Below are 144,179 nucleotides of genomic sequence, written 5' to 3' on the forward strand. Positions count from 1 at the left end.
GGGGCATGTTTTAACATGTTCCAAACCTTCATTTCAAACTTTAGCACTGAAACCAATCTCCCTGAGGCACCTCCGTGGCTCGGGGAGATCTCTACGCTCTTTTGCACACATGCACAAAAGAGCGCAGGGAACGTCTCAGGCAATTTCCCCCTCCTCCACAGGGCGGTTGGGGGGGGGGGGGGGGGGCGGTTAACACTTCCGGGTGTGCGTGACGCTAGGCGGGCCTTAATTGGCCACCCCCTGCGTAAAATGATGGCGCACACCCGATCATGGGCTCAGATCAGGTTCGTGCTCGCTCCTGCCTGCCCCAGCACAACCACCAACACCCCAACGGAGGAAAATTCTCCCCCAGATTTATTAAGTTAATTTAAATTCGGCTAGTTGCCGCTGTGGGTTTCGAACTCAGGCCTCTGTATTGCTAGTCCAGTAATGTTACCAATGTGCAACCGTTTTCTGCAGTGCTATAGTTTATGAATTATAGTTATTGAATTTACTGCATGCAGCAATATTTGCAAATCTTTGAACTAATAAGACAGCCTCCTTTTATGGCATAATGTCACTGTTAAACACTATTTGCCACCCAGCTGCCTGCGCGCCCCCATCTCCATTCTCGCCGAATAACTTGGGGTTTAATGGTGTACTATGTCATAACTACTGCTGAACAATGTCTGTAACCCTGATAACCTTATTTTATATCTGCATATTATCAAATGTGTCCATTATGATAAAAATATACTTAATTTAATAAAGTATTTTAATAAATTTGTTTGTGATATGGCATCCTCTAATGTGAATGTCTTAATCTTTATTTCACTCTGTGTAAAAGTTTAGGTAAAGCTAAAGTTAATCAGTGCATTTTATTTCCTGGGCCGCTGTCTATGAGAATCCTTCAACATGATTGGCTGTTTATCCCGCTTCATGAGCTCAGGAAATCCCTTTGGCTTGGTGCCAGATTCAAATTAACATCGAGAAAGATGGCACCAATCCCACAGACAACGGTAGATCTTTGTGGGCAAATTTCTTTGAGCTCAGCAGTGAGCACTACTGCGATTTCACCAACTGGAAAATTGGGTCATAGGTGTATGAAAGGAAGTAAATAGGTACTTATTGAGGAACATGTTGCAAGATTACCAAGGAAAGGACAGGGTAGTGAAATTTATTGGACTGCACATTCAAAGAGCTCGCACATTCTCAATGGGCCAGATGGCCTCATCCTATGAAATACATATCGCTGCTTCTGTTATCCTATGATTCTATGATCTTGGGATCATTTGTTTCAATGTTTATGTGTTTCTGCAGTTTTATGATTCTCTGATACTGGGATGATTCTATGATTGAGTGTATAGACGATTCCGTAATTTTCTGATTCAGTGCTTGTTTGATCCCAATGTCTTTATGTCTCTACCTACTATGATTCTATGTAAACAAATTATTCTTACTACCATTTACATCTCAGGATTTGTGACTGAGGTGCTATGGTATGATTGTATCATTATTCACCACTTAGAAAATATCCTGATCTACATTTGTTAGGGTCAAAGAGGAAGCAATCTCAATGTATAACATATAACTTCATTTTCCTCAGTTTTTCACTCACTTAATCAAACATTGTCACCTTATAGCTCTCTACTCTGATATACACTATTTACTGTGCTACCTAAATTGGCGTAGACAGCAAACTTTTTATGTGGCCCTCTGCTCTCAAAAGAAGCCTCAGAGTCCTGGGGGGCAGTACTAGTCTCATGCTCCTAATTCAGTACATACATATTATTCCTGCTGTCTACTGCTTCCTAACCAATTCCTTAGATATAGTTTATAATTGTAGCCTAAATAGATTAAGCAGCAGTCACGATTATCAGCTGAAGGAGAATTCCATCACTTAGAACAGAACATGATGGAGATGTTCTGGTAAATTCCCATGCGACCTGAAAGGAAGCAGTATTGAGCATTACAACACAAGCCATAAAAAGCACTTCAATTTGAAAACATGTGAATCTTTGGAATCTGAAATTTATTATTTACACGTTGCCACTTATTGTCCTCCGTAATATCAAGTAGTGCATTGTGGGCAGTCTTAGTGTTCAATGCACTTAAAGGCCTTTCTTGCCTCATGCCACCATCTAGAGGTCTGCCTCATTGTTTTACTACTCTCATTCTAGAACCAAATTTCCACTGAGAAGACATTGGTATGGTTACACAAACATAGATTCTTACATCTTGCAATTTCTGTTGATCAAAGGATGTTGCCGATTGTTGCAAAACAAAGGTGCACTGTGAGCAAACGGGCACCGGCTGGAGGTGGTGACAAAGCATTCCTGGGTTCAAGGAATGCAACTCCTTTGGGTTAGTTTGACGTGCAGATTGTGGACACTCCTACATACGACTAGAGTCAGAGGAAAGTTAATCAACAAATTTGTACGATAGAGTTTGGAGTATGTAACTTAGTCGATGCAGCAGTGAAGTGAGCAGCGAACTGAATAATTGCAGTGTTGCCATCTGAGGAAGGATTCGATGTTACCCGCAGTAGAAATATTCAGGGAATTGTTAACCTTTGCTTTGATGGAAGTGCGCTGTCTACAGTGGGGTATTGATAGTGGGGTCCGAGTACTCAGTTGTGGATGTTGAAAATGGGGTGTCGACAGTGGACTGCGGACAGTGGGATGTAAGCAATCTGAGTTGTACAGTGCCGTGTGGATAATGCAGTATCAAGGTTGGTATGAATAATGAGCCTGAATAGTGGGGTGCCTATAGACGGGTGTGGATGTTGGGATGTGCAGAGCGCTGTGTGAAATGGGGTCGGTTGGGAGAATATGGTGTAGACAGTAGACTGTGAACAGTGAGATGTGGACAGTGTCTTTGGACAGTGTAATGTTGACGCTGTGGTTATGCACTGCCCTATGGACAATGAATATGGGCAGTGTGGTATGGATAATATGGCTAGACTGTGAAATAGGAAAGACCAGCAGAGATAACATGATCTGTTCTAGGCAGTACAGTATAGTCAGCAGGATGTGTGGACAGTTCAGTATGGACAGCAGCATGTGGACAGTGGGATGTGTACTATGGGGCAAGGAATGTGTGCTCTCAATAATGTTTGAACAGTGGAGTGTGGACAATGCTGCTTCGATAATGTAGCACTGACAGTCGAGTTTGTGAGCAAAAAAATTGGGACAATGCTTTATCGGCAGTTCGGTGTGGACAGTGTTCTGTGGGCAGTGTAGAAAGAATAGTGAGTGTGGATGTTGGTATGTTGGCATTTCAGTGTGGACAATGTGGTGTAGACAATGTGATGTGGGCCGTGGGACGAGGAGAGTTGGTGTGGACTTTGAAGATGGAAGTAAGAAGTAGCTGGCCTATGGACAATGCAGTGTAGGCACTGAAGCGTGGACGCTGGCATGGACGGGGTGTGGACAACGCAATGTAGAGACAGGCATAGACAGAAGGATCTGAACAACGGCTTGCGAACAGTATGGTGTTAACGGCGGGATGTGAACAGTAAGTATGGAGAACGGGATAGAGGTGGTAGGGTCAAGACAATCGTTTGTGGATACCTTAGGGCAGATAGTGAATGTAGATAATGGAGTATGGACAACAAGATAATAGAGTAATGCAGCCATTACGACGCAGATGGAGGCCATTCGGCCCAACGAGTCCGTGTCCACTGTCCGTAGAGCAGCCCAGTCATTTCCATCTCACTGTTCATCCACGTAGCCCTGCAAGTTTATTTCCCTCAAGCCCAAACTTTTTTTTGAAATTTCTAATGGTCTCCGCTTCCACTACACTTGTAGGCAATGAGTTCCAGGTCATCACCACCCAGTGTGTAAAAAAAATCTTCGTCATAGCCCCCTGCATCTTTTTTCCCAAAACCTCAAATCTGTGTACCATTGTCCTTGTAGAACAGCTAATGGAAATAACCTTTCTTTGTCTTCATCAATTGAACCAGTTATATATTATACACCTCTACCAAATCTCCCGTGAATCTCCTTTGTTCCGAGCAGAAACACCATCTCCTGCAATCTATTTAACTGGCTGGCCCGCCGTTACTGGGTGTGCCCTTAAACCCTTTCTATGCACTCCTGGCTGATCTTCCACAGACTCTGCTTTTCTTTTTAAGCTCATTCCTGTTAAAATCCTCTTCCTGTTTTTAAATCCATCCATGCCATGCCTCTTCCAAACTTTGTTACATAATCCAGCCCCACAACCTTCCATGATACCTGCATTCCTCTAATTTAGACCCCTTGAGCATTCGCGATTTGAATTTTTCCAAAATTGGTGGTCACATATTCATTTTCTCAGGCACTAAGCTCTGGGACACACTCCCGAGACCTCTCTGCCTCTCTATCAATTTTCCTCCTTTAAAGCACTCGATTAAACTATCATGCTTGCGGTTATCTGACCATCATGTATCCCGTGTCATATTCTGTTTTACAATGCTCCTGTGAATCGTCTTCATACGTTTTATTAGGTTAAAAATGTTATATAAATACAAGTTATTGTTGTTTTCCCACAGTTTCGAGAGGTCTATTTTCTTCAATGAAGTTAGTTGGTCCTAACTTTTTCCACATGTAGTGTCAGAAAGAAGTTTTAAAACGTGCGTTTAAAATTCACAGAGACTCCGATGACAAATCCTAAGTTGCCAATAAAATGCCTACATTCGACTTGACAGGGTTGATGTCTTGCTGAAAACAAATTAATCAGTTATAATTGTTTTTGGACCTACGGTGAAAAATGGTTTTTTCCAATCTCTGCAAAACCCGCAAACCAGTTGATGACATAATCCAGTTTTATACCCTGCCACTAAAATCGTTTCAAAATGACTTCATGACAGCCTTGATCCAACCATGGACAAAAGAGCTGAGGTGAGAATGATTGCCGTTGACATCAAGGCCACACTTGACCGACTGTGGCATCAAGGAGCCCTAGCAAAACTGAAGCGAATGGGAATCAGGGGGAAAACTTTCCACTGGTTGGAGCCATACCTAGCACAAAGGAAGATAGTTGTAGTTGTTGGAGACCAAACATCTCCGATCTTCATCATTGGAGGAGTTCTTCAGGTTAGGCCTAACCATCATAAGATCAGAAATGGGGACGCTTGCTGCAGATTGCGCAATGTTCAACAATATTCACGGCTCTTTAGATACTGAGGAAATCTGTGCCCATATGCAGCAAGTCCAGGACAACATTTAGGTTTGGGCTGATAAGTGGTAAGCTTTCGTGCCACACAAGGGCCAGGCAATGACATCACCAGTAAGAGAGAATCCACCCATCTCACCTTGACATTCAATGGTACTACTGTCACTGAATCTCCCACTATCTACATCCTGGGGGTTACCATTGACAAGAACCTGAACTGGACCAGCCATATAAATACTGTGGCTACAAGAGCATGTCAAGGGCTGGGAATTCTGCGGAGAGTAACTCACCCACTGACTCCCAATACATGTCCACCGTCTACATGGTACAAGTCAGGAGTGTGATGGAATATTCTCCACTTGCCTGGATGAGTGCAGCTTCCACAACTCTCAAGAAGCTTGACACCATCCAGGACAAAGCAGCTGGCTTGATTGGCACCCCCAACCACCACCTTCAATAGCCACTCGCTTCACCACTGACGCACAATGGTAGCCATGTGGACCATCCACAAGGTGCACTGCAGCAGCTCACCAAGGCTCCTTCGACAACACAATTCAAACTCACAACCTCTACCAACTAGAAGGACAAGGGAACCGATGTATGAGAACACCAGCACCTGCAAGTTCTCGTCCAAGTCACACATTGCCCTGACTGGAACTATATCACCATTCCTTCACTGTCATTGGTTCAAAATCCTGGAACTCCCACCCTACCAGACCTGCACAACATGGATTGCAATAGTTCAAGAAGGCAGACAATTAGGGATGGACAATTAAATTGCTGGCCTAGCCAGGATGCCCCCATCCCAGGAAAGAATATTTTAAAAAGGGTGGAATTTTGCGGTCAGTGGCACAGAGAGGACGTTCCGTTATCACAAAGCAAGTCTCATCGCAAGATCTTGCAATCGCTCTGGCGAGACGTTCAGCGCCTGTTTCTGCCACCGAGTGCAGCACTTTTTACCGGACATTCACAGCATGGAACTGAAGTGGTGTCGTCAAGCTGTCCAAGCAGCCAATCAAATTAAAGGATGTGCACAGACCCTAGACGGGGAAACTAAGAACACTCAAATAAAATCACTTTTTAAATTTTTACATAGAGCTAACGAAATATTGGGGCATACATCGAGTGAAGGTAAGAAGTTAAATCTGTGTTTGTAACTATTATTTAAACATTGCTTTAAAAAGCTACCAATGAACCACTTAACAACATTCCACGATTAGAAAGAATTTTATTTTCAGGGTCTGCCCTGTTCATCAAATTTTATGAATCACATCACCGTTACACCTGATTGAACAAGGTGTAACTTTTTGAGGTTACAAACAACAATGTTGGAGACAGGAAGTTGTAATTCTTACCCATTTCAGTGATAGTGACTCTGGCAGGAGACACAGCGCATTGTGCCCAAGCGCAGAGTGACATCACAACTTTATGATTTCTGGGTTAATCTGCGCATGCCCGATAACCTGCAGTTGCCATCAATGTCAGAGGTAAGGATAAAAAGCAAAATACTGCGGATGTTGGAAATCTGAAACAAAAACAGAAAATGCTGGAAAAACTCAGCAGGTCTTAACATTATTTGTGGAGAACAAAAGAGTTAATGTTTCGAGTCCGTATGACTCTTCTGTTTTTGTTTCAGAGGTAAAGATGGTGAGCGTCGACAGTTCACCGTCAAACCACACCACCTCTTCCTATCCCGCAAAAAATAATGCGAAGTACAAAAGTAACTGGGTAAATGGGATTGCAATTTAAGGTTCTGAGACAACAATATGTACTGAATTCCTCCAGAAGATTTGTTGTCTGTGTGCCGTAGCTCTTGTACATCTAATGCATGGGTATTTCCTTGATGAAAAACACGAAAAAAAAATGAAAATAGACAAAAAATAATAAACTACAGACAGGATGCTTAATCGGCTGTTATATCCGACGTTTGACCCTGTGGTGAACTTCTGACTCCATATTCTCTCCATCACCTAAATCACGAACCATGAACCCTGCCTCTGCTGGACTGTTGCTGGAACCCTCATGTATCGCTTTGTCACCTCTAGGCAGAAATTTCCAATGCTCTCCTGACCAACCTCCCACCTTTGAGGGGAGCTCATCCAAAACTCTGCTTCCCGTATCCAGACTTTCTGGCTCTCTATCCTTAAATACGCCCCTTAAAACCTCTCTCTTTTCGAGGGCTTTTGGACACCTGTCCTAATATCTCCTTATATGTCAAACTTCGTTTAGTAATGCTGATGCATGAGACGTTTCACTACTTAAAAGATACAAGAAGGAAGTAAGTTATTTACTGATAAGGAGAATATTTTTACTTTTTTTAGTTGATATTTTGGAATATTTCCTTCCAGATTCGAGGCTGTCTCTTCCCCTGGCTTATGGTACTTCACTTGGTCCTGGAGTCATGCACAAATCAACTCAAAATAAAGAACCAGTGACTGTTCGGACACACATGTGAGTAAACTGCGGCATTGCAAAAATATTTATTATTCAAGAGTCCTCATCCTTTTTTTCATGTTAACTAAAACACGTACTGGACGGGACGCAGTTTATTCAGCTGCATATAGTTATTTTACTACATTTTAGAAATACACGTTAGAACATTAAAATAACGCTGATTCAAATCAGATCAGATAAATGTATGCGACCTTCTACAAGAGTGTGAACTGAACTAGTATTGGCTAGTTTGAAATTCACTACATAGTACGCGGTCTGTAGTTTTGGCTTTTGCACTCTTTACTTGCTTAACGATTAAGTAATTAGCTTATTAAGTGCGTTATTTGAAGTCATTGTTGAATCCAGTGGCAATCGTCTCGTTAAAGGGCAGATAAATCGCATATTCTTCACATTAAAATGTGGATTCTCCCTCTGTCTCTTTTCTGTTGTTAGTTGAACTTTCTTACTTCCGGATAACAGCTTTTAGGCGCTGATGTACGGTTTCCATATGCTTCCACCGAGACCACAGTTTTGGTGCTCTGCCTATTAAACGTCCTAATCTGAAAACAGAATATCTCAACTATAACACCTTAAATTGTTGAACTTACTGCAATTTTTAAACAGGCCTATTAATCCATCCATCTTCACCAAATTGATAGTTTTAAATGGCAGGACATATCCTTGGATAAATGTTGGTTATGGTACTAACTTAATTTCTGCAAGGAACTTCGTGTCTGCACTTTACGCATTTTTATTAAAGCTTTCTTATAGCCTTAAGTCTCAACATATGATGATTGTATAATAAAATGACGAAAATCAAGAAATCCTCTTAAGTACATGCTGATCAGTATAACATCAGTGGTGGGTAAGGTTTTAGAAAAAAAATAATCACCGAAAAACTCAACAGGCACTTGTAGAGATTTGAGTTAGTTACGGAAAGCCAATACAGATTTGTAGTAGCCAGATCATGATTGAGTTAGCTAATTGAATTTCTCGATGAAGTAACGGAGAAGGTTGATGGAGGGAATGCAATGGATGTTGTCTGTATGGATTTTAAGAAAATGGTTATCACGTAAAATGATGGTTAACGAAAATGAGCTTCATGTAAAGGGAGTGTCAACATCAACCTGGATTTTTAAAAACTGGCTCAAGCACAGAAAACGGTGAGTCGTGTTAAATGTTTGTTTTCAGACTAGATGATGATAGACAGTTGTGTTCTCCAAGGGTTAGTCCAAGGACCACTGCTTTTTTAGTATATATAAATGATTTGGATAATGGAATACAAAGTAAAATTCCAAAATTTGTCGATGATACCAAACTTGAAAGTGTGACAAACCGTGGGGATAATGCCAACTGAGTGCGACAAGACACAGGCTTGCAGAATGGGCAGGTAAGTGGCAGATAGAATTTAATAGTTAAGTGTGTTTTTATTATTTCATGGGATGTAAGCGACACTGGCCAGGCCAGCATTTCTGCTGCCAACCCCTATTTGCCTTTGGGAAGGTCGTGGCAAGCAACCTTCTTGAACCAATCAAACTTTGTCCTGGGTAATGTCAAGCTTCTTGAATGTTGTTGGAGCTGCATTTATCCAGGCAAGTGAAGAGCAATCAATTACACTCCCGACTTATGGTGGACAGACTTTGGGGAGTCAGGAGATGAGTTATGCTGCCCAGGCTCTGACCTGCTCTTGTAGCCACACCATTTATATGGCTGGTCCAGTTCGGTTTTTGGTCAATAATAGTACCCAGGATTTTGATAGTGGGGATACAGCAACCGTAATGCCATTGAATGTCAAGGGGAGATGGTTGGATCCTCTCTTATCGTTGATGGTCATTGCTTGGCATTTGTGTGGTACATATATTACTTGCTACTTATCACCCCAAGCCTGGATGTTATCCAGGTCTTGCTGCAAATAAGCCTGGCTGCTTCAGTATCTGAGGCATTGCGAATGGTGCTAAACATTGTGCAATCATCAGCAAACATTTACACTTCTGACCTTATGATGGAAGGAAGATCATTGATGAAGCAGCTGAAGGCGGTTGGGCCTAGGACACTACCCTGAGGAAATCCTGCTGCAATGTCCTGGGACTGAGATGATTGACTTCCAACAACAAGCTATCTTCCTTTGTGCTAGGTATGACTCCAACCAGTGGAGAGTTCCCCCTGATTCCCATTGACTCCAGTTTTGCTAGGGCTCCTTAGTGCCACGCTCAGTCAAATTCTGCCTTGATGTCGAGGGCAGTCACTCTCACCTCATCTTTTGAGTTCAGCTTTTTTGTCCATGTTTGGACTAAGACTGTAATGAAGTCAGAAGCTGACTGGCCCTGATGGAACCCAAACTGAGTGTCAGTGAATAGATTGCTTCTGAGTAAGTGCTGCTTGATAGCAAAGTTGACGACCTCCTCCATCACTTTGCTGATTGGCCAGGTTGTATTTGTCCTTCTTTGGGGGGACAGGGCATACCTGGGCAGTTTTGCACATTGCCATGTTGATTCTAGAGTTGCAGCTGTACTGGAACAGCTTGGTTAAGGGCGCAGCTAGTTGTGGATTGCAAGCCTTCAGTACTAATCCCAGAACATTGTCAGGGCCCATAGCCTTTGCAGTATCCAGTGCCATCAGCCATTTTTTTATTTCACATGAAGTGAATCAAATTGGCTCAAGTCTGAGACCTTTGATGCTGGGCACCTCAGGAGAAGACCAAGATGAATCGTCCACTCGTTAAGTGTGAAGTGATGTATTTTGACAGAAGAGGGGTAGGGAGAGATAATATAAACTTTATGATACAGTTCTAAAGAGTGTGCAGGAACAGGAGGATCTGGGGATTATTGTACATAAATCTTTGAAAAAAGTGGGGCATATTGAGAGAATAACTGGCAAAGCACATAGGATCGTGGACTTCATATAAAGTTATGCTGAACCTTTATAAAGTTCTGATTAAACCACATATGGCACGAAGTATTGCATTCAGTTCTTGTCATCACAATTTTGGGGAAAAAGTGAGGGTCCTCGAGAGCGTGCAAAGGAGCTTTGCCAGAATATTTCCAGGGATGAGGGATTTTACTTACAAAGTTACGTTGGAGAAACTGAGGTTGTTCTCGTTGGAGCAAAAGAAACTGATGGGAGATTTGAAAGTGGTGTACAAGGCTGTGACAGGTATAAAAAGGGTAGACAAAGAAAAAAATGCTCCCATTATTTGATGATCAAGTTCTAGGGGATACAGATCTAGGATTTTCGGAGAATGAGTCGGGAGAAACTCCTTTATTTGTTACTGAAACTGTCATAGACGATGGTTAAGAATATAATGAATAGTTAAACATTGCTCTAGTCTTGTTTGAATCTTCAGCCGCCCTTACCTTGTAAAGAACAGAAACTTCAAACCTATTGACGTTCGTCAATTCTATTGTTAGGATCATGCCATCAGAGTTCCGGCGCTATGGCTGCCTCTGATTCGTAAGGATTTGTACCAATTCTGCTTATTTTATACACAATAATAGATCTGTTCTTTGAACTATCAACAACACTGGAGTTAAAATATTCAGTTATAAGCGCGTCATGGAAAGTCATGGACTGGTTTTCAGTTCGAAATTCTGTAGCAAGATAAATTGTAGTATGTTCGCTACAGAGTTGGTGAAGTGTGTCTATCAGGTCGGCATAGGCATCAAATCGGTAGACGATATCTGATCCCAGGATGAAGTCATAGTCGGTAGGAAAGTTAAATTGGTCTTCACCCCAAACCAGCGGGCGAACCTTTAAACGGTTTCTGCAGACAGGGGGGATGTTGATGTAAACGTTATTTCTGATTTGCATCAGGCAATTCGGTTTATCTGTTATGGTAACATTTCCACCTAACAAAAAGAAACAAACGTCCTTCTCTAAACATGATTTGCTCTGGACAACAGACTGACCGCACAGTGAATACAGAAACAAAAAGCAACGGTCACTAAAGAAGTCAGTGGACCTGCGGGCAAGCGTTATCCCAGGTAGTAACAGCACAGGCAGGACTCCGAAACACAGGGCACAAACCAGAAGGCTCTGACCTAAAGGGATGTGCCCAATCTGCCGAAAGGGGCTTTCGCACAAGCTGGGTTGCCTGATGCTTTCAGAAGATACAAATAAAATTTGTCATGATATAATGACGGTAATAACTGGCCTCACTCATTACTTTTCTGAAACATTAATTAGCAATTACTAAGTGTTAGGAGCAGGCGGAAACCGCAAAGGGCCTGAATATGTTCTCATCCGATACCACAGCGACCGCTCTGCCAACAGCGCCCACTGACGTCAGGAGTAGAATTCAGCCCTGCCTATTGCAATGTTGCAGCATCCCTGGCAACTCATTTATTCCAGTAATAAGTAAATGACTTACTAGTTAAATCTTTGCTCATAAGATTGCTTTTCGCAGCATTCAAATCTTTGGTTTAATTGAGTAAAGCACGAAGAGAAAAAGTGTATAAAAGATTGTTTTAAATGTACTAACGATAGAACTATGCAGTGCCAGATCAGCGGTATCTCAGGCCACGGATAGATCATAGCTCGGAGAAGTGAGTATTTATACAAGGGAGGTTCAATTCCTCACAGGAGGGAAGGGAGCTGAATCATCCCTTACTCTCGGGCATGGTAACATTTCTTTATCGATATAGACGGATGTTTCCATTATTGCCCATTTACCTTCCACTTGATTGGTAAAATTGTACATTTCCTTTTAATTCCATCCCTAACTCACCGAGTAAGGCAGCCAATATTCCCACGATCCCAGTGCCTGCTCCCAGCTCAATCACTTTCCTCCCAGTAAAATTGATTTTTTCCTTCTCAAAGTACCGGCAAAGAGCAAGCCCCTGAAAAAATGGGAAGCATATGCATTAGTATCAATCCATTCAGAACGTGATGTAAGGCAGCTGTTAATGAAGGATGGGGCTCGTTGCAAGCAATTCCCTAAAGGGTTAAACTGAGTGGAACTGCTGTGAGGCAGACACTCTCAATGTGTTTAGATCAGAACAGCCGGGCTGATTCACCGACTGCATGTCCCTGATCACTCCTACGTATGCACGAATCCCAGAAGCAATAAAGAAAAATAACCTGAACAAGGAATTGGTCAATCCTGATGCATCACAGGCTCACCGTGCTCACAGTAACTGCTAGCGAGTGCAGTTCACCAATGACTCTGTGGGAAGATGTGGCATCGTTGTTAGTCTCAAGTAACTGGCAGGCCCAAGGTTTCACTCCTGACCTGAATTGAAATACTCACCCTTCTGATCATTACCCAGGAACTCGTGGTAAATTGTGCGCCGGTGCAGGAAAGGACCACACTCAACAACAATATAGGTGCCTTTTTGGGCACTGAATATTTGGCTTCACGCGCACGGAGTGACAATTTGGGCATACATTAGGAATGACCATCGAACAGAGCAGCTCAACTCCAAGTGGCAAGGGGGAATTTAAAAGATGGAAATTTAAAATACCACCTCAGCAGTGAGCGTAGGCTCTTTAACCAGCATTACCGACCATCAGCCCTTACTAAAACAGAGTCTTGAGGCCAGGTGACAGAGAAATGCACATTGTTGCATTTCAGATACGTGTCAGAGAAATCATGTTCCAGCCGGTCATACAACGGATATTGGACAAAATGTGCCAAATCGGTGATAGATTTTTTAAGCGTATTTTCCCTGAGAAAATTAAGACGAAACCCACTGCAACTTGGAATATGAAAACTTGCGTTTTCTTTCCTAAGATGCTACAAAGCGGCTATTGCTCTATAGACAAATGCAGGAAACTTACGGAGTCCCAGACATAAGCAGATACGCCCAGGTCAGCGCCTAAAATTCGAGCGATCTTTAACTTATACCCGCAAAACTCAAAGTTGTTCTGCCTGATGTAGCAGGTCGAAGAGTGTTTCTTCATCGTTGGCACATCATCGCCTGAACTCTCCTGCTGCGGGGCTGTTGTCATCTTTTCTAATCTATCTCTGGAATTGTTGTGATTGCCCCTCTGTGATCTGTAGTGGGGTTTGCTCGAAGTGCAGTAGTGAAGCGGGAATTGACATTTATATAGTTTCTCTTGCCTCATCGGGACTTCCCTAATCTCTGCACAGCCAATCATTTCTAACTAGCGCTGTTATGAAATCAAACATGACAATCAATATTACACGCCATCAGCTTCCACAAAAAGTCATAATGTAAACAATCAAATCATATTTGACCAAACTCTGGAAGAATTCCGCAGCGCATTTTCAAATGCTATCCCCGGATACTTAACATATGAGAAGAGACCTCATCGATATAAAGTCAGAGGACCAAGAAAATCACTATCATCAACAACAAACACTCCGTTCGTACTGCAATGGGCCATTGATCGAGTTTGTGTGCTTAGGTCCTGCATCGGACCTTGAAGCCAGGGCCATCAGTTTAAAGGCCTGAACTCTGCAATTGAGCAAAGGCATCACATCCGCTAGTTAGAAAGAGCACGTCTGGTTTTATGACCACCCTAAACTTTGCTAATAGATTCTTTGAAAAGCTGTTTCTGTCTCAGTAGGCCAGCTTCGAATTCTAACATGGCAATTGGACTGCAATATTCACATGAATGTAATAACAATAGATGGGATTTAAGAAAAAAAGGAGATGGTGGTATAGTGGTAATGTTACTGAACTGGTAATCCAGAGCCCGGGCTCTGGGGACATGGGTTCAAATACCACCATGGCATCTGGTTAAATTTAAATTGAATTAATGAATCTGAAGTTGAAAGCTAATCTCAGTAGTGGTAACCATGAAACTGTCATCAGTTGTGGTAAAAACCCATCTGGTTTACTAACGTCCTTTTGGGAAGAAAATCTGCTGTCTTTACCTGGTCTGGTCTACATGTGGCTCCTGACCTCTGAAATGTTCCGTTGATGGGAAATTAGGGGTGGGCAACACATGCTGATTTTGCCCACATCCCGTGAAATGATAGAAGATTACTGCAGCTCATCTGGCATATCCGTACATTCTGTATCCTGCCATAGCTTTCATATTGCAGTATCACTCTGCCTTTCTTCTGAAATTCTGATACAATCTGGCCCTGGCAACCCCCTTTGAAAATTATTCCATTTGTTAACCACGCTTTGTTTAAAGTATTTTTTTTCTAAATTGTGTTTTCAGGTTCACTCTTCAAGTTTGAATTTATCTTATCTTTTGGAATTTGTAACTATATTAAACATTCAACATGATATTTAGAGCATTGAATGCTTCAATAAGATTTCCCCTGAGGCTTTCCTTTGAAAAATCAAAAGTTACCTGCATCTTGTTAAAAAATAGCTCCAAATATGAGACATTATTCCTTTCTCATTGGTTTTGAGGAGCCACTAAAAACACAATATCGCCACCCACTTCTCCTGGGAGACAAGTATCATGTTTATTTTCTGAATAATAAGAAAGGAACAGTGATTTTTACTTCAGGCCCATTTACACCTGGTATCTTATCCCAGCATGGATGACAACAAGAAATCAAGAAAATAACAAATGTTAATTGTGGGAGTAGATCTCAACCAATAATTTAAGAGTAGTTTCGATTTAAAGCCGAAATAATCACAAAACTGTATAAATGTTTGTTTCAGCCCAACACTTGATGCCAGTTCACTGCAGAAAAGTAAGAAGTATGTTAAGACTGGAACTCTACTACAAACTCTAATAATGAGCGCTTGGATGAGGCAACAGTAATCAGCAGCCAAAAAAGTTACTCGATAAAAGATGCAGAGGACACCAGAGAGGAGCATTGCATCAGCAGGAATTAAGAACATTACTACGATCACAAAAATAGTTGCATTAACAAGTCACTCCCGTCCTGAGCAAAGCAAAAAAGAAACATTTAGGTTCAGGGCTGCTAACAGTATTAGCTGAGATCCAAACCCCCACCTCCCAAAATTAAGCCTAAGTGGTACAGAAAAACGTCTTGTGTATTTTATTCTAATTAACATCACCATTCCAAGATCTTCCCAGATAAATAGCAGAGAGAGTTAATGGTAAGTAGACATCAGTAATCAAGGTGCAATAATGCAGAGGAACAGAGAGGGAGAGAGACAAAGGCAACAGTTGGGAACAGGTTATGTTGGTATGCAAAACATTACAAGACATAGAATACATTGAAACATTATGCATACCAAAAAAAAATTCTTTTTACTGTCACAATATGTCTTTCCCCCTGTGAGAATAAAACAAAGTACAGAACTCAGTGTCCCAAATTTGATTCCATTATTTCACCCACATATTTGCCTGTGTACTGTGCTAAGCACTCCTCATTATACTATTGCATTACCAGGAACAAACTTCTGGAAATAGCTAGACGATTTATGATCTTCATGGTTGACCCTGAGTTGGACACAATCAAGCAATTAGCATTATGGCATGATCACCAGAGAAACTTTTGGGAGACAGGGTGATTTCAGGTGGTGTTATTTTCTGGTCAACTATGAACATTGATGAGAGAGATGGGATGGCAGCAAATGTGTAATAAACGTTCTAATGATTTCACTATTGAAGCAGAAGTGGATCACAGAAATAGAAGGATAGCATCTCCAGCTTCCCAACTAAACCAAACCCAAGGGCTCAAAGAAAGGTGTGTAGGCACCTCACTGACTGAATTAACATAGGTTCATATGCATTTTGAATTTGGACAGTGAATAGTGTGGTCCAAGAGCCACTGTTCACCACACCCTGAGCATGATCAAAGAAGTATATCTTTATCAGCATAAAGCTGAGGTATGGAAGACCATGTTATATACCACATAAGGCTGGAGCAGCATAACCTATTATTCACGGGTGGCTGCCATAGGTGTACCTACAGGACGAGACAGCTTGTGCCACAATGTAGGAGAGTACACAATATCCATGGTAATGGGCATACATAGACATGCATAATGTGCCCCATAATTTGTAAAATTGGAAAAGGAACATTGGTCAGAGGCAACAGAGACAGAAAGTGCATGTCTGATGAGTAGGTTTCCACAAAGCTAATGATTTCTAGGTTACAACTGGATTGGCAGCTTTGTTGATGCAATTAGTAAGGAATTACAGAGAGTAAGAATAAATGCTACTTTCAGGTTGGCAGGCTGCATCTAATGGAGTAATATAAGGATTGGCGAGGGCCCCAGCAATAAAAAATCTGTATTAAGGACTTCAAGAAGGCACCGAGCATTATCTTTCCAAGTTTACTGATGTAACAAGGCCCACTCCTCAGGGCCAACTACTTCACCTAATTTCTTATGTTCTATGTTAAGGTTCACAACTGAACTTCGGGTTTTAAAGCAAAGTTCGTGCAGACAATTTTTGAAAAAGCACTGGAAGAAAAGTAAATAATTTGCCAAGGAATTTTGTGCAATTTGTTTTAATTTCTCAAAGATAGAATTTGGGAAAAGATCAACTTTTAGATGTTGTCAATCAAAAACACAGTTTCCGTTCTTGCTTTTCTTCTGGTCTAGGTTATTCTCATTCTCATTCTGCTCCCTAATAGCATTGTTTTCCTCTTGCTTCTAGAAATTCTTCTGAGCATCAAGTATCAACATTTCTAAATGGAACATCCTTTCCCCATCACTTTTCTAATCCACTTGCCGTTATTTAGTCTATTCAACTATGAACAATTTTCAACTGTCTTTACCAGTGCACCAGTGTAACTCAGGTATTATGGATCATGACAGTCAATTGGTTCAAATGTGGACCTCCTGTAGAGAACTTCTTAGTATCAATGTTGGCAGTTGCTCATGTCATGAGATTGCTCATCCCACATGTGTTGCAGTTGACTAAAACTGCCCTCTATCCATTTTCATGTTAGCACCTAGTGAGCCAAGGAAAGATATTCAATGCCATTTTGTTTCACTTTGAGTAAAGATATAGAGGAAAAATTAGGATCATTGTTTTGCAGTCAGTGCGGTCTAAAGTAGTTTTCAATAACATGTTGACGTTTCGAGTCCTCATGACCCTTCGACAGAACTTGAGTTCGAGTCCAGGAAAGAGCTGAAATATAAGCTGGTTTAAGGTGTGTGTGTGGGGGGCGGAGAGATAGAGAGACAGAGAGGTGGAGGGGGTTGGTGTGGTTGTAGCGACAAACAAGCAGTGATAGAAGCAGATCATCAAAAGATGTCAACAACAATAGTACAATAGAACACATAGGTGTTAAAGTTAAAGTTGGTGATATTATCTAAACGAATGTGCTAATTAAGAATGGATGGTAGGGCACTCAAGGTATAGCTCTAGTGGGTTTTTTTTTATATAATGGAAATAGGTGGGAAAAGGAAAATCTTTATAATTTATTGGGAAAAAAAAAAGGAAGGGGGAAACAGAAAGGGGGTGGGGATGGGGGAGGGGACTCACGACCTAAAGTTGTTGAATTCAATATTCAGTCCGGAAGGCTGTAAAGTCCCTAGTCGGAAGATGAGGTGTTGTTCCTCCAGTTTGCGTTGGGCTTCACTGGAACAATGCAGCAAGCCAAGGACAGACATGTGGGCAAGAGAGCAGGGTGGAGTGTTAAAATGGCAAGCGACAGGGAGGTTTGGGTCATTCTTGCGGACAGACCGCAGGTGTTCTGCAAAGCGGTCGCCCAGTTTACGTTTGGTCTCTCCAATGTAGAGGAGACCACATTGGGAGCAACGAATGCAGTAGACTAAGTTGGGGGAAATGCAAGTGAAATGCTGCTTCACTTGAAAGGAGTGTTTGGGTCCTTGGACGGTGAGGAGAGAGGAAGTGAAGGGGCAGGTGTTGCATCTTTTGCGTGGGCAAGGGGTTGTGCCATAGGAGGGGGTTGAGGAGTAGGGGGTGATGGAGGAGTGGACCAGGGTGTCCCGGAGGGAGCGATCCCTACGGAATGCCGATAAGGGGGGTGAAGGGAAGATGTGTTTGGTAGTGGCATCATGCTGGAGTTGGCGGAAATGGCGGAGGATGATCCTTTGAATGCGGAGGCTGGTGGGGTGATAAGTGAGGACAAGGGGGACCCTATCATGTTTCTGGGAGGGAGGAGAAGGAGTGAGGGCGGATGCGCGGGAGATGGGCCGGACACGGTTGAGGGCCCTGTCAACGACCGTGGGTGGAAAACCTCGGTTAAGGAAGAAGGAGGACATGTCAGAGGAACTGTTTTTGAATGTAGCATCATCGGAACAGATGCGACGGAGGCGAAGGAACTGAGAGAATGGGATGGAGTCCTTACAGGAAGTGGGGTGTGAGGAGCTGTAGTCGAGATAGCTGTGGGTGTCGGTGGGTTTGTAATGGATATTGGTGGACAGTCTATCACCAGAGATTGAGACAGAGAGGTCAAGGAAGGGAAGGGAAGTGTCAGAGATGGACCACGTGAAAATGATGGAGGGGTGGAGATTGGAAGCAAAATTAATAAATTTTTCCAAGTCCTGACGAGAGCATGAAGCAGCACCGAAATAATCATCGATGTACCGGAGAAAGAGTTGTGGAAGGGGGCCGGAGTAGGACTGCAACAAGGAATGTTCCACATACCCCATAACATGTACACCTCCATCCCCCACCAGGATGGTCTGAGGGCCCTTAGCTTCTTCCTCAAACAGAGGCCCGAACAATCCCCATCCACCACTACTCTCCTCCGTCTGGCTGAACTTGTTCTCACGCTGAACAATTTCTCCTTCAACTCCTCTCACTTCCTCCAAATAAAAGGTGTGGCTATGGGTACCCGCATGGGCCCCAGCTATGCCTGTCTCTTTATGGGGTATGTGGAACATTCCTTGTTGCAGTCCTACTCCGGCCCCCTTCCACAACTCTTTCTCCGGTACATCGATGATTATTTCGGTGCTGCTTCATGCTCTCGTCAGGACTTGGAAAAATTTATTAATTTTGCTTCCAATCTCCACCCCTCCATCATTTTCACGTGGTCCATCTCTGACACTTCCCTTCCCTTCCTTGACCTCTCTGTCTCAATCTCTGGTGATAGACTGTCCACCAATATCCATTACAAACCCACCGACACCCACAGCTATCTCGACTACAGCTCCTCACACCCCACTTCCTGTAAGGACTCCATCCCATTCTCTCAGTTCCTTCGCCTCCGTCGCATCTGTTCCGATGATGCTACATTCAAAAACAGTTCCTCTGACATGTCCTCCTTCTTCCTTAACCGAGGTTTTCCACCCACGGTCGTTGACAGGGCCCTCAACCGTGTCCGGCCCATCTCCCGCGCATCCGCCCTCACTCCTTCTCCTCCCTCCCAGAAACATGATAGGGTCCCCCTTGTCCTCACTTATCACCCCACCAGCCTCCGCATTCAAAGGATCATCCTCCGCCATTTCCGCCAACTCCAGCATGATGCCACTACCAAACACATCTTCCCTTCACCCCCCTTATCGGCATTCCGTAGGGATCGCTCCCTCCGGGACACCCTGGTCCACTCCTCCATCACCCCCTACTCCTCAACCCCCTCCTATGGCACAACCCCTTGCCCACGCAAAAGATGCAACACCTGCCCCTTCACTTCCTCTCTCCTCACCGTCCAAGGACCCAAACACTCCTTTCAAGTGAAGCAGCATTTCACTTGCATTTCCCCCAACTTAGTCTACTGCATTCGTTGCTCCCAATGTGGTCTCCTCTACATTGGAGAGACCAAACGTAAACTGGGCGACCGCTTTGCAGAACACCTGCGGTCTGTCCGCAAGAATGACCCAAACCTCCCTGTCGCTTGCCATTTTAACACTCCACCCTGCTCTCTTGCCCACATGTCTGTCCTTGGCTTGCTGCATTGTTCCAGTGAAGCCCAACGCAAACTGGAGGAACAACACCTCATCTTCCGACTAGGGACTTTACAGCCTTCTGGACTGAATATTGAATTCAACAACTTTAGGTCGTGAGTCCCCTCCCCCATCCCCACCCCCTTTCTGTTTCCCCCTTCCCTTTTTTTTTCCCAATAAATTATAAAGATTTTCCTTTTCCCACCTATTTCCATTATATAAAAAAAAACCCACTAGAGCTATACCTTGAGTGCCCTACCATCCATTCTTAATTAGCACATTCGTTTAGATAATATCACCAACTTTAACTTTAACACCTATGTGTTCTATTGTACTATTGTTGTTGACATCTTTTGATGATCTGCTTCTATCACTGCTTGTTTGTCGCTACAACCACACCAACCCCCTCCACCTCTCTGTCTCTCTATCTCTCCGCCCCCCACACACACACCTTAAACCAGCTTATATTTCAGCTCTTTCCTGGACTCGAACTCAAGTTCTGTCGAAGGGTCATGAGGACTCGAAACGTCAACTCTTTTCTTCTCCGCCGATGCTGCCAGACCTGCTGAGTTTTTCCAGGTAATTCTGTTTTTGTTTTGGATTTCCAGCATCCGCAGTTTTTTTGTTTTTATTTCAATAACATGTTATGGGCAATTGATTGTGGACTGCATGTAGAAAATTGAATACTCTTAGGTAGGCAATTCCAGGATTTTGATGTAGTTACAATGAAGGAGGGGAACTTAGAGGTGGTTGTCTTACCATGTGGGCAGTATGAGGGCACTGAAACATGATCAGCAGCGTCTGAGCAAATGGTGTAGGCAGTGTAGAATCAAAAATAAGATACAGACAGTAGTATGCAGTCTGTTGGATGTGTGAGATACCATATCCGCAGTGGTGTGTTGACAGTGAAATGCTGACAATATAATGTGAGCAAAATGTGGGGTAAGAACAGTGAGGAATGGACTGTGGGAATGGAAAGTGGGGGTGAAAAAGTGAGGTGTGGTGAGTTGTGTATAGAAAGCAGAGTCTGGATAGACTGTTAATAATTTAATGAGGACAGTTCGGTGATGACAGCGCAATGTCGGAAAACAGGTATAGAGGGAAGATTGTAAACAGAGGGTTGGCGACAGTGTGGCAAGAGCTGTGGGGTGCTGTTAATGAGGAAAATGCAGTGAGGAAAGCAGACATAGATGTGGACAGAGGACGTTGAATGACTGGAGTAGACAGCGGGATGCAGCCAGTTGCGTGTGGGTAGTGGGATGTGAACAGCGGGTTGTGGAAATTGTGGTCTGACAGTGAGGTGCAGTCAGTTGGGTGTAGACTGTGGGGTGTGAGTAATGGAATGTGCTTAGTGGTTTTTCTTTTATTCATTCATGGCATGTGGGTGGTGTTGACAGGGCCAGCATTTATTGTTCATCCATATTTGTTCTTGAGAACCTGGTAGTGAACCATCTTCTTGAACCATTGAAGTCTATGTGACCCAGGTACTCCCAGAGTTCTATTAGGTAAGAAGTTTCAAGATTTTGATCCAGTTGCAATGAAGGCAAGCTGACCTGTTTCCAGTTCAGGATGTTGTGTGACTTGGAGATGGTTCTCTTCCCTCATGTCTACTGTCCTTGGACTTCAGTGCCAACGTCACAGGTTTGGAAGGTTTTGTCGAAGAAAGCTTGGCTAGTTACTGCAGTGAGGCAGACTCAATCTTCCCATATCCAGGTTCATACAGCACCTGATGAACTGATGAAAGATATTTATGTAGCACTGCTTTATTTCACTTCGAGTGAAGATGCAAAGGAACAGTTAGTGTCACAGTCACAAAATTCAACCTGTGGAACTTGTTTTCATCTAAGAACACAACACACTTTTCTCTATTCATCCAGGATGGAAAACATGTATGATATGCTGAACATATTGGATGAGAGGTATCTAAAACTTATTAATGCTGCCAATGCATTGTGGAAAGCACAGTGCAGACAAAGTGGGGTAAACAGTGAGGCTTGGAAATTTCAGGGTGAACAATGCTTTGAGGTTAGTTGTGTGTGCACAGTGAGGTGTGAATAAAAGAGTGTGGACATTCGAATGTGCAAATTGGAAAGTGGGAAATATGTTCTGTGCAGTAGAGTTCAGTCACTTACGTATGGATAGCGCTGTGTGGAAAGTTGGTTTGTACCTGGGGTGTGGACAATGTTGTGTTGGAAATGTGTTTCAGTTAATGAGAACAGAGTGTGGTGTGGACAGAGGAGTGCAGACTGAGAAGGTGGACTGTGTGCAGTAGGCAGTGGCCTGTGGACATGCTCTGTGAACAATATCAAGTTGTCATGTTGTTTCGACAGAGGGTTACTGGCTGTGTGGTGTAGACACTGTGATGTGATCTTTATGGTTTAGATAGTATGGGCTGTAGGGTGGAACAGTGTGTTGTGGACAGTGTGACATGAACAATGCATTGGGGATAGAGGGAGCATACATTAAAATTGGGACAGCTTGCTGAGTAAAGCCTACTGTGGACAATGAGGTATGGACAATGCACTGAGGACAGAGGGGGTGACCAATGCAATGTGGAAAATGTGGTGAGGACTGTGTTGCTTGGACATTATGTGTGGGTGGTGTATTTGAACAGTTGAGTTTGAACTGTGGTATTTGATAAGTGGAGTGCTGACAGTGTGACGTGGGAAATGCAGAGAATATGTTGCCATCAGGAGAGTGTTGACTGATGGTGCATACAATTCGGTGTACTATAGGGTGTGGAAAATCATCTGTGGACAGTGGGTTTGATAGATCAGCATGACAGAGCAGTGTAAGAGTGGAGCATGGTTTGTGGCGTTGTAGAAAATGAATGCAGACAGTATGACGTGAACTGTGAAGCTAAGACAGTAGAATGTGGACAGTGCAATGAGGACAGTGCTGTCTGAACTGAGTGGCCTAGATAGTGCAGTCTGGACAGCAGGTCGTGAACAGTTAGGTGCGGGCATGGGGGGGGGGGGTGTGGGTATGGGGGTAGTTGGGGGTAGTATGAACAGCGAACTGTGGAAATCATGGTGTGAACAATGTGGTGCATTCAGTCAGATGCAGGCAGACGAGTGGACAATGGTGCGTAGGCAGTGTGCAGAGCACCGTGCATGTGAACAGGGAATATGGCGAATGCTTTGGACAATAAGGCGTTGATATCGGAGTGTGGACAATGGATGAAAACATTGGGTTTGGAGAATCAATGATGAAATGTGGAAAATGATGTGTGAAAATAAGGCAGACAGTGTGTTGCATTGATTTATGGGAGCACAATGAGGAGTGTGCAAAGCTTTATTGACACTGGGTATGGATAGTGGCTAATGGTATTATGATGCAGAGATTAGGTTTGAACATTGGGTTGTGGGCAAAGGTATGTGAACAGTATGGTGTTGGTAGTGGCATGAGGACTGTAGATTCTGAACAGTGGTTATGGACTGTGTCATGTGGGCAATGGAGTAAAAATATTGTGATGTAGAAAATGTGGTGTTGACATTAGTGCGTGGAGAGTGTGGGGCAGATATTTGGATGTGGACATGAGGTGTGGATTGTGCAGTATGAACTGTAGCGTGTTTACCTGATTGTGGACTATGTACTGTGGACAGTGAGTTGTCAATAGTGTAGTATGAAAAGTGAGTGTAGTATGTTGTGTTCACAGTGGGGGTGGACCATCAGATGTGGAGGGTAGGGTGTGGCCTGTCAGGTTAGATAGTGGAGGGTGGACAATGGCGTTTGAAATGTTGTGGGTTAAAGATGGGATGTGAATAGTGCAGTCTTTCAATGAGTTGTGCACAATTGACCCTCCGCAGTGAAAACACTGCTGTGTGGAGAGTGGAGTCAAGACTGGATATGGCAGTAGATCGTGGACAGTGGTGTGTGGACAGTGGGATGTGAAAAGTGGAGTTTGTCCAATGCAGCGTGGACAACAGTGAGTGAACAATGGTGAAAAGGCAATTATGAGTGGATAGTGGAGTGTGAGCAGTGTGTTGCTGTATGTTGGATCTGGGCAGTGAACAGTGGATGTGGATCTGGGCCTGTGAACAGTGGGGTGTGGACAATGTAAAGTGGCCGAGGGAGCAGAATATTGCGTTGCAAACAGCAGAGTTTGGTGGTTTACAGAACGGTGCAGACTCTGGCATGTGGCGTGTGTGTTGTGGGTAATGCAGTGCAATGTGGACACGGGTGTGTAGTCAGTTGGGTGCGGACAGTGTTGCCTGCGCAATAAGATGTGGGAATTGTGATGTAGACAGTGCATGTGGATATGGGCAGTTGAGTGTGGACAATATGGTGTGGAGAGTTGGCGAGCAGTTAGGTGTAGATTGTATGGTGGACAGTGGAATGTGGACGGTGTAATGGCCTGGTTTGCGTACAGTGGAAGTGGAGAGTAGCGTGCGGTAACAGGTTTTGAAAGACGATGTGGATAATGTGCCGTAGCATTGGAATGTGCATTGTGGTGTATGCACAGTGCAGTAGGACAGTGTCGTTTAGGCAGCGGGGTGTCGACAGGGTTGAGTACACAATGAAGGAGTGCGGTATGGTGCAAGCAGTGCGTGTCGATAGTGAGATATGGAGAGTGTGGTGTTGATACTGTGTTGTGGAAAATGTAATGTGGTTAGTGATGTATGTAGCGTGAGTGTTGATAGTGTAATATGGACAGAGATGTCTAACACTTGGCATGGGGACAATGGTGTGTGTACTTTTGGTGTGCACAGTATACTTCGGACAGTGGGGCGTGCGCAGTGTGGTGTGGATAATACGTTTTGAAATTGTAGGTACTGGAGAAGGATTTATTGGTTTGAATCTCACAGAACACTTCAGGCTTAGAAAAGTTGGTGTTTGCATTTATACCTGAGTAAGTGGGACGTTAGATGTACAACTTAGATGTCAATCTTAGGGACCTAACGAATTGGGAGATAGATAAGCCACCGTATACAAATAATTCGCCTTACCAATATAAAGTTAGGGTTGTCCCACATAAATTGCCGAATGGACATAAGCTTGGCCAATACAGCACTTTTTTTAGCCATATGGTATAATTTTAGTAGTGCTATAAAGACCTTCTTCAATTTAAATACCTTCAATTGCCAAAACGGGTTTCCTAGACGGTTGATTGATCGAGGGGGGTGGGGAGAGTGTGGAGCTGTGGTGGGGCGGGCCGTGAATCCACCTATCCTCATCAACAGTAACATATGAAGATCCGGAAATTGTAGCTAAGCGGCTTTTCCAATCTTTGCAGTGGACCTCATAAACGTACTTAATAAAACCAAGTCTTGTGTAATTGTTAATAAAAATTGATACGAAAAATGAGAAGGTTCAGAGAAAATGATCGAAATGTGTTTTAGTCGGTTTTAAACTACTGAATTCATTATTTCTAAATAAGTTAAACCACAAGTTAGCGTGTATGCTAAATCTTCTACAGCATATAAAACAGCTTTGGCGATGGTCAAATGGGCAGATAATTGGCAGATGGAATTTAACCCTGAAAAGTGTGAGGTGATACACTTTGGAAGGAATAATTTGACAAGGAAGTATTCAATGAACGGCAGGACACAAGGAAGTTCTGAGGAACAAAGGGACCTTGGCGTGTGTGTCCACAGATCTCTGCAGGTGGAGGGGCATGTTAGTGGGGTGGTGAAAAATGCATATGGGACACTTGCCTTTATCAATCGAGGTATAGATTACAAAAGTATGGAGGTCATGTTGGAGTTGTATAGAACCTTGGTGAGGCCACAGCTGGAGTACTGTGTGCCGATCTGGTCACCACATTATAGGAAGGATGTGATTGCACTGGAGGGGGTGCAGAGGAGATTCACCAGGCCGTTGCCTGGGATGAAACATTTAATTTATGAAGAGAGGTTGGATAGATTTGGATTGTTTTCATTGGAGCAGAGAAGACAGAGGGGCGACCTGATCGAGGTGTACAAGATTATGAGGGGCATGGACAGAGTGGATAAGGAGCAGTTGTTCCCCTTAGTTGAAGGGTCAGTCACAAGAGGACATAAGTTCTAGGTGAGGGGCAGGAGGTTTAGGGGGGATGTGAGGAAAAACCTTGTTACCCAGAGGATGGAGGCAGTCTGGAATGCACTGCCTGGGAGAGTGGTGGAGGCAGGTTGCCTCACATCCTTTAAAAAGTACCTGGATGAGCACTTGGCACATCATAACATTCAAGGCCACGGGCCAAGTGCTGGTAAATGGGATTAGGTAGGTGGGTCAGGTGTTTCTCATGTGTTGGTGCAGACTCGATGGGCCGAAGGGCCTCTTCTGCACTGTGTGATTCTGTGATTCTGTGGTTCTGTGATATCCAGGATGGGATATCATTTATTTATAACTACACCTGTCAATAGGAGGCGGCTGAAGAAACATGAGATGGTCATTAAACATTAATATCTCAGCTGTTGGTTTTCAGTTGGTCCTGAATGGAAACAACAGGACCACTTCAAAGTTATTGGCCAATTAGTGTCACAGCAAGTATTAATAACAACACAATTTTACATCTCCATTCACCAATACAGCTTCGCAGTGCAATTGTAGGCCTTGTGAATCCAGGACACTGATGAATTCGATACCTCCCCTTTGCAGAATGAACTCACCTCAGGAATTTTCAAAATCCAAATAGACCAATATTAACTAGGCTAAAGGTGACATGGCTCAAACTAACTTCAACCTGGAAATTAAACTGGATCAGTTTAGATTATGCTAATTACAGTTTACAGTAGCATATAGAGTCACAGAGTCACAGGGGCAGACCATTCAGTCCATTGTCCAACAACTACAACAAACTTTCTTTGTGCTACGTATGACTCCAATAAGTGGTGATTTCTCCCGTTGTTTCCCATTGACTTCAATTTTGTCAGGGCTCCTTGAATCAGTAAATGCTGTCTTGATGTCAATGGCAGTCACTCTCACCTCCCCCTCGAGTTCAGCTCCTTTTTCCATGTTTAGGCCAAGGTTGTATCGAAGGCAGTAGCCGAGTGGCTCCGGTGGAATCCAAACTGAATATCAGTAAGTAGGTTTCGCTCTGTAAGTGCCACTTGATAGCACTGTCACAGCACCTTCCACCATTTTTCTGGTGATCAGAAAGAAGCTGAGAGGGTTGCAATTGCCTAGATTGGATTTGCCCTGTTTTTTATGGCCAGGACCTACCTGGGGAGTTTCCACATTGCCAGGTAGATGTCAATGTTACAGTTGTGCTGAAACAGCTAGGTGAGGGACATAGAGCTCTGAAGCACAAGTCTTCAAAATAATGATGGACTGTTGTCAGGGCCCATAACCTTTGCTGTATCTAGTGCCTTCGGGTGCTTGTTTGATATCATGTGGAGTGAATCGAATTAGTTGAAGATTAGTATCTGTGCTGCCGGGTACCTCAAGAGGAGACCAGAATGGCTCATTCACTTCATGCTGAAAATGGTTTCAACACTTTCAGTCTTGCCTTTTGCACTGATATGCTGGGCTTCCCCATTATTGAGGCTGGTGATGTTTGTGGAGTCTCCTCCTTCTCCTGTTAATGGTTTAATTCTCACCATAATTCATGACTGAATGTTACTGAACTGCAGAGGTTTGATCTGATGTGTTGATTGTGGCATAGCTTAGCTTTGTCTATCACATGCTGCTTCCATTCTTTGGCATGCAATTAGTCCCATGCCGTAGCTTCATAAGAACATAAAAAATCAGAACAGGAGTAGATCACACAGCCCATAAACATTGCACCTCCATTCAATACAAATGTGACTGATTTTGGGCTTCAATTCATTTTCCCACCCATTCTGCATATCCATTAATTCTCTGACAGACTAAAAATCTGTCTATCCCAACCTTAAATGTTGAAAGCAATGACGCATCTACAATCCTCTGGGATAGAGAATTCCAAAGATTCAAAACCCTTTAAGTGAAGAAATTTCTCCCCATCTGAATGATTGGCCCCTTATCCTGAGACTGTGCCCCTGTGTTTTAGGAAATAATTTCTCAGCATCCACCCTACCAAGTGCCTTCAGAATTTTTTAGATTTCAATGAGATCGCCACTTATTCCTCTAAACTCCAGAGCATATAAGCCAAGTGTACTCAGTCTCTCATCATAGCACAACCCCACCCCAGAGGCCAATTTAGTGAACCTTTGCAATACCACCTCTAATGCAAGTATATCCTTTCCTAAACATGGAGACCAAAACTGTACACAGTATTCGAGATGTGGCCTTACCAAAACCCTATACAACTGTAGCAAGACTTCTTTACTCTTGTACACCAATCCCCTTGCAATAAAGGCCAACATGCCATTTGCCTTCATAATCACTTGCTGCACTTCCATACTAACTTTCTGCATTCCTTGTACCAATGCACCCAAGTGTCTTTGAATGTCAGCAGTCACAAGTTTCTCGCCTTTTAAGAAAACTTCTGCTTTTTTTATTCTTATGACCGAAGTGAATAATTTCACATTTTCCTGTTTTATACTTCATCTGCCATCTTTAACCTGTCTGTATCTCTTTGCAGCCTCTTAGTGTCCTCCCCACAGCTTAACTTTCCACCTAGTTTGGTATCATCAACAAACTAAAATGCATCAACCTCTGTGTATTCAACTAAATCATTAATATAGATTGAAAATGATTGAGGCCCCAGCACTGATCCATGTGGCACTCCACTATTCGCTGCCTGCCAACTTGAAAAAGCCCCCGTTCATGCCCACTCTCCATTTTCTATCTATCAACCAATCCTCTATCCATGTTAATATATCAACTCCATGAGCCCTTATTTTGCATATTAATATTTTGTGTGGCAACTAATTGAAAGCCAGATAGACTACATATACTGGCTGCCCTTTATCTACCCTACTAGTTACATCCTCAAAAATTTCTAATAAATTGTCAAACACGATTTACCTTTAGTTAAACTATGTTGACTTGTTCTAATCATTTTCTAAGTGCTTTGCTAAGACTTACTTATTCCAGAATTTTCCCAACAACTTATGCTAACTGGCCTCTAGTGCACTGCTTTCTCATTCCGTCCTTTCTTGAAAAGCAGTGTAACATTTGTCCACTTCCAATCTAGTGGGTCCATTCCTGAATCTCAGTAATTTGTAAAATCATAGCTGGCACATCCGCAATCTCTGCAGCTATCTCGTTTAGAACCATAGAGTGTAGGCCATCAGGTTGGGGGTTTTGTCAGATTTTAGTCCCTTATTTTCTCCAATACTTTATCTCTATTGATATTGAATTCCTTAATTTCCTCACTCTTTTAAACACCCAAATTATTGTCTATTTCTGGTATGGAACTTGTGTCTTCTATTGTGAAGACAGACAAAAAATATTTGTTCAGTTACTCAGTCACTTTCTCGTTCTGCAAGATAATTTCTCCTGTCCTTACTTCTAAAGAACCAACATTCACTTCAGCTACCTTCTTCCTTTTGATTTTCTTATAAAGCTCGTACAATCTGTTTTGATATTTCTGGCTAGTTTACTTTCATATTCTATTTTTCCCCTTTCTGTCAACTTTTTGGTGGCTGTTTGCTGGTTTGTAAAACACTCCCAATCCTCAGATTTGCTACTTTTTTTTTGCAACATTGTAAGCCTCTTCTTTTAAATCTAATACTACCCTTAACTTCCTGAGTGAGCCACGGATGGGTCCTTCATGCTGAGTTTTTATTCCTTAATGGAATGTATATTTTGAACATTTTGAATTGCTTCTTTAAATGTTTTCCACTATCCATTTACCACCATATCTATTAGTCTATTTATCCAATTAACCTAGCCAGTTCTCCCCTCATACCTATGCAATTGGTTTTGATTAATTTTAAGATTTTTGATTGTGATTGGAATACGTCACTTTCAACCTGAACATGGAATTGAATGGTATTATGGTCACTATTTCCCAGTGGATCTTTTACTATATATTACTAATTCGCCCTGCCTCATTACATATCACTAGACATAAAATAACTTTATCGCCAGTCAGTTCCACTACCAACTGCTCCAAGAAATTGTCACAGCAACAAACTCACCAACAAGAATATTCTCACCCATTTGACTGTCTTGGTCTATATGAAGATTAAAATCCCCCCACAATTATTACATTTTTGTTACAGGCTCCAATGATTTCTTGTGTAATGCTCTGCCTAGCTATTATCAAGGGGCCTACAAACTACTCTCACCAGTGTTTTCTGACTCTTATAATTTCTAATTTCCACCCATACTGATTCTACTTCATGATCTTCAGAGGCCAGAATTTTTCTCACTAATGTCCTTATGTTGTCCTTTGGCTATCCCACTTCCTTTGCCATTCTGTCTGTCTTTCTGAAATATTGTGTACCCAGGGATATTTATTTCCCAACCTTGATCACCTTGTGACCGTGTTTCTGTAATGATGCTTAGATCTAAATCATTTACCTCCATTTGTGCCACGAATTCATATTGCAGAAGATTCATGCATTCAGATGAAGAATCTTTCATTTTATTTTTTACTTCTATTCCCTGCAATTACCTTATTCGCTGTAGTACATTATTGTTAAACTCCCTGTCTCTTCATCTCCCACTCTGATTGTCTTTACCCAAATCACTATTCTGTTCCAATACTGCTTTCAGGTTGACACTTCATTTTAAGTGCTCCTGCCATACCCTCCTGCACACTTCACTGAACCAGGGTTGATCCTTTACCTTGGTATTAATAGTAGAGTGAGGGACATGAGGTTACAGATTGTGGTTGAATGCAATCCTGCTGCTGATGATAGCCCACAGCACCTCATGGATGCCCAGTTTTAAGCTACTAGATCTGTTCCGAGTTGTGTTGTTGGCATATTAGCAATATGATGTTAATTGGTAAGATATGTTCCAACGGTGTGGCACTGACAAAGTTTAAACCGGGTGTGCTAATTTTGTTACAACTGACTTGCATAAATTCATACAATACAAGTCAATAGACTTTACATGATTATATTTAGTTAATAAACACAGACTATCCTTCAGAAACCATAGAAGTAAAATGCTCATAATAGAATATTCGCACCCTGCTTTACGTCCTGTAATCGAAAAACCGGATAAATAACACATGCAGGTACCTGCGAATGCGAGTATTGAGATCATGTACCTAACGACGATGTGCATATCTGATTTTGATTCAATCAGCAGAAATGCAGTTCGCCACACCTGGATTCCAAGCTAGCGACTGCATTGGATAACACTGGATTAGTTCTCTGATGTCTTCTTTCTCTGTTTATTTAAGGGTCCTAAATTCCAGGTGGCGTTCTGGATCCCCTAGCGTGAAATTTTCCTCTGCTTCTTCCACATCTAAACTAAAGAAAACTCTAAAACCTAAAAGCTTTAAATGCTAAAACTAATTTCTTAGACATGCTACTCAATCCATAAACGGTTCACAGGCTGATGGTTTTAACTAATGTAGTACATAGAAATCCGTAAATTTTAGCTATCCTGCTGGGTTAATCTTTGAAATGGAAACCATCACAGTAATGGAAACAAGTTCTAATTATTCATGAAGCTGTTTTTTTAAATGAATACTCTGGACGTTCTTTTTAATCTTGAGAGGAAATCCCAAGAAATGTTTATGTCGGCTTTCTACTCATTTTGTCACACATATTGAAAATATAAACTTGTTCTACGTATCAATATTGTATCAAAAAGTCAATCCACAAATGAACGATAGCTTCTTCCAGAAAATAGCGATATCCGCGAAGGAAATTTTGCTTCTGGTGCGTTCAAGTGGTGAGGGTGGAGAAATATGAGATGATTGCTAAACATTTCATTAATCCGAATTGTGTGGATAGTCAGCTGCTCCAATCTTGTAAACTCAGGGACACTTCAAGTTAATTGCCCAAATCGCGTTACACTGAGCATTAATCATGTAATAGCTCAATTTAGCAGCGCACCCCGGCGTGTGTAATTACTCCGAAGAAGTCATACGGATTCGAAACGTTAACTATGTTTCTCTCTCCACAGATGCTGCCGGACTTGCTGTGTTTTTCTAACGTTTTATGTCCTTATTATTATTGTGTAAATGCATGTCAAGTAGACCATTAAACTGGCTCTTGACATGATACCGGGAGGCCTGATATTAGTGGTCATGAGTCCCTTAAAACGATGCTGCCGGCGACCACACAGCATTAAGAGGCAACCTTGCAATCATCAGTCCTCAGATTGTCAGATTTATTGAAATTAAATTAATAATTTGTTATGCTGGGATTAAAATGAAAACCCGTCCGCGGTTAATTTGCTACAATTACTACGTTAGTAACGCCTAGCGGTAAACTTCGCCCACGCGATTCCTCTAATCTCAGTCCAGGTAAACTGGCCAAGACACAAGGAAATATTCAGCGTCCCGCGAAATCAAGTCACATGGTGGAAAGAGACAAAGTGGAGTGGGGCTTAAATTTACGAAAAGTGGTGTTGAAGGTTGTTTCTGGCTTTTAACAATCCAATGATAGGAAGATTCGTTCAATCGCCAATCCGGGGATTTACGACGTTTTTCGTATTTATGGAGACGAAAATATTCATCTCTTTAAATTTACCAGCAATATGGAAATGAAAATACGGAGGTAGAAACACAGTACGGAAATGTATGAATCTTATCCTTATTCGCAATGGGTTTGGTGTAAGTAGCCGAGAGGTAGACAATATCCGAACCCAGAATGAAGTCATAGTCTGTATGAAAATTACTGTGGTCTTCCCCCCATCTCAAGGCACGAACGCTCTCAGTGTCCATGTCCGGGTTGGGAGCGGCCGTGTGTATGTGTGCCGGGAGGGGGAAGGGGTAGTAAGTTGGGGGGCGGGGAGGGGGCATGGGGGGAGGGGGGGGTGGGTGGCGTGGATAGGTGTGGGTTGGGGGAGAGCTGTTAATGGAGGCAGCATTTTGTATTTCCTCCAGGACATCCGGTTGATCTGTTAAGGTGACATTTTGAGCTGACGAGCGAAAACAAAATCCATGTTCATTTTGTTTTTTCCTTGTCAAGTGATCCTCCTTCTCACTGTCAGCAAGCATAGACCGACAGAATGCCGCGTGATAGTGCTCTGTCAGCACAAATCGCCGAGCTTATTGTTATGGTGTAGGTTTTACCTTTCATACCGTTTGGGATACGGCCTACAAAACTCCCAAGAATTCTTTTTTTTTATATTTTATTCATTCACGGGATGTGGGCTTCGCTGGCTGGGCCAGCATTTATTGCCCATCCCAAGTTACCCTTGGGAAGGTGGTGGTGAGTTGCCTTCTTGAACATCTGCAGTCCATGTGGTGTAGGTACACCCACAGTGCTGTTAGGAAGGGAGTTCCAGGATTTTGACCCAACCACAGTGAAGGAACGGCGATATATTTCCAATTCAGGATGGTGAGTAACTTGGAGGGAAATTTCCAGGTGGTGGTCTTCCCATCTATCTGCTTCTTTTCATCTCCATGGTAATGGTCGTGGTTTTAGAAGGTGCTGTTGAAGGAGCCTTGGTGAATTCCTGCTGTGCATCTTGTAGATGGTGCACACTGCTGCTACTGTGCGTCGGTGATGGAAGGAGTGAATGTTTGTGGATGGGGTGCCAATTAAGTGGGCTGCTTTTGCCTGGATGCTGGCAAGCTTCTTGAGTGCTGTTGGATCTGCACTCATCCAGGCAAGCGGAAAGTATTCCATCACACTCCTGACTTGTGCCTTGTAGATGGTGGACAGACCATTGGGGAGTCAGTAGGTGAGTTACTCACCGCAGGATTCCTAGCCTCTGACCTGCTCTTGTATCCACAAAATTTGTTTGGCTTGTCCAATTCAGTTTCTGGTCAATGGTGACCCCCAAAATGTTGATCATGGGGTATTCAGTGATGGTAATGTCATTGAACATCAAGGGGCGATGGTTAGATTCTCTCTTGTTGGAGATGGCCATTCTCTGACAGCTGTGTGGCATGAATGTTATTTGCCACTTGTTAGCCCAAGCCTGGATATTGTCCAGGTCTTGCTGCATTTGGACATGGACTGCTTCAATATCTGAGGAGTCGTGAATGGTGCTGAACATTGTACAGTCATCAGTGAACAACCCATTTCTGACAATATGATGAAAGGAAAGTCATTGATGAAGCAACTGAAGATGTTTGGACCTAGAACACTACCCTGAGGACCTCCTGCTGTGATGACCTGGAACTGAGATGATTGACCTCCAACAATTACAACCATTTTCCTTTGTGTTAGATATGACTACAACCAGTGGAGAATTTTCTCCCGATTCCCATTGAATCCAGATTTTCTGGAGCTCCTTGATGTCGCACTCGATAAATGCTGCCTTGATGTCAAGGGCAGTCCCTCTCACCTCACCCCTGGAGTTCAGCTCCTTTTTCCATGTTTGAACCAAGGCTGTAAAGTGGTCTGCAGCTGAATGGCCCTGGCAGAACCCAAACTGCGTGTCAGTGAGCAGGCCATTTTTTTGTTTATTCAATTATGGGATGTAGACATTGCTAGCCAGGTCAGCATTTATTGCCCATCTCTAATTGCCTTTGAGAAGGTGGTGGTGAGCTGCCTTCTTGGACTGCTGCAGTCCCTGTGGTGTAGGTACAGGGTGGGATAGGTACAAGCAAGTGCCACTTGATAGCACTGTTGATGACCAATTCCATCACTTCACTGATGATGGAGAGTAGACTGATGGGGCGGTAATTGGCCAGGTTAGATTCATCCTGCTTTTTTGTACAGGACATCCCTGGGCAATTTTCCATATTGCCAGGTAGATTCCAGTGTTGAAGCTGTACTGAGCCACTTGGCTAGGGGCATGACAAGTTCTGGAGCACAAGTCTTCAGTATTATTGCCAGAATATTGTCAGGGCCCATAACCTTTGCAGTATCCAGTGCCTTCAGCTGTTTCTTGATCTCACATGGAATGAATAAAATTGTTTTAAGACTTGCATCTGTGATGCTGGGGACCTCCAGATGAGGCCAAGATGGATCATCTGCTCAGCACTTCTGACTGAACATTGCTGCAGATACTTCAGCCTTATCTTTTGCACAGATGTGCTGGACTCACCCATTATTGAGGATGGGGATATTTGTGGAGCCTCCTCCTCCAGTGAGTTGTTTAATTCTCCACCACCATTCACGACTAGATGTGGCAGGACTGTAGAGCTTAGATCTGATCTGTTGGTTGTGGAATCTCTTAGCTCTGTCTATTCTTTGCTGCTTACGCTGTTTGTCACGAAAATAGTCCTGTGTTACAACTTCAGCATGTCAACACCTCATTTTTAGGTATGTCTGGTGCTGCTCCTGGCATGCCCTCCTGCACTTTTCATTGAACCAGGGCTGATCCCCTGGCTTGGTGGTAATGGTAGAGTGGTGGAAATGCCAGGCTATGAGGTTACAGGTTGTGGTTAAGCACAATTTTGTTGGTGTTGATGGCCCATGGTGCCTCAAGTTTGCCCAGTTTTGAATTGCTAGAGCAGGAATTTACATGGTCCACTGGGCTGGTGGAATTTGATGTCATTCATGTCTAAATTCATACTCTAAAATAAAGTGGCACTCTCAGGGAAACTGAATTCACAGAGTAAACATCAAGGGAATCTTGTCTATATTCGGATGTAGAAAACTTTAGCAAAGGGACATTTTCAAGTTGGCAGTCTATAACTAGTGGAATGTAGCAAGGATCTCTACTCGGGCCTCAGCTGTTTACAATCTATATTGATGACATGGACAAAGAGACCAAGAGCAATATATCCAAGTTTACTGACGATATAAAGCCTGGCTAGGATGGTAAGATGCGAGGAGGACGCAAAGAAACTGTGAAGAGACATTGACAGGTTAAGCAAGCGCCATCAATATGGCAGATGAAATTTAACATGGGGATGTGTGAGGTTATTCGCTTTGGCAGTAAGAATAGTAAAGAAGAACATTTTAAATGGCATCAAACTTTTAAATGTTGATATTCAGAGAGATTTAGGTGCACTCGTACAATGAATACAGGAAGTTAACACGCAGGTACAGGTGTGTGTTAAATCTATAGTCTTGGTAGAGGGCCATCTTTTGCCTGACTTACCAGACAATTGCTTAATCCTACCTTTCAATTTCCTGTCAATCGTCAAAGATATTTAGGTCAGCAAGTCCCTTTGGTAAATTTAAAGAAATCTTGGCCTATTGAGGGCATACATAGTCCCCTGAGAACTAGAACTGGTCAAAGTCAAATGACTGAACAGGAAAGGATAAGCATACATATTCAGAGGGATATCGTTGCTTTTTATAAAACTAGTTTTCTGGCATTTCAGGAGGATCCTGTATTAAGTGATGAAGGCTGCTGTAAATGTTGACTTGCTGTCTGGAAAGTAAAGCAGCTTAACGTTTTGCATCATGCCTCATTTCACTGAGGTGTTTGTCAGTACACTTCTGGGATATTGGAGATGCACCTGTAAGGATTGAAAATTAATTTATTCAGTTCAGTTCAGAAGGGGATGAATTGTTAGACTTTTGGATTACATTATTAAATAATGAAACCTCATACATTTTAGTCATAACCCTGAAAATCAGATGCTCAGATCCTTTATGAAGATGTCTGGTATTGCAGTAACCAGAGCTTATAACAACTAATGGTGGTGTTCGCATGTTGTTTTACATTGGTGATCATCAAAATTAAAAATGTTTAAAATTTAAAGGTGAACTGAAGAGTAAAATTTAAATTAGAATACTTAAAATCTAAAGAAGTTGAATTTAACTAGAAATTGTCGAAAGGAAAGTGAGCAAGGGAGACTCTCAGCTGCAAGAGCATTACTGACATATGCAGGACAAAGAACAAAATTAATGTGAATCAGGGTGGGCGGGGGGGGGGGGGTGGGGAGGTGGGGGGAGAAGGGCGATGATGCAAACTAGAAGTCAACGAGAAGAAGGTCTGATAGTATGAAGTTCGCAAGAAAAAAGGAGTACTCTTATGCGATCAACAATAAGCAAAGAATGCACTATTGTGCGGCAGAAGTAAATGTGAAATATCATTACAATATTGTTGAACGGACGTAGAAATGAACCTGGTAGAGCCTTTTAAATGAGATCACCGAATCACAGGGCCAGTATTCCGTCCAGACAAATCTGATATCCAAATGAAATGAGCCGAAATTAGGTTGATAAATATATATGGGAGTTTCAAATGTAAGCTTGACACTAAACCTGGAATAATTTCAAAGGGGATAGACTCTCAGCATTGATAGCTAGAAGGACACTCACGCTGTTTCTTTTTCATAAACATCCCGTTGGTAATATGACCTGTGTTATTCGAAACCAATCCTTAGCGTTTAAGATTTAACACAAGAAGGGTAGGAGCATGAATGTGTGTAATCCAGCATTATAGAAAACCGATTATCACATTCAGGCCATCTGATAGATGTGGCCAGAAAATGAAGACATCTTTGTCAGTTATCCAGTGGTGACAGATTGAGAGAGTAATATTTTATCATGCAGATAATACTGAGAAGCAGCTAGGCCTTTTGGATTGTCATTTAATTGCTTCGTATGTAAAGAAAATAATTACATAGTAGGATTACAGAGATTTTCATCACTGAAGGAAGCTATTCGATCCGTCGCACCAGTGCGATTTACTTGAAAGGACAATTCCACATCTCAGGTATTTTCCCCATTGCTCTACAAACTAGTCTCCTTTAATACATGTCCGATTTCATTTTTAATTTCTTAAGGAATCTGATTCTACCACAGCTTTTTATAGTGCGTTCCTAACAACCCTCTGGGTGATTGAATTTCTCCGAGTTCCCTCTAGTTATTTTGCTAATTACTTTAAACCTATGTCGTCTAATAAGCAGCTAGTTGCCAGAGGGAATAACTGTTCCCTACATGATCCTACATATCTAAGGGCAACAATATCAGCATTTTCAATCTCTTCATATAGCAGAAGTCCCTCGTCTAAAGTGTGGTGCTCATTATCGTTAGTTGTGTCGCTGAGGTATAACCTGAGATTTGTAAAGGTTTCTAATGACTTCTTTATTTTTCTAGGCAATGACCTGATACACGAAGCCGAAGACTTCTTCTTAACCACCCTTACAACTTGCCCTGACACCTTCTAAGATTTATGAAAACACACTGCCTAGTTTTTACCCCCACTCAAAGTAGTACCATTGAAATTGTACTGTCCCGATTGTTGTGTCTCCCAAAGTGAACCACTTCACAGTTATCCGCCTTAAATTGCACCTGACCATTTCATATCCAATTTCAGATCATTTATAGGAAACAAGAAGAGTAATGGTGCTAATACTGGCAATTTCCGAAACACGCTTTCATAGCACTCTGCAGAAGGAAAACAATCAGTTTACCACGACTCTCTGCCTTCTATCAATTCGACAAATTCTGCAACCAAATTACCATCGTTCCTGTAATATCCACGTGCTTTTATTTTCCAATAGCTTGACTTCTGACTCATGCTCGGTGAATAGAATGCCTAAAAGCTGCTGGTTGAACCATTCCACTTTCGTCACAGCGCATATTGTCACACTGCTTGTCCTACATTCTGACCTGAATTAATTGCAATTGCCTCCTATTAAACATTGGAAAAGCCAAAGATGGTGCCTTCGGCTCCCTTTACAAACTCCATTCCCTCACCACTAAATTCATCCAACTCTTTGGCAATTATCTGAAACTGAACTAAATATTGTCCCTTTTTGCACTTGCCTCAGCTGAACTACTGTTCAAGCGTTCATCCGTTTTTGTTATCCTCAGACTCCACTTTTCCTATGGACACAGTTCTATGTATTCTGAAAGGTGGTTGAACATGGAAGTCCCTTTGCCCATGGTTGAAGTCACTGAACGAGTGGCACATAGTCTATGGTTTAGAGCATCTGAGGAATATTTGGGAATAAAAGTGATTTCAGGTGGTGAGCTTGTCCGTTCATCCACAAACAGAGGAGACAGGCGGGTTGGAGGCAATTGGCATGGTAAATGTTCTCAGATTTTCAGAATGCGAACAGGCATGTATAACACAAATATGCAACTTCCCAGTGTAATCATCTCAAGAGTTCAGGGAAAGGAAGAGCAACTTCAACAACCGAATTCACAAAGTTTAGTATCCTTGTAGATAGTGGTCAGACACACAAGAGGACACAATATATTTTAGAAACAGTTGGTCATTACATTATGTGTCTTTAAAATGTTTTATTTATCTTCAGGGCAATGCTGATATTTGGAAAATCATGTGATATACAGCACGACCGTGAGAGGGGCAAGACATTAATTGGGTTTGGCTGTCATATGTAGGTACCGTATGTACAAGTGGAGTCAGCCTGACTGTAACCTTGAAGCAGTGTGAAGCTGGTGTGCTAATTTACATGCGGGGACAAGCAGAAACAACCCCATAATGTATAGAACTGGAACAGGGGAGCAGAGGAATCATGCACCGAATTGCACCCATGTCAAGCAGGTTCCTACACAGCTCATGATCTTTTATATTTGTAGAAGGATTAGCAGCTCTTGTGCAAAGAGTGGCAAATTTACGACCTTCCTAATTGAGCTTTGGATCTAGCGTATGAGGCACTTATCCTGAAGGATGGTGAAATTCGTTACATTTAAATGCTGTGTTTTAAAGCAAAGTCCATTCACACAAGTTAAAAAAAACTCGATGAAAAGCAATTACTTTGGTGTCAATCTACTGAATCACCTCTGCACCCTTTCAATGCCCTGTTCTTTCCAAAAAGTGGTGCTCAGAATTGGATGTAATACTCCAGCTGAGATCTGAGCTGTGTTTCATTGAAGACCACAGTTTCAAGTTTACAGATGAAACTAAACTTGGAAATGTAGTAAACAGTGAGGAGGAGAGTAGAAGGCTTCATGACTATAGATAAAGTTTGGTGAAAATAGTTGGGTGATTAAATTCAATGCGCACAAATGTGACGTGATGTGTATTGGAAGGACAAACGAGAACAGGCCCCATGAAGGGAATAGTACAATTTTAAGGCGCAGAAGGAATAGGGAGACCTGAGTGTACGCATGCAGCAGGACAAGTTAATAAAGCTGATTTAAAAACGCATGCTGGAGAATTCTGATATTCCATAAATATACAATTAATTATCAGGATCATAAGGATGTTTAGTGATTATTGTAAAGTTAGTGGGTAGTTGACAACCCAGTTGCAACGTATTTTATTACAAATATTAACATTTCTACAAAGGTTTTTACAATGAGACTCACACTATAAGAGACAAGTTCTGGTCAAATCAGTTGAATTCCGATTAATTGCAGTTTGAAGGTATGTTAACAGCGCATCCTCGGGAGAAGCGTAGGATCACTGCCAGCAACTCCTGAGTTTCCGTGTTAATCTGCGTATCTGCGAATCTTGCTGTCATTTTCAGTGAAGTAAGAATGGTGAAAGTTGGCTTTTTCACTGCCATTACCACCGGCCAGTGGCAAAGCAGAGTGCTCGCTGCTAAAGTTGAGTATTGAATGTTGTTGTTAGCTCCGAAGTCCATGCCCATCATTCCTTCTTTTGAACTATACCAATAAGGTTTCCGGGATTGATCAAATTCAGAAATGAAATTCTCTGTGACTGTACAGTAGTGCATCCTTCTCAACCACACTTTTTTTTACGATGGCCAGCTAAGCTATTTACCTCCTCCTTTGTTCAGCTGACTGTCACTGTTCTCACCTGTTTCTTACCTAAACAGTTCTGGTCAAAGAATCTCGTCCAATGGCTTCTCTTCCCGCCACTGAATGGATATCTTTGGAGTTGCATGGCCCATCCTTGGGTTCCACATATTTCTCATTTGCACGCTTCCTCTTAGTAAGTCCACCCGAAGAAATGATTTCAGGCTCCACATTGCAAATGTCATCACCAAGTTCCACTTTACCACCAGCATTTCTCTCTGCTGGCTTTGTATTGTCACACTGCTTGTCCTACATTCTGACCTGAATTAATTGCAATTGCCTCCTATTAAACATTGGAAAAGCCAAAGCTGGTGCCTTCGGCTCCCTTTACAAACTCCATTCCCTCACCACTAAATTCATCCAACTCTTTGGCAATTATCTGAAACTGAACTAAACATTGTCCCTTTTTGCACTTGCCTCAGCTGAACTACTGTTCAAGCGTTCATCCGTTTTTGTTATCCTCAGACTCCACTTTTCCTATGGACACCTACAGGCCAGTTCTACTGTTCATTAATATCTATAAACATGCACTCATCCAGGACTCTGCGGCCCGTGTCCTAACTAACACCAAAATTATTTTTCATTAAATCGTAGGATGTGGACCAGCCAGCATTCACTGAAAGGCCAGCCTAATGATCTTTGAGAACATGGTTGTGAGTCACTTCCTTGAACACCTGCAGCCCGTGTGGTGGTGGCACTCCCACAATGAGGCTTGGCAGGATTTTGAACCAAGAGTTGAAGGAATGACACTTTATTTTCAAGCTAGGAAATGCGTGTGAGGAAATTACAGCTGCTGATATTCCGATGCACCTGCTGCTCTTGTTCTACTAGGTGACAGTAGTTGCGAGTAACTCAGGTGCGGTAGTCAACGAATTTCTTGAAAACTGATGTATGTGATTCTGGGGACCTCAGGAGGAAGCGAAAGGATCATACATACGGCACTTGTGGCTGATGGTTGCTGACGCTTCGGCTTTGTCTTTTGTGCTATGCTTCACCATTACTGGGGATGAGGATATTTATGCAACCCCTACAACCGATTAGTTGTTTAATTGTTCGTCACCATTCGTGACTGTATGTGGAAAGACAGCAAAGATTTGATCTGATCCTTGCATGCTTGATCACTTAGCTCTGTCTATGATATGCTGCTTCCACTGTTGATTATGAATGTATTGTTGTAACTTCACCAAGTTGCACCTCACGTTTAAGTACGTCTGGCACTACTCCTGGCATGCCCTCCTTATAGAACAAGGTTTGATCCCCTGGCTGATGGCAATGGTAGAGTGGGGGATATGTCGAGCCATGAGGTTATAGATTGTGGCTGAATGCAATTCTGCTATTCATAGAGTCATAGAGTAATTTACGGCACAGAAGGAGGCCATTCGGCCCATCGAGTCCATGCCGGCTCCCCGGGGAGTAAGCCAATCAGTCCCACTCCCCACTCTGACCCTTGTAGCCTTAGAAATTGATTTCCTTCAAGTGCTGACACACTTTCTTTTTGAAATCATTCAGTGTCTCTGCTTCCACCACCCTCGTGGACAGTGAGTTCCAGGCGTTATGACACAGAAGTTAGTAAAGGCTGTGTTGTTTAAATCCCAGTGGGAAACTTGAACAACTGACATAACCTATATTTTCAAATGGTATGTTTTGAGATGCAGCTCTGAATTCAGGAATAAGACTATCGAGCCTCGAAGGGTTTTTTTTATATAAAACTAAATTAAACACTTATTAACTTAACAACAAATTAAACACGGACACATGCCTACAAATTACTACCATAATAACTTTCAAACAAATCCCCAAACTTAATCACGCCCAGGTAAATCTTCACCAACGCACCAATAACCCATAGACTTTTAACAGACGCCAGGCAAAGCACATTTGACCGTATGAATTCAAAATGAGGTTCCTTTGCAGACACAGTTGTAGGCTTACAGGCTGGTTAGATCTTAAATGCCTCTGACCCACACACAAACTCCTTTCTGTTTATACCTAGCTTCCCCTTTGAGTGTAAATTTTTCCATTGTATTATTAGGTTTTTTAATTTTACTCTCCTAACAATAATCCTTTCATTCCACTAATTTGGTTAGAAATATAAATATGTTACTTGGCATCTCCCAGCTAGGTGCAAGATTTTGCCCCCACTCTTGAATGCTTTATTCAACAAATGTAAATTTACATCTTACCTTTTAACTCTCTTATGTTTAGCTAATTAACATCTCAAACTACTATACCTCAAAGCACAAACTAGTAGGCTTTAAACCAATTAAGCCACACATAGACACACACTTAGACACACACATAGACACAGACCCTACTACAATTCCAATTTAAAAATAATTTCAAATAATATTATAGACATTAATATCTCTTCATGACACAGTTCGTTTGTCACTCGCTACATCAAATGTTCTCACATACCCCTTGTATCTCAAGATCCAAAATCTATTGCGCCTCGGGGTTCCCAATTTTACTGGAATTGGTAAAGATTGGTTCCACTCTTTATCTCACATGCTCGCAGTGTCACATCACCTGATACAGCAATCTCCTTCAGGATTTGCCGATCTCGGTCAAGCCACTGTTCATGAAAAACAGCGAAGTCCCCCAGCTGGAGTGTATTCAGTGCCTGCGCTAGCCAGATGTCATGAGACTTCATGGTGTCCTGAATTAATGCTGAATATGCCCAGGGTCACTCCCTCACGACTGTGCCGCCACCTGTGATAGACCTCTGCTACCAGTGGGACAGGACAAATCTAGGGATGGCGATGACAACTTTGGCTGAAATGACTGCTTGCTTGGCGTACCTTTACACTTGTTTCTCGCTTGGAGAATTTAGATGAATTATGAAGTATTTAGATCAGCACTTAAAACGCCATAGCATACAGGCCAAGTGCTGGAAAATGGGATTAGAATAGATCGGTGCTTGATGGTCGTCACAGACACGATGGGCCTGTTTCTGTGCTGTATAACCCTATGACTATAGTGTCAAGTGGTTGAAGTACTGCGCAGGTGTGCGCTCCCCTTCCATGGTTAGCAATTCCGGGAATGGGACTTGAATCCGGGGCCTTCAAGCTTTGAGGCAGGTGCACTACCGACATAGACACACACTTAGATACACACATAGACACAGGCCCTACTACAATTCCAATTTAAAAATACTTGGGTTTTCTACTAAAATAAATGTTTCTGTCAATGTCTCAACCTGATGCTTGAATGGCCTGTAGAGCGTCTCTCCCTATTTCAGCACAAATTCCCATACTTAGGGAGGAAGTTGCTTCAGAATCTGAAACAAAAACAGAAAATGCTGGGAAAAACTCAGCAGGCCTAACAACATCCGTGGAGAGAAAAACAGAGCCAACGTCCCGAGCCCGTATGACTCTTCCTCAGAGCTCTGAGGAAGCAGAGGTCTATCACAGATTTCCAGCATCCGCAGTATTTTGCTTTTATCTTACTGCTTCAGAATCTCCCGGACTGTATTAACCGTTGTTGTGTCCTGTGCATTCCTGTTAAAACTGTTTCATAGCGGTTTGATACAACTGGATGACTTCCACTTCAGAGGGAGGTTAATTTGCAGCCACACTGGATCTTAAGTTGCATTTAGACCAAACCAGGTAAGGAGAGGAGATTCTCTTCTCTGAATAACATTGGTGCACCAGATAAATTTTAAACAAAGAAATTTTAACAACGATCTGATTGTTTCACGATCATTATTATTGATTTTTTATTCCAGATTTATGAAATTCATTGAATTAAAAATCCCCAGCTGCCATGAAAAGGAACTGGAATTGCAGAAATTTTGACTACATTCATGGTTATGTAGTCAATCGCTCAATCAAACCAATGATATCCCTTTGCTAAAGGTATAACTTCGGCACATTCTTCATTCTGGACAGACATATTTGGCAAAATCCTCAGCTCAATAAGGTACGATTATTCGCTGGAACCTATAAATTAACTTTCACATTGAAATTACTCTGCATTTGAATCTATTCTAAATTTACATTTTTAAAAAATTTTGCTCTGTGAATTTAATACATTAGAGAGCTTATTTAATATCGGGGCTTGGCCAAGGGAAACATACAGAGTAGATTGGTCGAAACTGTTTCCTCTAGTTGGGAAGTTTGGCATGGAGTTGAGAAGATGGATCGTTGCTCTGAAAGGTAAGATGGTGGAGAGTTTGAAAAGCAGTCCATCCTTTCATACTGTGTCATAATCCTCTGTTAGATGCCGAAGTGTCAGAGCGGTCTGGAATTGATGCAGGAAACCGACTTGGATATATATTATTAAAGCTACCACTTGGTGGCAGCAGTGAGAACGCTCCAGAAGCCCGTTTGCTGGTAGGGATAAAAATAAAAAACTGCGGATGCTGGAAATCCAAAACAAAAACAGAATTACCTGGAAAAACTCAGCAGGTCTGGCAGCATCGGCGGAGAAGAAAAGAGTTGACGTTTCGAGTCCTCATGACCCTTCAACAAGATGATTGGTTCAATTGTGGGTGCTGGTCTATGAAGTGCTCTCCAGCACTTTATACAACGTTCCCCATCCCTGGTTGCCCTTGAACTGAGGAGGTGGCTAGGCCATTTCAGAGAGCAGTTAGACTACGTGAGGCCAAACCAAGCTTTATTCTCTAACGGGCATTAATGAACCAAATGGGTTTTATGACAATGGATAACAGTTTCATGGTCACCATCACTAAGACTAGTTTTCAATTCCAGATTTTATTAATTGAACTTAAATTCCACCAGCTGCCATGGCGGGATTTGAACCTGTGTCCCCAAATTATTAGCCTCGCCCTCTGGATTGACTAACCTAGTGACATTGCAAATGCGCCGCCAACTATGTTTAGATGTTTTGATAACCTGCAATACATGGAAGGGAAGGCTCAGTAACAATCTTTTTGGGGGCATCCATGTTGATCAACATGAAAGCCAAAATATTCCATATTGTCATAGATTCCACAAGGGAGCAGTACTTGCAAATAAGGAGAGGGAATAGTCTGACAAGGGAGACTGTGAGAACATCTCAAAAAGATGTTGGTTGAAGTTTTGACAGTACAGTATGCGAGGTATTATGAGGTATAATATGCTGAGGGAATAGCCTGATGGACAGCAAAATCTTGTTGTGACCAGCCCACTGCTGCTATATTCTGGTATAAAGAGCGGTCAGCCTGTCACGCCGAAACTGAACAAGTTAGGTGCATTTGTAAGCAGTTGTGAATTGAGTTTGTGAGAATTGTAGGGGAACGATTACCAAAGCTTAGAGTGGTACTAAAGCAGGCATCTAAATACGTAACAGAAGCAAACTTTTGCTTCCAATTTCTACCCCTCCATCATTTTCACATGATCCATCTCTGACACTTCCCTTCCCTTCCTTGACCTCTCTGTCTCAATTTTTGGTGATAGACTGTCCACCAATATTCATTACAAGCCAACGACTCCCACAGCTACCTCGACTACAGCTCCTCACATCCTGCTTCCTGTAAGGACTCCATCCCATTCTCTCAGTTCCTTCACCTCTGTCGCATCTGTTCTGATGATGCCACTTTCCAAAACAGTTCTTCTGACATGTCTTCCTTCTTCCTTAACCAAGGTTTTCCACCACGGTGGTTGACAGGGCCCTCAACCGTGTCCGGCCCATCTCCTACGTATCCACCCTCATGCTTTCCTCTCCTTCCCAGAGCCATGATAGGGTCCCCCTTGTTCTCACTTATTACCCCACCAGCCTCCACATTCAAAGGATCATCCTCTGTCATTTCCACCAACTCCAGCATGATGCCACCACCAAACACATTTCCCCTTCACCCCCCCTTCCCCCCGTTGACATTCCGTAGTGACCGTTCCCTCTGGAAGACCCTGGTCCACTCCTCCATCACCCCCTACAGCTCAACCCGCTCCCATGGCACCTTCCCATGCAACCACAGAAGGTGCAACACCTGCCCCTTTACTTCCCCCCTCCTCACCATCCAAGGGCCCAAACACCCCTTTCAAGTGAAGGAGCACTTCACTTGCACTTCCCTCAATTTAGTCTACTGCATTCACTGCTCTCAGTACAGTCTCCTCTACATTGGAGAGACCAAACGCAGACTGGGTGACTGCTTTGTAGAACACCTTCAGTCTGTCCACAAGCATGATCCAGACCTCCCTGTTGCTTGCCATTTCAACAAACCACCCTGCTCTCATGCCCACATGTCCGTCCTTGACCTGCTGCAATGTTCCAGTGAAGCTCAATACAAACTGGAGGAACAGCACCTCATCTTCAGATTAGGCACTTTACAGCCTTCCGGACTTTACATTGAGTTCAATGACTTCAGATCATGAACTCTCTGTCCCATCCCTACCCAGTTTCCAATTCCCTTTTTCTAATAATTATTATATTTTTTAATATATTTTTATTTTCCCACCTATTTGCATTATTATTTTTAAATTTATTTCCATCCATTGTTTTATCTCCACCTTTTAGCCTATTTCAATCGCTTCCCTCCACCCCACCCCCGACTAGGACCATCTGTCACTTGCTCATCCTGCTTTCTATCCTTAATGTCACCATTAGCACATCGTTTACCTAATATCACCACCGTCAACACCCCTTTGACCTTTTGTCTATGACATCTTTGGCAATCTCTCTCTTGCCTCCATCTATCACTGGCCCTCTATCCAGCTCCATCTGTACCACCCCCCTTAAACAGTTTATATTTCACCTTATTTCTATTTCTCTTCAGTTGTGATGAAGAGTCATACGGACTCGAAAGGTTAACTCTATCTTCCTCTCTACAGATGCTGTCAGACCTGCTGAGTTTTTCCTGCTATTTTTGTTTTTGTTTCAGATTTCCAGCATCCGCAGTACGTTGCTTTTATCTTAATATTTAACAGAAGCAAACTATAGTTCTATCAACCGTACTTTCCAACAGGTATAACTGATACTGGGCTCAGTGAAAGTACTCTGTTCCCTGAGCTAATGATCGTGGGCTCAAACTGAAGCAGGAGCTGGGTACATAATCTGAATCAAAGCAACACTTCAGTGGAGAAAGGTGCCCTGTTTTTGATGGAATTGCCTTTCTTGATCATAACGTTAAACCAAGGAATCTTCCTTTTGGGCGTTAATGGATCCGGTGGCATTATTTGAAACGGAGCCGATAAACATTCCCATTGCCGTCACCAATGTTAAACAATCTCATGAATATTGGTGGGACCTGAGAATGCGAAAAAAACGGTAATCACGCGTGATTACAGTACACGCGTAATTGGCTGTGAGGAGATTGTGGATCTCTGGCGAGCTCGAAGGGCGCTATATAAATGCCAAATGCTGCTTCAATCGTGCGTCTAGAGCCTGTTGCATATCCCAGAGGATTCACTGGGGATATCCGGAGGTTGATGAGGAAACATGTCAAAAGCGCCGTGCACCTACCTTTACGAAAGTTGGACTGACATGGAGGCTTCCTTCTCAGATTTCTTTATCACCCACCATGACTTCGAATTCTGCGGATGCAAGTTAAAGACCTCCAGAATCATCTGTCGTCAGTCTGACGAACCTGACCATCCCTGGGACTCTGTAAGTTCGCAGTGTTAGAGGAAAGCCGCTGCCTTGCATCTCATGGATTTATGACAAAACATGTAGCCTATGTTTCTGTTCTCGTTTGCTTTGGTTTGCAATAGTCCTCCTGTTCTTAGAAAAAATAGCTTTGGAAATGGATCAACGATCTAGCACATCTTGTCCACAGTCATTTGTGTCACTGGCTGCAGCGTGTATTTCTCACACGCATTTGAAACACAGCAATGTGCTTTTCTCTGGTCTCAAGGTCAGTGGTGCAGCGAAACTGACTAAATCTGCCTCATGGTTATCGATTGGGTTGGTTCATATTTCCGGCCCCCGATTTCTCGCTCTAGTTCTGGAGTTATTGGCTTGGGCCGTTCCACAATCTCGCTTTCTCGCTGTAAACGATGAGTTTACGATCGTGAGACCTGAGGTGGAGCTACCTTTTTTAAAATGTTATGCATAGGCTGGCAAGGGCATCATTTATTGCTAGGCCATTCCTGAGCCCAGTTCAGCGGTAGCCTATGGCTGTGTGTCTGGGATCCCATCGAGGTCAGCAGGTGTCGTTCGCTCAACATTGGTGAACCAGATAGGCTTTTAGAACAATTTGGTAGCTTCATAGTCTCTATTGTCTGACATCAGTTTTTTATTTCATATTCATTTAGTTAACTGGAATTAAATTTCCCAATTGCCGTAAATGGAATCGAATTTCATCCCAGTCGTTCGATAATATTCCCGTTCGTGTGTATTGTTGTTCAAACCGTTCCTATCCCCACCGAGGCGCCCGGTTTCGCGCTGGTTCATTTGATGGTATTCATGAGAGTAATTGAATTGCACAGACCGAGTTAAGAACGAGACATCTTCCATTTCATTGAGACGTGGCGCCTCCTCGGATGCTGTACCTTCACATTAAGCCAGTGGTGCAGGTTTGCCAACGCTCCGAATGGTTGGGTGAGGTTCTTTACAGAACTGCGGGTTATTGTAGAGGGAACAGACGGCTGTACACCAGGCTGGATTCTTTTTTTTTCTCAAGTTTGTTTCGTTCCCTTTTATTTATTGCTTTTCCAGGATCCGTTGCATGAGCAGGAGAGGGCAATGACGCGATCTGTGAACATACCCACCAGTCCGAATTGAGGCTTTTGTGAGGCTCGTGAGACTGTTTGAAAACAGACCCGCAGAGCTTTTCATTCTCTCTATAAGGAATTCCTTATTCCCAGCCCCTACCCTTCATTAAGTGCAGCCGTTGGAGGTCCCGGTATTTCCAACACATTCTGACTCATTTATTCGTAACGACCATTTGTCCTATCTTTTCAGGAGATTGCTCCTTGCAGATACATCAAGAAGCAGAACATCGGATTTAACGGGAAGGAAGTGATTGAGCTGCAATCGGGCAATGGAATGGTGGGGGTATTAGCCGCGTTGCTTGGTGAGTGAAAAGCTGGGAAGTGAACAAGCCGCATCATTCTGCTAATGTCAGAAAGGAATGTGGACAACAATGACCAGGATCTCCTTATTGGGGAAGGGGTTACCAGTCCGAGAATGATATATGATTTCACTAAGCTCCCTTGTCCTTGGTAAACATATATTGCGAGTTATTCAGTTTCCTTTCTGTAAATTTGTCGTTTTTATATCATCTTCAAAAAAAATGGAAATGAGGCCTAAGAAAATACTATATAAAATATATCGGACGCCTGTCAACGGATAGCAATTGAAGCTTCAAATAAGTGCTGAGTGGTATGTGATGCATGATATAAATTTTCATAGACAGATCAGAGAAGCACACTGATATTGTGTCCTAGATTCTGTGAACCCAACGCTCAGTCTCTGAAAATTGGGCCCAAGAGTGTAAACAACGACAGCCTGCATTTAACTAAGCACCGAGAGCTGGTTTAAAAAGTCTCAGGGTGCTCCATGAGAGTGTAATTCGACAGAGAGCCAAGGCAAGTAGCAGGAAGGATGGCTAAAAGGTAAACAAGATTTTAAAGGAGCAGTGAGAGGATGGAAAGGTTTAAGGAGGAAAATTCAGAGCTTAGAAGCTGAAGGAATGGTTTCCATTGCTATGCCGATGATAGCATGGGGTGCACAACAGAGAAACCAGTGTTTAAGAAAGCAGAGTTCTTGGAGTGTTATTGGGGTTAGTTACGTGTTACGTGTTAATTACGTGTTACATTGCCGTACAGTGACCTCTGCTGACAGCGCCTATCGCGGGAGTAACATAAAATGAAGCAAAAAACAAAAAACTGCGGATGTTTGAAATCCAAAACAAAAACAAAAACAGGGTCATGAGGACTCGAAACGTCAACTCTTTTCTTCTCCGCCGATGCTGCCGGACCTGCTGAGTTTTTCCAGGTAATTCTGTTTTTGTTTTTGTATAAAATGAAGCAATCCTGCCCAATACTGTGTGAGCGGCATTGCCGCTTTTGAAGTTGGTACTTTTTGCTACTGTGATCGTAATAGAGGACCAGTCGTCAAGGGTAAACTAAAACGGGCACGCTTCTTTTTCTCTCGTCAGGTGGAAATGTTACCACAACAGATCAACTAAACTTTCTGGAGCAAATACAAAACAATGTCTCCATTAACATTTCCCGTGTCTGCAGACAACGTATAAAAGTTCGCGCTCTGAGATGGGGCGAAGATCATTCTAACTTCCCTACGGATTATGACTTCATCCTTGGTTGGAATATTGTCCTTCCCTCAGCTACCCACGGCAAGTTAATAAAAACGTTGTGCCATATCGCCAAACAAACGACTGCAATGTACTTCTCAGGTCAATTACGACAAGAGAGCACAGGCGCATTTTTCTTCGAAGAGCTTCTACCTCGGTTTTTTAATTGCGACATCGTTGACAGCATGGAGGACAAGGATATCTTCGTGTACAAAATAATCAGAAAGGGGACACACCCCGGGATGGGCTCCCAACATTAAGTTGCAATCGTCTGTCACTAAATCTGATTCTGTGGTTTACGAGCTTTTAAATTCAGAATTCGCTTTTAAAGTCAGAATAAATGTTCAAAATTTATTTCCTTACATTTAGCTCCCAGTCCAATTTGCCCCTTCCTAAAACGCCATATGCCTTCTCGCGCCGACCATAGCTTTCTAATATCTTGCTCAAGTAGTTATTTACCTTGTGCGAGGGTAGCGGGATCACGTTGGCGAAACGCATCGTGATTCTCTCGTAACCTAGCGACTATAGCGTGTTAACCACACACAGGCCTTTAGCTTAATCCCAACATGACAAATTATGTAATTATTTTCAACTAAACAACCAGGGGAGTCGATGATTGCGACTGGAAGTTCAATTTTGCGGTAACTGACTCCAATCCCACATTCATGCTTTCCTCTTATTGTTCTCTGCCCGCCAGTAGCACCATTTCATACAGTTCATAACGATTAACATGGACCCTCGCAGTAAGGTGGCAAGGAATAGAACCCATCACCTTACTGGTCAACCTGGCAATACGATTACAGTCGGTGGAGCACTGTGAACTAATCTATTAAATGATTCATTCACTAGGTATTAATACTGGATGTGATCAATGACATAGAAGCGTTCCAGTTCTTTACCAACTGAAGATCCACGAAGTTCAGATTAATGCAATGTTTAACAATGTTATGGCAGGCCAGTTAAATGCCAAGCTGCCCGAATCCCAGAGGGAAATTTAAAGCAGCTGCCACAACTATTTGCAATTTGTATTTATTTCGAGATGCGGGCTTTGAATTCAGTAAAAAGAAGGCCACTAAGTCTTGTAGGTTTCTTACAAAACTAAATTAAACCTTTCATTTTTAATGATTTTAAGCACATACATAGGCTTGCTATAATAACTACCATAATAACTTCTAGCTCCCCTGATTAATCTAACTCCCAGTTACACCTCCATTAAAGCATCAGTAAAACACATGGATTTTAACAGACCCAGGCAAGCACACACCCTGGACAGTCAAATTCATAGTGAGTTTTCTCAGCTTTGGTTCCTTGTAGAGAGCAGCTTGAGGCTTAGATGTTGGAGGCTTTTCATACTTGGTGTTAGATCTTAAAATAGCTTCTCTTACAAACAGCCTTCTCTTCTTTATACATATTTTCCTCTTTGAATGCAAATTTCCATGTTTCACTATGTCATTGAACTTTACCTCTCCAATGATAAAAATCTATCATAGTAGCAATTTTACCAGTTATCTTTGGGAAAAATAAACACACTCTTTCTTAACTTCTCATTGCTAGGTGAAACATTTTGTCCCCTCTTTTGAATTCAAGCTAATCTGGTTTATTGAAAAATGCAAATGATCCCTTTATACCTCACATTCTAAAACTTTCCCCATGTTTGCCCATTTAACATTTCAAATCTAGCTTATCTTCTGATACACCAAAGCCTTCAGACCAGGTGCCTTCAATTCAATTAAGTCCCATACACACACACACACACAGAGACCTATAGACACAGACCCCACAATTACTCTAAAATAAATTACAATAACATGATGAAAATTATTATAACTTCCTAACAAACAGCTATTTTAAATGTCTTCACCTGTCTTCTTTTGAGAGGTTCAGTAACATATTAATATCTCTTCCCCGATATTACCATCACTGGTTCTATTTATTCCAGAGAAAGCTATAGTACAGATGTTCATTTATGGTTTAAATTCTTTAAATTATATCTATTTGTAAAACAAGTTTGTATTTTGGATGCACGTCACATGAGTGCAGTATATAAAACAGCCCTAAGCAGTTTTTTGACACATCCTCTCACAATCAAAGCATGTCTAAGCTCTTGATATTTTAAGAATCGTATTAGTAAGCATAACTTCCTTCACATAAATACAGCGGTGATTTCTATTGCAGAGAGTAAATTGACCATGTACTCCTTTAGTTAAAAAACACACAAGAACTTTGGGAGGATTGATGGATGAATTATTTTGACTAAGAAATTTGTTTAGGCAATTTAAGGCCTTTGAGTTGGATTTATTTTTTATTCATTTGAGGAGTGTGGACTTCGCTAGCTTAGCCAGCATCTATTGCCCATCCCTAGTTTCCCTTCAGAAGGTGATAGTGAGCTGCCTTCTTGAACCACTGCAGTCCATTTGTTGTAGATACATCCACAGTGCTCTTAAGAAGGGAGTTTCAGGATTTTGACCCAGCGAAAGTGAAGGAACGGTGATATATTTCCAAGTCAGGATGGTGAGCGATTTGGGGCGGAACTTCCAGGTGGTGGTGTCCCCATCTCTCTGCTGCCCTTGTCCTTCTAGATAGTAGTGGTCGTGGGTTTAGAAGCTGCTGTCGAAGGGCCCTTGGTGAATTCCTATGGTGCATCTTGTAGATGGTATGCACTGCTGCTACTGTGGGTCAGTGGTGGATGGAGTGAATGTTTGTGCATCTGGTGCCAATCAAGTGGGCTGCTTTGCCCTGGATGGTATCGAGCTTCTTGAGAGTTGTGGGAGCTGCACTCATCCAGGCAACTGGGGAGTATTCCATCACACTCCTGACTTGTGCCTTGTAGATGGTGGACAGGTTTTGGGGAGTCAGGAAGTGAGTTACTCATCACATGATTCCTGGCTTCTGACCTGCCCTTGTAGCCACAGTGTTTATATGGCTGGTCCACTTCAGTTTCTGGTCAATGGTAACCCCCAGGATGTTGACAGTGGGGGATTCAGCGATAATGCCATTGAACATCAAGAGGCGATGGTTGGATTCATTCTTGTTGGAGATGGTCACTGCCTGATACTTGTGCAGCGTGAATGTTACTTGCTATTTGTCATCCTAAGTCTGGATATTGTCCGGGTCCTGCTGCATTTGGACATGGACTGCATCAGTATCTGTGGACTTGCAAATGCTGCTGATAATTGTGAAATCATCAGCAACCATCCCCATTTCTGACCTTATGAAGGAAGGAAGGTCATTGATGAAGCAACCAAAGATGGTTGGGCTGAGGACACTACCCTGAGAAACTCCTGCAGTGATGTCCTGGAGCTGAGATGACTGACCTACAATAACCACAATATCTACCTTTGTGCTAGGTATGAGTCCAACCAGCATAGAATTTTCCCCCTGATTCCCATTGACTCCAGTTTTGCTAGGGCTCCTTGGTGCCACACTCGGTCAAACGCTACCTTGTCGTCAAGGGCAGTCACTCTCACCTCACCTCAGGAGTTCAGCTCTTTTGTCCATGTGTGAATCAAGGCTGTAATGAGGTCAGGAGCTGAGTGGCCCTGGCAGAACCCAAACTGGACATCAGTAAGCAAGATAATACTTGATAGCACTGTTGATAGCCTCTTTCATTACTTTACTGATGATCGAGAGTAGACTGCTGGGGCGGTAATTGGCCGGGTTGGATTTGTCCTGCTTTTTCTCTATAGGACATACCTGGGTAATTTTCCACAAAGTCGGGTAGATGCCAATGTAGTAGCTGTACTGGAACAATTGTAGGAGCATGACACGGTCTGGAGCTCAAGTCATCAGTACTATTGCCAGAATGTTATCAGGGCCCATAGTCTTTGCAGTATCCAGTGCTGTTTCTTGATATCACGTGGAGTGAATCGAATTGGCTGAAGACTGGCATCTGTGATGCTGGGGACCTCCGGACGAGGCCGAGATGGATCATCCACTCGGCACTTCTGGCTGAAGATTGTCACAAATGCTTCAGCCTTATCTTTTGCACTGATTTGCTGGGCTCCTCCATCGTTGAGGATGGGGATATCTGTGGAGCCTCCTCTTCCAGTGAGTTGTTTAATTGTCCACCACCATTCACGAGTGGATGTGGCAGGACTGCAGAGCTTAGACCTGATCCGTTGGTTAGGGAATCGCTTAGCCCTGTCTATCACTTGCTGCTTATGTTGTTTGGCATGCAAGTAGTCCTGTGTTATAGCTTCACCAAGTTGACAATTTATTTTTAGGTATGCCTGGTCTTGCTCCTGGCATGCCCTCCTGCACTCTTCGTCAAATCAGTGTTGATCCCCTGGCTTGATGGTAATGGTAGAGTTGGGAGCTATGCTGGGCCATGAGGTTACAGACTGTGTTCAAGTACAATTCTGCTGCTACTGATGGCCCACAACACCTCATGGATGCCCAGTCTTGAGTTGCTGGATCTGTTTAAAATCTATCCCATTTAGCACACGATGGAGGGTATCCTCAATGTGAAGGCGGGACTTCATCTCCACAATGACTGTGCAGTGGTCACTCCTACAGATGCTGCCATGGACATCTGCGGCAGGTTGATGAGGATGAGGTCAAGTATGTTTTCCCCTCTTGTTGATTCCCTCACCACCTGCCACAGTCCCAGCCTAGCAGTTATCTCATTTAGGGCTCAGCCAGCAGTGGTGCTACTGAGCGACTCTTGGTGATGGACATTGAAGTTCCCCACCCAGAGTGCATTCAGCGCCTTTGTCACCCATAGTTCTTCCTCCAAGTGATGTTCAACATGGAGGAGTACTGATTCATCAGCTGAGGGAGGGTGGTACATGGTAATCAGCAGGAGGTTTCCTTGCCCATGTTTGACCTGATGCCATCAGATTTAATGGGGTCCAGCGTCAATGTTGAGGACTCCCAGGCTGACTCCCTCCCGACTGTATATCACTGTACTGCCACCTCTACTGGGCCTGACAGGACATACCAAAGGATGGTGATTGTGGTGTCTGGGACATTATCTGTAAGGTATGATTCCATGAGGATGACAACATCAGGCTTTTGCTTGACTAGTCTGTGAGACAGCTCTCCAAATTTTGGCACTAGCCACCAGATGTTAGTAAGGAGGACTTTGCATGGTCAACAGGGCTGTGATTGCCATTGTTTTTCCTGGTGCCTAGGTTGATGTTAGGTGGTCCATTCGGTTTCATTCCGTTTTTGTGACTTTGTAGCGGCTTTTGTACAACTTGCTAGGCTGTTTCAAAAGACATTTAAAAGTCAACCACATTACTGAGGTCTGGAGTCCTGTGTAGACAACAGATTTCCTTTCCTAAATATCATTAGTGAACCAGATGGGTTTTTACAACAATCGACAATGGTTTCATGGTCATCATTAGATTTTTAATTCCAGTTTTTTTATTGAATTCAAATTTCACCATCTGCCGTGACGGGATTACGCCACCCTATCATCGCCTCCCCGATAAATATTACACCATTTCTTTAGTTTAGATACTATGTACGTTAGTATGACTGCATATTTACGGCACAAAAGTCTGACAACGTGCTGTTCTTTTGGGAGCAACAGTAAGGGGAAATTGACTGTCAGCCGGTCCAGATGTTATTCCGGAGTTAAGAACCCGTAGCTAACTGGGAAAAGAAGACAACAGAAAACCAATTCAGCGTCGTCGTATATATTACCCACATGAGACTATTAGGATTCCAGATGTGGTGAACTTCATTTCAATTAATAAATAGAATCAGTAATGCACATCCTCATTCGGCGTGTGATATCAAATGCTGGCGTTCGCGGCCGTGAGCTCGTGTGCCATATCCCTGTTCGTGCGATGTTTGGTCGAACATGGGCGGTTCGCAAGTCAGTTCTAAAAAATGGCTTAAAGGTCATTGTTTTCGGCACACTTCTGTCAAGGCAGCGATTTCTTTTGGAAGATATTTAAATAAATGACATCATATTGCCGAGCCTCTACACAACGGTTTGTCTACCGTCATGAGCCAATGATCATGAGCTTCTACCAGTGACATTCAGACTATACACTTAATGTTCCAAATATTCATGCAAAAAGCTAACATTGAAATGCACTTACTGCTATGTGAGGTAGGAATCAGCCAACCTTGCTTCAACGTATATCATTGTAAACGTCTAATACCTGAACACGATCTCAGCTGCTGCAGTGTAGCTAGAAGGGCAGCGTCAAGGACGCTTAAGTCCATTCTACTGAGAGGTTCCGGGAGCTGTTCTACTTTGCTCCACAGCCATTTGACGCAATGCCGTCGTGCTCGCTGAGAGGGAGAAACTCACTAACATTGCCGATCACTAATTGTCCTTGTGAATGTCGTGGTGAACCACTGCAGTCCTGCGTTGAAGGAACTCCCAAAGTGTTATTTGAGAGCGAGTTCCATGATCTTGACACAGCGACAATGAACTAACAGTGGTACCTTTATAAGTCAAGATAAAAATATTGAATAGCTACTTTGACTTAGTACTTACCATGTAGACGTTCTGAGTTAGCTGATCTCAGCTGGGATATTGGTATGTGTTTTACAGAGGTCATCTTCACTCCTGATTGGGAAGAGAAAAATTGATTGCAGTTCTTACGATTCATTGCTGTCCTGATACTGTAAGAGGAAGTGTGCACTACCATATATGCTATGAGGACAGATTTATGCTCAAGTGTGAAGGCTTCTCCCCACTTATCCTCAACACCAATGAGATCACCCGCAGAGACACATCATGCTCTTCGGTGGGCTATGAGGGAGTAACAGAAGCTTTAAGGATTTGTACTGAATGAGGAGATGATGCCAGGAGCAGGATCGGGATGAATATTGGTGAACAAAATTATTACTAACTAAATGAAAGAAAAAATGAGCATGCTGAATTATATTTGAGCGAATATCCCCGTTTCCACTTTTCGGATCTCCTTAAGACATTAATCGGCTGTTCTATAATTTAGTACTTAGGAATGAAAATGACACCACAAGGATAAGTCACCTTCTAATTTTTCCCTTTTCCCAACTGACAAATCCTTGGCTACCATTAGTCCCTCACACTTGACAGTTCTTCAGTCTGGACAGTCCATGTTAAACAATTGTGCACACTTCATCTACATTGATCAACGTGGTTGATCCTTAACTGCCCTCTGGAATTGACCAGTAAGGCGTTTGTACCAGACCACTGGCGAAAAGACAAAAAGAATAGGGCTGGACAGGCCACTTAACATCAACTTAAGCATCAGAAATGATAACGGCACACCCTGCCAGTCGAACGTGAAAGATCTATATCTCTTTTGAATCTACAGTGGTAGTGCCACACAACATGGTGCAACAATGGTCTGCTTTTCCCCAAGAACTCTGCAGTAGTCACTCCTATCAATATTGTCATTAACAGGTGCATCTGTGACTGGTAGATTGGTGATGGCGAGGTCAAATAGGTCTTTCCCTCTTGTTGGTTTTCTCAACATCTGCTACAGGCCCAGTCTGACAGATATGTCCCGCAAGCCTCAGTCACGTCGGTCCATCTTGTTACTATCAAACCATTCATGGTGATTGACACTGAAGTCCCTCACCCAAAGTACATTCTGTGACCAGGTTACCATCAGAGTTCCTTCTAAGTGGTGCTCACCATGGAGAAGCACTGATTTTTCAGCTGAGGAAGGATGATACATGGTAACCAGCAGATGTTTCCTTGCCCATGTTTGACTTGTGCTCATAAGATTTCACAGGTTCCGGTGTCAATGTTGAAGGCCCCCAAGGCTCCTCCCGGCTGTACACTGCTGTGCTGCTGCATCTGCTGGGCCTGTCCTGCTGGTGGGAAAGGACATACAGTACCCAGCGATGGTGATGAAGGATATTAGCTGCTAGGTATGATGAGGTGAGTATGACCATGCCAGGCAGTTGCTTGACTAGCTTATTGGACAGCTCTCCAAATCCTGGCACAAGCCGCAAGATTTTAGTAAGGAGGGTTTTGCAGACTCGACTGAGCAAGATGTGACATTGCTGTTTCCGATGCTTAGGATGATGTAAGGTGGCTCATGCATTTTTATTCCTGTCTGACTTTTCTGAAGGGGTTTGGTACAAATGAGTGGCTTGCTAGTCCGTTTCAGAGGACAGTTAAGAGTCAACTATATTTTGTGGGTCTGGAGTCACATGTAGACAGATCAGGTAAGGAAAACTGATTTGCTTACCTAAAAGGCATTAGTGAACCAAATGGATTTTTTAACAACCAATCAATAGTTTCATGGTCAACATACTGAGATTGGCCTTTATTTCTAAATTTATGAATTAACTTAACAGAATAACACAACAGATAGCATTGGACAAATGCCGTTTAGCTCCTCAAGTGTGCTCCACCATTCAATAAGATGATTGATTTGATTGTGGCATTAACTCCACTGTCCTGCCTGCCCCTGCCACCACTGCCGCACCCCTGCCCCCTCCCCCCGCCCATTACCTTGACTCAGTTGCCTAACTCAGCCTTGACTATATTCAATAACCCAGCCTCCACTATTCACCAGGGAAGGGAATTCCAAACGCTAATGAACCAAACTCTCAAACCCTTTGAGTGACAAAATTATTTTTTTATCACTGTCTCAAATGGGGGATCCCTTATTTTGAAACTGTGTCCCCTAGTTCTAGATTCCCCCACGAGGGGAAGATCCTCTCAGCACCCACCCTGTCAACCCCCCTCAGAATCTTATAATGTTTCAATAAGATCACTCTCATTCTTCTAAACTCCAATGAGTATAAGCCCAACCTGTTCAACTTTTCCTCATAAAATAATTCGTTCATCTCAGGAATCAACCGATTGAACTTCTCTGAACTATATACAATGTAAGTGTATTGTACTTTAAAAAGGGAGACTAAAACAGTTTGCAGTATTGCTGATGTTGTCTAATCAATGTCCTCTACAGTTGTAATGAGACTTCCCACACTTATGTTCCATTCTCTTTGCAATAAAGGCAAACTCCATTTAACTTCCTAATTCCTTACTTTAGTTGCATGCTAACTTTTTGTGATTCATGTATGAGAGCAACAAGATCTCTCTGTACCACAGCACTCTCTCTCCATTTAAATCATATCCTGTTTCAATATTCTTCCCATCAAAGTGGAAAGCCTCACACTTTCCCACATAAGAATACATCTGCCAATTTGTTGCCCATTCACTTAACCTATCTATATCCCTTTGCAAAATCTTTGTGTCCTCCTCACAACTTGCTTTCACACTTATCATTGTATCTTCTGCAAATGTGGGTAAAATGCACTGTGTCCCTTCATCCAAGCCATTAATATAGATTGTACATAGTTGAAACCCATACTGATCCCTGAGGCACCCTGCTAGTTACACTTTGCCAACCTGAAAATGACCCTTTGTCCCAACACTCTGTGTGCTGTTAATTGGCCAATCCTCTAGCCATACTGATTTCTTGGCCCCAACACCATGGTTATTTATTTTGTATAGTGACCCCTTTATGTGGCAGCTTATAGGACGTCTTTTGGAAATCCGGTTACACTACATTTACTGGTTCCTCCTTATCCACCCCACATGTCACATGTTACAAAAATTCTAATAAATTTGTCAAACACGATTCCCCTATCATTGAAACAACGTTCACTCTGCTTGATTGAGTTTTGATTTTCTAGATATCCTGAGTACCTCTTCAATAATTGATTCCAACATTTTCCCAGTGGGTTGTTAGGCTAAATGACCTATAGTTTCCTGTTTTCTATCTCACTCCTTTCTTGAATGCAAGTGTTACATTTGTGGTTTCCAATCCACTGTGATCTTTCTAAAATCTAGGGAATTTTGAAGGTTACAACCAATGCATCCACCATCTCTGCAGTCCCTTCCTTTGAAACCCTTGACTCCAACATGGAGAGATCCATGCAGCTCCTCAGTCTCTAAAATCCTTCCTGGGTCAGAGGGAAGACCCAGAGAAAGAAATTCACCCATTATCATTTTCATTTAAAGATTTATGATCCCGATTGAAAAGCAGGATGTTGCCTGGGCTGGAGTATTTCAGCTATGAATAGAGACTGGATAGGCTAGGGTTGTTTTCCTTAGAGCAGAGAAGGCTGAGGAGAGACCTGATAGAGGTATGCAAAATCATGAGCGCATAGATAGGAAGAAACTTTTCTCCTTCGCGGAGGTGTCAATAACCAGGGGTCATAGATTTAAGGTAAGGGGCAAGAAATCCAGAGGGGATTTGAGGAAACGTTTTTCCACCCAGAGAGTGGTTGGAATCTGGAACACACTGCCTGAGGGGGTGGCAGAGGCAGGAACCCTCACAACATTTAAGCAGTATTTAGGTGAACATTGAAACACCATAGCATACAGAGCTACGGGCCAAGAGCTGGAAAATGGGATTAGAACAGATAAGTGTTTGATGGTCGGCACGTACACGATGGGCCGAAGTGCTGTTTCTGTGCTGTATAACTCTATGACTCTATTAAAATGAGATGGGAGTGTTTTCCTGATCAACGAGTTTTTGAGTAGCTAACCCATAAGAACTAGGAAATGTCCGGCACTGTGTTCTAGTTGTGGGACACGGTATTAATGGCAATGGGCGATCAGTATGGATTGCAGGAAATAGGGCGATGCTTTGACAAGGTCCGGTGCTCAGAGCCTTGTGAACAGGCAAAAGTCAGTCATGGTACCTGGTACCAGGATTCTTTTACAAAGAACACTTGTTACATGAAATGTATTCCCGGGCAGTGAGGTGAAGCTCAATGCCCAGGACGCATAAATAAGTTATCACTTTTAATTCTCCGCTTACCCTTCTCTATTCTCAACCCCAGTTCTCTAAGTATACTGCATTGCTAGGAATACATTATCTCCCGGAGAATGTTTTAGAAGAATTGAGCAATGTTTCCCCATCAAGGTACAAAGGCACAAACAACGGTAATCCAGTGGCGGTCCTTTATTAAGAATCATTAAACTCAATGAAAAAAGTAATGGGTAAATTGAGAGATAAAAACAAAAAACTGCGGATGCTGGAAATCCAAAACAAAAACAGTATTACCTGGAAAAACTCAGCAAGTCTGGCAGGGTCATGAGGACTCGAAACGTCAACTCCTTTCTTCTCCGCCAATGCTGCCAGACCTGCTCAGTTTTTCCAGGTAATTCTGTTTTTGTTATGGGTAAATTTTGTCTCACTTTAACGAAATTGCAAGCTGTTGCGGTTCTGTATTACGAAAATGCAAATAAAGATCCACATTTTGCAAAACCAGGATTTAATTTGTAAAGTCTGCTAATTATTAGTATGCACGTTTTGTTACCGAGTGGCTCAATGTGGAGTTATATGTTTATGGTAAAGCTCTTCATTATTTAGTCTGCACTTCCGGGTCCATTTAAGCACAGGAACAAATTCAAGCGTCATCAACTTTTTATTACTTTCAGTACAATTAACATACGTGCAATTATTCCCAACATCTGACGCACAACACAAATGAAATGTGTATCCGACAGTCCAAACATTTGCACTACTAACACGTGATGTCTGATTGAGCTGTGATTTACTTCTCAATGAAAAGAAAATGTCCCAGTAGTTGGGAAACTAGAACTGATGTTACTTGTTTAATGAAGCTTGGCCTAAATAGCCAAGTGGTTATGGTACTGTGCTTGTAACCCCAAGATCAAGAGTTCAAATCTCACAATGGCAAACTATGAAACAATATAACTTCGTCTGAAACAGATGGAAACGTGTTTGTACTTGAAAGAGTTACATTTCGCGCGACGCGCGTCTGTGAGTGTCCAGGTCGCAGCCGATGCCATCCAAGACCTGAGAACGGTCGTGCTCGGACCCGACGTTATTTTGGGTCTTGAGGTGGCCCAGGTGCGCTGTGGTCTTCCGTCTGAACGTTCCCCTGTTCAGACAGAATTCCACATTGGCCCCAAGCCCCGAACCCTCCCTCGGGTGCTGGTGCCCCGCAATATGAGCCGCCTCGGGGACATGCCCTCCGTGCCTTTTGGCACGGCAAAGAGGAGCTTTTTGTACGGACTGCTGCTGCACACCTTCCATTTTCTCACCCTTGTCCATCGCCTGGACATGCCCTGGCATGCCTTGTTGCCGTCCGGCGGCGGAGGCCCCCGATGGGAGGCCCTCTACGGAGGTGTCCTCCCCCTTTCTATCGGGGACCTGGGTTGGAGGGTGTTGCATGCAGCAGTCCCCTATAATAAGAGGATGCATAGGTTCACGGACTCTCAGGACACGTGCCCTTTTTGCGGTCTTGTGGAGTCCGTGGACCATGTATACATAGGGTGTTGTAGGCTGCACTCCCTTTTTAGTTACTTGAAAAACCTTTTATTGATGTTTTGTTTGCACTTCAGCCCCACGCTCCTGATCTATGGGCACCCGGTGCGGAAGGGGGTCGGGAAGGAGGAGGACCTCCTCGTGAACCTACTCCTGGGCCTGGCCAAGTTGGCCATTAACAGGTCCAGGCTGCGGGCGATCGACGGGGGAGTCCTGCCCGATTGTTTGTCCCTCTTCCGCGGCTACGTTCGCTGCCGGATGTCCCTGGAGAGGGAGCACGCGGTGTCTGCTGACACTCTCGAGGCCTTCCGTGCTCGGTGGGCACTGCGGGGACTGGGGTGTTTTGTTGACCCCTTTAATCACATTTTGATTTAAAGTTTGTAAGGTTCCTTTAAACTTTGTCCTTGGTTTTACAGCTGACCTGAATTAGGGGCTGTGCCTGATTTATCCCAATTTTGTTGACTTGGTTTTCATTTAAAAGATTATCAAGAGTTCAAAGCGTTGCCCGTCTTTTACCAGGACCTGATCAAAGTCTGGAAAGTGGTCGCCTCATGACGCAGCTCTCCCCCGTCAGGAGTAGCGGCTATCGTCAGAGAGCCGCTGCTCAGGAATCTGCCCCTCCATCCTTTTCAGTGGTTGGTGGAGAGGAGGGCTGTGGCGGCAGGGGTGACCAGGATCGGGGACGTGCTGGGTGGCAGAGGATTGGGCTGGATGCTCCCGCAGGAGTTGGTGCGACGCACGTCTGTGAGTGTCCAGGTCGCAGCCGATGCCATCCAATACCTGAGAACGGTCGTGCTCGGACCCGACGTTATTTTGGGTCTTGAGGTGGCCCAGGTGCGCTGCGGTCTTCCGTCTGAATGTTCCTGTTTGGACAGAATTCCACATTGGCCCCAAGCCCCAAACCCTCCCTCGGATGCTGGTGCCCCGCAATATAAGCCACCTTGGGGACATGCCCTCCGTGCCTTTTGGCACAGCAAAGAGGGGCTTTTTGTATGGACTGCTGCTGCACACCTTCCATTTTCTCACCCTTGTCCGTTGACCGGACACACCCTGGCGTGCCTTGTTGCCGTCCGGCGGTGGAGGCCCCCGATGGGAGGCCCTCTATGGAGGTGTCCTCCCCCTTTCTATTGGGGACCTGGGTTGGAGGGTGTTGCATGCAGCAGTCCCCTATAATAAGAGGATGCATAGGTTCACGGACTCTCAGGACACGTGCCCTTTTTGCGGTCTTGTGGAGTTCGTGGACCATGTATACATAGGGTGTTGTAGGCTGCACTCCCTTTTTAGTTATTTCAAAAACCTTTTATTGATGTTTTGTTTGCACTTCAGCCCACGCTCCTGATCTATGGGCACCCGGTGCGGAAGGGGGTCGGGAAGGAGGAGGACCTCCTCGTGAACCTACTCCTGGGCCTGGGCAAATTGGCCATTAACAGGTCCAGGAAGTGGGCGATCAACGGGGGAGTCCCACCCGATTGTTTGTCCCTCTTCTGCGGCTACGTTCGCTGCCGGATGTCCCTGGAGAGGGAGCACACGGTTTCTGCTGGCACTCTCGAGGCCTTCCATGCTCGGTGGGCACCGCGGGGACTGGGGTGTTTTGTTGACCCCTTTAATCACATTTTGATTTAAAGTTTGTAAGTTTCCTTTAAACTTTGTTCTTGGTTTTACAGCTGACCTGAATTAGGGGCTGTGCCTGATTTATCCCAATTTTGTTGATTTGGTTTTCATTTAAAAGATTATCGAGAGTTCAATGAAGGAAAAAAACGAGCTGGGTCGCAAAATAAAGCCCTAATATAGGTTATTTAGGGGGAAAAAATCCCTGAAAATTCGCTTTTCTAGAGTTTAGCCCTACCAGTAACTCTTTCCAGTACAAACCTGTTTTCATCTGTTCCTATTCAGATGAAGTTATATTGTTTCATAGTTTGCCATTGTAAGATTTGAACTCTTGATCTTGGGGTTACAAACCCAGTACCATAACCACTTGGCTATTTAGGCCAAGTTTAGGAAACGGCAGTAGGAGCACGCTGACTGAACTGTTCGAAAGATAATGCTGATTTCGGTTCGTTAGCCGATTAATTTGGGAAGCTTAACTCCAGGCGCCGGATTGACTTTTCAATTGTACCTTCACTCAGGGCATTCAAATTCCCATAAAATCCAGCGAGTAAAGCAGCAGTGTGCAGATTGTGAGTTATTCAGTGAAATCAATAGTAATCGGCCCTTAGTTCAGCCGACAAAAATGGAATTAGTATCATGAGGGCCGGCAAGTGTAGCCGAGGGCCTGGTACCCGTGAAATGATCACCTTGCAATAAGATTTCGAAATGGAGGAAACGCGAGAGTTGCATTTAAGGCCAAAGGGATAAGTAGGGTGGACACATTGAAGGTAAGGGGTGGTGACTATTAGCTTACATTCGCAAAGTAAAAGGAAGTTGAAATAAGGTTCACATCGGTCAGTGGAAGCAGTATGAGACTTATTGGTTCCGTCAATACATTAAGTGGGTAAATATTAGAGAGTTAAAAATCCTTTTACAATATTGATAAGAAATAAGTTAATGAAATTCCCCTGCGTGCTTTTTAACGAGGGGGTTATCCCAATCATTTTAAAGTGTTATCTGCTTTTTAAAGTACTAGACGGACTGATTTTTTTAACCAGGGCGATCGCGGGCTCAGAACTGATATGGAGCAGAATAATTTCTAACCTGGGATCTTATATTTTATTGCCATTCAATAACGTTAATATGTGAACTATGCGTCTTTCCACGGGTGAGTGTGAGGACTTTTCGGCACCAGAAACCGTAACGCCTCAAAGTCACTCCCTTTATGGTCTGTCACATAAATGCTGCAGGAATCATTTCATAATCTCCTGTGAGAGAGGGTACAAGCATATTAATGTGTCAGTATGAATTACCAAATTTTGGCAGATCGAAGGAAAGGCCCTGGAAATTAAGGAAGGGAAAACACGAAATTTTTATTCAAATTAACTTCTCAAAAAGTTAATAAACCTCGTGAATTGCTGACCGCTGTCTTGCCGCCTCTGCATCAGAAACTAGTGCTCATCGTGTGGGGCTTTTTTCGTCACTTTGTAAATATAATTGTTTCCGCTTGTATGAATGAGCTCGCTGTTAAACTGCTTTGGCAGGAGCTCCTCGTGAAAATTGACGGCCCCCTCTCTGGCCTTCAAGTTAGAGGACATGTAAACTGTAGTCTTGGTGTTGCAGAGGTGCAGCAGCGTCTGTAAAAGACCCGGAAAGTGCGGTGGATTGTACACGATGTCCGAACCCAGAATGAAATCAAAGTCGCTTGAAAAGTTACCCTGATCGTTACCCCAAGCAAGGGCCCGGACTTTGGAACGGTGTCTGCTGGTCGTTGGTATGTTTGCCACTACGTTATATTCTATTTGCTTCAAAACGTACGCTTTGTCCGTTAAGGTGACATCTCCACCTGGTACAAAGAATAATAAAACATAATTATCCCATGATTTCCCCGCAGCACGCTTGATGCAATTTTTCTCGGGCAAGAGCAAGAAAAGTCGTGCTATCTAAATGAACTGTAACTCTCTTAGCCATTGGGCGCCGAATGACTTTGAACCAAAGAGCCAGACAGAAGCAATCCACAGGGTACAGACCAGGATTCCGCAAACGGAGAACACCCACATTCACCTGCTCCACATGTTAGCCGCAATGTAAGTTTCGGAGGAAGAGCAAGCAAACTCGGATCTTTCCAAAAATCACATTCCAGTTACACATTTGACAGAAGCATCGGTTCTTGTCTAATGCACAGCCGGTTTCCTTTTCATGTAGGCATCACTATGTTAAGCAATCAAACGTTCGTCTTACTTTCGCGCACTTTTTCTCCATCGCCTGGTTGTGTGAAAATATTCTGATCTGTGAGCACTTTTCACTGAGTGTATCATCATATTGGAGTTCAGCAGCCTGCCATTGAAGGTCGACTCAATCCCATTGACCCTAAAGAGTATAACAGCCAAGGAAGGATTCAGAACGCCACTGGTAAGGACACCGACACCACCTGTAACGTCTGCTACAGCGCCCCACCAGTGTCAATTGCAAGATAATGGCTACGCCTGAAACTGGGTAACATGTCAGTTTTCCTTAATCGAAAAGCAAAATACTGCGGATGCCGGGAATCTGAAATGAAAACAGAAAATTCTGGAAATACTCTGCAAATGGTGGCAGCATCTGCGGACAGAAGCAAAGCCAACGTTGCGGGCCTTTCATCAAAATCCGAATTTCCTCAGTACTGCACTGAAGCATTAGCCTTAATTTTTGTCCTGGAGTGAAACTAGAACCCACAACATGCGGACTCGGATGAGAATGCTGCCAATAGGACCACGGCTGACACGTTGCTTAAAAAATTATTGTAGGAAGATCGTAATCATAATGAAAGATCGTATGAGTAATTCTCAATAGCAGCTATTGCACTTTAATGTACCGAGTATAACTCAATGGACAAACACTATGAATTGGGGTATAAGATATGCATATTAGTTATGGGGTACGGCCGAAAAAGAAGTCATAAGAATATGCAAGGGAAATAGAGGAGAGGGAAACAGACTTGGAATAGTAATTATGGTGGTCAACATAATGAATTGTAACGACGAGGGTAATAATAATTTAAGAGTAGGCACCATGAATATTCATTATATGATCAATACGAATGGTAATTATAAAGGTAAGCACTGTGGATAGCATTATGGAATAGTGCTATGAATGCTAATAATAGAGAAGAACAATGATGAGAAATAATTATAGGGAAATGCATTACAATGCAACCACAAGGCATTAAGGTTAGACATAACTATAGCAGTGAGCTTGTAAAATATTTATTGTACGGGAAACCATGCTGAAAACTAATTATGGGAATATGCGCTACAATAATAACCAGAACCGCATGCATTCTGCATAGGAATTATAGGTGTAGGCACAACAATTTGCTATGAAATAGAGAGAGTTTATGTAAGCTGTATTTGTGGGTGATAGGAATGAGTTTTAGTTTGATTTGTATTTCTGTATTTGTGTTAAGAAAAGATCAAATTGAGCTTTAGTTTCACTTTAAAAGTTGCCTGCATTTCTAATAAGAGATTTAGGACTGTTGCAGCTAAGTTAAACAAACAATAGAAAAAATGGGCTGTCGCTAGCAACAGGAGCCCGGAGAGGCAGTTCCCTCCCATAGGCAGACAAAGGAGAAACTAGAAACAGCAATTTAATTTGGAAGCTGTTGAGTTCAGTTGGTTTTGAAGGTAGCTGCCAGGAGAGACTGGAGCAGATGGCCAGGCCCAAGCTAAAGAATAGACTCCAGGGGAGTGGAACAGGAAAGTCCCAAGGAGACCTTCTAGTTAAAGGGAAGAGGAGAAACCTAGAAAAGTTCCTGTTAAGAGTGAGGGGCAGAGAGACAAAAGCTACAGAAAGCGGATTTAAAGTAAGAACAGCTTGAAAGAGCCCAGACCATCCAAAGAGACAACTGAAAGTCTGTAACTCTTTTGCTGTGGGCATGTGAAGCAGTGCTGTACTGTTGACTGTTGAGTCAAGAGAGTGCATGGAAGAAAGCTTGAATGCATATGGTGACCCAGGGCAGAAGAACATCGGACGGATAGTTCAAAACCCTGGAGGTCAACCCTTGTGGAAAGCACCTGAGAGAGAGTGTCAGTTTGGGAGAAGATTCCAAAGTGAGTTCTTGGAGAGTGGAGATTGTGTGAAAGACAGAGTTCAGGGAGACCAGTTGGCTCACAGTATCACAAGCCACTGGTGAGGTTGATGGCAGGGAGTTGAGGAGAGATCCATAGCATCTGGTTTAGGGAGCATCTGTCACTTGGTTTCAGAGCATGAGTATGATGTGTCTGACCACAGGGTACCTATTGGTTTACATGGTCTTTGTACTTCGAACATTAGAGCATAAGATAGTTTTTGTAACTTGAGTTATTCTTACAAATCTGTATTTATCTGTAAAGGTATAGTTGTGGGTGAAGGAGTATTGTAATATAGTTCATCTTTTCTTGCTTAATGTTTTATGCTTTTGTAAATGTTCATTAGCTGTCTCTGGTGACTCTGTTCAGTAACCCCTCTCCAGGTATCTAAACAAACAAATAAAAGCTAGGATCTATCAAGCTGGTTTCCATCCTGGGATCAGGCCTGTCCAGTGGTAACCTCAGCTAGGGATCATAATATTAGAAACTATAGGTTATGCAGAATAATATTAACTATAGGCCATAATCTATTAGGCCATAATCTATTACGTGCTTATGTAAAATGAGAATTAACTGCCATGAATTATAATTGGAGGGACATTAACAGGGAATGGCAAGCACTGTGAGGAGAAATTTTAAGATTCTGCACTAACTGTAGCAACTGGAGCAGTGAGGAAGGTGAACAGCAATAATAGGTGTAAGCAGAATAAAGTGCAATGCAATACAAATCATCATGCACAACAAGCCAGTTAGCCTGACATTTGTCATGGGGAAAATGCTGCAAACTATTATTAAAGATGTCTTAATAATACACTTAGAAAATCATAATATAATCAGGCAAAGTGAACATGGTTTTACAAAAAGGGAAATAGTGTCTGACAAATGTTTTTGTTTTTGAGGATCTATCTTGTAAAGTAGATACATGAAGAACCAGTAAGCATAGTATACTTCAAATAAAGATTCAAACAAAAGATTATAACACAAGATAGGACACTATGGAGTAGGGGGTAATAGCATGGATAGAGGATTTGTTAATTAACACAGTGTAGAGTAGGCATAAACGGGGCATTTTCAAGTTAGTTGTGACTAATGGAGTTTTGCAAGGGTCAGTGCTACAGCTTAAGCTATTTGCAATCTATATTAATGATTGGATGATGAAATTGAAAGTAATGTATCAAACGCTACTGATGATACAAAGCTAGGTGGGAATGTAAGCTGTGAGGAGGATAATAGGATGCAAAGAGATATTGGCAGGATAAATAATAAGGCAACAAGGTAGCAGAAGGAATATAAAAGTGTGAGGTTATTCATCTTGGTAAGAAGAATAGAAAAGCAGAATATTTTTAAGTGTGAAATCTGTAAATGTTGATGCTCAACAGCACATGGATGTACTCATACAAGGAAATCAAAGTTAGCATTCAAGTGCCGCATACAATTCCAAAGGAAAATGGCAAGCTGACTGTTATTCCAATGGGAATTGGAGTACAAGAATAAGGAAGTATTGCTACAATTGTACAGAGCTTTGTGAGACAACACCTGGAGCTTTGTGTGCACTTTTGGCCTCCATATTTAAGGAAGGATACACTTGCATTGGAGTTGGTGCAGTGAATGTTCATGAGATTGGTGCCTAGAATAACAGACTTCTCCTATAATGAAATGCGGAGTAAATTCAGCCTACACTCTCTGGAGTTTAGTGGAAAGAAAAGTGATCTCATTGAAAAATACAAGGTTCTGAGGGGGCTTAAAAGCATAGACACTGGCTGTTTTTCCTAGATGGGGAATCTAGAAAATGGTAGCACCATTTTAGGATAAGGGGCCAATCATTTATGATTGAGATGAGGAGAAATTTCTTCATTCAAATAGTTGAATTTTTGGAATTCTCTACTCCAAAGGGTTTTGAATGCTCCCTCATTGAATATTTAATGCTGAGATAAACAGACAGATTTTTGGTTTCTTAGGGAATCGAGGGATATAGGGAGTGGGCAGCAAAGTAGTTATGATCAGCTTTAATCATGTTGAATGGGTTATGGAGCTGGCTTGAGAGGAAGTATGGTCTATGCTTGCTCATATTTCTTATGTTCTCATGTTACTGCATGAGTAAATCCAACTAATGGCAACTATAGAGAGGGAATTATGGGAAATAGTAGCAACTATTGGAGTAAGCTACATAACTGTAGCTACGTATAAGTAGAGGCAAGAGGGGTAACCAAAATAACCAATATGTAGAATGTGAAGCACTACAAAAATAAATAGGCAGGCACTGTGAACATTAACTACAGTATTAAGCATAATAAATCATAACATGGGTAACATATTAGTGTGGAAAGAAGATTGGCTGACTGGCAAACGGAGTGTGCATAAATTGGTCTTTTTCTGATTGGTAGGATATACAGGGGTCTGTGCTGGAACCTCAACTTTTTACAGTTTACATCAATGACTTAGATGAGGAGTACAAAGGCATGCTAGCTAAATCTGCAGCCAACACAAAGATAGGTAGGAAAGTATGTTGTGAAGAGGACATAAGTAGGTTGCACACAGAAATAGATAAGTGGAGTGAGTGGGCAAAAATCTGACAGATGGAATATAAGTTGGGAAAATATGAAGTTGTTCACTTTGGCAGGAAGAATGAAAAAGCAGAGTATTAGCAGAATTCCAAGGTGCACAGGGATCTAAGTGTCCTGGATGGAGTTTAATGTAGGAAGTGTGAGGTCATGCACTTTGATAGGAAAAATCAATGGCAAACTATTATTTAAATGGAGAGAGACTCCAAAAAAGTGCAACAGGCAGGGATCTGGTGCTCTTGTGCATGAAACACAGGATGCAGGTGCAGCAAGTAACTAAAAAGGCAAATGGAATTTTGACCTGTATGGCTAGGGGGTTGGAGTTTAAAAATAGGGAAGTGTTACAACTGTACAGGGTGTTGGTGAGGTTGCACCTGTAGTACTGCATACAGTTTTGGTCCCTGTATTTAAGAGAGGATGTACTAGCATTGGAGACAGTTCAAATGAGATTCAGTAGGCTGATTCTTGGGATGAAGGGGTTGATTTATCAAGAATGGCTAAACAGGTTAGGCCTTTATTCATTAGAGTTTAGAAGAATGAGGGGTGATCTTATTAAAATGTATAAGATTCTGAGGGGGCTTGACAGGGTAGATGTTGAAAGGATGTTTCTGCTAGTGGGGGAATCTCAAACTACGGGACATAGTTACAGAATAAGGGGACACTCATTTAAAACTGAGGTGTGAAGGAATTTCTTCTGAGGGTAGTGAATGTCTGAAATTCTCTACCCTAGAAAGTTGTGGAGGCTAGACCACTGAAAGATTATCTACCTCCTCTTTAAATGCTTTCAGGGAGATGAGGGTTATGAGGAGCTGGCATGAAAGAGGAGTTGAAGCATGGGGCAGATCAACCATGATCTTTTGAATGGCAGGGCTGGCTTGAGCTGAATGGCCTATTGCTATTTATTATGTTCTTAGTGCATGAGTCGCAATACGTTGTACGATATACAGCAAATAATTAAGAAAGCTAATGGAATGCTATCCTTTATTGTGAGAGGAATTTAACATTAAAAGTAAGGCTGCTATGCTTCAGTAATACAGGGCATTGGTGAGACCACATCCTGATTATCATGTTCAGTATTGGTCTCATTTAAGGAAGAATGGAAATGCATTGGTGGTTCAGAGGAGGTTTACCAGATTGATACCTGGAATGAGTGGGTTGTCTTATGAGGAAAGTTTGGTCAGACTGGATTTGTTTCCACTGGAGTTTAGAAGGGTGAGGGTGACTTGATTGAAGTACATAAGATCCAGATTGGTCTTGACAAGGTAGATATGAAAAGGATGTTTTCTCTTGTGGGTGAGTCCAGAACTAGGGGGCACAGTTTTAAAATTATGGGTCGTCTTTTAGAACAGAAATGAGTATAAAGATTTTTTTCTGAAATTCTTTGGAAGTGGGGGCATTGACTATTTTTAAGGCGGCAGTAGATAGATTCTTGTTAGGCAAGGGAATCAAAGGTTATCGGGGTTAGATGGGAATGTGGAATTCAAAACACAAACAGATCAGCCATGATCTTATTGAATGGTGGCACAAGCTTGAGGGGCTGAATGGCCTACTTCCTCTATCACCTATGTTTGTAACACCAGTATGCACCTTAAATGTGAACTGGGGAAGTAAATATTATCATGTAGTAAACAATGTGAATAGTATGGTGGTTAGCCCTGTAAAGAGAGGGATTTATGGTTCCCAGAACCTACATGATGGGGAGGAGGTGACACACTGGCCACATGGAGCATCCCAGTGAATACCAACACAGAATTCAGAGCCAGTGGCGAATTTTCCATTCATTAGCATTGTCTTCCACCCCCAGATGTGGGGACCCCTGTTCATTCTCTACTATAGAGGTTCAGACCATGAATAGTAAATAGTAATCTGGAGTCCTGGCTACAGTTTTGCTCTCCTTATTTAAGGGAGGTTATTTAGAATCTGTTCAGAGAAGGTTCACTCAACTGATACCTGGGATGGGGGTGTTTAGGTGGGGGGATTATCTTATGAGGAAAGGTTAGACAGACTTGGCCTGTATCCATTGGAGTTTAGAGGAATGAGAGGTGATCTTATCAAAGCGTATAAGATACAGGGTGGATGTTGAAAGGACGTATCCTCCTGTGGAAGAGACTAGATCTATGGGGCTATGTTTTAAAAAATAAGGGGTCTCCCACTTAAGACTGACATGAAGAGAATTTTTTTCCTGAGGGTTGTGAGTCTTTGGAACTCTCTCTTCCTGGAAAGTGATGAATGCCAGGTCAAAACCTTTGACGCCCTTGCTGGTCAAGAATCCATCTACCCCGCCTTAAAAATATTCTAAGGTTATTGGGTGTAGGTAGAATATGGTGTTGAGGCCACAATCAGAATAGCAGAAAACAAGAACACAAGGAAAAGGAGCAGGAGTAGATGACACATCCCATCAAGTCTACTCCACTATTGAATATGATCTTGGGGTCCAGCTCTATTTCCTCCCTACCACATATCCCTTAATTCCCTGAGACCAAAAATCTGTCTATCCCAATATTAGATGTATTCAGCAATGGAACCTCCACAACCCTCTGGGGTAGAGAATTCCATATATCCACACCATTTGGGTGAAGTAATTTCTCCTCATCTCAGTCCTCAATGATCAACCCATTATCCTGAGACTGCCCCCATGTTTTAAATTCCTTAAGTAAGATTCCTTAACTACTCTATCAAGCACCTTCAGAATTTTATAGGTTTCAATGAGATCACCTCTCATCTTCTTAAACTTCAGAGACCATAAGTCCAAATTACTCAGCCTTTCATAATAGGACAATCCCGCCCCGCCACCCCCCCCCCCCCCCCATCCTAGGGACCAATTTAGAGGATCTTGGCTGTAACACCTCCAGTGCAATTATATTCTACCTTAAACGTGGAGACCAAAACTGTGCACACTACTCCAGATGCAGTATTACTAAAATCCTGTTCTACTCTACCAAGACTTATTTATTCCTGTACACAAATTCACATGCAATAAATGCCAACATGTCATTTGCTTTCTTAATTGCTTGCTGCATTTGCAAACTAACTTTGTTCCATGAAGTCTCACTGAACATCAACTTTCACAAGTTTCTCATTTTTTTAAAAAAGTTATTTTATTATCGTGACCAAAGTGACTAACTTCACACTTCCCTATATTATATTCAATCTGCCATCTTGTTCTCTACTCACTTGACGGGTCTATATCTCTTTGCAGCCTCTCTTTCTCCTCCCCATGGCTCCCCTTTCCACCTAGCTTGGTGTCATCAACAAACTTCAATATATTAATGACAGATGAAGGGACAGAGAGCAATGTATATTATAAATAGCTGAGGCCCCAACACTGATCCTTGCTGCACTCCACTATTCACTGCCTCCCAACTTGAAAAAGCTGTATTTATGCTCACTGTCTTTTCTGTCCATCAACCAATCCTCTATCCATGCTAATATATTGGCCCCAACTCCATGAGCCCTTATCTTGCCTTTTAACCCTATGCCTGGCAGCTTATCAAATGTCATTTGCAAGTCCAGTTGTACTACATCTACTGATTCCCCTTCATCTATCCTATTACTTCCATCCTCAAAGAAAAACTCTAATAAATTTGTCAAACAGGATATCCCTTTAGCAAAACCATGCTGACATGTCCAAATTGTAAGTGCATTGTTAAGACTTCCTTAATAGATTCCAGCATTTTATAAACAACTGATGTTAGGACAACTGGCCTGTAGTTCGCTGTTTTCTGTCTCCATACTTTCTTGAAAAGTAGTATAACATTTGCCAAATTCCAATCTAATGGGACTATTCCCAAATCTAAGGAATTTTAGAAAAACGTAGTTAGCACTTCCATTATCTTTGCAGCTTTCTTTGCGAACCCTAGGGCCATGAGCTCCTAGGGATTTGTCAGATTTTAGTCCCTTAAGTGTCTCCAATACACTGCTGATATTGCTTTCCTTAATTGTAGCTCCTAGGTTATCAGTTTCTATGGAATTTGTGCCTTCTACTGTCAAGGCAGAAACAAAATATTTGTTCAATACCTCCACCGTTTCCTCACTTCCCATAATTTCTCTGGTCTCGGCTTCTAAGGGACCAATGCTTACTTTAGCTGATCTCTTCCTTTTTTTAATATAATTATAAAGCTCTTACACTCTGCTCTTATATTTCTGGCTAACTTACCATCATATTCAATTTTTCCCTTCCGTATCAATTTTATAGTGGCTCTTTGCTGGTTTTTAAAACATTCCCAATCCTCAGGCTTGCTACTGTTTTTTTTTTTGCAACATTATCAGCCTCTTCTTTTAATCTAATTCTATCCTTAACTTCCTGAGTGAGCCACAGATTTGTCCTTCTCACTGAGTGTTTGTTTTTCAATGGAATGTATTTTTGTGGAACTTTTTAAATTGTTTCTTTGAATATTTTCCACTGTTCATTTACCTCCATACCTTCTAGCCTATTTACCCAATTAACCTTAGCCAGTTGTCCACTCATACTAAATAATTGGCATTACTTTATCTTAAGATTTTTATTTGTAATTGGGATATATGTCATTTTCAAACTTAACATGGAATTGAGCGGTATTATGATCACTGTTTCCCAGTGGATCTTTTGCTATGACATTGCTGATTAACCCTGCTTCATTGGATAATACTGGGTTCGAGCATAGGTTTATCCTGAGTTGGTTTCACTATGTATTACTCCAATAAGCTGTCACAAAATCATTCTACAAACTCATCTTCCAGACCATTCTTGCTAAGTTGATTGTCCAAATATGAAGAATAAAGTCCCCTATAATTATTACATTTCCTTAAGTTACAAACTCCAATAATGTATTGTTTAATGCGCTGTCCAACCATATAATACTATTAGGGGGCCTATTGACTACTCCCACCAGTCTTTTCTGACTCCTATTATTTCTAATTTCCAATCATACTGATTCTACTTCATGATCTTCAGAAACCAGATCCTTTATCCCTAATGTTCTTATGTCATCCTTTACTATAAGGTCTATTCCTCCTCCCTTGCCATTCTGTCTGTATTTCCAAGATATTGTGTACTTGTAATATTTATTTCCCAACCTTGATCATCTTGTAACCATGTTTCTGCAGTGGCGATTAGATCTAAATCATTTACCTCTATTTGTGCCACTAGTTCATCTATCTTATTCCAGGTGATTTGTATATTCAGATAAAGAGCCTTTAATTTATTTTTTTACTTCTATTCCCTAAAATGATCTTATTCACTGATGTATATGTTTTGTTAAACTCTGTCCTTCTTGTCCCACTCTGCTTGTCTTTATCTACATCAGTATGCTGTTCTGACTCCTCAACCATTCACATTGGATTTCTAAATCTCCCTTCACCCGAGATCTGTCTTTTTCCCCCAACCCCCACTCTGTTAGTTTAAAGAGATCAGCCATGATCTTATTGAATGTTAAAACAGGCTGAGGGTGCCAAATGGCCTACTCATGCTCCTAATTCATATGCATTTACACATAGGAGCTAACTGAACAATAACCATAGAAATATACCTTATCACTAGTAACTTTGGTACCTATCAATAGTAAATAGAAGGGTAATCACTGTGACCATTAACCAAAGGGATGTGCATCACTAACTGGTACTTAGAAAAGTACTTGTTGCAGTGGTACTTACCATAAATATTAACTGTAGGTCTCTGCACTATAAATAGTAGCTATTGGGATATGAAGGATGAATAGAGACTACAGGTACATGCTGCAATTATAACCACTGGAATAAACATATTTACTACTGACATAAGGGTATGGACTATGAGCAGTGACTATGGAGGAAGAACTGTGAATATTAGCTATATTGACAAAAAACAGAATCACAGATTCTTACATCACAGAAGGAGATCATTCGATCCATTGTGCCAGCATCAGGTTAATGAAAGAACTATTGAACTTCATCCCAGGACTCATATTTTTCTCATAACCCTGCCAACTAACCATCTTCAATACCTATTTTGAAAATTCCTATGGAATCTGCTCCCACCAATCCTTCAGATAGAGTTGTTAAGATCTGTTATGTGAAAAAATAATTTCCCATTTACCATTTAATTCATCTGACTATTGTTTTAAACCTACCACCTCTGGTTATTAATACAATTGCAAGATGAAACAATTTATCCCTACTTACTCTAGCAAAACCCCTCAATTTTCAATGTCTCTCCTTATTCTCCCATTAGCCTTCTCTGCTCTGAGGAAAACAATCTCAGCTTCTCCAATACGTCCACATAACGGAGGTGTTTTCCTGCTGCTATCACTCGGTTAAACACCACTACACCATCTCCATGACTTCCTTCCTAAGTGCCCATAATTAAAAATAATACTCCAGTTAAGACCTAAACAGTGATTTCTAATGGTTTAGGATAGTTCCCTGGCTTTTCTGTTCAATGCCCTATTTACAAAGTCAATGCTTTCTTATCCACCTTAGCCTCTTGTCCTACCAATTTTAAAGGTTTGCTTCTTCATCAAAGAGCTCAATAGGTATGATTCTCTTTTAGTTAATTCGTATTGGCTGCCATTTATTAACCTGCATTCCTCCAACTAAGAATTAGTTTTGTCATTGACGATGGCTTTTCATAGATTGCTCAGCATTGACATGAAGCTGCATGGTTTATTCCTCTCCCCATTCATAAACATTTGTAATCCTGAGTCCTCTGGCACCACTGCCATATCTATGAAGATTTGAAGGACTGTACTCAGAACTTCTGCCACCTCCACTCTTACTTTCCTCAGCAAACTAGGATGTATCCTGTATGCACAGGTGACTTCAGCACATTGTTGGTGCCAACATATTTAGCTTCTCCTTTCTATCTATTTTATCCCTACCAAATATCCCTTCTCTTCTACTGCAGCAATATCATCCTATTTTCTGAAGAAGCATTCAATTAGTACCTTAGTCATTCTCTCTACCTCCACAAGAAAATTTCCTAATCAGTCCCACCATTCCTTTAGCTATCCTTTTACTTTGTGTGCTTATGAAAGAGTTTGGTTTTCCCTCCTTTGTTACCTGCTAACCTTTTTGTATGCTCTCCCTTTGTCCATTTTGCATCAGTTTTTTTTTCACATTCCCCTATGTTCTCTGTATTCTGTTTCATTTTCTATTGTATTCTGTGCCTGATGTGTATCAGAATTTTTTTCTTCTGTTTCATTTTCACCTCCTTTCTCTTTTATCTGAGGATGCCTAGCTTTTGATGCCCCATATTTCCTCCCTATGTGAAGATATTTGGTTTGTACTGGATCTTATCTGAGGATGCCTAGCTTTTGAAGCCCCATATTTCCTCCCTATGCGAAGATACTTGGTTTGTACTGGATCTATCTTCATCTTAAGTCTGCCATTTCTTGTTTTACTCTTATCCTTGGAAATCTTGGTTTAAATCCCACATGTGCTGCATTTCTTCTCAAGTAACTGAAATTGGATTCTCTTCCAGTTGGGTATTTCCACTTTTCATTTTCCTTGTCTTTTTCCATAACTATTTTGAACCGGTTTATGTTAATTACCCAGGTGTTCTCAAACTGAAACACACTTCACTCGCCCTCCTTCATCTCTCGGATCCAGATCCAGCACTGCCTCCTCCTTCATTGGGCTGGAATCATATTGATAAGGAAGTTTTCCTTTACACATTTTAAGCTTCCCTCCTTCTCCTTGCTCTTATTCTCGTTTCTCCCAGTCCATATCTGGGTAACTGACGTCCCATGGGATTACTGTCCTATGTTTGTTACACTTTTCTGAAAATTGTCTACAGATTTGCTGATCTGCTTATCACTTTCTTAGTCAATTGTAAGCACTAAGCAATTTAACAGCTGTTTTTGGTCCTTCAGTCTAACCAAAGATATTCAGTCTTAAAAAGCGCCAGTGTATCATCCACCTGTAGAAATCATCGAGTACTGCCGTATCCTCAAATTTCCTTCCCTAACCCTCCTGAATATTTTGTAGCCAGAAACTAGGATTTTATATTTCCCATTGCTGTCCATTTTTACGCCAAGCCTCCGTCAATGAGGAATGAATAGTAGCCCTGGCAGCACGCACTGTAAACAATAAGTGGAAAGACACACTGCGAGCATAGGTTATTTAACAGAGGAGGTCTCAAGGTAAGGCGCACGGCTAATTGCAGATGAAAACAAAGATCTAATTGTCAAGAAAATGCCAGCTCTCCACTTCATACAAAGGTGTGTATTAATACTAAAACCAAATAATTTTATTTTTATCTCTTATTTCAAAACGGCAGGGTGGGTCAACTTACCGAGCAGTACCGCTAAAATCCCGACAATTCCGGTGCCAGACCCCAGTTCAAGCACCTTCTTCCCAGTAAAATCAATGTTCTCGTTCTCAAAATACCGACAGAGAACCAGACCCTGAAAGAAAAACAGTCAAATTAAAGATAATCGATTTATAAGGTCCACTTAGACCTAGGGCAATGTAGGAAGAGGATTAAAGAATCTTTGAAGTGGATGGATCTGTTTCTAAAAGGCCACTCAGTGCCCTTTGGGCAGCTCAGAGCAGCCTTGACAGAGTTCTGTATACAAGCCACTGTCTCATGCCCGGTTTTGGAAACAGGGAATGGGACTGGGGGGCTTCCAGGGAAAACCCAGGAAAGAGCTCCCCGGTCTGCAGTCTTGGGTGAGTGTTAAAGATCCCAAAGAGTTATTTTATTCAGCACAACATTTAACCCTGATCTAAAGTTATTACAAAACATTACCTGGTCATGTATCTCATTGCAGTGCACCAATTGTTTCCCTAAATCATAGTACTGACTATTTTAAAATACTTCATCGGTCTAAATGCAATTAGGAATGTCACGTGAAAGGCGCACATTTCCTCCCCCCTCTCCCCGCAACAAATGACCATACCCATTTCAATCTCTTCTCGGCAACTTTCTTCGATGTTTCCACAATCTTCACTGACCCCCTGATGTGCTGCTTCCTGATTTGATCCTTTTTCGTTAATCCACACTTCCATATCAGCATCCGCATCCCATTTGTATGAAGTCACTGTTACTCACTCCTTGATGTTACCCAAGTTTCTGCACTACATAACAAGGCCTATCTCACAGCTACCTTTATAGATTCTACCTTTCAGTTTAGCGATGCTTTTCTATTAAATAAGACTCCGCTGCACTTCTTTCAATTACTCCAACCAGAGCTAATCCGCTCCTTAATTTGCTTTTCTACACTTTCATCTTCTGCCACCACCGGCCCCAGGTCCTTGAAACTACCCTCTTTCTCCAAATCTTCACCATTAATCTTTACACCATCACTCTAATTCCCTAGGCTCAAACTGTCTTCGGTCTACTGATCTTCATGCCCCCATCTTCCAGTGCGTTTCTCGGGTTCTCCAGACTTTGGTCACGTTCTGATCAAACCCACCAAATAGCTCAATGTCCTATGCAAACATCATTGACCACAACACTCCCTTCTCACTGCTCAAATAAAACATCAAAGACAATCAGAAAGAGGAAGGTGGTCAATGCCAATCCTCAGTGTAATTCAACTTCAGCTGTGAAAATCCAAAGTCTTTAAACCAAGAAACATAAATTTGAATGATTGGTTGACAACTGGTTTAACCATCCATTACCAGTGTGGTTCTCCGTTGCTGAGACTGCTCACCATTCAAATATAATCCTGGAATACAAATAATCGCTTGCTTCTCTTCACCACAGATTTTCTTCTTAAACACCCGTCATGTGTCCCTCAAACCTCACCTCCAATAACAATTAAAAGGAACTCGTGGACTATTTTGTCACAAATATCGAGAACATCCATTGAACTGCTTCTGACCCTTCCACCCCTCTTCCCCCACCCCCCCCCCCAAACCCCCGCAACAGCCAAACTTTTCCCTATGTCTCCCCCGCGGCCCTACCCATAAACCCACACCTTTCTATAGATTATATCTAACCTGCTGCCATGCTCTACTCCGAATGCATCTTGTCCATGAAATACACATTCTCCTTCCTGGGGTAGATTTGCAGGTGGGGTGGGGCACTAAAATTCCCCAGGTGACCTTCCCACTCACCAACCTGTCTCCATGGCGTGGGTGAGGTCTGGGGAGAATCATCCACTCTTGCTGCAATTGAGGCCCTAACGTGGCAACTTTGTGGCTAGTAAGAGAAGTTCAGGGGGGAAGGCTGGCAGGTCACCCTGCTAGGGCCTCAGGCAGAAAGGGGGGAGGCAGCTCCTTCAAGGGCTCCCTTTCTACAAAGAACACCCAACAAGGTCTGCCTCCCGTGGGTGCTTCCCCGCCCCCCCCCCCCCCCCCCCCCCCCCCACCCCTACACCCCGGCCTCTTCATTCCTCCCCTACCGTCTCCATTATGACCCCCAGCCCCTCTCTCCAACCCCCAGGCTTCATCTCCCCTACCCGCCATGAGACTGCCGGGATTTAGAATCTGGGGACTGCTCGTCGTGCCAATCCTGGCCACTGCTGTCACTGGCACAACCGGCCAATCAGATTGGCTGGAAACTCTGAGACGGGACACCCGCCACCGTGCAAAACTCTCAGTTAGCTGGCTGTGGGGCTGTTATGATCGCCGGGGTTACATTCCCTTCCAATCCTTCGGGTGGTGGGGTGCAAAACACCGCCATCCAAGAAATCTCGCCCCAAACTCAATTCCCGCCAAATTATTGATCAGCTAAATTCCCTTTCTGGCCCCAGTGGTAGTTGATGTCGCTCGAGGTTCCTTTTTCAGGTATTATCCCTCTGCCCTGAAAATGTGCAGTCAACTGCGCTCCAAAATCTCCCCCTTGACCACCGTCCGAACTAGCTACCAGCCCATCTCCAACCTCCCTTTCCTCTTCAAGGTGTTGTCGCCTCCCAGATCCACTTCCAAGTGTCCCACAATTCAATACTTCAATTATTCCAATCGAGTTTGCCATTCCCGTCACAGTCCTGAAACGGTACTTAAATTCCCAGATAACCTTCTATGTGAATTTGGCGTGGTAAACTATCACACAGTGGACCACACAAATCTCCTCCAACGCCTCCCGCTGGCACCCAGCTGAGTGGGACTGCCCTGGTCTTATTTGAGCCTTAACTATCAAATCGTAACCAGAAAAGCTATCTCTTCCCAGTCCAAGAGGGGGAGACATACGGGGAAAGTTTGGCTGTTTGCGGTGGTGGGGGGGGGGCGCGGAGAGGGACAGAAACAGTTCAATGGATGTTCCGATATTTGTGACAAAATAGTCCACGAGTTCCTTTTAATTGTTATTGGAGGTGAGATTTGAGGGACATAGGACGGGTGTTTAAGAAGAAAATCTTCCATACCTCTAAAGGCTCCCAAGGATCAATACTTGTCCCCCTTCTATTTTTCATCTAAATATTGCCTTTCAGCGATAACATCCAAAAACACACTGTGCGGTTGTCTTTTCATTGATGACAATCAGCTTCATCTTATCACAACCTGTCTTGATCTGTACCACCACCTATTATTTGTAACCTTACAAAAACTGCCTACTTCTATGAGCATAACATCATCTGATTCCAATCCTGCCTCAACTTGTCTGCTGCTGAGATCCTTGTCCACGCTTTTATTACCTTTATACCTGACTGTTCAAACCGTCTCTTAGCCAGCTCTCCATCTCCCACCCTACACAAGCACGTGCTGAAACTTTGCTGCCTATATCTTGGCTTACGCTGGATCACATTTACCATCACTCTGCTCACTGCCCCGAGTTGTTCTTAGTCTAACCATGTCTCAGTTTTAAAGTTCAAACCTTTATTTTCAAATCTCTCCATGTTTTCGCCATCACCCATGTCCGTAACCTCAGGCATTACGAAAAACCTTTGAGATTTCTGCGCTGCTCCAGTTCTGCACCTTGCAGTGAGGAGCAGACTAGCAGACGGCGCGGAGTACAGAATGTGCATTGGTAGAGCCATGATGTGAGTTGTTCCACCGTTAGCAACCATGTTTTTTTTTCTGCCTTAGAGGTACACTTTGAATTTTCCACCCCCTTGCCCACGCAATCCCTAGTCTCTCTGACTCTCTACTTCTCTCTCCTCTGCCATGCTCCTTAAACATTCCTTGTTGACACGTTTTGGGTCAACAGCTCTGATATCACCTTATGTGACTTGATCTCATTCTTTTATTGATAATGCTGTTGTTAATCACCTCGAGATATTTTTCTACATTAAAGCTGTTCTATAAATGTGAATTGTTTAGAAAGGGCCAGTTATTCATAACTAGTCAAACGCAAAAAGATACAAAGCTTCGGCCTGGATGGATTACATCTCCACATATTAAAAGAAGGCATAGGAGATAAGAGATATAATTGCATGTATGAGAATTCATCATGAAAAGGAATAGTGTCAGCAGACTGGCTTTCAGCCAATGTAACTACATTGCAAAAGAAGAACCAGAACAAATCAGGAAACTGTAGCCTCTTTAGCTTAATATCGGCTCGGTGCTAGCGCAACCCTTAATCAGCCGTTACAGAAAACTGAAAATATTATAGAGCATTCAGCACGGATTCCACATTTGACCAGCCTTATTGAATTCCTTGAAGATGTAAAATCTAATCTAGATAACAGTAATGCAGTGAGTAGACGTAATTGTTCACTATTCACACAAATTGTTTGAATTCAGGAATCAGAACATTTTTAATTTGTGCAATATATCAAATTAATGGTTGTATTTTATACAGAGGAGGACTTCGAAAAAATACAGGAAGACATTCACACAATTACGTAATGGATGCATCATTTCCAAACGAACTTCAATATAGATGTGCGTGAGAATGTATTTTGATAAGAATAATAAGAATATGAATAAGGAGGCCAATTGCTCTTTAAAATAAACGTTTAAACTGGGTAGAAGAACAGGCAAATCTCAGGGTGCAGATGCACAGATCATTAAATTTACCGACACAGCTCAACAAGGCCATAAAAAAACAAACACGGCACTAGTGCTCAATTCTGCAGGAATAGAATTGTGGGGCCTTGGGTAGACCATCTGTTCGGATACCACGAACTTGTTTCCATATTATGAAAGGAGAAGGTCCAAAAAAATTTTCTGAAATGATATCAGATTGAGAGGTCATACATATTAAAAAGAATGACTAGGCTAAAGATCTTTTTTTCTAGAAAAGAGAAGAGTAAACGGTAACTTCAGAGTGGGCTTTAAGATTGTGCAATAATTCAGTTCGTTTCCACTTGCAGGCAAGACCAGAACCAGCATTGGTGCGTTTAAGGGGAACCTAGATAAACACATGAGGGAGAAAATATTAGAGGATGTGTTGATGAGTTGGATGACGATAAATGGGAGGAAGCTTGTTTGGAACATGAATCTGTCGCTCTGATTGGTCTGTAAGTATTCTGTACACCTATGCCAATGTATCCAGCAAATACATAGTAAAATAGGTAGGGAGTCTGCTTTTAAATACAAACAATGCATTGGCTGCTAGACTTACAGGTTCCCAGACAAAAGCAGAAACACCAAGGTACGTTCCTCTAAACGTAGAGATCTTCAAAAGGTGTCCACTAAATTCATAACGCTTCTCTTCCAATTCCAAGGAGGGATTGCTATCCTCGGTGCTAGTCATTCTCTCTGATTTCGAACGGACTTTCTCCGATCTCCAGTCAGATTCCCTTCAGTCCTGGATGCAATTTCTATCAGTTTCAGGCCCACCTGCCCACTTCAAGTTCTATCTCTAACAAAGAAAGACGGTTAAACAAAACTTTGAAAAATGCAGCGCAGAATTGTTTTAAATCGCAGAGTAGCAGAAGGCGCATAACAAAACATATGCGAACTCTCTTCAACTTAACATGGATATCATTGACATAAGTGTCAAAATTCAGTATGAACCCAACATCGGTAGTTCGCCGTAGCTAGTGCCGTTTAAATCTGTGACACAATTAAATGTCTTAGCAAACCTTAATCTTCACAGTCCAGATAGCTCTGTGATTCAAAATCAAGTTTATGTGATTGGCAGTCAATAAGTGGCCTTACAAAGGACTAGGGGGAGGGAAGTAAACTGACTCCCAAATTAGAGGTAATAGATAAAAAAAAAGGCGAGGGGGAAAATGAGTGAGGAAGGGAGGCAATAACTTGCAAGCAGAAGAAATTTAAGGGGAATATTTAAAGAGACTGTGACGTTGTAAACTAATAAAGGAGATTTGGAGACAAAATATCAATTGATTTTCCGTTATGTTCTCATGCTCCCCATTATACAAGCACCTGGTATAAATATTGATTCTGTCATTTGCATTCTTTGAAGAAGTAACAAAAAATATAGATAATGGTAATGCAGTAGGCGTTCTACTGAAATGAAGCACACATGTCACTTGTGGCATTGTCCTTTAGCGGTTCACGGTGAGACTGGGAAACATCGTAATTGTGCATGTTTCAGACACAGAAAGAACGGCAGAGACGGTCAATGAGCATTGGACTCGCAGCAGAGAGGCATTGGTGTAGAAGGCAAGTTTGAAACCTCTGATCGTTAGGACCCTGCGAAGTTAGACTGTTCCTGTGCTGGAAGATTGGATGGATAGATTTTGATAGCTCTTCGTGCGCACGAAGTTTCATCTAGTGGTAGGAATGTGAAACTGCAAGCGTGATTGTGTGCCACAAAAAGATGGTTCCAATGCAATGGCCATCATATACAGCAAATCAAGATTTGTGTGTTAATCTTTTGGAGACATTCCTAGGAACCAATATGACCGCTCAAGACAGCTTTGTTCCCTTAATGCATATTAATTGCTTCGGAGTATTTATTGTTTTTTGTAGTAAATTCAAATATCCTTAGAAGGAGTTGAGGAAAATGTATTTGTTTTGCCTATATAAAGCTATAAAACATCTATCCGTCATCCTTTGGATCCCACCTACATAACAGGCAATTTCCAGACTCTACAACTTATGCCCTGTAGCCATTTTGCCGCACAAACTTTGCTCTCGCCGAAATGTTGTTTAAGTCACACTAGATGCAAATATTGTAATTATTTATTTGGGTAAATAGAAGGGTGAATAAATATAAAGAATGAAATTAAACCAGAGAAATTGACGGGAAAAAGCTGCGATTTTGGCTGTGGTGACACAAACACTACTATTATTATTGGGATAATTGTCAGTATCAATTTCCTTCCTTCGTGTGACATAATTGCTACAGTTGGGGATCACCAATTTAGAATGAATTTTGTGGCAATTTTTTGCCTCAGTTTAACATTTGGGTAAGTTACAAAGTGCAGATGAGATCCATCAATTATATTTGGCTGATCTGAGCTTCAGTCGTGTACAGTAAGAATCCCAGAAACAATCGGCCAATTTGTCTTAATTTATAAACGTTCTCCTTTATTCAGAACTCACATTCCGACAGTTAAACTCTAAAATATTTTAATGTTTTAAATGTTTGCTTTCCACAACCGAATGAGAAGTTGCAAATTGTATCCTTTTTTTATACTTAATGTTATGATCCCTGTAGAGACCATTAACGTTTAAAGAGAAATTTGAAATCTCCATTATCTACTGAATTAATAAACCACAAGATTCAATGGTTTAAACAAATTATTTTACTGTACAAGAGTCAAACAAACACTACTAATTAGACACTGTCTTAGGCTATTGATTATACTTTACACTCAAAAAAATAAACACGATCGCTTATACTTTAAAACTGAACTCCTGAACTAAACTTCTCCCTTTTCATTTTCAGTTCCCTCCAGAAAGTCTTTGGCTACTTATCAGGCTTTTGAAGGTTCCTTCACTTCCTGGGGAAAACCCAAAGCGCCACAGCTCTCAGGGCTTCATTTTGATTCTCCTCCGTGTTCCTGTTATCCTCCAAGGTGTGAGCTTTCTTGAAATCTTCCCACTAGCCTCAGGCTACGTGATTTTTCTCTGCTCCTTAAGGACCTCATGCATTTCAAGCATGGGCACTCTGGCTTAGTCCCTCTACCTCAGAGAGAACCTTGATTTCTGGTACACTTCTTGCTTCTGGTCTACAGCTTTTTTCAGCTCTTGGCCGATTCTCTCATTCTATGTCTGCTGAACTCAGGGCTTTCGGCAACAAACTTGGGTGCTTTCAACTCCAACCCCAAAGGCCATCATGAAAAATCCCACAGTCAACTTTCCAGAATTCCAAGCGAGGCTTCACCCTAAGTCATTCGTCTCTATGACAACATAGGCTAGTCAAGATGTCGGATAGATATTCACACTAATTGTTATCTTCAAAACCAAACCCCTTGACCCTGAAGTCTTCATGAATAATTTAAATTTCTAATTAAGTCAGAGCAATTCTCCTGAGACTTGCTGTCCGCCGTTCCCCAAGTAAATGAAGCCACTTCTCTTCTTATGGCTTTCATCCTCCTAACTCTTACCTTATAAGTACACATGGGACCCTTTTGAACTGCCACTACTTGAGGTGCTCTGGCAATTTCTAAAGTCCAGCATTTGAATTACCTTACTCTTACACATTTAACATTCCCCAACTAAAAAACTCCAAAATATTAATACAAACTATGAACTGGAATATTATGACATTCTAATTTACACAATTGGTATCTTCAAATAAACAAATGAGATAACGAGAAAGGTTTCTCAGATATTTTTCAACTTTCCCCAGCGTTAATAAGTGGTATCTCCTGAGGTAACATATTTCCCAAGAAAGTAATTCTAAACTGTTGACCCCCACTATAATAATTACACAAAAAAAGGAAATTGATATTTATAATTTTGCCAGTAATAACAACAGGGATGCTATTAATTTAAATACTAATAGTACTGACAATTATAAAATGATTCATTTTAGTACCAGGTCTAATACCATAAATCAGCTATTAAAACTATTAATTTTAATATCAATCTAATACCACTAATACAACTAATTCTCCAAATAATGAAACTGTAAATATAAAACATATCTTCAAAACTACTGGCGCTATTGATATATTCTAATAACATTAATGAGTTATTGTTAATCCTAAATTTAATAAAACTAGTGCTACAAACGTACATTTTAAAACATTGTAAAGCAATATTAAGGATGACACTAACAATTATTTCATGAAGACTGAGGATTCCAGGTGCCTCATGTCTATCATTTAACATAACGACATAGCAAACGGATCTTACGAAGAATTCTTGAGATGTAGCATCATTCGAAATTAAGTAAGAATGAGCAAGACGTAAAACTCACTTAAAGATGCTTCACTGCCCCGCAGTGATCTTTTACTCTGTTTCAGCCCTTGTCACTCACAAACTGATAAAAAGTGCGCTGCACAGCGCGCACTTGTGCTTTTGTTTCAACCGGTCAAAATCTTGGCAAAGTTAAAAACGGCAAGATGGCAACTGCGTATTTTTTCCCCCGCGGCGGTATTTATATTCCGCAACTAAATCTCGAGAACTGCTGCACAACTACTGAGTAAGAAGCGAGTCAGTTTAGGCCCCTCCCAGTAATAAAGTAGAAACGCCCCTAGAGTTAATCCGCGTTCTGACTTCCACAATTTTAGAAAAACCTCCCTTGGCTAACCCTCTGGGTTTGCTGTTAAATCCGAGTTCCACAGCTCTCTAATAGCTTCAAAATATTTTAATTGCAGATGTTGCCCCAGGACTTTTCTCACCCTGAAGACTCAAGTATGCCTTGGTTAACTTTATATTCATTCATGTGTTCATCCTTCGCTCCCGCTTTAAAGCAGAGAAGTTTAAGAATAAATTTGATAGAGGTATTCACAATCATTACTGTTTCAAAAACGCAAATACAGTGAAATTGGCAGAAGGGTCGGTACCAAGGGACACAAATAAGATGATTCGCAAAAGAACCAGAGTAGACATGACGAAACATTTTTCTTTTTAACACCGCGAGTTGTTGCGACCTGGAATGCACTAGCTGAAAGCTTGGTGGAAGCAATTCAATAGTAAAATTTATAAAATTATTGGATACATATTTAAACGGAAAAGCACAGTGCTATGGGGAAAGAAGTAGAGATGAGGTTAATTGGTGAGCCCAACCAAATCCCGGCATAGACACGAAGGGCTGAATGGCCTCGCCCTTTGCTGTATTCTATTTTATGATAGCTCCCATTGTCATCAATCCCCTGATTAGATAACCAAATCGGTTACAAAAATAAATCATTGACGTTTGTTTTTTTTCTTTATTTCTTTTAATTACTCATGCTGAGAAGAGTTCATTGATGGTAGTTTCGTGGGATGGGTTAGAAGTGTTCAATGTATTCCTTTTGTGTAGCCGAGCTAATCAGTTACAATTGAAGTGCATTTGGGATAATGGGATGTGCACTGAGCTGAGTAACTCTGTATTCTTCATAGTTGGCTCCATATGGTATAAGTTCACCCTAATATTTATTTACCTTTGTTCTAGAAATCTGACCATAATTGTTGGCTGTTTGCTGCCCCTATATTATGAAGAAAGCAGCTTGAAAATTCGGACCCCTTATCAGGGGATGCCTCAATTCACCTTGCAAGATATTGAAGAAGCGCAGGTCTATATGAACTATCCAATTCAGATCACTAGGGAATGCTATTATTGCATATCTGGATTATTCTATTTTGCAATTCAATTTTGGGCAGTAACTGGTTGACTGAAAGTGATAAGTAATAATCGCTCCTACATGTAAACTAAGCATTTTAAGTACAGCGGTAAGTCATTAATGCACAGTATATTAGTGTAACATAGCATTACCGAGAGGCTGTCTGTTTTTCTGTCACACCTTTTAATCTCGGACAGGTGAAAGTAATCAGTCATTTCCCAACAGAATGTATATGACCCGCTTGTAGATTCCTGGGGCATTCTAGTGATTCACATGGTTTACAGTCTGGAGAAAAGGCATCAAAGCATGGTTTATTGGATTTGTGCCACCTTTAGAATCAGTACTTAAAATAAACTGTGCTCATACACAATGCCTTCAAGTACAACATGCAAACGTAATCTTTTCTGAATTCTTCATGGGAAGTCTGAACACTAATGCATCAAGGTGTTCACAGGTGCAATGTTCTGAAGGGCTGGGAATTACATCTACTTCATACAGGATATCCAAAGTGAAAAGGATAGAGCACGAGGATTTGCAGCGATTGCAGGTTCCTGCAAGGAGCCATTGACTGCCCACAAGTAGCTATCCACTGAAAAGATGGCTAATGATGCCGTTGGGGGTTCTCAGACCTGAGGCAAAGAGGAGGTACAGGGAGAGCCATGCCAGCACCAGGCTCATAATGGAGCAGACCATTGGCCTCTAAAAGATGTGATTCCAATGCCTGGACAGATGTGGAGGTGCATTACAGTCCTCCTCCATGCACGTGTCCCTGATGGCTGTTCTTTGCTGTGCACTCCATAACATGGCCATCCAAAGAAGAGATGCCCCGGGAGGCTGCTGACACACCAAAGGGGGGCCAACCCTCTGAGGATGACAGCAATGATGATTTGAATGACAATGGCAATGCTCTTGCCAATGGCTCTGGCTGTGATCAGGTGGATGGACCGTGACGCCAGGGATACTCCAGTATGACATAAGTTTCTATAATACGTCTTGTCATTGCTACAGAAGGGGCTTGGTGAAATCTTGGCGCTCCTCTAATCAGCACTCAGCATGTCAATCATATACTGCATGCAGAAGGGAACAAAGGGCAGCCTCACTGAATTTGGAGGCAGCTTTGTCCCTTCTAGATCACGTCCTCTCGCTTCGATGCGGCAGACATCTATGCATGAAAATATGTCATAAATCTACAACTCCTTAATTCCAAAAGGTGGGAAACTTGCTGATCTTCAAAATTGATGTCACCTATGAAGATTGACATGGTTGGCAGAGATTAGCTAAAATTTAAATTGACTTACCTGGCCAGAATGGAAAATGCACAAATCTTCAACATGTGTAGCAGATGCACTCAATTGATCATCTGATTAGTCAAATGTTAGGGGTCCCTTTAGAGTACTGACTCTTACCTTGTCCCATGTCATGGCCTGCAGCCTCAGAGACCAGAACATCCTGCCCTCCAACACTCATTGGCTTGAATTTTACCCTTGGTGGACACAGGTGATCAGTGCACCAATGACAGGTTGGGAAATGGGCCGCTGCCCATGATTGGCCCCCGAGAGCGGTTTCACACTGGCTGACCAATTAAGGTCCACCCAGCGTGAAATGCATCTTCCCAATGGTTGGGAAGAGCCAGGTAGGGACAGGGTCCTGTTTGAAAACAGCACAGGCAGCACCTTGAAGGCTGCCAGGGAAGAACATATTTGCAGCATTCTGAAGACCAAAATTATGGCCTCAAGTGCGGCTGGAGACGTCAGGTGGGAGGACAGGTCGGGTGGCCAGTTTTCAGATGAGTGCCTCCTGGTCCTCCTGAGAGAGTTGACTGCCACAAGGGACACTCTGGTCCCCAGGAATGGAAGGAAGAGGCCACTGCACCTCACAAAAAGAGCTTGGGAGGAGGTGGCAGCCCAGGTCAGCAGTCATGAAGTTGTGTGGCACACATGGGTGCAGTGCCACAAAAGGTTTAACAACCTGCTGCGCTCAGGAAGTGTGAGTACCACGTTGGCATGGATCAGTGTGGCAAAGTGTTAAATGCTTGCCATCCCCTCATGGAGCTCAGGGGTGTTAGAGTCTGAGTGCCAACAGTCAGTGACACCAGAGCTGGCAAAGGGGGTGATCTCTGGTTGCTTGGACTGAATGCCTTGCAGTTTGTGGGCCACGATTTGGATGTGCCCTGCAAGGTGTTCTTCAGGTGTGGTTGGCCAGGCTGCAATGGTGCTGCAGGTAGAAAGTGGACTAATCAATGCTCCTCTGTCCTTTCAGGAGAAGATGACCCATAACAACATTGAAAGGTCGCAGACAGGTGGAGGCCGCTAAACCTCCTCACCTTATCCAGATTCAAGCAGGACACCTTGGAGCTGGAGAGGTGCCACACACCTTGATCAACTGGCTGTGGAGAGGCTGCGGTGTTAGACAAAGATAAGCATCATGGGAGCTGTCAGAGTATCGTGCACAGTCTTTCAGAGTATGCATCCTATGGTCACAAACTATCTGGATGTTCATAGAGTGGAATCCCGTCCTGTTGACTAAGGCACCCAGCTGATCTGTTGGTGCCTTGATGGCCACATGTGTACAGTCGATTGCATCCTTGATGCGGGGGAACCCAGCAACCACTAAAAAGCCTCTGGCTCACTCAGCCTGGCTGGCCTCGTCTGTACAGAAATACCTGCCTAAACACAGCTTCTGTCATCAGCTTGACGCAACTGTGGACAGCTGATTGGGACACTCCACAAAGATCCCTTACCTACCCCTGAAAAGAGTCAGAGACATAGAAGTTGGCCACTGTGACCTTCAGAGCCACTGACATGGGGTTCCCACCCATACAATTGGAGGTGATCTCAGGGCCAATCATCTGACAAATGGAGGTCACGCCTCCCTGGAGAGGCGGAGCTTCTTTCGGTATTGCACCTCGGACATATTGAGGTAGCTGTATCACCGCCTATAAACCCTGGCAGCAGGGTAGTGGCATCTTCTGCGGCCCCTTCCACCTTGGACCATTTCCTGGCCCTGCACCCCTAATGCCTACGCCTCTCCTCCCACAAGTCACTCCCCTGGAAGCTGCACCAGGCCTCCTCCTCCCTTCTGCCCCTCTCTTTCTCTTCAGAGGAGATGCCACGTGCGGAGACCACAATCCCCATTACCAGGGTAACAGAAGGCTGTTTGATACCTGGAAGGGTCCACCTGGTCAAAATCCTCCAGGGGCCTTGGAGACACCAATGACTCCTGAAAGGACGCCTAGAAATGCCAGAAATGAAACTCAGAACAGAAGTGAAGCTGTCATGTTCAAAAAAGCAACCAGCAGCAAACTATCCCCTGAACTCTTCACTACTCACACTGGCAATGCTGCTGGCCCTTTTTATCCCGCCTTTGGATGAGGTTTTGCAAAATGTGGCTGCCTGCCTGCCCATTCAACGAGCGCAAAATTGCACAGGCAACGTAAAATCAGGATCAAATGGGTTTTTAATGGTCTCTTAAGTGATGGCAGGTGCAGCTCCAACACCTGCACACTTCAGAACAAATAAAGATTTTAAAATCATGATAAAAATGTCCAAGCGTCACAATCAGATACCTGAACATATACATGTTAAACATTCCATCCATAAATTATTATTTTCCTTTCATTCAATAACGGAAACCTCATCCCGCCCTTGGATGAGGTTTCATCACAAATGCAGTCCACCCGGCAAATTCACCCATCCTCCAATCGTAAGGTTGGATGGACCACAAGAAATCAGGGACAAGTGGAACTTTTAACAACTTTGGCAGGTGTGCTCCCACTGACTGAAATATCGAGCGAGCGTGGAATGACATCAGGATGCTGACCCGACGTCATCTCATGTCCAGTCGGGTCAGGTGCGTGCTCACATGCTGACCTAAAAATTCTGCCCATGGTACCTACTTAGTAGATTTCCAAGGAATAGCGTTTTGAGCTAGATAATGAACTAGATAGCTAGAACGTGATATAAACCACTACATCATTAACATTTAGTTCCTTACTGATCCTAAATAATAATCCTACTTGAGTTATTTAATGTTGTCAGTTTTCTAAGCAAATGACTGGAAAATAGACCAAAATGCTTGGTTGTATATTGACAACATGATTACTAGTTGGTAACATTGTCATTTTGTGAATGATGCAGAGGCATTGAGCAATTTTTCACACTGAGGTCATTGTTCTCTTTGGCAGATGTTCTGTTCTTTCACCACTTATTGTTCCAGCTTCTATGTTTCCAAAGTGCATGTGTTCAAGTTGTTCTTGGCCAGTGAAGTTTTTGCTACTGATTTACCAACCCTTCTCCCCATAAGTTAAGGCAACATCTCTGATTATTTTGTACATTATAACTGCATATAGCAGTCAACAAGAGAGGCTGTGATATCTGTTACATTATTCCAAAATGTCCTTACTTGTCAACATATCTTTTGTCACCAGTAACAATTGGAGTGAAGCCCTCGGGCGTTCTTTCCATGCAGTGGTTGCAAACAGAAATAAGCCCAAATGATATTTTATTTCCAATTACAGAAAGTGGAATAGAATGAATTTGGTTTTAGGCATGCGGTTATCCTGAGCTCCTGAATACCAAGCACATGGATAGAAAGAGAGCTATGGACCTGCAGTCAGTATTTAGAGAACCAGGAAGGAAATTAGTAAGCAGGACCTCAAAGGTAGTAATTTCTTGATTAATCCCAGTACCACACCACACCACACTAGAAATAGGAGGATGAAGCAGACGACTGCATGGCTGGAAAGGTGGTGCAGAATTCCTGAGACATAAGGACCGGCTCTGGGAAAGATAGGACCTGTAGGGCCAGGTGTGTTGCACTTAAATAGAGCTGGTTCTGTATTCCTTGAGGAGTGATTTGCTAATGCTCCTGGGAAGGGATTAAACTAACTTGGCAGGGGTGTGGGAACCAGAAGGTAATATCAGAGAGGAATACCAAGGTGCACAGAATACTGGGGGAGGTAGAAAGCACTAGAGTAGGAAACAGTAATTTATCAGGTGGGTTCAGAGTAAGGGAACAATTAATGAAGTCTATATCAGGGTTACTGTGCAGGTGTGTGAATGCAAAGGGTTTGGTAAGTAAGATTGGTGAGTTACAGGTGTAGATTGCCATTTGGAAATATGATGCTGTGGCTATAATAGAAACCTGGCTCAAAGAAGGGCAGAACTGGGTATTAAAACTTTCTGAATACAAGGTGTTCAAGAAAGATAGGAAAGGATAGAAATGGGGCAGGGTGGCAGATTTGATTAAGGAGAGCATTTTATTGCTGGAGAGAAAAGATGCTCCAGAGATGTCAAAGACGGAATCTATTTGGCTAGCACTAAGTAACTAAAAAGATGCAATTAAGTTGTAGTCAGTGTAGTCTATAGGCCACAAACTAGAAAGATGTAGAGGAAAATGTTGCTGCAAGTAAATTACAGCGAGGTGCAAGAATTATAGAGTAGTTATAAAGGGGACTTTTAATTTCACAATATAGATTGGGATGGTGTAAAGGGCAGAGAGCGGCAAGAGTTCCTAGAGTGTGTTCATGGAAATTTTCTATAGTATGTTTCCAGTCCAACCAGAAAAAAGGCACAATTACATCTGGTTCTTGGGAATGAGTTAGGCGAGAGTTGTGCCAAGTGGACCAAGTGTCAGTAGGAGAACATTCAGGGGACAGTGATAAAAACAAAAAAAACTGCGGATGCTGGAAATCCAAAACAAAAACAGAATTACCTGGAAAAACTCAGCAGGTCTGGCAGCATCAGCGGATAAGAAAAGAGTTGATGTTTCGAGTCTTCATGACCCTTCAACAGAACTGACTGAATGTTAGGAGAGGGGTGAAATATAAGCTGGTTTAAGGTGGGGGGGTGGAAGAGAAGTTGGGGGGGGGTGGTGGTGTGGTTGTAGGGACAAGCAAGCAGTGATAGGAGCAGATAATCAAAAGATGTCACAGACAAAGGAACAAAGAAGTGTTGAAGGTGATGATATTATCTAAATGAATGTGCAAATTAAGAATGGATGGCAGGGCATTCAAGGTACAGCTCCAGTTGGGGTGGGGTGGAAAGACTAGCCCAGCATACAAGAGTTAAAAATAATGGAAATAGGTGGAAAAAGAAAAATCTATATAAATTATTGGAAAAAACAAAAGGAAGGGGGAAGGAATGGAAAGGAGGTGGGGATGGAGGAGGGAGTTCAAGATCTAAAGTTGTTGAATTCAATATTCAATCCGGAAGGCTGTAAGGTGCCTAGTCAGAAGATGAGGTGCTGTTCCTCCAGTTTGCATTGGGCTTCACTGGAACAATGCAGCAAGCCAAGGACAGACATGTGGGCAAGAGAGCAGGGTGGAGTGTTAAAATGGCAAGTGACACGGAGGTTTGGGTCTTTCTTGCGGACAGACCACAGATGTTTTGCAAAGCTGTCACCCAGTTTACGTTTAGTCTCTCCAATGTAGAGGAGACCGCATTGGGAGCAATGAATGCAGTAGACTAAGTTGGGGGAAATGCAAGTGAAATGCTGCTTCACTTGAAAGGAATGTTTAGGCCCTTGGACGGTGAGGAGAGAGGAAGTGAAGGGGCAGGTGTTGCATCTTTTGCGTGGGCATGGGGAGGTGCCATAGGTGGGGGTTGAGGAGTAGGGTGTGATGGAGGAGTGGACCAGGGTGTCCCAGAGAGAACAATCCCTACGGAAAGCCGCCAGCGGGGGTGAGGGGAAGATGTGTTTGGTGGTGGCATCATGCTGGAGTTGTCGGAAATGGCAGAGGATGATCCTTTGAATGTGGAGGCTGCTGGGGTGATAAGTGAGGACAAGGGGAACCCTATCATGTTTCTGGGAGGAAGGAGAAGGCATGACAGTGGATGCGCGGGAGATGGGCCAGACACGGTTAAGGGCCCTGTCAATGACCGTGGGTGGAAAACCTCGGTTAAGGAAGAAGGAGGACATGTCAGAGGAACTGTTTTTGAAGGTAGCATCATCAGAACAGATGCGACGGAGGCGAAGGAACTGAGAGAATGGGATGGAGTCCTTACAGGAAGCGAGGTGTGAGGAGCTGTGGTCGAGGTAGCTGTGGGAGTCAGTAGGCTTGTAATGGATATTGGTGGACAGTCTATCGCCAGAAATTGGGACAGAGAGGTCAAGGAAGGGAAGGGAAGTGTCAGAGATGGACCATGTGAAAATGGAGGGGTGGAGATTGGAAGCAAAATTAATAAATTTTTCCAAGTCCCGATGAGAGCATGAAGCAGCACCGAAGTAATCATCGATGTACTGGAGAAAGAGTTGTGGGAGGGGGCCAGAGTAGGACTGGAACAAGGAATGTTCCACATACCCCATATAGAGACAGGCATAGCTGGGGCCCATGCGGGTACCCATAGCCACACCTTTTATTTGGAGGAAGTGAGAGGAGTTAAAGGAGAAATTGTTCACTGTGAGAACAAGTTCAGCCAGACGGAGGAGAGTAGTGGTGGATGGGGATTGTTCAGGTCTCTGTTCGAGGAAGAAGCTAAGGGCCCTCAGACCATCCTGGTGGGGGTGGAGGTGTAGAGGGATTGGACGTCCAGGGTGAAGAGGAAGCGGTTGGGGCCGGTCTAAATCATGAGGGGGCTGGATAGGGTACATAGGGAGAAGCTGTTCCCACTCATAAAAGGATCAAGAAGGAGAGGGCACAGATTGAAAGTGTTTTGCAAAAGAAGCAAATGTGACGTGAGAAAAAACTTTTCCACACGAGTGGTTCAGGTCTGGAATGCAATACCTGGAAGTGTAGTAGAGGAAGGTTGAATCGAGGCATTCAAGAGGGTATTAGATGATTATTTCATTCAAAATGTGCGGAGGTATGGGAAACAGGCAGGCCAATGGCACTAGATCATAATACTCATTTGGAAAGCCAGTGCAGACACGATGGGCCGAATGGCCTCCTTCTGTGCCATTAAAATTCTGTGATTCTGTAATAGTTTGTTCAAGAATAGAAAGTTCTGTATTTCAGTTTGTTCACACATAGCTCCTTTAATTAAATACATATATATGTTCTGGCATATATAATGATTCAATGCATTCATTGACCTATGAATCACGCATGTAGCCTTTTGTCGCAATCGGAGGGCAAATTCGCTCCCAGCTGTTCACTATCTCTCGTACTCCCTGTTCCTTTCGCCTTCTGAATTACTGCTATTTGTTACGATTAACCAGTGTTGTTGTTCATCATCTGTTCCCCGTACCTCCGCACATTTTGAATAAAATAATCATCTACTTCCCTCTTGAATGCCTCGATTCAATCTTCCTCTACTATACTTCCAGGTAGTGCACTCCGGACCGGAAGCACTCGTGCGGAAAAGTTTTTTCTCACGTCACATTTGCTTCTTTTGCAAAACACTTTCAATCTGTGCCCTCTACTTCTTGATCCTTTTATTAGTGGGAACAGCTTCTTCCTATGTACCCTATCCAGCCCCCTCATGATTTTGAACATCTCTATCAAATCTCCTCTCAGCCTTCTTCTCTCCAAGAAGAACAGTCCCAACCTCTCTAATCTATGTAGTCTGGCAATGAGTATGTGACATATCTGCGCCACAGTCTTGGCTCGTTCCAGAGCTGTCCAGACATCTGAACCTCTGTTTAAGGATCCCTGACAATCTACTCGATCAATGTTCTTCTACTACCATGATTCTGATTCTTTAAGATGTGCGAAACAGGGTATCCCGAGTTGTTAAGAGCAGGGTTTCAAAATGTTCACCAAATAATCCGAGAGCCAACCGTCCAATGTACAAATTGCAGTATATAGGTCAGGCACACTTGATTGTAAAAGTGTGTAGACATTATCCATTCCCTGTGCCGCATTTTCCTGTGCGCATTATTGCACATTCAGATGCAACAGCCTCTTCCTGTATAGCATTTGGTTTGTCGGTGCAAACACGAATGGAAATGTAATGCATGTTCTACTGCATCTTCGGGGAAAAAAGGTACTTTCTTCCATGATTGTTTGTTAAAATTGACGTAAAGTGCCAAAAACCACACAGCACTTCCGCTGTCTGTACAGCATCGTGTCACATGCTATCTGATGCGGGAATAACTGCTGTGTACAGTGATTAGACATTCGAAATAACTGATATGCTTAGCTCTGCTGCTAGTGTTATATCCACGTTAACAGTAGCAGGCGAATGTTGTGAGCTACTTATTCTCTTAGACATAATCCTCCCCTCCCATATATTCTTCATTTTGCTGGCGTAGTTCCTATGCCATAAGCATTCAGCAGCAAAACATATTCCCTTCTTCCCCTTACCCTGTTCTTCGAGGACAGAGAACTCACCTGCAGCAAGGATATTAATAAGTTCGTTTTCTTCTTCTTATTTTTACCTTTAGCACGGATGCTTACTTTCTGGATAAGGAGTGCGGGGTGGGGTCGGAACTCGGGCTGACAAATCGTAGAGTCCTACACAGAAATCTTCTGTTCTTTGCTTTGTTGAAGACCCGGCGCGGTGTGAATGCAAATTGGTTGCAGTAATAGCCCCACATCTTTTTATTACCTGCAGAGGGGCTGGGAGGTGGATGGAATTGTTTCTTTTTTGGCCTCCCAGGTATAAAGAAAACACCAGGCGTTCCTTTGCATCCCTTATTGGATAACGGTGCCTTCTGTTGGCCACTATTGCCCCATCCAAGCGCTGATAATTAGAGTTTATAACTGAGGATGGAACCGTCCTGGCTTTTCTTACTTCATCTGCAAAGAAATGCTTCAGCTGTACAGGATGAAGCACACATTCCTGCATTTAGAGAGTATTTAGGTTTCAAATGCAGACTGCTGTTTCACCTTTGGTTCAGTTGCTCTCTTAGAAGTGCCTTTTGACGGTCCACTACCCTCCCCTCCTCCTCCCTTTCCCTCCCCTCACGAACTCCACGCATCGCCGCTGTTACCTTTTCGATTTAGTTTTCCGGTAGCTAATTTTCCATCACCCGGAGTGGGATAAGGTATTGTGTGCAAATGTGACCAGTGACCGAACGTGAATCCCACTTCCATTTCCCCATTATGCCGAAAGTAATTATGAACATTGACTCCGAGGGGCAGTGGTTGTGAATATTATGCCTTTATTTGATCCATGTAAAACTGACATTTCTGCCAAGATAAAGTTAATCTTGCGATATATTAACGGGGAGGCTCAGAGGGATGATTACTGCAGTAGTCAGGATACTGAACACCAAGAGGAACTCCAGCATGCTTCATCTAATCACAGATTCCATAAAAGATGCGGATAGAAACTTATAAGAGGGAGACTGAAAAGACAGTTTAGGTTTAATTACTGCAGGCAGAGGGTAAGGAATGGATCTCATGGTCTACCAAAGACAACAGTAGGATTCATTACCTCAGAACTTTAACAGAAAGTTGGAGAAGTACGTGGATAAATGTTGATAGTGGGTTCCAAGGTATTGTGGGCATCTAATACTGCGCGCACAGGAGCCGGTCAAATGTATGGAAATAGCTTTATATCGCTTCAATTGCTGTTATATTCATACGTGTAATCCAGTCATTTCACCCATCAATGCCTTTCGACTCAGATCCAAAACGAGACATTATGTTAAGGGCATCATTAGCGAAGTTTAGTGTGATCCAAAAGTAGTACCGTTTCTACAACATAAAGATACCTCAGTTCAGTGATGACCTTCTGGCCTCTGAAGGTGAGGCTCAAGCTGGGACAGAACCTGAGCAATGCAGAGAGAGTGCTTCGCTGTTGATGGTCTGGCTCTGTTGACCATGAGACGCAACACCTCGGGGTTCTCTTTCAACCTTTGAGAAACGGGTGGGATTATTTCAAAAGGAGCTTTGGGGGCTCTGTCGATATTCCGTCCGCTATTAACTAGCTGATCATGTATCGCATGACCGTTGCGATGACCTAGCGCTGTGCAATGTCGACTGCCATGCTTTATTGCATAACAATAGAAATTGTACACGATTGGCTGCGATGAGCTCTTGGGGCGGCCGGAGGGCCCGCGTGGCTCTTTATAAATGCGAGTTGATGCTTCAACTCGGCATAACGGCCCCAGTACAAATCACGGAGTGTCCATCAGGGGAAGTTCGGAGGAAGAATAGAAAGGATGACGACAGCACTGTCCCCTGAGCATTCCAGCAAAGATGCCCCGAAGGAGGAGAATAACTCTTCAAGCTCCTACATCGTCCACAATGACTTCCAGTTCTGCGGATATCAGTTGAAAATCGCTCAAATGTTGGGTGCTAACCTGGGCGTATCTGCGTATGTCTGGGACTGTGTAAGTTCGCTACGTTGGTCGGTTAGAACAAAGCCAGGCCCTTGTCTCTTATGTACTTGAGATAAATTGTAACTTTTTTTTCTGTGTTCTCACTGGCATTGGGTTTGCAATTGCCTTCCTTCACTCGTGAAATGAGCTTTCAAAATAGATCACCTATCCGGCACATCTGGTCCACAGCCCGTTGTGTGACTGGCTGGAACATGTATTTAATCACACACATCTAAAACGGAACCATATAGTTTTCACCCGCATCCATTCTCAAGCGGCAGTTTCAATACGCGTTAGAAGCTCGGTGAAGCTGATGAAATAGTCCACCCTGTTGCGGCTGGAGTGTTTCATATTTCGATCTTCCAATTCCCCTCCCCCCACCGCGGAGCTGCTGCCCTCTGCTGTTCCACAATCGCCCTCAGCTTCTTCAGTCTGAATGGTATTTTATGAGCGTGCGGTCTCACGCGGAGCATTAATGGGCAGGCTGGACTTATCCACACTGTTTACTAACTTTTAGGGCAAAGCCTTTGGCTAGTACCCACGATGGTGACTGGAACAGCCCAGTTTCTTTTTCACACTCAGTGCTGCGCCGAGTGCTGCAGTTTCAATGAGTCACTGATACAGCTTTGACTGTGATCCGAATAGTTGGATGAGGGATTGGTGGAACACTGATTTATTTCGAGCGGGCGGGGCGACTGGGCAGCAGCTTAAATCATTTCTTATTCTGAGGCAGGACACTGCAGACACTGGAAATCTGAAATAAAAGGAAAAATGCTGGAAAGATTCAGGAGATCAGGTAGAATCCGAGGAGATAAAAGCAGAAAAACGTTGATGGTCTTTCATCAGAACTGGGGAAAAGTTAGGAAGGTATTAGAGTTTAAGCAAGTGAAAGGAGAAAGGTGGGAAATCGAACCAAAGGGAAGACCGGTGACCGGGTGGTAAGCAGGAGCGGGCCTCATTTTGTCTGTGTTTGCAGATTTGGGGTTTACTCTTCGCTTTTTCGATTGTTTTAGCTTTCAGACCGCAGCTGTTCAACACTCTGCTATTCACACCTCCTCACATTTAAAAAATAATAATCCTATTACTACTTCCTTTGGTCTTCCAAGGTCGGCCGGAGGCCGGATCCCACGTCCTGCCGAGAAAACTCCGCCCAGAATTCATGACTAGTCTTCAGACCAGCCACTGCTCATCTCAGCCACTGAGAGGCCGTCGAGAGTATCTGACAATTGTTCCAAGGAGTCTTCCTTTATCTTTGTAACCTGCTGCTTGAACGCAGATCCCACCACTTTTTGACGTCAGTGTCAGGTCCGAGAGTTTTGAATAACTTAGTCCTAAACTGCATGTTATCCCTCGTTCCAGGGAGTTGCCCTTTGCCGATATTTTGAGAAGCAAGGCATCACCTTTAGCGGGAAGAAAGTGATTGAACTGGGATCGGGCACTGGAATCGTAGGGATTTTAGCAACGCTACTTGGTGAGTGCAAGGGTGGGGAGTGCACTAAACCTCTACTTTGTTGGTATCAGACAGGAACATGTACAGCAATGGCAATGTGTATCTAAATCGAGGAATGCGTGTTACCAGTCTGATTTGATTAAGCTCCCTTGACTTTGGTAAGCATGTACCGAGAGGAATTCAGTCGCCTTCCTGTACACTGTTAGTTCTTGTGTAATGTTCAAAGAGAATATAAACGAGGCCAAAGAAATTTCCAAACAAAATGTTCATCTGTTCGCTCAGTTTGATGAAGAATATTCCTTGATGCTAATCCAGGAAAGGGAACTTATATTGAGTGCTCACAAGCATTTCTTCCTCATCAAGGGGCTGATAGGCTATCAGGAGTAGATAAGGCGCAGATTTCAGGTTATTATCAAGTCAGTCATGATCTTATTAAATGGCGGAGCAGGCTCGAGAGACTGAATGGCCTATTCCTGTTCCATGTTCGTATGTTCGTACTACAAAAAGCATTATCTGGTCATTCAACGTTTGCCTGTGCCCTGGGGCAGTGCTGTCCGCAAATTTGGCACAATGTAGACTTGACAATGAATCGGACTGCCAAAACATCCGGTCTTGCACTAGATTTAAAAAAAATTAGAATTCTCGCCCAATCCAGACAGCAGGTCTGATTAGCACCTTCTGATCAGACACCAAACAAAGTAGCCAACCTTGGAGCCCCCTCAACGAATAAATGTAACATTATTAAAGAAAGCAGCCCGTGCCCGCATGCAGCAAGAGCTGGATAACTTTCAGGCTTGGGCTGATACGTGGAAAGTAACATTCACGCCGCACAACTGCCAGGCTATGCCCATCTTCAACAAGATAGACCTTCTCCCCTTGACATTTAGTTACGTTACAACCGCTGAATCCATCACCATCAACATCCGGCGGTTTACCATTGGCTAGAAATTAAACAGAACCAGGCACATAAATGCTGTGACTCCAAGGCTAGATCAGAGACTTGGAATCCTGCAGTGAGTAACTCACCTGCTGGCTCTCCAAAGCCTGTCCACCATTTACAAATGGGAAGTGTGATGGAATATGCCCTGCTTGCCTGGAAGAACGCAGCTCCGACAACTTTCAAGGAACTCGACACTATCCAGATCAAAGCAGCCGACTGACTGATACACCATCCACCATCTTAAATATTCACTCCCTCCAACTCTGGCACCAAGTGGCAGCTGGTTGTACCATCTACAAGATGCACTGCAGCAACTCACCAAACCTTGTTTGACAGCACCTTCTAAACCTGCGACGTCTACCACCTAGACGGGCAAGGGCAGCAGAAGAATGGGAATACCACTGTCAGTACGCATTTTCCCCTCCAAGTCGCACACCTTTCAGGCTTAAAAATATACAGTGGCTCCTTCACTGTCGCTGGCTCAAACCTGGCAATCCCTCCCCAACAGCCCCTTGGGTCAAAAACAGAATTACCTGGAAAAACTCAGCAGGTCTGGCAGCATCGGTGGAGAAGAAGAGTTGACGTTTCGAGTCCTCATGACCCTTCAACTGTTCAACTCTTTTCTTCTCCACCGATGCTGCCGGACCTGCTGAATTTTTCCAGGTAATTCTGTTTTTGTTTTGGATTTCCAGCATCCGCAGTTTTTTTGTTTTTAGCCCCTTGGGTCTACGTACACCATACACACTGCAGCAGCTCAAGACTGCAGATCTCAAAGGCAATGAGGGAGGGGCAATATATGTTGCCCTTGCCAGCGATACCCACATCCTATGAATGAGTAAACAAAACTTTAATTGGTTCGCGGTCAGTACGCGGCAATAGATGTTGCAATAAGCGCTAAGTATGTGAATAGCAGCTACTGATCTACATGACAGAAAGTAGGGTTAAGGTTTAAGAGGTATCAATGTCTTGAATTGTGAATTCAACGCTTATGATAATTGAGCACAAAAACGACAACAACCTGCATTTATATTGAGCATTCAACGTGTAAAATGTCCCAGAGCGCTTCACCGGAGAGTAATCAGACAAAATAATAACATCGCTCCAAAGAGGGATACGACGATGGGTGAGGAAAAGATTGCTCAAGGAAAGGTTAACGGCAGAGAGAGAGAGAAAGAGAGGTTTGGGGAATCCAAAGCTGAGGTCGAATCGTCTAAAGTCATGGCCCCCAGTGCTATTGTGAGGAAATGAGGGGTACCAAACAGACCAGAGTTTAAAGCAGCAGAATTCCTAGAGTGTAATAGAGCGAGAGAATATAACAGATAATAAGAGGCGTGGGCCTGGAGGGATTTGAACACGAGGATGGAAATTATGAAATGAGCTATTGTAGGATTGTTAGACTTTATGAAAACAAACTTTGATCAGAGTTTGTAAAAATCCCCCAGCTCGTTAACGTTTCTGAAACATAGCCACGGAATTCTGTTTCACGCTGTTGACGAGAACATTCGGCCCCGATAGGCATGATCTGAGAGGTTTAGTCTAGACTCGTGTGATTGATAAGAATGATTGGCTATATCTAGACTGCACCAATCTCCATGTCCAAGGAGTCAAGCACACGTTTTCCCGATTTTATAACACCTGCGTGAAATGTAATTATTGGGAAGTGAATTGTGTCAGTAGTTTATTGCTGCCAATTGGAAATGTGCAAACGGTTTTCTGAAATGGAATCATTTAAAAAACCTGCTGAGCTGAATGTTTTCATGACGGCAGCCCTTGCATCACTGCGCCGAAAAAATTGACCTAAAAATTAAATATATGTTTGAAGTTTTGTCAGTCGACATGCTACAATCGAGCCGCTGTGCCCCTATGTTATGAAACGGTACAACCATCGCCATAGAGTGACACTTGGTGACAGAGAGCCCATTACAGGTGCAATGTAACATGGCCCAATACTGCTCTGCACTGAGTGTGGAAATGCTTCGTGACAGCTCTCTTCCAGAGTCGTTACTTGTTGATTATGTGATCACAATGTAGAATCAGCTGTCAAGGATAAACCAAAAATGACACATGTTTTCCCCCCTCGTTAGGTGGAGATGTAACCATGACGGATAAGCCAAAAGTCCTAAAGCAAATCGAAACAAATGTCATCGTCAACGTCCCCAATGCCTGCAGACACCGTTTACAAGTCCGTCCCTTGACATGGGGTGAAAACCACACCAACTTCCCCACCGACTATGACTTCATCTTGGGTTCGGATATTGTGTACAGCTCAGTTACCTACCCAGCTCTAATAGAAACATTGTGCCATCTCGCCAACCAAGGGACTACAATCTACCTCTCTTCAGAATTACGGGAGAGGAATGGATCCCCTTCTTTCCACGAGGAGCGTCTACCTCAGTATTTTAACTGCCATGTTGTTGACAGGTTGGAGGACAAAGCTATCACTCTCTACAAAATGACCAAAATCGATACACGTCCTGGGGATTGTCTCCCAAGTGACGATAGAAATCAGTTAGTCACTGAACCTAACACTGGGTCTCAACCAGCCTCCCTGTCATCGCCTCATTAAGAAATATTCAACATTCTTTCAATATTTTAAACGTAAGCTTCATTCCTGTTTACCGCTATCAGCTGACAGAATTTAACAGGGATCGGTTGATTTCTAATATCTTGGCTAAAGGCCTATTTGCACTGCATGAGGATAGAGGGATCGCGTTGGCATTACCCTGGTAAAGTAGTAATGGTCAGAGATTAACCACACATTGATCGTTAGGTCAAGGTGGGGAATAGCAAATTATGGAACTAATTTCAATAAATCTGGTCATTTGCGAGCTGGCACCAGTAAAATGATCAGGGAAGTTGATATATGCGGCCAAATCTCCAATATGTTGCAAACGACTCCAGCCCCAAGCTACTTGATTGACTCGTAATGTCCTCTTGCTACCATTAGCGCTCGTTAATGCGGACCGTGACTATTTGATTGGGTCTTAACGGTATAGTGGACATTTCGAAAGCAAATAACATATTGCGGCAGGGAACGTGTGTGTTGACCTAAACCCTACAGTGAACACCATTATATTACAATAGATAAAAACAAAAAACTGCAGATGCTGGAAATCCAAAACAAAAACAGAATTACCTGGAAAAACTCAGCAGGTCTGGCAGCATCGACGGAGAAGAGTTGACGTTTCGAGTCCTCATGACCCTTCAACAGAACTGAGATTACTCATATTTCACCCGTCTCCTTATATTCACTCAGTTCTGTGGAAGGGTTATGAGGACTCGAAACGTCAACTCTTTTCTTCTCTGCCGATGCTGCCATATTTGCTGAGTTTTTCCAGGTAATTCTGTTTTTGTTTTACCATTATATTACTCCTGTGGTCGTCAGTCCTCAGCTGAATTCATTCCGCACAGGCAAAGAATGTGGAGTTCTATTAGCAATTGCATCTTACTTGTTTCCGTTAAATACAGATATGAAGCCATTTGCAGAGATTAAGTAGTTGGATACCTAAAATTTCCAGATCTGTATGTGCTGCCTTAATTAAAAACCATCTGCTTGAGAAAGGTTGATGGACTGACTGGCCGGTCTAGGAAATTAGTCTTAACAAATTAAGTTATTAAAATCTGAGAACCCTCCTGTAGTTAGGTGTATGTATTAAGATAACCAAGTCTTCTGGCGTAACGTGTGGCGTGGTCTGTCTCTGAACCAGAAGCTCTGAGTTTAATTCCCACCCAGGGCTTGATGGCCAAGGTAAATGCGTTCACAATACGGCCAAAAGGATTGAGTATCAACTTGCAAATCCTTCCAACACGCCAGTGGCAGGTGGGAAGAGGGGGAAGAGATTCCTGGTCAGCCATGTGATGGAAAGAATGTTGGAGCCTCTACCATCACTATCCAGAGTTGCAGACTACAAAATGTATTTATAAGTTTGTTGCAGCAGCAACTCGGACTCCCTGAATGAACCATAACGCAACTTGGGTTAACTACATATTTGCTATTCCAAAGGCTGCACAGCGAGCTGTTATAGTAGAGGGCATCCGCGTATCAGCAGGTCCCGTATATTACCCACGTGTAGCTAATTAGGAATGGAGATTTGTCGAATTGCGTTACTGATCAGTGTAACAATAATGCACATCGTCATTAGACAAATGATCCAATCCTTGCATTCGTAGGTATGCACAAGTTTACGTTATCCTTTGTGCGTTTTTGGTTGAATAGCAGGATGAGAAGCAGAGTGCGAGTGGCCTTTGATCGGTGCGTTGCTTCATCGGTCACTGAAAAGTGGTCTATGGTTATGAACTAAATCTAATCATTTGAAATATTACGGGTGTACGCAAGTGGTTTTAATTAAATCAATTCGCGTGGCTTAAATCGTGTCGGTGTCACATATCTGTCCGTTGAAAAATATTGTACAAACGGACATTATGTTGCCATGGTCTGTATTCAACGGTTTAATTACTGCCTCATCAACCAGCTCCAATGGACTTCTACGAATGGTACCCAAATTATATGCGCCGTGCTCCATCTATTCAGGTACAAATGCAAAAGTTAATATTGCAAAGCACTTACTGCCATGCGAGATTGAAACCAACCAGTAATGCTTCAACATATACTGTTGTAAAATATCTAATATTCGATCTTATTTTTGCAATGTTGAAATTAACTTGGATCATGTTGCGTTGAGTCCAATTAATACCATGCCATTGTGATTCTGAAAACAAGTTTTCTGTTTCGAATGATTTAATTGATCAATTATGGAATTAAATAAGAGCAACTCAATTGGCCAGACTCCCCAGCCTTTTCCCTGTAACTCTTTCGAGCACAAACCCGTTTCCATCTGTTTCAGATGAAGTTACATTGTTTCATAGTTTGCCATTGTGAGATTTGAACCCTTGATACTCTTTTGAGTAAACCTGTTTCCATCTGTTTCAGATGAAGTTACATTGTTTCATAGTTTGCCATTGTGAGATTTGAACCCTTGATCTTGGGGTTACAAACCCACTACCATAACCACTTGGCTTTTCAAGCCAAGCCGCCTTTTCCCTGTACCTCTCCACATTTTCTCTTTTGAGATAAGTATCCAATTGCCTTTTGAATGCCACAATTGGACCTGCTTCCATCAAACTCGCAATGCATTCCAGATACTCACCACTCGTTGTATAAAAGGTGTGTCCTTATGTCGCCTTTGGTTCTTTTCACATTCACTTTAAATGGGTGTCCTCTATGTCTTGTGATGGTCTTTGCTTGTCACCTATGTGGCGCGAATGTTATTTGATACTGATTATCCCAAGCCTGGATGATGCCTAGGCCTTGTTGCATTTAGGCACAGGCTGCTTCATATCTGAGGAGCTGCAAATGAGACTGAATCCTGTGTGATCATCAGTGAGCATCCCTACCTCTGACCTTATGTTGTATTGTGGTCATTGATGAAGCAGCTGTAGGTAGTTTGGCCTAGAACGCAACCCTGAGGAGCTCCTGCTGCAATGTCCTGGGTTTGAGCTGATTGGCCTCCAAAAACTACAACCATCTTCCAATGCATTAGACATGATTACAACCAGTGGAAAGTCCCCCCGTGATGCCTATTGACTTCAGTTTTTCGGACAGAGCGCCAGGTCTTCACTTTATTAAATATTCCTGTATTGGTTTAAATTCTCTTGGATTGCACTGTTTCATTGTTTCAGGCAAACTGGCAATAGAGTGGTGTAAGTTAGAGGGAAGGGGGTATGAGGTTGGAATCAACAAAAGCTTTAGGGTGAAAACAGGCTCGAGTGGAGGTGAAGGACTCGCATCAGAATTATCTACTGCCAAACGTTATTCCAGGGGAGCAGTTCACTGTCGTTAACCAGGATGTGATAATATCCCTGTGTCCACACACTATTGTCCACACAGCACTGTCCAACACTAATGACTGCATCTCATTGACCACACACTTTGTGCACATTCCACTGTGATGCCCATCTATTCACAACCCAATCCACACCACACCTTCCAAACCCCACTGTCCACACATCGATGTGCACGACCACCGTCCACACTTGACTCTCCACACGCATCAGTGCATGCAACAAGTTCCACAACTTCACCATCCACTCTTCTTGTCCACAACCAACTATTCACTCTCCACTGTCCACGTTTCACTGTCCATGCACCATCCGCAGCACTGATGTACTTTGTGCGCACCTCTCTCCATGCACCAACTGTCCATGCCCCACTGTTGCCACCACATTGTTCAAACTCCACTGACCATACCGCAATACCGCACCCATTGTACACACCCCACTGTCCATAACTGTCCACATGCCTCGGTCTATATGACTAAGTCAACACTGTACTGTTCACGCCTCACGGTTTTCTCCCACTGTTTAAACCACACTGTCCAAACGGTACTGTCACCATTCCAAAGTCCACAACCAACTCTCCAAACCAAATCGACCAAACGACAATGTCTACAACCACTCTCCATGCTTTATTTTCTACACCCCATTGTTCAGACCCAACTGTTTACACCCAACAGTCCACACATTACTGTCCACATCAACAATCTATTCCTCACTAAGATAAAAGCAAAATACTGCGGATGCTAGAAATTTGAAACAAAAACAAAAATAGCTGGAAAAACTCGGCAGGTCTGACAGCATCTGCGGAGAGGAATACAGTTAATGTTTCGAGCCCGTATGACTCTTCATCAGAATCTATTCCTGCCCACAACCCACTGCCCAGATTTCAATACCCACTCATCACTGCCCAAACTTCACTGTCAACATCCAGCAGCTTGCATGATAATTGAGCCAATTGGCTTGTTAACAAGTTCAATTGCCTATTATTGTTTTTTTAATGATGACGGACAGGCTGCCAATTTCGGTGCTACCCATCTACCACTTTATGGGGGATGGTTTGAGGATGGCAGGATGGCCATGGGCTGGCCACCCATCATATTTTACATGCCCCCTCCCCCCAACAGAAAACCTACGTGGCTGGGGCTTGTAAAACCCAGCTCTGTAAGTATTTGGGAGTAGGGGGAGGATCACATGGGGGATTGGGGCCCGGGTTTGAGAGGCCATGGGGTGGGGTGGGGTGGGGGGGGGGTAGAGGAAACCTGGGGGGTTTACACCTTAGGGAGGCCCTCCGATGGGCGTAGGGGGCCAGGAGGTGGGACTCCGCCTGCCCACCACCAGCCGATGCAGGGGATTTTGCCGGGCTGGCCGCTTGACTTTGAGCTCTCCCACCATCCATTTAATCCAGGCGGCAGCAGGATGAGGAGCAATCCACCACTCGTAAAATCACAGCGGGAGCGGCTGCAGGCGGCGTACATGTTGCCAATGGCACGGAGATCTAAATTACGGGACCATTTGCCGCCTTTCCCGCCCGCAGGTGGCGCGTATAATTCAGCCCGTTGATCCTGAAAGTCCGCTGCATATTTGCAGCTGGGTAATCTCCTCGGAGATCCCAAACACTGATTTTAAAATAACTCCCTAGACCAATTTACTAAAAGAGTACCCGAGAAAATCCCTGCCATTGCCCCCAAAGTCGATCAAAACGAGTTCAAGGAGACTCCAAGCTGTGTTCCCCAACATAGGATGTGCCTTTTGGGGGTAACAGATCAGTATCCGATGCCAATATATTCAGATCCCCTGTGAAAGTTTGCAGCCAATCCATATTTACCGCATGAACCAGCAACTTAGTCCTAATATCTGTGATCCTCTGGGAAAAGAACATTGCCATGACATTTAATCTAGTTATATGTCCCATCCTTCTCTCTAACCTATTTTATTCAAATAATCTAACTAAATGGGCACTGTCTAATTCCCTTCGTCATTTACATAATGTGATCATATCACCCTGAAATCGAAAGATTCTTACAATATAAATGTCCAGCTCATTGCATCTATTATGGTAGCTAACGGAGTTTATGTTGACAATAACCTAAGAGTCCTCTTCTAAATCTTTTCTGGACTTCTATATCTCCCACTGTGTGTAGATCACAACAGGATACGTTAATCAGGACGAAGCCTAAAACGGCATTGTACAAAGACACCATGCTGATGTTTGTTTTCTACTGTATCTGGCCAGGAACTTCCCAAACAAATTAATGGGCTTTATTATTGACTCTTAACAACAATCCGGTGCACTAGAGGACGTAGCTCCCACCCCCATTTAAAAAAAAACTTTTATTCGGAACTCATGAGTGACGTTTTCCCCATTCACATACATATACTACATTGATCTACGTTGAACGTCAGCTGGCCAATGCCAGCCTAATCTCTCACTGCACCTTGAGCAGTCTTTCTTTCTCACCCATAGTTGTGACACTGGCATAAATATCGTGCCTTCCGCAAACCTGTGGAGAATACCCATAACCATGACCAGCATCAATAATTTGGACCGTGAAGATTAACTTCCCTGCGGGAGGTTGCTCGTAACCTGTGTCCAAGCAGAACTATTGAAAGGCCTGTAGGCATGTATACGCTACAAAATATATAATCTACATGGCACCTTATAGAATTATATAATGTCAGCTGAAATTCGTAGGTTAAAGCACACTAGAAAGACATACAGCTATGAATGAAAAGCATTTAGTACGCAGTGTGAATAAGGAATTTCAATTATCGATGTACATAAAAGAATACGTTTCCTTTGTAATAAAATTGAGATATGATATCAAAGACATACACAATAAATTATAATAGCTAATAAACCAATGAATATCGGTTGTATCCGCAGAATACATAGGGGGAGGTAGTGATTACATATAATGTCACGGGTTCAAGAACATTCGCATTTATCAAACTAAATATTACTATGCACACAATTTATTGAAACATCATTGCAGATTGATATAGGAATATGGTAAATGCTCAAAGCATTGTCAGAACCAAGTTACCGACTGCACTTTCTGAAAAGTTGGGTACAGTTGCTGCTCGTTACAGTTAGCAGCAAACTGTCCGTGCACTTCAGTAGGGGTTGATTTTACATATCACAACCTATAAACTCATCTGATGTACAGATAACCACTTTATTAACTTGGCAGGTAAGGGCGTGTCTATTGATGTTATTAACACGGAATTCCAGAAGGTCTTTGATATTGGTCCACACAAAAGACCATTCAGAAAAACAGAAATCCATGGGGTTGAAGGCAAACTTTTTATGAGTAGGGAGTAGGTTAGGAGATAGAGAGTAGGGATAATAGTAAAACACTGCAACTTACTGGACGTGACTGGAGGTGTCCCCCATGGATCTGTACTTGGACCAGAGCTTTTCATTATAATTATCGATGACTTAGGCGAAGGAATACAGCGACAACTTTTCTCACGACACTCAGTTGGGTGATAAAGTAATTAGTGCAAATGGAAGCAGGAAGTGGCAAAGAAACCGTGGTAGGTTGTGAGCGGGCAAGACTGGCAGATGAAGCCTAACGTTAAGAAGAATGAGGTCATCGACTTTGGACAAAGGAAAAATGGATCATAATATTTTCTACGTGGTGAGAAGCTGGTAGCTGTCGATGGGCAAAGATGAAGGATCCATGCACATAAAACACTAAAAAAAAGCTAATGTAAAAATTACAAAACTAATTGACAAGCCTGATGGAACATTAACACTCATCTGGCTGGAATAGGAGTGGAGGTTAAGTTGCAGCTTTGGTTAGATTGCTTCTCGTGGCACTGCCTTCAGTTCTGCGCAGGAAAGATGCATTGACTTTGGAGTGGGTACAGTGCGAATTCACCAGAATTATTCTGGGGTGTAAAGGTTTAAATTATGAAGGCAAGTTTCATAAATTAGGCTTGTGTTCCATGGAGTATAGAAGGTAATTCTGTGAAAAACACGGGTATTTAAAATGGCCAAAGGGTTAGATAGAGTAGACATAGGAAAAAAATTGTGGTAATTTAATAAAGCCCAGTCAATGCTACTATGTTGCAATTTTCAACAAATTTAGTCCAGTGCAGCACTTTTGAAAATTGTGTCTCTCATCGAGTCTTAGTTTCGTCGGTGAATTGATTGGAAAGGAACCCTTGAACGCACGTGTACTGCCACACACATTGCATTGGAAACCAAATAGTTACATGAATTGTTTTGCTTGCCAGTGTCTTGACAACCAGAGATCACAACTGCACAGCCTCAAATATGCCAAAAACCGACTCAGCAGACTCCATGTCACCGTGATCTACCGGTGACATGTCTTCCCAGGTATCGGGGTTCATAGGGAACATTTTCGGCTGAAGTTGGTCGCGAATGCTTCAATTTTGCCTTTTGACTCGATGCTGGGTTCAATTATCGTTGCGTATGGAGATAGTCATGGGGCCTTCTCCTCCTCAGTGGTAAGTGGTTCCTTTTAGCACTTGAGGGAAGTCGGACATTAAGACCCTTGCGTTTGTTCTGCCTCATTTAGATCATAGCTAATCTGTATCTCAACTCCATTTACCTGCCTTGGCCCCATATCGCTTAGTGTTCTTGCCTAACAAAAATATCTCAACCTTGTTTCAATTCAACAAGCCTCGACAGCTTTTCGGAGAAGAGAATTTCACACTCGACTAGCATTTGTATGACGAAGTGCTTCCTGACAACAATCCTGACCAGCATAGTTGTAATTTTAAGGTCATGTTCCCAGGCCTAGACTTCTCCACCAGAGGAAATGATGTCTACCTTATCACATCCTTGAATCATCTTAAACAGTTAAATCATATCACACTTTAATCTTCTAAGGAAATGTAAGCCCTCTTCGCCCTGATATCATTCTAGTGAAATTGCCCTGCACTGACTCCAAGGCCAATATGTCCTTTCAGAGGTACAGCGCCTAGAACTGAATCCAGTGGTCCAGATGTGATCCAACCAGATATTTATAACTTCTACTTCTTTGTGTCATCCATTGAGACGAAGACTAACATTTCACTAGTCTTTTTAAGTGTTTTAGTGCTTATCCACTAGGTTTAAGTGATTTTTGTACTTTGAGACCCAAAACCTCTCTACTCCACCACGGTTCCTATCCTCTCAGTATGTAGAGAAGGCTTTGGTCTATCCAAAGTGAATGAGCTCATGCTTCCCCACATGGAACACCATCTGCCATCGATTTGCCCAGCCATCATGCACAGTATGATATATAGTTTCATATCTGAAATAGGAATATATCTAAATAAGAAGTATCATTTGATGCGTTATGTGATTCTATGAATCAGTTCAGTACTAAGGACAAGTAAAAATGATCCACACCATGCGATATCAAGCTGTAAGCTGATAAGCTTAATTTATTATTATGATTATTTTATTCATTATTTTTACACAGTGGTACTATTTCAAACCACATGATTTTGTGGGGGGGGAGGTGGTGTTGGGGGGAACTGAAGCAAACGAGTCATTATTTATTTTACAGGTCCAGTTCCATTCATGCTTTACCACCATTTTATTGCATCTAGTACAAAGTCATTAACATTTACAAATGACATGGATATACACCAGACCAGAGTTATTCTGATATCCCCAGCATTTGATGCACAATACTGTAATATATTCTAAATGTTTACACTTTTAAGGCATGACCCCTGCTTGTGTTATGACTTAATTCTCGCAATGCAGAAAACATGTTCCAGTAGTTAGGAAATGTCTATACTGGAGCTAGCGATAATGAATAGAAAGGTGCATACCGTAAAGCTATAATCTTAACACCGGCCCAATTCCCTATTCTCAAAAAAGTGGAGGGTTCATCTTTGTAGATTAAAGCTGGTTAGGTTACGTAGAGTTCAGCTGAGTTAGTGAGAAGAAAAGGCACCAGGCGCATGCTCACTAAAATGCATAGTTAGCAGATTAACTTGGGAAACTTTGTTTTGACTTGTGGGATATAATTCAAGGAAATAATCAGTTTTCCATATTTTATCCTACAGAGATGGAATTCCAACCATACGGCTGCTGGGGCTACCTGAGGGAAATGCATTTCGCAAAGGAGGAAATGAGAAAATTGCATTTAAGGCTAAAGGCAAGAATGAAGGTAGGATCGACTTGGACTTCATCAAGGCTTTTGATAAGGTCCCGCATGGGAGACTGATAACGAAGGTACGAGCCCATGGGATCCAAGGCAATTTGGCAGTTTGGATCCAGAATTGACTGAGTGGCAGGAAGCAGAGGGTGATGGTCGAGGGGTGTTTTTGTGACTGGATGCCTGTGTCCAGTGGAGTTCCACAAGGATCGGTGTTGGGTCCCTTGCTGTTTGTAGTATACATCAATGATTTAGACTTGAACTTAGGAGAGTTGATCAGTAAGTTCACGGATGACACGAAAATTGGTAGGATGGTAAATAGTGATGAGGATAGCCTTAGATTACCGGAGGATATAGACGGGCTGGTCAGTGGCAAATAGAATTGAATCCGGATAAGTGCAAAGTGATGCACTTGGGCAGGCCAAACAAGGCACGGGAATACATGATGAATGGTAGGACCCTGGGAAGTACCGAGGATCAGAGGGACTTTGGTGTGCATGTCCACCAGTCTGTTAAGGTAGCAGAACAGGTAGATAAAGTGGTTAAGAAGGCATATGAGATATTTGCCTTTATTAGCTGAGGCATAGAATATAAAAGCCGGGAGGTTATGCTGGAACTGTATAAAAAGCTGGTTGGGCCACAGCTAGAGTATTGCGTGCAGTTCTGGAATCCACATTATAGGAAGGATTGCACTAGAGAAAGTGCAGAGGAGATTTGCCAGGACGTTGCCTGGGCTGGAGAGTTTTAGTTATGAGGAGAGATTGGATAGACTTGGGTTATTTTCCCTGGAGCACAGGAGATTGAGGTGGGGCATGATTGAGGTATATAAAATTATGAGGGGCATGGATAGAGCAGACAGGAAGGAACTTTTCCCCTTGGTGAAGGGATCAATAACCAGGGGGCATAGATTTAAGGTAAGTGGCAGGAGGTTTAGAGGGGATGTGAGAAAGAATTTTTTCACCCAGAGGACAGTGGGAATCTGGAACTCACTGCCAGAAAGGGTGGTAGAGGCAGAAACCCTCATAACATTTAAGAAGTATTTGGATGTGCACTTGCAATGCCATGGCATACTAAGCTATGGGCCTAGTGCTGAAAAATGGGATTAGAACTGTTAGGTACTTGTTTCACAGGCGCAGACTCGATGGGCCATTTTCTGTGCTGTGGACCTCTATGACTATGACTCTATTAAGGTTGTGTGGAGGAGGATGGTGAAACCATCGAATATTAGAGACGATAACTATTAATTACATTCCCAGATTTGAAATGAAATTGAAGTAAGATAATTGGAAGCTTTGAAACATACTTGTTCAGTGGATGGCTCAGAACTGAATAAATATTAGAGAGTTAATATACGCTTTAAAATATTGCTGCCAATTAAATTGCATCCCGTGTGAATTTCTCGTATTTAATGATGGGCTTAGCCATTTTGTTTTGAAAAATAAGAGACAGACTGTTTACCATACCAATGCCATCGCCTGTTCATCGCTGATATCGAACCGAATAATTACTATTACTGTAACTCAATAACGTTAACATCTCAACTATGAGCCTTTCGGGGATGACTTATTCTGTGCCTGGAACAGTAAGGCCTCATGCTCAACCTCTTTATGAGCTGCCCCCTAGATTAATCATTAATTCGTGACCTCACAAAGAGAGGCGTATATGTTTAGTATTATAATGCAATGGGCCAGTACGTGTCACCAACGTTTGGGAGGTCCAGGGAGAAACTTGAAGAAAGAAGAGAAAGAAAGGAAAGATGCACGATTTTTATTCAAACTGCTTGTTGTAAAGTTAGTAAACCTCGTTTTTTCTCCCGAAAGGTGATAAGCGGAACATAGATCGTTGCCTCTCCCCGTCCTGCATCAAAAACTAGTATTCGTCGCCTGGAACTTTTTTGGTCACTTTGAAAACACAGCTGCTCCCGCTTGTATGGATGAGCTCGCTGCTAAACTTCTCTGGCACGAGCTCATCGTGGAATTTGGCAGATCCCTCTCTGTACTTCACATCAGAGCACAGGTACATGATAGTATTGTCGTTGCAGAAATGCAGCAGTGTCTGTAAAAGATTTGAAAATTGCGATGGGCTGTAAACAATGTCCGATCCCAGAACGATATCAAAGTCGGTTGGAAATTTATCCTGATCGCTACCCCATTCAAGGGGACGGGTTTTTGTACGGTGCCTGGAGCTGGGTGGAACGTTAGCAATTATGTTGTATTCAATTTGCTTCAAAACGAACGACCTGTCCGTCATGGTGACATCTCCGCCTGGCAAAAATAATAAAATAGCACCATAATTATCCTATTGTTTCCCCGCAGCATGAGTTGCAAAACCCGTTCTGATCACAGGAAGAGAGAGAAAAATAGGATTCTGTAAAATACGGATTATCTGGGCAATCCGCTGAGTGCGACTGAGCTAGGCAGTAGCAGAAATAAAAACAAAAAAACTTCGGATGCTGGAAATCCAAAACAAAAACAGAATTACCTGGAAAAACTCAGCAGGTCTGGCAGCATCGGCGGAGAAGAAAAGAGCTGACGTTTCGAGTCCTCATGACCCTTCAACAGAACTAGGTGAATCCAAGGAAGGGGTGAAATATAAGCTGGTTTAAGGTGTGTGGGTGGTGGAGGGAGAGAAGTGGAGGGGGGTAGTGTGGTTGTAGGGACAAACAAGCAGTGATAGAAGCAGATCATCAAAAGATGTCACAGACAACAGAAGAAAAGAACACATAGGTGTTGAAGCTGGTGATATTATCTAAACGAATGTGCTAATTAAGAATGGACGGTAGGGCACTCAAGGTATAGCTCTAGTGGGGGTGGGAGAGCATAAAAAATTTAAAAATACTTTAAATTAATGGAAATAGGTGGGAAAAGAAAAATCTATATAATTTATTGGAAGAAACAAAAGGAAGGGGGAAGAAACAGAAAGGGAGTGGGGATGGAGGAGGGAGCTCAAGATCTAAAGTTGTTGTATTCAATATTCAGTCCCTTCCCTTCCTTGACCTCTCTGTCTCAATCTCTGGTGATAGACTGTCCACCAATATCCATTACAAACGTACCAACTCCCACAGCTACCTCGACTACAGCTCCTCACACCCCGCTTCCTGTAAGAACTCCATCTCATTCTCTCAGTTCCTTCATCTCTGTCACATCTGTTCCAATGATGCTACCTTCAAAAACAGTTCCTCTGACATGTCCTCCTTCTTCCTTAACTGAGGTTTTCCACCCACGGTCGTTGACAGGGCCCTCAACCGTGACCGGCCCATCTCCCGCACATCCACCCTCAGGCCTTCTCCTCCCTCCCAGAAACATGATAGGGTCCCCCTTGTCCTCACTTGTCACCCCATCAGCCTCCGCATTCAAAGGATCATCCTCCACCATTTCCGCCAACACCAGCATGATGCCACCACCAAACACATCTTCCCTTCACCCCCCCTGTCGGCATTCCGTAGGGATCGTTCCCTCTGGGACACCCTGGTCTACTCCTCCATCACCCCCTACTCCTCAACCCCCTCCTATGGCACCACCCCATGCCCACGCAAAAGATGTAGCACCTGCCCCTTCAATTCCTCTCTCCTCACCATCCAAGGGCCCAAACACTCCTTTCAAGTGAAGCAGCATTTCACTTGCATTTCCCCCAACTTAGTCTACTGCATTCGTTGCTCCCAATGTGGTCTCCTCTACATTGGAGAGACCAAACGTAAACTGGGCGACCGCTTTGCAGAACACCTGTGGTCTGTCTGCAAGAATGACCCAAACCTCCCTGTTGCTTGCCATTTTAACACTCCACCCTGCTCTCTTGCCCACATGTCTGTCCTTGGCTTGCTGCATTGTTCCCGTGAAGCCCAATGCAAACTGGAGGAACAACACCTCATCTTCTGACTAGGCACTTTACAGCCTTCCAGACTGAATATTGAATTCAACAACTTTAGGTCTTGAGCTCCCTCCTCCATCCCCACCCCCTTTCTGTTTCTTCCCCCTTCCTTTTGTTTTTTCCAATAAATTATATAGATTTTTCTTTTCCCACCTATTTCCATTATTTTTAAATATTTTAAAATCTTTTATGCTCCCCCCACCCCCACTAGAGCTATACCTTGAGTGCCCTACCATCCATTATTAATTAGCGCATTCGTTTAGATAATATCACCAACTTCAACACCTATGCGTTCTTTAGTTCTGTTGTCTGTGACATCTTTTGATGATCTGCTTCTATCACTGCTTGTTTGTCCCTACAACCACACTACCCCCCTCCACTTCTCTCCCTCCACCACCCACACACCTTAAACCAGCTTATATTTCACCCCTTCCTTGGATTCACCTAGTTCTGTTGAAGGGTCATGAGGACTCGAAACGTCAACTCTTTTCTTCTCCGATGCTGCCAGACCTGCTGAGTTTTTCCAGGTAATTCTGTTTTTGTTCTAGGCAGTAGCGGAATGGTAAAAGCAAAATACTGCGGATGCTGGAAATCTGAAACAAAAACACAAATTGCTGTAAAAACTCATCAGGTCTGACAGCATCTGTGGAGAGGAATGCAGTTAACGTTTCCAGTCCGTATGACTCTTCTTCAGAACTGTACGGACTGGAAGCGTTAATTATGCCTTTCTCTCCACAGATGCTGTCAGACCTGCTGAGTTTTTCCCGCAATTTCTGTTTTTGTAGAAGCAGAATGACACCTGGATGAGGAAGCACATATCTTGAACTGTATTATGTAAATTGAAATCACAAACACGTCTGCTCTACTTGCGTTGGCTGCAGTGTCGAATTCGCCGAAAGATTAATTAAGATCAGATCTTTCCAAATTCACGTTTCAGTTGAAAATGAGAGGGGATAGCCATCTTCTATAATTACACGTGCTCATTTCCGCTGAATGTGGGAGCTACTATGTTGGGCAAGCACGCGATATGCCTTCGCATATTTTTTTCTAACGCCTGACCATGTGGAAATATTTATGTCAGTGAGCAGTTTAGAGAATGTTATAATATTCGAGATCCGATAGCCTGTCATTACAGGGCGACTCAGATCGACTGATCCAAAAGTGTACTTTTAAAGGCAGTGAGTATGGCTGCATTTCACTTGCTCCACAAATTCCACGGGCGATTTATAGAGAAATTTTGTTCGGAGAAATTTTAAAGAAGCAGATGCTCAAATTTTAAAAACGTGTGATACCTGAGTCTTGACTAATCCAACCCTTGTCAAGCAAAAGGAATATAATGGACAGCAAGAGATTCAGAACGTGCTCTTGTGTTCTTGTTAGCACTTGTTCCTAATGTAATTGCTTTCTTTAAAACAGGTACAGTAAGTACCATTGAAAGTTGAGGGGAATATTTTTAAGATCATTGAAAAGCAATTGATAAATATTCGGATTTTGAGGCAAGCATATTAGGTAGGTTTGATGCAGCAATATTTAACTCGGTTGACGCACTCTGGGTTAGGAGGCAATGCAGCAATTAGCGAAGATGTTATTCACATCTAGTGGAGAAACATCAACTCTAATTACATCCTATTGGTAAATAGGCTGTATCCTTTGTCGTCTGAGTGTAATATTCACGGAGATTTAATAATTCTATCTTAACCTTTCATGGAATGCTTCGCGCGACACTCTATAATCATGTTTTAGCATCGTTTCTCTTGCTACTGTGGCGACACGAGTTTTTTTTTAATCTGACCAATCGCACTGCTGATCAGTTTTATTCCTATAGTCCTATTGCTGGATGTGGAGGTCCACTCCGTTGCACACAGGTACCACAAGACGAGACTGTTTTTTTATAATAAATATTTCCTGTCCTGAATACATTGACTCCCGCTTGGGATGTGGGGTCCGAGTAGGGTTTATCACCTGACCTAAGCAGCCATTATTCACCTGCGTGTTTGTCGCCTCCCATATGGAGCAGAGAACACCGGATAGCATCAAAGCAGATGCCTGTGTCAAATTTCCCCTTTAAGACTACTTAGGGCGATGGAACCCATATGGATAAATAGAGTTATAACATAGATCGGCCATGGTCTAACTGAATGGAGGAGCAGACTCAATTGTTCGAATGATCTACTCCTGTTATTAGATTTAATTTTTGGCTATACGGTAAACGCCTTGAAGCGGAAGTAGTACACACAAGAATTAGAAGCAGGAGTAGGCCGTTTGGCCCCTCGAACCTGTTCTTCCATTCGATAAGATAGCGATTGACCTGATTGTGGCCTCAACGCCACTTACCTGTCTGCCCCTCATAACCCTTGAATATCTTGTCGATCAAAAATCTATCTTACTTAGCCTTGAATATATTCAATGATCCTCTCGAGAAGAGAATTCCACAGCCTAACCAATCTCTGAGAGAAAAAAAATCCCCTCATCTCAGTCGTAAATAGGAGACCCCTAATTTATAAACTGTGTCCTCTAGTTTTAGACTACCCGCAAGGGAAACATTCTCTCAGCAACCACCCTGTCAAGTTCCCTTCGGATCTTATTTTTTCAAGAAGATCACCTCTCACTCTTCTAAAATCCTATGGGTATAGGCCCAACCTACACAACCTTTCCTCCAATGTTAACCCCGTTATCCCAAGATTCAGTTGAATGAACCTTTTCTGAACAGCTTTGAATGCAATTATATCCTTTCTTAATTAATGAGACCAAAACTGTACACAGTACCCCAGATGCAATCTCACCAAGGCCCTGTATAGCTGTAGCAATAATCCCCTACTTTTATGATTGCTTCCTCTATAAACTATTTGACAACCTAATCATTTGCTGTACCTGCATACTAACTTTTTGTGATTCATGTACAGGGACACACATGCCCCTCTGTGCCACAGAGTTCTGCAATCTCTCTCCATTTAAATAATATACTGTGCTGCATTTCTTCCTGCCAAAATGGACGATTTCACATATTCCCACATTATACTCCATTTGCCAAATCTGTGCCCACTCACTGAACCTATCTAAATCACTTTGTAGACTCTTTATGTCCTCTTGACAACTTACTTTTCCACCTATCCTAGTGTCATCAACAAATTTAACAACCACACATTCGGCCCCTTCATCTAAGACATTGATGTAGATTGTAAGTACCTGAGGCCCCAAAGCTGATCCATGTGTCACTCCATTAGTCACAGCTTGCCAACCTAAAATGACCTACTTTCTGTTTCCTGTTAGCTAACCAATCCATGCTAATATGTTACCCCCTATACTATGAGTTCTTAATTTCTACAACAACCTTTCATGTGGCACTTTATGGATTGTGCAAAGTAATTGGAGAGAGAAAAAAGGCAAATATCATTAATAGGCATGATAACCTAGAATTATTATTATGGCACACTGCGCTACTTGGAGTGGTTACCAGTAACCACTCCAAGTGCAATCTATAGAGATACGAGCGATTAGTAGTATTATCATTATTAGTGGTAAAGTCTGCAGTTATATTTATAGATTAGTATAGTAATTTGAAGGGTAAGCACAATAAATAATAGGTAGAATATTAAGCACTACAAATAGTAAATAAATAAATGGGTAGGCATTGTGAACAGTCGTTATTGTTGTAAGGGCCATGATACATAGAACATATAACAGACAAGCAGCAGATAGAATTTAATGCATAGAAGTGATATATTTTGATACGAAGATTGAGTAAATGCAATATAAAATAAAGGATAGAATTCCAAAACGGTGCTGGAGCAGAAGGATCTGGGGTACTTGTTCAAAATTGTTAAAGGTGACAGGGTAGTTTGAGAAAGTGGTTAATGAGGCATACGGGATCCTGAGAGGTTACTCATGGAGAGAGCAGGCATAGGCTCGAAGAGCTGAATGGCCTCTTTCTGTGCTGTAACCATTCTATGATTCCATGATCTTAACTATATAGATAACTAGACAGATAGAACTATATATGGTGCCTGCAGAACTAACTTACCCAGCAGCACCGCTAAAATCCCCACAATTCCAGTGCCAGATCCTAGTTCAATCACCTTCTTCCCAGTAAAATCAATCTTCTCAGCCTCGAAATACCGACAAAGGACAAGCCCCTGAAAAAGACACACTCATATAAAGATGATTATTTTGCAAGGTGCACAAATCTTGAGGACAATGTTGGAAAATGAAGGGAAGGTTGGAAGTTGTTAAACGGTCATCCAGGCTCCTTGGTGTGGGAAGATTAGAGCAGTCTTCAGAATCTTCCCAAACTCTTGACTTCAGGATGGAGGGGGCTAAGGAGAATCATCCACCTCCCCATCAAACTGAGAAAGTTATGGGCATGGATCATTTGCAAGTCTTGAACTCCTGTCCATAGCATCATAATGGCGACTATTTCTAGGGTAGCTTTTTAACCGAATGTCATGAGCACTCTATAATCACGTTGTTTTTATGATACTGAATCAAAGAAAGAGGAGAAATATAATGGAGAGTGGACTGTTCAAATTCCACCATCACAATGTGTCACCTTAGGTATTTGCAAATAAGTAGCTGGGTTCACTGTGAAAACAGTGTGGGTAGACAAGGATAGAGATCAGAATTTAAAGAGTTAGACTACAGTCTGCATTACAGGTCTGAGGTGATGGCTGTACACATTGAATGTGAAGTGTTGTGCATTGCCATCAGCAGCATACATTTCACACAACAATGTCCTTCCTGTAGGATGTGATTGCACTGGAGAGGGTGCAGAGGTGATTCGCCAGGATGTTGCCTGGGCTGGTGCGTTTCAGTTATGATGCTGGAAAGTGGGATTAAACTGAGCGGCTAGTTTCTCTTTCCTCTTTTTTGGTTGACGCAGACACGATGGGCCGAATGGCCTTTTTCTACATCGTATTTTTTCTTTTCTAACTGTTGCTACATATTCTGGTCAGAATACCGTTGGTTCAAGTTCCACTCCAGGGACTTGAGTATATAACCTAGGCGGACACTTCAGTCCATTACAGTTTTCTACATTACAACAGGGACTGCAGTTCAAAACATTATTTGGCTTTGGTCTTTTATCTTAGTTGCGATGAGTCCAGTATAACAGTTGAAAAGGAAGCCTGCTTAGAAATCCCAGGAATCTCTCATACTGCAGGAGATCCATGTTGCCAATCCAAATGGTGGAACATCACTCTCCATTCAGGAGATAGTACCATTCTGCCTCGGAATCAAACCCGGAGCTGACCGTTGAGGTGCAACCACCTAAATCAGCTTCTAAACCCAGCAAGCATAGCCCAAATTACAAAGGCGTTGCAATAGACCCGGGATTCACTTTGAAACTCAAACAAAACATTTGCAGCTAGGACTCCAGACTTACAGGTCCCCAGACAAAAGCAGAGACGCCTAAAGAAGCCCCTTTAAACATCGTGATCTTTACAGGGTGTCCACATAATTCATATTCCTTTTCCTCCAACTCCATGGAGAGACGGCTATCCACGATGCTGCTCATCCTTTGATAGCAAAAGGTCTCTCGCCGATCTCCAAATAGATTCCTTGCAATCCTAGATCTCCAGACAGATTCCTTCCAATCCTAGTTGCAGATTTCTATCAGTTTCACCTCTTCAGATCGACTCCAAAGTTTCTACCTAGGAATAAGGGCGGAATTTAAAGAACACTCTGATATAGAAGACAGCGCACCTTTTAATGGAGCTTTAAATCTCAGAATAGCACTGGACAACCCATACCAGAACACAGGAGAATTCTCCACCTCAAAATGGATGCACAGGTAAATAACAGAATTTACCACATTCTACATAAACGCAACATTGGTCCTTGATCCGTCGGGGAAATCAGATAGAAATATTCAAAGAGACTGTGATAGATTAAAATAATAAAGAGGGGTTGGAGAGACATTGATAACAGATTCGCAAACTCCATGTACAAGCACCAGATCACAAACTTCGAGTCTGTACGGGACTAATACTAAGTTTACTTCACACTGAATTTCAATTCAGTTCATTGTGAAACCTGCAAATTAAAAGCTGTTATCAGTAAAAGCGTTAACGTAGCTCCACCAATGTTTATTAGGGTCGGAGAGGAAACATGCTGTCCTTTGTTGCCCTGGCCTATATGTGACTGCTGTACGCCACAGCGGTCGCCTCTTACCCGCCCTTTGAAATGGCCAACGAACCGTTCATAGTGGGAGCACCTTCACTTCTCCAACTGCAGCGGTTCAAGGGGAAGGCTCACCGCCACCACCAGATAAAAAATTACAGAAGACAAGCTGGGTCGTATGAAACACCACATAGCTTTTGTTTTATTCTATCACGGGAGTTACGCTGGATGGGTCAGCGAGTTGCCTATCCGTGTTTACCCTTGAGAAAGCGGTGGTGAGCCGCTGCCTTGAACCACTGCAGGAGAAGAAGAAATGTGAATCTGCTGAGGAGGCTGTGTGATGCCAAGGAGGGGGGTGGTGGTGGTGGGGTCCCCCAGATAAGGAGTGTCCACCTTACACAGCGAGTCTAAAGTGTTTTGGATTATGTGTTTATTGCAGTTATCAGAATGTGAGCTCGAGAATTTGTTGGCATGATATTTCTGAGGCCTGACATTGGGGCTGGCGGTGGAACGGTAGAGGGAGCTATGGACGGGCATCTCAGAAGGATGGCATTGCCAGATGGTGCACAATATTTAATGAGAGACGCATTATAATGTTTTCTCCGGGCACGTTCCCTGCCAGTCGGATTGACAAATTGTCTACGCGTTGTCTGGCTGAGAAAGCTGAAGCTGGAAAATAGAAAACAGGTGGGGTGGTGGTTTGGGGGGGGGGCGGTGCGGGTGGGTGGGGGAGTGCTGCACAGGGACAGATCATTTCGGGTGTCTCGTGAGTGAGAAGGGAACACTCCTATTCCTCTTGGCCCACAAACCGTGCTGTACAGGCTCTTGTTTTATGGATCTGGCTCTTCTCTGGTTAGGAACTGGAATGCATTGCCTGAGAGTGCGGGAGAGGCAAATTCAATCGCGGCTTCCGAAAGGGAATTAGATTATTCTATAAAGAGGAAAACAATGCAGGGCTTTGGGGAAAGGTGAGGAGTGGCACTCGACGAATTGCTCCTGCAGAGAGTTGACACAGATACGACGGGCCGAATGGCCTTGTTGTGCAGTAACCATTCAATGGTTCGAATATACTCATCTCCCTTTAGCACCCAGGTTTCCCAAGGCCCAGGAGATACAGTCAGAATTGCTTAAAAATGAAAACCTTGTCAAATAAAATTGAGGTACCAGTCCCTGTAACAGCTTTTATTTACGATCCACCCCGAGAGTGAGTTTGACGCTCATCGCCATTAAACATGGGCCGGTCAGAAAGGGCTTTCCAATGGAAAAAAATAGTTTCTCTTCTGACCCAAACCTGTCCGTTTTGGGAGTTAAAACTACCCCCTTAGTTTCTTAAAGAAGTGTATTAATTGTTGCTGATCATTGTTTTACAATGAATTTAAAAGAGATTGGAGAAATCTTATGGGTTTACAGACAAGTTTAATCGACTCAAATATCAGAAAATACCAATTCCACCAATGTAACAGGCACTTTACATAACCGAGAAATTATGACCACAGCTTTTACCCCTGCAAAAATATTGCCTTCAGAGGTACGCTAGCCGCAAAGCATTCAATTATATGGATGGATAACTGAATGGACAAATATCGTAAAGAAAGGGAATAATTGAAGCGTAAAGCACGATCTTGACTTTGGGGTCACAAATACTGAATCAACTTCAAAAACTGCACAGGAAGCCCATCAATTCCAGTTGGGCAATCGAGCTCCGGTGCTAGGCAGAGTTATGGATCCAGTCGAATAATTTATCTTAATTTAAAACGCCAATCGTATCCTCACAACCCACATTCTAATACGTAGGAGGTTAGGTGTTAAATACAATCTAACGATTTTCCCTTTTATTTTGCAACCCGGCAATAAAAAGTGGCGAATTCCATCTTCTCCTTCGTTTTGCATATCCTAATCTGACAGTTTTCTTTCTTTCTAAATAAAATATAATAAATAATAAATCAGCTATGATATGTATATTGTATGAAGGGAGGCAATTCTCAGTGATAATAATATCAATACTATTAATTCTAATAAGAAAACAACTATTATTTTTCTTTCTAATTTTTAGACTAACAATAATATTTCCCAAAACAAAAACAAAATTACCTGGAAAAACTCAGCAGATCTGGCAGCATCGGCGGAGAAGAAAAGAGTTGACGTTTCGAGTCCTCATGACCCTTCCACAGAACTGAGTGAATATAAGGAGAGGGGTGAAATATGAATAATCTCCTTATATTCACTCAGTTCTGTTGAATGGTGATGAGGACTCGAAACGTCAACTCTTTTCTTCTCCGCCGATGCTGCCAGACCTGCTGAGTTTTTCCAACTAATTCTGTTTTTGTTTTGGATTTCCAGCACCCGCAGTTTTTTTGTTTTTATAATAATATTTCCCAATGATGCTAATAGCAGTATTAAACTTTGCAATCGTCTGAACAGTAATATTATAAATGCTTCGGTTGATATTAACCATAAACAGCATTTTACTACTTCCAATGCTCTTTACACCACAAATAATAACTATCAATTTTATAGCTGTACTACAAATTATTTTATTTTGTAGCGTAGTATTCCACCGAGACCATGTACTCGCGGGAGTCTAGACCCCTCACACAGCAATTATTGCACAAAAGAACGCTTATTGAGCACTCCGGGGATACAGCAGCGCAAGGGAGGGACACGAAAAAGCGGATCATTCCAAAGGAAACAGCAGTAAGGAAGACGTAGAACTCACTTCAAGGTGTCTCACTGTTCCCGCAGTGGTCTTTAGCTGTCTTTGTTTCAGCCCACGTGCCTCACACAATGAGCAGAAGTGCTCTGCAACAATAGAGTTGTGCCCCAGTTTTAACCTGTCAAAATCTCGCCAAAACGAAAGGCGACCAGGTTATTATCGCAAGATGACAGCTGTCTGACCAATGGGGAAAAAGCGTGACCTAGAGTAGCTGAGAGAACAGTGATTTTTTGGGGGGGGTGGGGGGAGTGGCTGGAGGCGATGGAAGGTCAATTTCATTATCTCAACTAAACCCCCAGAAATAATACCCGAGCGGTCAGTCCGTTCAGGCCTCTCCCGGTGGTAAACTGAGTTAATCTGCGCCCTAACTTTATTTCCAACTATCCCAATCTCCCGCTGGATATTATTGAGTGGGGGCTGGTTGCTGGTGGCGGCGGGGAGCGGTTCTGTTAAACCCGAATTCCACCAGTCTATAATAACATCAAAATGTTTTAATTACAGTAACTGCCCCAGGATTTTTCTCACCCTGAAGGCTGCCATATTAATTCCTGTTGTCAACAATTCCCTGATTAGATAAAGGAATCATTTACAAGGAAACAGAAATAACTTTTCATTTTTTAAATCTGTTTTTATTCCTTTTAAGTGCACATTTTGGGCAAGTGCCTATTAATGATATTTCAAGGAGATGGGTTAGGAGGGGTTATTGTGTCCGTTTGTGTAACCGAGCTGAAATGAGGCATAGTTCGAAATGAAGTACGGTTGGGATTAAATGGGAAGTGAATTTAGCTGTGTGCCTCACATTTGGCGCAGTAGAAATTACAGTATGGAATCACATTCTGGCCTGTTTTATCTAAATTTGTGCCTGATCCCATAATTATAGAGCAATTGAATAAATCGCCCTGACTTGTGCTCGAATAGTCTTGAAATCCAATCTGGCGTCGGTTTAGTCCGGTTTTAATATGCGGTTTTCTCAAGTCTAGGGTATTGATTTAGACATGTTTCAGGCACAGACGTGTAAAGGAGGTAAGCGGTCTAAGCATTTTGCAAGCCCCTACTAACTAATATATAACTGTAAATGTATACCCCAGGTGTGTAGCAATCGAATAGCAGCATAGCGGATCTGTCTTGGATTTTTTCCTTCAAAAACATATTTTATTCATTAAATGTGTTTTAAAAATTCTACAATAGTTCAAATTTGACATTACATAAGGTTTAGTTCAATTCCTTTCAATACAATGCGCCGCGGCACTTTGGGGTGCTAATTACAATTACAATTATATGTAATATTTACAATATATATTTACATTTCTTGTCAATTATTCTCTACTTCATACACCCAGGCACAGATTTTTTTCTCAAAAATATGCTTTATCCATAAAAGTTTGCAAAGGTATATCACAAAGCAGTTCAAAATTGACATTACACAAAGAGCAATGCAGTTCAATTTCTTTCAATACAGTACGTGGTACATATATTTACAATATTAATGTTCCAGTTTGCAACACTGGGTCGTGGATGCTCTTTTAACCGAGGTGATGGTCCTCCGGCAGCAGTTGAAGTTTGTCTCGGTGGGCCTCCCTGGGAACAGTCAGTGGAGCACAGAACCCTGTGTTGCAGAACTGCTCAGGATGAACCTAATGCACCACTTTCCAGACCTCATTTGCAAAGGCACATTCCACAGGGAGATGGAGGAAGCTGCCCAGTATTCTGACCTGGATGTTACACTCTTTCACACCTGTGCTTCTTCAACGGGAGGCCAGGAAATCATTTGTTAAGGTGAGGGGTGCAAATTCTCAAGCTCCTTTATTTCACGGTGAATGTACACAAGTTCATCACTACTAATCAGATTTATTTATCAGCTCAACTTGTCTTTTTCTCAATAATCAAAATAACTTCGAAATACTCTCTGGAGTACTAATTTCCTCTAGTCCTTGTTGGACCTAACTGTGTTTGGAGCATATTTTTAAACCTTCCTCTCTTACTTTTCGCTTACCCTGGACTGGACCTGACTGTTCGCACATCATTCTTCCAGCAAAGTTCACTGTTGCCTGTATCTTTGTTACATTTGTTTTACATAGTCTCAGGCAAAAGAGACTTCCCAACAGAATGAGTCTGTGATGTTTACGGTATGCTGAGCGAGGCTAACAAATGATTTACTATTTACAGTGTATAGGGACATTAGGACATGCTTCATTTGTAATTTTACCACCTGTGACCATTTCAAACTGCATGAATTCGTCGTCCTTAAAATATAAAACCTCAAAGTAACCCTTTGTTCCTATACTTTCCTTAGACAAATAATTGAAACATGAAGTATTGCGTCTATAGAGTTTTTTATTTTCTCAATATATCCCAAGTATTTTACATCAATAACTTATTTATGAAATGTAGTTATGTTGTAATGGGGAACGAAGATGCATGCTGCTACTACTTGAACGACTTAATGTTATCAGTTTCTTCATCAGATGATTGGATTTAGCTGGAAAAGAGACGGAAGCGTCCAGTTGTATATTGACAGCAAGCATCGTTGTTTGTTGGGTTGTAAGATCATTTTGTGAGTGAGGCAGAGGCAATGGCAATTTTTTTTCCACACTGAGGTCACTAAATGTAGATGTACTGTGCTTCAGCACTTGTTGTTCCATGTTCTCAAGTTCTACAGTGCATGCGTCCAATTTGTTCTGGGTCACTATTAATGTAAAGCTCTATCTCCCACAGCAAAAGACAACATCTGTGATCATTCATCCTTTATATAGGAAAATACATGAAATATGAAAGCATTGCATCTGTATAGAGCTTTCAATTGCCTCAATCCCAAAGTATTTTACAGCATGACTTACTTTTGAAATGTTGTTAGGTTGTAATGTTGGAAACAGGACAGCAAGGTCCCTCAAACAACAATTTAAAAAATCATCTGTTTTTAGTGTCGCTGTAACAGTTCATCCCAGTCATTAACAGGTTGAGGTGTTTGTGACCTTATTCGGAAATGTTCTGATATGACAATTTATTTTTTGCTACGGATGACGGTATGAATGAAGTCATGGGCAGTAAACGGTCCCACACAACTGTTTGACCCGAAGAGCGAGCTGATGTTTGAGGTTTTGTGAATGACTGGGGTTCTCCCAGTAGACCGAAGTTACGAAGAAAATTCACCCGCATGACATTCATCCGAGCAGTCACTGGTTGATGCAGTGTTCTGGAAGATGGGTACTTTTGAGATCTCAAAGTTCCTCACAAAAGGGGAGCCACCAAATTATAGATCCGTACCTTTTGGGAATGTGTTTGAAAAGATTATGAGAATAACATAAGGAAGCATCTTGAAGTCTTGGAGGAGTCGGGGATTTCTGTGAAGATGGCAGACCAAATTACTAAGGCCGTTTTTTGTTTAAAGAAACACATTGCGGATCCTAGTTGCTAAATGTTATGTTAAACATTTAAAAATCACTGGTTAAACTCCAGCTGAAGTATTGTGTTCTAACCACTACACCTTAGGAAGATGTCATGGGCTTGAAGAGCATGCAAGGGAGATTTATTAGAACTGTATTACGGACGAGGGGCTTTGGTTATGTGCAGACACTTAGAGAAGCTGGAATTATTGTCCTTAGAGCGGAGAAGTTTAAGGCGAGAATAATAGATGAAGGGTTTCCACAGGCGGGGGTGGTGGGGGCGGGTGTTTGGGGGTTAGTATCCAAAAGACCACAGACTTAAGGTAATGAGGAAAAGAACCAAGAGAGAAATGAGACACATTTGTTCCAATCTGGAATGTAAAATGTGCTAGATGCTGATTCGACAGTAACTTTCAAAGGGAACTCGAAGCATATTTCAAAAGAAAAAGCGAGCAGGGCTACGGGACAAGAGTAGGAGAGTGGAACTCATTGGATAGCTCTTTCAAAGAGCTGGCAGAGACATGATGGGCCGAACGATCACCTTCACTACTATATGATTCTTTAATTTCTAGATGACAGCTAGAACATAGGGGAGAAACAATGAATGTTAACTATCTGGATTTCTGGAAGGCCTTTGACACTGTCCCTCATAATAGGTCAATGGAATTATCAACTCAGTGGGATATGTCGCAGTGCATGAAAATGGATGGTGCCTGATTGGTGGCTAGTGGCATGTCACATGTCACATGTCTCAGTGTTGGGCCTGCTGTAGTTTATCAGGTTGTAAAAGTGATTTAATGAATAGTTGTGTCCAAAAATTTCCAAATTGGCAGACAACACTAAACTGGGAGCAGTGGCAAACGTGGAATTTCAATGGAAACATATTCAAAAGGGGTTTTCACGAATTTGATCAGTGGGTTGAGAAATGGCAGCTGCAATTAATACTTGTAAATGTGCGATTTGGCATTTGATGTAGATTATCAACTAAATAGCAATGCATTTCGGGTATTGGAGAAGTAGTACACCGTACTTTCCTTGTGTATTATCTGTTACCATGTGACTTTCCTTCCTTTGGCGGGTGAAATAGAATAAATGCAATGGGTAACCAATGTAGAAATTCCAGCTTCACATCGTTTACATCTTCTGTCACTTGCCTTGGAATTCCAATTCGGTCAGTCAGCAGACAGCACACAGGAGAAAATTCACCCTCACCCTCCCGTCACACGCACTGAATTGTTTCAGCTTCAATAGACCAGAGTGCATTTCCAAAGCATCCACGCTCAGAATTTCCCCAAGTTGCTACAACATCGGCAAAAGATTGGCACAATTCCCAGATGCACATGTAAACGGGCTTTCCACCAATCTTCTGCTAAAGTTACAGTGGCCAATTGGGAGAATCTCTGAAAGTGTGGCGTCTGCTTTTTTGTTTTAGATTTGCAGCCTTTGCAAGACGTGTGCTTTTAACTGTAACATGCCCGGCAGATACTTGACAGGATTGCATCGGGCTTCCATTTTACACCCACCCTTATTTTAAACTCCATTGAAGTCAATGATACTGTAAATTTCTTCCGGGCGGGTTTGGTTGCTATAACCCCAACTCCAATTCTTACTTATTCATAGGATGTGGGCGTCGCCGGCTAGGCCTGCATTTATTGCCCATCTCTAATTGAGCCCTTGAGAAGGTGGTGGTGAGCTGCTATAACTCTAATTTTAAAAGCAAAATACTGCGGATGCAGGAGATCTGTATTAAAAACAGAAAGTGCTGGAAAAGCTCAGCAGGTCTGGGAGCATCTGAGGAGAGGGAAACTGAGTTGGCATTTCCAGCCCAATGTAACTCTTCTTCGGAACAATTTTAACCTAACCTACCTGGCCTGCCCCAAGCAGTTTGCGCCCAATGCCCACTTTACACCCTGTCTGATTTTAGACTTCATTGAAGCCAAAGATGCACGAATTCAAGAGTTTGTATAATGAACATCTTACCATAAAATGCCCTATTCCCACTTGGTGGTCTAGGTTAAAATCAAGGCACCCCAATGGGGGTGAAATTTAACTTCAGTTACAAGGGAAACTGAGGAGGCCCCAAAACAGAGCGCCCGACTGATACCTTCCATTTTGCTTTCCCACTGATGTTGCAATTCATCCCCCAACTTGCTGTCCCAGTCGTCAATAAATGCTGGCTGAGATGAAAGCCAACATCTTTGCAAATCATTGGGCATATTTGCACCTGAAAAGAGAAGACTGAGAGGTGATGGGATTGCTATTTTTATGATTCTAAAGGGACAAAATAATTCTCAATGTCAAATTATTTCACTTTGTGCAGAAGAGTAGATTCAGAGAACATGGCCTGCGCTAAAATAGGATGGTAAATTCAAAACTAATGTGTGGAAACAATGGCCCCAGTATTAACCCAGAGATGGGAATGAGTGCAAGAGCAGTAATGGCCAACATGTGGAATCATTAAAATAACCCTTCTGAGCTTTGGACACATGTACAGGTGTGTTGTCCATCTGCATGAGGGAATTTACCTACAATTACTTACAGCTTCAGTACAGTTTGGCATGAGAGATTGGGGAATGGGAATATATCCATATTTTCATCATAAAATCATTTTTAAAATAGCAGCAGGAGTAGGCTATTCAACACCTCAAGTCTGCACTGCTTTTTGATAAGAATGTAAGAATATAAAAACGTAAGAAATTAGAACAGGAGTTGGCCATTTGATCCCTTTTGCCTGCTTCACCATTCAATAATGTCAAGGCTAATCCAATGGTGGCCTTAACTCCACTTTCCTGCCTGCCCCCACAACTCTCCTTAATTGTAAATCAAAAATATGTCTAACTCAGCCTTGCATATGTTCAATGACCCAGACTCCACTGCTCTTTGGAGAAGAGAATATCAAGGCTAATGACGTTCTAAGGGAAATAAAAATCTTCCTCATCTCCGTCTTAATGGGAGACCCCTTGTTTTGAAACAAAGCATCCAGTTGTGAATTTTCCCACAAGTGAAAACATCCTCACAGCATCTACCCTGTGAACCCCCTGCAGAATCTCACATGTTTCAATAAAATCACCTTTCATTCTCCTAAAATTCAATGAATATAGGTCCAACTTGCTCAATCTTTCCTGTACATTCTGTTCTACCCCCAGTGGATCATATGGCCAGAAGGTCTGCTTTCCCCTTCAATGAGGACATGAAACCTCCAGCAGACACATAGGGAACAGACTGCAGACTTGTCCCTACTAAAGCTTGGACAAAGATTGCAATTAAAACAAAAACTGTTGGAGAAACTCAGAAAGTCTGGCAGTATCTGTGAAGAGAGAGAAATAGAGTTAACACTTCGAGACCAGTATAACTCTTCATGAAAGAGTCATATTGGACTCAAAACATTACCTCTTTCTCTTTTCACAGATACTGCCAAACCTGCCGAGTTTTTCCAAAACTTTTTGTTTTTATTTCAGATCTCCAACATCTGCAGTATTTTGCTTTTATCAAAAATTGCAACGGACAGACTGAGCACAGTTGCATGAGTGACCAGGAGTCAGAAAGAGGTAGTGCCTGGGATTCAGTGCTATGTGGATAGGGATCTACTGGATCTTTGGTGTTTAAACACCTGGTGCTCTGTTGTACAATAAACTTTGGTGCCAAATCTCTTTAAGAGGAATCAGAATTTACACTTTTCTCTAGAGATACATCTGGGATACAATGACCACAATCTAATTAGGTTTGATATAAAACTGAAAAGGAGAAAGGGCTGTCCAGATGATGAATGTACATTTCTGGGACTAATTTCAACAAGTTAGAAAGGGAAGTAGATCTATTGGAAAGAAAAGATGGCAAATAGACAATAAATGAAACATGGGAAATGATTAAACTAGAGATGATTGGCGAATGAAGCTTCACAGAACAATATTTACAGCTGACAGAGAGATACACAATCTCTGATCAATAACACAAAAAATATTGATAAACAGTACATGGACAAGGTAAAATCAAGTATTTCAAAACTAATAAACACATATACATTTCTAAATAACACATAGTTGTATAGTAATAATACTTGGTTATCATTTGTCTGGATTGTTTGATTGGTTAGTCACTTTAGGGGGTGCATCTTTTCATGACTTGCTGGTAGGCATGCAAAGGATTGGAGTGCGTGACACATGGAGCTGCCAATGGTTTGTGGTGGCAGCGGTGGTGGAGTGTTTTTTTTATTTGTTCATGGATGTGACCATCACTGGCATTTGTTGCCCATCTCTAATTGCCCTTGAATTGAGTGGCTTGCTAGGCCACTTCAGAGGGCAGTTAAAAGCCAATGATTGGTGTGGGTCTGGAGTCATGTGTGAGGTAGGGATGGAACATCCTTCCATAATGGACCATCAATGACAGTTTCATGGTCATGATTGCTGAGACTATCTTATATTCCAGATTTATTAATTTAATTTAAATTCCACCAGCTGCTATGGTGGGATTTGAACCCATGCCCCCAGCACATTAGCCTGGGTCTCTAGATCACCAATCCAGTACATTACCACTAAGCCACAATCTCCCCTAAAAGCAACAGAAGGGGAGCCCAAAAATAAAGTTACCCTGGCTGGAGAGATTGTTTCCCTGAAGGATGGGTAGGGATTGATGAGAGCAATGGCATTGGAAGGTTAGCATAGGAAGTATGAAATGGCATGGGAGGGGTGGTATGGGAAGGTGGATTAGATGATGGAATTGGTTAACTGTGACAAAATGACAGGGACAATTATTTGACAGACCTTATGATTTATGAATTATATTTTGTGCTAAAAATTAAGATTCACTAGATTTGAATAAAATGGTTTCTAAATTCTGTCAGGTGGATTAAAATAATAAATCAGCATTAATTTGTATAGATGAAGAGCATGTTAATAGTCTATACCCTCGAGATTTTCTACATTGTCTAACACCAATGGGCATACCACTGCACAAAGCCTAAAGTCAAGGAAGGAATAGTTATTAGGTTGCTATGCAACAAGGTCTTTATCATGGAGCAGGATTGGTACTTAGGAAGATGATGGACGCTGGAATTATAATAAGCAGATTTCAAGGAAATAGAGTGTTAGTTCTTCAAATAATGTTGAGTCCATCAGATGTAAACCTACCTTTTCAGCTCAGGTGAAAACAGTTCCCAATTAGACTTTTACATCCTATGACCAGTCACAATGTCAGAATTTGACAAAATTTGTATTTATATTCCTTGGCCTGTATTTGCACATGGAAAGCTTTATGTAGCTCTTTTGTGAGTGAAAAGTTTTGATTCTGTTAAAGTCTTTCGTATAAGAATAATTAAAAATATTGTATTTAAAGAAGTACTTTAATTAGTAATTAAGATACTAACTTGACTGCAAATGTTTTATGAGTCTCTGCTAGTTGATAACTCACACACAAATGCTCAGAAAGACATTAAAAGTGAACATGTCCAGTGCAACCCACTGAAGAATAAAAGAGACACGTTGATCTAATGAACAGACCAAGACATATCGGATGCATTAATATGATGATGAGCCTTCTCATCTACCTGCCCAGCAGCTAGCAGTTGTGATGCCCGAGTTCTAAATCCAATGCCTTTTGCTGCAGGTTCGTTAATTCTGAGAAGAGAATATAACATTAGAACCATCAACCCCAGATGGGAATTTTTAAAAACATTTTTATAAAACAGTTTCAGATGAGGTATTATAGTTTTTGTAAAGAACTGTGAGCTGTTAGTTGGTTTATAAACCTCATTATACTGGATTATTTAATCTCAGTCAATCTAAATTGATTTGCATCTGGAAAAAGTAGCAACAACTTAAATTCGCACAGCACCTTTAATGTAATAAAACATCCCAAGGTGCTTTACAGGAGCGTCAGAAAACAAAATATGACACCGAGTCACATGGAGGTATTAGGTCAGATGGCCAAAGTCTTGGTCAAAGAAATAGATTTTAGAGAGTGTCTTAAAGGGGGAAAATAAGGAATTGAAGTGAACAGGTTTATTTAGGGAGGTAATTCCAGATTGCACCTCCTAGACAACTGAAAGTGAAACCACCGCTGGTGGAGCAATTAAAATCAGGGATGCCCAAAAGGCCAGAATTAGATGAGCATCGATATCTCGAAGGGTTGTAGCACTGGATGAGATTACAGAGACAGAGAGGGGTAGGGCATGGAAGGATTTGAAAACAAGGATGAGGATCTTAAAATCAAAACATTGCTTGATCAGGGGCTAATGTAAGTCAGAGCAGAGGGGCAACAGGTAAACGAAACTTGGTGTGAGAAGTTTTGTATGACATCAAACTTACGGAAGATAGAATGTGGGAGATGAACCAGGAGAGCATTGAAAATTTCATGTGTAGAGGTAAAGTTACGAATGAGGGTTTCAGCAGAGATGGGCTGAAATGGGACAAACTTAGGGAGGTGGAAATAGGTGGTCTTAGCAATAGCACAGATATGTAATTGGAAGCTCACCTCGAGGTTATATATGGCTCCAAGGTTATGAAAAGTATGATTTAGACTCTGACTGTTGCCCAGAAGCATGATAGTTTGTAGCTTGGGAATGAAGTTTGGATAAGGGACTGAAAACAATAGCTCCAGACTTCCCAATATTCAATTGGATGAAATTTTTGCTCATCTATCGTCAGATAACCAGTCAGATAATTTAGCAATAGTGGAGGAGTCGAGAGAGGTGGTGTTGTCATCAGTGTATATATGAAAAGTAACATTGTGCTTTCAGATGATGTCACTGAGGAGTAGTATTAGGATGAGAAAGAGGAGGGGTGGGGGGGGGGAGCAAGGATAAATAATTCCAGGACATCAGAGGGAATGATGCAGGAGCAGGAAGAAAATCCATTACAACCAAAAGTATGGCTATCATTAGATAGATGAAGATGGAAGCTGGTGAGAGCAGTCCACCCAGCAGGCCAATAGTGAAGAGGCATTGGAGGAGTAAAAACAGAAAATGATGGAAAAACTCAGCAGGCCTGGTATATCTGTGGAAAGAGAAATGGAATTAATGTTTCAAGTTGGTATGCCTTCTTCAGAGCTGAAGAAAGGTAGAAATGTGATGGGTTTTTATACTGTTGAAGAGAGGGGGAGGAGCAAAATAGAAGGCCAGGGATAGGTGGGAGCTCAGGAGAGATTTGACAATTATGCCATGGACACAAGACAAAGGGATTGGTAATGCTAGTGTTAAAGGCTGAGGCAGGTGCTAATTGTGGCATAAAGGTCAGATAGCAGAATGTGCCAACAGCAGAACAAGGGTCAGCGCTCTCTGAAAGCAAAACATAAAAACAAATTATAGACTGGCCCTGTGGGAGGAGGGGTTTGGGAAGATATATATATATATATATATATATATAGTTGTTGAACTCAATGCTAAGTCCAGAAGGCTGTAAAGTGCCTAATCGGAAGATGAAGTGCTGTTCCTCCAGTTTGCGTTGGGTTTCACTGGAACATTATAGTAGGGCCGAGGACAGTAATGTAGCATGAGAACAAGATGATGAATCGAAACGGCAAGCAACAAGGAGGTCGGGGTTATGCTTGGGGACTGAGCATCTCTTCAAAAGTATCAAGCCCATCACATTTCTATCTCTCTTTAGTTCTAAAGAAGAGACATACGGACTTGAAATGTTAACTCTGTTTCTCTCTGTATAGATGCTGCTAGACCTGCTGAGCTTTTCCAGCATTTCTGTTTTTATTTCAGATTTCCAGCATCCACAGTATTTTGCTTTTTTGTTGCCTTAGGCGCTGGAGGAGGATGGTCAATTTTTTTATTCTTTCACATGACATGGGCATCACTGGCTAAGCCATGTCCAAATGCAGCAAGACCTTGACAATATCCAGGCTTGAGCTGACAAGTGGCAAGTAACATTCACACCTCACAAGTGCCAGGCAATGGCCGTCTCCAACAAGAGAGAACCTAATCATCGCCCCTTGATGTTCAATGGCATTGCCATCACTGAATCCCCCACCATCAAAATCCTAGGGGTTACCATTGACCAGAAACTGAACAGGACTAGCCACATAAATACTGTGGCTGCAAGAGCAGGTCAGAGACTAGGAATCATGTGGCGAGTAACTCACCTCCTGACTCCCCAAAGCCTGTCCATCATCTACAGGGCCCAAGTCAGGAGTGTGATGGAATATTCCCCACTTGCCTGGAAGAGAGCAGCTCCCACAACACCCAAGAAGCTTGACATAGTCCAGGACAAAGCAGCCCGCTTGATTGGCACCACATCCACAAACATTCATTCCCTCCACCACTGACTTACTGTAGCAGCAGTGTGTACTGCCTACAAGGTACACTGCAGGAATTCACCAAGGCAGCACCTTCCAAACCCACAACCACTACCATCTAGAAAGACAAGGGCAGCAGATAGATGGGAACACCACCATCTGGAAGTTTCCCTCCAAGTGACTCACCATTCTGACTTGGAAACATATCGCCATTCCTTCAATGTCACTGGGTAAAAATCCTGGAACTCCCTTCCTAACAGCACTGTGGGTGTACCAACATCACATGGACTGCAGCGATTCAAGAAGGCAGCTCATCACCACTTTCTCGAGGGCAACTAGGGATGGGCAATAAATGTTGGCCCAGCCAGCGAATGAATGAGTGAATACAAAAAATTGTTGCCCAGCCTTAGTTGCCCTTGAGGTTGTGATGGTTGGCTGTCATCTTGAACTACATTCCATGTGGTTTAGGTACATCCCCAGTGCTGTTAGGAAAGGAGTACCAGGATCTTGACCCAGTGACAGTGAAGAAACAGCGATATAGTTCCAAGTCACAATGGTGTGTGGCTTGGAGGGGAACTTGCAAGTGGTGGTGTTTCCATGCATCTAATGCCATTGTCCTTCTAGGTGATAGAGAATTGGGAAGCACTGTTGAAGGAACCTTGGTGAGTTGCTGCAGTGCATGTAACATGCAGTACACATTGCCGACACTATGTTTCAGTGGTGGACAGAGTGATTTTTTAAGGTGGTGGATGGGTTGCCAATTAAATGGGCTGCTTTGTCCTGGATGGTGTCAAACTTCTTGACTGTTGTTGGAGTTGCACTCATCCAGGAAGTGTAGAGTATTCCTTGTAGATGTAGTAGACAGGCTTTGGGGAGTCAGGTGATGTGTTACTTACCACAGATTCCTAGCCTTTGACCTGCTCTTGTAGCCACAGTATTTATATGTCTGGTCCCGTTCAATTTCTGGTCAATGATAACCCCTAGGATGTAGATAGTGGGGGATCCAGCGATGATAATGAAATTGAATGTCAAGATGAGATGGTTAGGTTCTCTTCTGTTGGAGATGATCATTGCCTGGCACTTGTGTGGCAAGAATGTTATTTGCCACTTATCAGCCCAAGCCTGAATGTTGTCCAGGTCTTGCTGCATATGGACACAGACTGCTTCAGTAATTGAGGAGTTGCAAATGGTATTGCACAGTGACCATCCCCACTATTGACATTATGATGGAGGGAAAGTCATTGATGAAGCAGCTGAAGATGGTTGGGCCTAGGACTATCCTGAGGAACTCCTGCAATGATGATCTGGAGCTGAGATGACTGAACTCCAACAACCACAAACATCTTCTCTTGTGCTAGGTATGACTCAAACCAGCAGAGAGGTTTTGCCCTGATTCCCATTGACTCCAGTTTTGCTAGGGCTCCTTGATGCCACACTCAGTCAAAAGCTACTTTAATGTCCAGGACAGTCACTGTCACCACCTTTATGCCAAAGGCTAATGATAGGTTGAGAAGGACGAGGAGGGTTACTTTACCTTAGTCAGTCATATAGGATGTTATTTGAGACTTTGATAAGAGCTGTTTCGGTTCTGTGGCAGGGGAAGAAACCTGACTAGAGGGATTCAGTCATGGAGTTCCAGGAATAATGGGCACAGATTTGGGAGTTGATAACACGTTCAAGAACTTTGGAGAGGAAAGGGAGGTTAGAGATGAAGTGGTAGTTTGCAAGAAAGGTGGAATCAAGCGTGATTTTTTGAGGGGAGGTGTCATGTTGGCAGATTTAAAGGAGAGAGGAACAGCGTGTGAAGGGAGAGAATCATTAACAATATCGGCTAACATGGGGACCAGGAGGTTGGGTGATCAACAGTTTAGCAGAAATAAGATTGAGAGAATAGAAGGTGGGTCTTGTGGATGCAGATACACTGAGAGCATATGAGGAAGATAGGAGGGGAACTGGAGAAAGTACGCGTGCAGGGCTAGTGCAGGAGGCACTTTAGAGGAAGCTTGGCCCACTGTGCTGTTGGAAATGAGGGACATTGCAGAGGCAGCTGATTGCATGGTCTTAATCTATGTGACAAAAAGTCCATGAGCTCCTTGAACTTATCGTTGGAGGTGAGGGTGGATGAGACAGGGGAAAGTTGTTTAATAAGATGGTTTACAGTTTAAAAAAAACAGAGGTTATCTTTGCATTCCAGTATTAACAGGGAGCAGGACCTGATAGTACTTATTGTGTTCTGGACAAATCTGGCAGTGGATGGATAAACCAGTTGTCCACCATATCTGTTCAAGTTTGCATCACTTGAACTTAAAAGAGCAAAGCTGAGGGTCGTACCAGGGAGAACATACAGGGTGATAGGATAATAGTTTATTGGGGACTAGGGCATCAAAGATGGAAGAGAGGATACAGTTGAGCATACTGTAACTTAGAAATGTTGTGGTGATGGACGATCAAGGGCTAGACAATAAGGATTTTGAAAGTGCAGTTATAAATTAATTGGGGATTAGTTTTTTCCAGTGGCAGATACAGAAAGAGGAATGGTTATAATATGGAAGGAGGATATGGGTGGAGAGTGATACAGTGAAGTGATCAGAGATGGCCTTAGCTGAGATTGATATCATGGGAGTAGCAAGAATAAATGAAATGTCAAGGTCAGTGGGGCAGCTGTTAATATGCATGGGGAGTTTACACGGAGGGAGAGATTTAGAGAGGATAAGAGTGTAGTGAGCTCAGAAAAGAGAGAGCATGATGTTAAGATGAAGGTTGAAATCAATGAGATGTCATTTGGTGCAGAGGCTGTGGGAGGAAAGCAGTGAAGATATCTCAATGAGAATATTTTCATCATGTTCGTGAGGGTGGTAGAGATCAATGATTTTGAATGAGAGGTGAGAGGGGTGGAACACAATGAGATGCCCAAGGAGGAGAAAGTGTCAGAGTAAGAAGTCAGGCTACCATGTGATCTGGTGATAAGTGTCATACTGCCGTCACAACAGGCTTGATGAGGCAAGTGTTGAAAGATGTAGCCAGGTGATGAGGATTCATTAAGGGGAAAAATGTCATTAGCTAGGTTTCCATTAAGGCAATCATCTACAATGAGTTCTTGAATTGCAAGATCATTCTTTACAAGTGAATTCTGGAGTGAGATGCACAGAGGGAGAGGGATGGGGGTGCGGGGCGGAGAGTTATCTGCTGGTAGAGTCCAGGGCTGAGTTGGATGGGAAAGAGAGTGGTAAGATTATCCCTGAGTGAACACAATGGGTGTGAAGTATGGTCAGTGAGTGGAATGGGCCAATTGGCTTTGCTACTTGTAAGGAGCCAGCATCGAGTGCCTCAATCAGCCCTTTTAGAGGATGCCCAGAAAGGCACAGAGGGAAGCTGATGCCTTATTTAAGAGGTAATCAAGCCTGATACAATGGCAGGAGAGCAGGAAAGTTTGAAGAATTTGGGTAGGAATTGGGAGGATTGAGTGCCTATGAATGGGGAAGTGAAAGGAGACATGGCAGTAACAAACAGGAGTCTAGGAGGGGAAAGAGCAAAGAAGTAACAAAAAAGAAAAGAGTGAAGCTAGAGTAACGGGCTCGAGTCTGGAGCAGCAGCCAAAATGCACACATGATTGGAAACAGGGCAAGCTCAAGTTCCGTTCTGTCGAAGGGTCATGAGGACTCGAAACGTCAACTCTTTTCTTCTCCACCGTTGCTGCCAGACCTGCTGAGTTTTTCCAGGTAATTCTGTTTTTGTTCAAGTTACGTAGGCCTGGCTTTGTAAAAATTGGGATACATAAAAACATCATAGTATATGGGAAATAGGAAATGGATAGGAAATAATAGAAAGGAAATTGATACCAAATTTCTTGACTTATGAAACAGTGGGGTTGGCAGTACTGACACCCTTACAATCAGCCTTAGTTTAATCTCCATGCTTTCTTGCTCAGACCCTCAGCCTCAACCTCCTTCCAAACCCTTACACTTACATACCCTCACATACATCCTCACCCTCACTCACACCCTCATGTACCACCCTCACCCTCATGCACAGCTTCACACTCACTCTCACACATAAGCCTGACATTAGTGATAGATCCTGGCCGTCGTTCCATGGAATTCCTTGCTGGAGCATGGTGCTAATTCATTTATAGATACAATTCCCTATCCTGGAATTTAGCTTCTTTTTTGTGTCTCTGGGGAGATTGTGCCTCCCTAATTGCCCTTGAGAAGGTAGTGGAAAGCTGCCTTCTTGAACTGCTAGAATCCATGTGGTGTAGGTATAAGCACAATGTTGTTAGAGAGAGAGTTTCAGGTTATTGACTGAGTGACAGTGAAAACAGCAATATAGTTCAAAGTCAGG

The 144,179-nt window shown here is 42.7% G+C and overlaps 5 protein-coding genes across 5 annotated transcripts; 2 read left to right on the forward strand and 3 right to left on the reverse strand.

Moving 5' to 3' along the window:
- Nucleotides 1-10,983: 10,983 nt before the first annotated feature.
- Nucleotides 10,984-13,512, reverse strand: LOC121292306 (EEF1A lysine methyltransferase 3-like). The gene is made up of 3 exons (XM_041214156.1): nucleotides 13,342-13,512; nucleotides 12,290-12,401; nucleotides 10,984-11,411 (listed from the first exon to the last, which is right to left on the reverse strand). Exons 1-3 carry the CDS (start codon nucleotides 13,510-13,512, stop codon nucleotides 10,984-10,986), a joined length of 711 nt encoding a protein of 236 aa, XP_041070090.1.
- A 7,833-nt stretch (nucleotides 13,513-21,345) lies between these two features.
- LOC121292307 (EEF1A lysine methyltransferase 3-like) lies at nucleotides 21,346-51,289 on the forward strand. Its single transcript, XM_041214158.1, has 4 exons — nucleotides 21,346-21,359; nucleotides 22,145-22,292; nucleotides 49,679-49,790; nucleotides 50,877-51,289. The coding sequence occupies exons 1-4, from the start codon at nucleotides 21,346-21,348 to the stop codon at nucleotides 51,287-51,289; spliced, it is 687 nt and encodes a 228-aa protein (XP_041070092.1).
- Nucleotides 51,290-66,282: 14,993 nt separating this feature from the next.
- LOC121292308 (EEF1A lysine methyltransferase 3-like) lies at nucleotides 66,283-85,035 on the reverse strand. Its single transcript, XM_041214159.1, has 3 exons — nucleotides 84,904-85,035; nucleotides 79,747-79,858; nucleotides 66,283-66,677 (listed from the first exon to the last, which is right to left on the reverse strand). The coding sequence occupies exons 1-3, from the start codon at nucleotides 85,033-85,035 to the stop codon at nucleotides 66,283-66,285; spliced, it is 639 nt and encodes a 212-aa protein (XP_041070093.1).
- Nucleotides 85,036-101,143: 16,108 nt separating this feature from the next.
- On the forward strand, nucleotides 101,144-106,132 carry LOC121292309 (EEF1A lysine methyltransferase 3-like). The gene is made up of 3 exons (XM_041214160.1): nucleotides 101,144-101,188; nucleotides 102,536-102,647; nucleotides 105,651-106,132. Exons 1-3 carry the CDS (start codon nucleotides 101,144-101,146, stop codon nucleotides 106,130-106,132), a joined length of 639 nt encoding a protein of 212 aa, XP_041070094.1.
- Nucleotides 106,133-117,395: 11,263 nt separating this feature from the next.
- On the reverse strand, nucleotides 117,396-124,902 carry LOC121292310 (EEF1A lysine methyltransferase 3-like). Its single transcript, XM_041214161.1, has 3 exons — nucleotides 124,771-124,902; nucleotides 123,415-123,526; nucleotides 117,396-117,790 (listed from the first exon to the last, which is right to left on the reverse strand). The coding sequence occupies exons 1-3, from the start codon at nucleotides 124,900-124,902 to the stop codon at nucleotides 117,396-117,398; spliced, it is 639 nt and encodes a 212-aa protein (XP_041070095.1).
- Between the last annotated feature and the right edge of the window lie 19,277 nt (nucleotides 124,903-144,179).

This window comes from Carcharodon carcharias, chromosome 20 (genome assembly GCF_017639515.1).
Source record: "Carcharodon carcharias isolate sCarCar2 chromosome 20, sCarCar2.pri, whole genome shotgun sequence".
In the NCBI taxonomy this organism is placed as follows: Eukaryota; Metazoa; Chordata; class Chondrichthyes; order Lamniformes; family Lamnidae; genus Carcharodon; species Carcharodon carcharias.

Bases quoted from the DNA above. Each gene is read 5' to 3' on its own strand.
- LOC121292308 (XM_041214159.1), bottom strand. From the start codon at position 85,035: ATGACTAGCACCGAGGATAGCAATCCCTCCTTGGAATTGGAAGAGAAG. The intron at 79,859-84,903 runs GTAAGTCTAGCA...TTTTTCTTTCAG, and splicing joins CTGCTTTTGTCTGGGAACCT to GGTCTGGTTCTCTGTCGGTA. The intron at 66,678-79,746 runs GTAAGTTGACCC...TCTTTGTACCAG, and splicing joins GATTTTAGCGGTACTGCTCG to GTGGAGATGTCACCTTAACG.
- LOC121292310 (XM_041214161.1), bottom strand. From the start codon at position 124,902: ATGAGCAGCATCGTGGATAGCCGTCTCTCCATGGAGTTGGAGGAAAAG. The intron at 123,527-124,770 runs GTAAGTCTGGAG...TGTCTTTTTCAG, and splicing joins CTGCTTTTGTCTGGGGACCT to GGGCTTGTCCTTTGTCGGTA. The intron at 117,791-123,414 runs GTAAGTTAGTTC...TATTTTTGCCAG, and splicing joins GATTTTAGCGGTGCTGCTGG to GCGGAGATGTCACCATGACG.
- LOC121292309 (XM_041214160.1), top strand. From the start codon at position 101,144: ATGTTGGGTGCTAACCTGGGCGTATCTGCGTATGTCTGGGACTGT. The intron at 101,189-102,535 runs GTAAGTTCGCTA...CCCTCGTTCCAG, and splicing joins CTGCGTATGTCTGGGACTGT to GGAGTTGCCCTTTGCCGATA. The intron at 102,648-105,650 runs GTGAGTGCAAGG...CCCCCTCGTTAG, and splicing joins GATTTTAGCAACGCTACTTG to GTGGAGATGTAACCATGACG.
- LOC121292307 (XM_041214158.1), top strand. The intron at 22,293-49,678 runs GTTAGTTGTGTG...CTATCTTTTCAG, and splicing joins AGGGTGAACAATGCTTTGAG to GAGATTGCTCCTTGCAGATA. The intron at 49,791-50,876 runs GTGAGTGAAAAG...TTCTCTCGTCAG, and splicing joins GGTATTAGCCGCGTTGCTTG to GTGGAAATGTTACCACAACA.
- LOC121292306 (XM_041214156.1), bottom strand. From the start codon at position 13,512: ATGACAACAGCCCCGCAGCAGGAGAGTTCAGGCGATGATGTGCCAACG. The intron at 12,402-13,341 runs GTAAGTTTCCTG...CCATTTTTTCAG, and splicing joins CTGCTTATGTCTGGGACTCC to GGGCTTGCTCTTTGCCGGTA. The intron at 11,412-12,289 runs GTGAGTTAGGGA...TCTTTTTGTTAG, and splicing joins AATATTGGCTGCCTTACTCG to GTGGAAATGTTACCATAACA.